Raw genomic sequence first — 138,932 nt, forward strand, 5'->3', positions numbered from 1 at the left:
CGTTTTGCGTTTTGTATTTATTGGTCAATGACGGCGAATAAACAAGTTGAACTGTTATCTCCTGCAGGGTGGGAAGAATCCCTTTCTGCCGTGCCAAGGCGGTGTGGTTTTTAGAGGAATCAAACAGAAATATATAGGGAACAGCAACTCTGAACCAGGAACTGGGCAGTGGGAATATAGTCAGTGCAATCCCAAGCAGAAAGCCCCGCTCCGTTCAAAGAACCTTAGTCCTGGGGGGGTGCATTTTAGGGTTAGAGACTTCACCGGGAGAGAGGCCACTTTAAAAACACACGCATACAGTGCATTCCTGCACACTGACTGCTGTAAAAACACACCCATAACTTGGCACTGTCATCACCACACCCCTTCCAGCTTTGTCCCCGACCTCTGGTTGGCTGACTGCTCAAAGGTAAGCAGGAAGCTTTTAAAAATTATTGCTGGGTCCTGCCAATTGGCTAAATGCGCCCGTGAAGTGTATGTGCGCACCAGAGACCAAGTTCTCCCAAGGGTGAGGCTCTCTCTTTTTATGACTTGGCCAAGCCTGTCAGGAAGGGAGGGGAAAGGAGAGGTGTGGGACTCACTGGGTTTCCTCTGGGGGGAAGCAAAGTGCCTTGGGAGCAGGAACGAGTCCTGCTAACCAAGGGAGAGTGGGACGGACAAAATAGCCAATACTTCCAACTCCAAGCTGACAGGAATCTCAGGTCGGCCTGAAGACAAACACCTTGAGAACTCTGGCACAGAGAGAACCGCTGGATCGATGGCTGGCATGTGACGGAGCAGCTGCAGGTCCACAAATTCTCCCTCAAACAACCCTCTTGGCCTTTTAAGGTGCCCGAGGACGCCAGGGGAGGGGCAGCAGTCTTGGGGGGCAGAGTTGGGTCCCATGAGAAGGGCTTAGGAGGGGTTAGCTCATGGGGGAGAGTGGCCCTGGGAGGACGGGAGTTCTCAGGGGAAGGTAGAGTTAATTCTTCCGATACCCGTTCAGGTCCCTCCCCCCTAAAACTGGTTGGACGGCTTTGCCAGGTCTCGGCCACCTGGGCCGCTCCTTCTCTTCCGTCTCCGGGCCTTGGTAGGCCTTTCACCTTTCTCCCCCTCTTCCTCTTTCCTTTTTTAAAAACAACTAACAAGGCTTTGTGAGTCCCACACGAGTCCTCCCTTCCTCTCTGAAGTTGCCACTTTGGTCACCTCTGGGACCTGTTCTTTTGTCCTTTGCCCAGGTGAGCTAGCCTTCCACACCTCCCTCCCCCCCCCCACCTCCGGCTTGTCCGGTCTCACCCTCTCCACCTGCATCTCACCCCTCCAAACCAAGCACCGAAGCAAGGCCCTCGTACCCACCGGCTCCCCTACCCCATGGGGTCTTCTGGACTGGGCCGTTGCCGGCTGGCATTGGTCTTCGCGGTGCTCATGGACGCGGCGGGCACAGGAGCCCTCCTGACGGGCATCTTTGCCCGGCTACGCCTCCGGGGCCGGGATTTTGGGGACCTTCTGATCTACTCCGGCGCAGTGCTGGTGTTCCTGAGCTTGCTGGGCTGGATCATGTGGTACACGGGCAACATCGAGATCGCCCCCGAAGAGCTGGCGAGGGACTATGGCGCCAAGGGGGGCACATTGGCCCGGCTCGCCAGGAAGATCTCGCGGACGTGGTCCCGACGGCAGAGCAGCGGCCTGGCCATGAGGACGGTGGCGAGCAGCCGGGAAGCAGCATAAAGGTAATTATTGGCATAAAGGCTGCTTTTTCTCAGGCCTCTTCCTTACAGCCGTTAAGAGGGCCAACCTCTGGGTCAGGCAAGGTTTTATTCTTGACGGAAAGGCCCGAAAGATGAAGGAGGTCCCAAAAAATGAATTGTCCTTTAAGCAGGCTTGCTACTAGAAATGACACACATATATTGAACGGTTGTCACAATGCCAGAACACAAACCGGGTTTAATCACGCTTTCGAATACATTTTTTTCTTCTGCGGCAATATGGAATTTTTTGCGGAAAGTGTACTTAAGATTTAGGATTTGATCCTTTTGTTGGAAGGCTGTAGAGAATCACAGAGGAGGTTTCACGGATAACATTTGTAACGTGTTCTGATATTATTGTAATTTTGGGGTCTCTTGTGTACGGCCCTATACATCAGTTGTGAGGATTCACTATCCATATGTCATTATAATCAATTTCATGATTGGTTGTAGAAAGAAAAAGAATATGATTTTCCGATGAGGACAAGTTTTGAACTTTCATAATACATGTAAGTTAGGAATTAATAGCTCTATTTTATGTATGTATAAAAATACATGAATATCTATTTTTCCGTTATCGGTCATGCCACAGAAGAAAAATGCATTTGAAAATGGGTTTAAAATCGATTAGTTTTCTGGCATTGTGGCGACCCTTCAATATACGTGTGTCATTTCTACTAGCAAACCGGCTTAAAGGACATTTCGTTTTTGGGACCTCCACATAGCCTTTCCATCAGTTAGTTCTGCTTCAACCTCCAGGTTAGGCCTGAAGGACTCTTAGAATTAACAACTTTTCTCCAGCTGGGCTCTGGTGGCCCTTTCTTGTATGCCCACAGAAATGCCATTGGGGTCAGGGGGGGATTTCTTCCAGGGCAGACTGGCAAGGGATTTTGGTTTTGGGGGGGGAGGCATCATCTGGCCATGAAATTGGGGTAAGGACTTGGCAACCCGTTGCTAGGGGCAACAATCTGTCTTTAGATCCCATTTGGGGGCTGCTCAAAGTCTAGCCACATTTGCCATGAAGGGGAAGCATCTTTCCTGTGACTTACCTGATCCTCCTAATCCTGCTTGGAGAGCCTACAGCTCTGCTCTTTTGCTTCTGCTTCGTTCCTTCCCTTTGTTCCCCTTTTGGTGTTTCATGACCTGAAACCAGAGCCCGCAGAGGCTGGTTTTGTCTCCACTGAAACAAGAGACGGGCCCCCGTCCACCCCCAGCCTGCTACCTCCAAGGCCTGTCTGTTCTTGTGTCCCCAACCTAAGGCAGGCCTGTTCAACTTGTAGCCATCCAGGCTGGTCTCCTTGCTTTACGCAGGGCCACTCAGTGATGTATCCACAAACTCCTGGTTGTCAGGATGGTGGAAGCACTAGAGGGGGACCTAATACATGGCGGATGCGGGTTCCCTTGTCATCAGGGTGGGGCACGTCATAGGTTAGACCTGAGGCAATGTTTTTGAACACTTTATGGCAGGGGTAGTCAAACTGCGGCCCTCCAGATGTCCATGGACTACAATTCCCAGGAGCCCCTGCCAGCATTCGCAGGCAGGGGCTCCTGGGAATTGTAGTCCATGGACATCTGGAGGGCCGCAGTTTGACTACCCCTGCTTTATGGAATCACACATACCATAGAGCTTGGGGAACTCCTAGAGCATCTTGCTGAGTGGATGACATCAGTTACAAGTGAGGTCATGGCATGGGAACGAAGATGTATTTGCATGTGCGGTATATAAATGTGAATGAATGAGTGAGTGAGTGAGTGAGTGAGTGAGTGAGTGAGTGAGTGAGTGAGTGAGTGAATGTATGAATGAATGAATGAATGAATGAATGAATGAATGAATGAATGAATGAATGAATTAGAGGCTGGCATTCACCACCACACCAAGCAGCGTCATATCATCTCTTTACCATAAGAATCCCTCTGTTCCCCTCCCCTCAAAAGAGCAGGAGAGGGTGGTCTCCTGAGGTTCGTCCCCCCCACCCTCATGCCTCACTATCCAGTGCTGCTTCCCTCTGCAGGGTTATCAGCCAGAGCATCTTGGTGCTGTCCCATTCTCAATTTGCTCTCTGATGATCCTTTTTCACAGGGGACTGACCACCCACACCAAGTTCGCAACCAACAGAGGGATCGTGGGCGAAGGATGGACGACCTCTCCAGCACGGGGGTGTTCTTCAGCCAGTGCCAGGGCTGACCTTTGGCCTGCCAAATGCCAAACCGGGATGCTGGGCTCCTCTCCCCCCAGGCAGATCTTAAGCCACGCCCCCCCCCACAAGTCGTGTGAATTCTGCTTTGCGTTTCAAAAATCTTTCTTTTCAGTACTGTGGTTTGTGTTGATTCTTTTCCGCTGCAAACTTGTCGCAGGGTTGTGGAAACATGGATTTTATCTGTGCCCCGTGCCTTTTGAGTTGGGTTGTCAACTCCAGGTATGCCCTGGAGATCTCCTGCTATTGTCTCCAGACAACAGAGATCACGGAGAAAATGGCTACTCTGGAGAGGGGACTCCATGCCATCGGACCCTGCTGAGATCCCCACCCTCCACCCCTCCAAATCTCCAGGTAGAATCATAGAGTTGGAAGGGACCTCATGGGTCATCTAGTCCAACCCCCTGCACTATGCAGGTATTTCCCAGTGCGCTGACTATTACATGTGCCCATACTCCAGAAATTCAGGCTCCCCTCCAAATGAAGGCAGCATTGGCTGCTTTTATGCTCGTCATGCAGCCGCGGAAGAACAGGAGCCCTGAGCAGGTGGGAAAGTGGAGGGTGGTAAGGAACCAAGGTGCCTCCAGTCTCTGGGAAGTGACCTAAAACTGAAGGGTCTGAGACTACCGACATAAGCATAAAACTAAATTCTTTTACTGAAAGAGGTCAAGGCATACCACGACTGCACGGTCGGGTTGGTACTCCACCACCCGTCGGACAATCTGGCTCCGTTCAGCAGCCCACGTTCCTTCTTATGCTTACGGCGGCGGCTCTTCCGGGGCAGGGGGTGGCGGAGCGTCCGGGGCGGGGGGCGGCGGCTCTTCTGGAGCTGGTGGTGGCGCTTCTGGAGCGGGTGGTGGTTCTTCTGGAGCAGGTGGCGGTGGCTCCGGGCTCAGTGGTGGTTCCGGGCTCAGGGGCGGTGCCTCAGGACTTGGTTCCTGGCTCATGTCTAGGCTCGGTTCCGGGCTCCACTGTCGCTGATCCCTCAGCTCCTCCAGCTCGATGGGCTCCGGGCTCCACCCCACCTGCTTGGAGCCCCTCCGTTGCGTCCAGGAGTCATCCGCCTGTAGCGAGAGCGAGGCTGTCCCCTCTTGGGGCTCCGATTCGGCCACGCTCTCGTCGTCCAAGAGCTTGACCAGGTAATCGTCTATGTTGCCTTCGCTTACCGGCCCCTCGGACATCTTCTCTTTCCTTTGGAACTCTCTAAATTTGCTACAAGGGGGAAGAACCAAACCAGGACTCAGTGCGGAAGAAGAAGAAGAAGAAGAAGAAGAAGAAGAAGAAGAGGAGGAGGAGGAGGAGGAGGAGGAGGAGGAGGAGGAGGAGGAAGAGGAAGAGGAAGAGGAAGAGGAAGAGGAAGAGGAAGAGGAAGAGGAAGAGGAAGAGGAAGAGGAAGAGGAAGAGGAAGAGGAAGAGGAAGAGGAAGAGGTGGTACTTATGTGCCGCTTTTCTCTACCCGAAGGAGGCTCAAAGCAGCTTACAGTCGCCTTCCCTTTCCTCTCCCCACAACAGACACCCTGTGAGGTGGGTGAGGCTGAGAGACCCCTGACAGGACTGCTCTTTGTGAACAGCACAATCAGGACTGTGATTAGCCCATGGCTGCATGGGGAGGAGCGGGGAATCAAAAGAAGAATCTTGTCCCGGTGGTCTGATAATGAACGCCAGCTGTCCCACCCACACTGCAGCCCACTTCAGAGGGGCAAGTGCTGCCCACGGGCCCCGTGACTTACCAGCCATAAAAGAGACATGCGCCAAAGATGACCACCACCACACAGGTGCCGCCGAGGATCCCCGCATTGCGCCGTTGGGTAGCAGCTGCCAAAAGAAAAGCAACTGTCTCAGTGAAGGAGACGCCTCACCTGGATGCCAGGAAGTCCTGGCCAGTGGAGGTGAGGCTACAGGTAGACAGAACACCCCTCATTCATTCATCCCTGGATAGAAGCCAGGGAACTGAGCATGTTCCTTATCGCAGGTGATAGCAGAGGCAAAAACACATAGCCCCCCAGGGCTGCCAACCTCCAGGTGAAACCAGGAGATCACCTGGAATTACTCCTGAGTTCCCCTGGAGGAAAACTTGGAGGATGCAATCCAGAGCATTACATCTTATCAAGGGGCCTCCTCTCCCCGAGACCCTCCCTCCCGAGCCGCCACATCCACCATCTCCAGAGATTTCCCAGCTCAGAGTAAGCCCCCCGCAAGGAGCCATGATCCAGGTCAAATTCCAAACGGAAATGAGGTTCCGGATTAGGGGAGGCAAAGGTATGTTTTCTCTTGCTTGTATCTCCAGCACCACAATTAGATGGGTTGAACTGCAGAGCCCATCGAACTGTTAAAAGAAATATTAAAATGCGTACCCAAAACAACAAAGAGCAGTTCAGCCAAGCACATCAACAAAAAGGAAGGCTAACTGAGGGAGAGTGAAGTCTTGGCTTGCATGGCAGTGATGGAGAAGAGAGTACTCCGTGACCTTCACAAACTCCAATTCCCACGATCCTTGGAGTTAGGCAGGACTATCAAACTAATGCAAGCTTAGTGCAAGATCACAACCACTGATAATTTGTGCAGTACTTTCAGCACTCAAAGCCCTTTGTCAGTTCCCAGATCAGACTTATTTAGGTTATTTTATTCATAGAGGAATTTATATCCCACACCTTTACCCAAAGGTCCCGTGGTGAGTTACAAATACAGAACGAAATAATGTAGAAGACATTCAGACATTTAAAAACATAACACACACACACACACCCGGCAGGACAGCATGCAAAGGAAACTAGGGCCTATTCTGCACACAATGGATAATGTACTTTCAATGTGCTTTGGCAGCTGGATTTTCTTGTGCAGAACAGGAAAATCTACTTCTAGAGTGCATTGAAAGTGCATTATCCATTGTGTGCAGAATAGGCCCAGATGTCAAAGGTCTGGGTAAAGAGGTGTGTTTTCACCAGATGCCAAGCCCCATATATCCTAGATGCATGGCCAGTCACCAGAGGAAGGCTATTCCAAAGTCTTGGGGCCACCACAAAAAAAGCCCTCTTTCATGTCTCCAGCCCTTACACCCCTGAGAGGTGGTACCGCAAGAAGATTCTCTCCTTGAGATCTCAGTGCTCAGGCAGGACTTATCCCAGTAACCCTCAACAACAGCCCTACAAGGTAGATCTACCTTATTAAACCTATGCTGTAGACAAGGAATTGGGGTCTGCCTAGTTTGTTAGCAACTGACATGACGCGGGCAGCTAGGGACCTCTCAGGAGAGAGCTGGAACTTTGGGCCACTACTCTATAGCAAGTCCCCTAGATTCAAGGCCCAAGGACCTGGACTGCCCCAGATGGACAAGCAGGTGTACAAAAGTTAAGTAGCAGCCTTTGCACTAGTTGCACCACAAACGCATCTTCCTAAAGAGGCCCTTGTCTTACCATCAATGATGTGGTGGTAGCAGGTATTGTTCAGGAAGCAGCATTTTTTCTGTAGGCACTGGTGAGGGTAGAAATTCTCTGCTTCACCACCACACTTCTGCCGGTGGGAGGGATCCTGGTCGCAGGCTGGAAGAGAGAGCGAGAAAACAATTGGAGCACCATTTGGCCTGGGTCTAACGCTCAAAGAGAGCCTCCAAGCAGCTGACCGTCACCTTCTGTTCCTCTCCCCACAACAGGCACCCTGCGAGGTAGATGGGACTGAGAGAGTTCTGACAGAGCCGCTCTGTGAGAACAGTTCCAACAGGACTGTGACTAGCCCAAAGGTCTCCCAGCTGGCTGCATGGGGAGGAGTGGGGGATCAAACCCGGCTTGCCAGAATAGAAGCGGCCGCTATTAGGTTTGTATGACTGTTTCAAGGTATCCGAAGAAGTGTGCATGCACATGGGCGCTCAAACCGAGAATGAAGCCTCCTTGGACTTAAAGGTGCCACGAATCTCAGGCATCGTTCCACGACCAGGCCTTGCTAGGTTTCCACTCCCCCTGGCCGTTCGTTTCAGAAAGGGGATGCGAAGAAGAGGAGCGTTCTTTACTTACTGAGTGGCTTGAAGAAAGTCGATTCTTCACTTGCACGAGCACGAGCACTAGCTGGAAGAAGAGAGCAAAAAGAGGGCTGGATCAGAAGCAAGCGGGCCCATAAGTCCTGCCCCACACCACGCCGCACCTTCACTGCCCTCCCACGCCCGTCCCTTCCCCAATCCGGGGCCTCTCCCTCCTACCTTCCGGGACCAGTGCTCCCAGGCAAAGGAGCAAAGCCAGAGCAGGCTGGCTCATCTCTCTCTCCCCTTGGGGATACTCGTTCCATGTGGGGCTGGTGCCCACAACAGGCTCCCAACAGGACCTGCAGAGAATGACAGGGGCCTTCTTCTGCTGGGGCGGGGCAGCAGGGGCCGGCTCATGAGTGGTGTCAGAACTGGAGAGAAGTGTCACAGAACCTGGGAGTTCTAGAGTATCTGGCCACCTAGCAACCAGCGAGGCTGGGGGGAGGGATTCACGATGCCGTGGAGACTTGGTCCCGGTATTTTTCAGAGGTCCTGATTGGCTCAGTCCCTTCGAGCACCCGCCCTCCTGTTTGCCTCCCAGTGATGAAAAACAACAGTTAGACAGTTAGGGTCCTCTCTCCTCTCTTAGTTACCAAGTTGTTTTTTCTTCAGAATAAAACTATTTTCTTCTTCAAGCAGCTGGTGCTTCGGTACCGCTTGGCATATTTAAGCTCTGCCCACAGGTTGATCCACAGGGGAGGGGCTGTGGCTCAACAGAAAAGCCGAAGGTTCCAGGTTCAATCCCTGGCGCCTCCAGGTGAAAAGGACAAGGCATAGAATCGTAGAATAACAGAGCTGGAAGGGGCCTCTTGGGTCATCTAGTCCAACCCCCTGCCCTATGCAGGACACTCACAACCCTCCACCCTCTTGAACTTTGTGAAGTTCAGCCAGGACATCCGAGGATTCTCCAGTGGCCGGGTAACAGACATTTGGAGGGGGTCTACCCTTGCCGGCCTCCACATCACAACCTTCACATTCCTTGGAGGTCTCCCATCCAAACACTAGGCAGTGTCGACCCTATACCGGACAACACTGGGCTCGCATGGGTTCTTATGCCTACACCCATCATTAGGTGCTCTTGAACGGGCCATGGAGAATGGGTGGCTTGCTGTATACATTTCAAAGTCTGATTAACCCAAGAAAGCGCATTAAACATACCTGAACCATGCCCCCCTCCCCTCTCCCGAAATCTCCTTTTATTCCACAACCCTGCTTTGCGCCAGTGCCTTTGGCTGTCCCGATCTTCACCCTCTCCTCATCGCCTTCAGCAACCGGCCGGGCAGCTGCGTTCACGGGCCGGGATGCAGGGGGGACCGTGTCCTTGCTCCCCACCCGAGCGGGAAGCCATCGTACGGATTCCCGGCCACTCGTGGCTCCGCCGTTCCTGGCGCCCTGCGGCGTGGAAGCACAATCTAATCAAGGGTTGTTAAATGCAGATACATCCCTCCAGCCTTCCCTCCACGGCGGGCTCGGGCAGTAAACGCTGGAGCCTCCGCGTTTATTGGGCACTGAGGTCATGGCTACGATGCCCCCGGGGGGAAAGATGGGAATGAGTGAATTCCTGCACTGCTCTCTGACTGCAGAGACGCCCCACTCCCGCCTGGACTCATCCCGCGACTGCAACCCAACATCCGCTAAAGACCCCCCTCCCCAAAATAATCAATTCACAGCCCCTAAAACATAGTTCCCCAGTCCCTTACATCCAGGAACTTGAGTGGAGCTCACAAACCCAGCACCAAAATTGCATGGCAGGAACTGCTTGGTCCATCAGTATTGCCAACTAGCCTGGCAGCCGTTCTCCGGGGTCTTAGACCACGTCTTTCACCTCTACCACCTGGAGACACCGGGGATTGAACCTGGGACCGTCTGCGGGCAGATGCATGGCCCCTGAGCCACGAGTCTTGTTGAGACCAGCCCACCCCTGCCAACTGCTGCCTCTCAGCCTTCCCGTGGACAATGGGAATATTACGTGATTTCGAGAGGCAAAGGAGTAAGCCATTGAAAGCCTTCTGCCTCTCCGAAGGCTGCTCTCTTAACGCTACGGCTGACAGCTATGATGGTTGACTTGCAGCGTTTCAAATGCTCATCTCAGAGCACGGCAGAATCAGGCTGCAATGGTCCCGGGGGTCCAGCGATCGATCATTGATTTATGAATTTACTGAGCACGTGTTTACCGGGCCATTCTTTCAAGAAACACAAATGAGGACTAATTACTCTATGGTTGTCTGGACAGGACGTGGAGGCACGAAGGGAAGGGAGTTGGGACTCTGCTAGACCGTCAGCTTCTGCCCAAAATAAAATAGTTCCCTGCAATTACAAGCATCGGTCACCAGAGGTCGCCACCCTCTTGTGCAGAAAGTTGAAATAGGGTCACTTCTAAAACTGGTAGCATAAATATGGAGAGATTTGCCACCGCTGTTTGCACAGAGAGATGAGGACTTCAGCAGCTGCGGTTTCTCCCGCTGGTGTACTGCAGGAGAGTCTAAGGCTGCTGGAATCCCTTCTTCACGAGTATTAGTACAGAAGATCCTTGTCCCATCCCATGTGGGCATAATAGACAGCGTCCTACAACATCTAGACCAGGGGTGGCCAAACGGTGGCTCTCCCTGGCATTGCATCTCCACAGAACTCCCCCCCCCTCCAAAACCCCACCTTCTCCAAAGCCTGCCCCACCCATGCAGCACCCCAAAGGGCCAGGAATGCCCCACTGTCTGAGTTGTCCACAGCTCACGTGTACACTCTAGCACAGGGGTAGTCAAACTGCGGCCCTCCAGATGTGCATGGACTATAATTCCCATGAGCCCCTGCCAGCCGGCAGGGGCTCATGGGAATTGTAGTCCGTGCACATCTGGAGGGCCGCAGTTTGACTACCCGTGCCTAGCAGAACAGATGCTGCATTGGTTAGTTGAGAAGTTTCAGGGTCCTGGCAGATACCCAGACCTGTTTAGAATGAGAGGGGAGCATTCGGGGAGGGGGGGGGAGGCTGTGGGTGACACGGGATCCTATATTCGTCCCCTAATCCCTTGTGGCACAGCCTGGCCCTTTACTGCCGCCCTTAGGGCCTCACACCCTCTGGCTGGGACAGACAGGCCGCCGGGATGAAAACAGGAGACCGGCCGCGATTGTCCTGTCTGAAGTGACCACAAAGCCACCGGGGACCGCTAAGGAGAGTTACTGCAGGGAGGGAACTCCCAGCTCAGCAGGCGCTGGCCCAGAGGGACGGGCAGAAACACAAACAAAACCAGTGTGGAGGGGGCGGCTTGCAGGCTCCCAAGCGGAGCCGTCTCGAGAAAGGGAGTTCACGCCTGCTGCAGCGTGGCTCTCGAGCTCGTTTGTGTCCACGCGTCGCTCTGCATGCAAATGCATAAAGCCGGACACTGTCTAGAAGCGGGGCCAACCGTGTCTTCAAAAACTGGCTTGCGGGTCAGAGCGAGGGGGGGAGGGCTGCTCCCTCCGCGGGCCAGCCCGGAAGGGCACGGAGCCAGGACTCCCGGGTTCTCTGAAGAGCAGGGTGGTGGTAGGGAAGCCACCGGAGGGGAATAAGGATCGGCGTTCTGTCTGAGGGAAGGACGGCAGGGAGTGGGACCGGAGTTGGCTCCGCTTTCTCTCCAGCAGGCCGACTCCCAAACCTCAGACTGGGCAGCAGTTCAGAGCGAGCGAGGAATGGAACAGCGGAGGCTTAGCGTGTCTCATGGCGTTGGAGGTCTGGCCGGTTCACTAAAGGCAGGGGCGGGGAGCCTGGAGCCCTTGGTAGGGGGTATGCCTGGAAGAAGCCACGGTCGGGGCAGGTTCAAAGCTGGAATGTGCTGACATGGGCCCAGCTCTCCCAAAGGGAACCTAGAAAGAGCTGGAGGGTACGCCCCTTCGGACACCTGGGCCAAACTGTTGGAGCCAGGAAGGAATGTTCTTGCTCTTCTCCTTTCTAGATGCCTACCACCAATTCCTGTCTTCATTGCAAGGAAGGGCTTTCTGGGTTGTGAGAAGGGATGGCCAAACTGTAGCTCTCCAGATGTCCGTGGACTACAATTCCCACAAGCCCCTGCCAGCCCATGCTGGCAGGGGCTCGTGGGAATTGTAGTCCATGGACATCTGGAAAGCCAAGGTTTGGTCAACCCTGACCTAGACAGGAGGCACAGCAAAGGATTCTGGGATGTGCCTGAGAATTATGGCAGAATCCTGGATTACAAACCTGAGAATGGCCCGTTGGCCCCATTTCTTGTGCTTCGTAACTTGTTCCCCTGCCCAGAGTCAGCAAGAAAAGTGGAGAAACAATCCAGAATTCTGTAACAGTAGGCGAAACGTGCCAACGTTTTTGGCAGGCGGGAATTAGATTTGGCGTGAATAGTGGAGCGGCAGGTCTCACGACGGAAGTTTTCCTGTTCCAGAGGACAACCCGGCTTGGATGTGTGTGCCGTGCTCTGCAATTTCCACCTGGCCCATTCATGTAGCAGCCTTGTGAGATCCACCCCGATAAGGACCAGTTAACAAATAGGAGATTGAGCCTGAAAGAGATTGGTTACATTTTGGCCGCAAGCTGTGACCGCTGTATGTCTGCAGCTGCTGCTTTCGGTATAGTGTATTTTCCATTGCATCTGTGCAGCAGTGGCACATGTAGATATTGCGTTTGTTTCTTCACGGCCTTCTGCAGTGTATGAGTTTAGCCCCTGTGGTGAGATTTGAACCCAAGTTTGCTCTCTTTGTGGAACTGCTTTGGCTTTTTCCCTGAGTCTTCCTTCCTTCCTTCCTTCCTTCCTTCCTTCCTTCCTTCCTTCCTTCCTTCCTTCCTTCCTTCCTTCCTTCCTTCCTTCCTTCCTTCCTTCCTTCCTTCCCCCCTTCCCTCCTTCCCTCCTTCCTTCCTTCCTTCCTTCCTTCCTACCTACCTACCTACCTACCTACCTACAGAGAAGACCAGCTCTTTGTACATTCAGAGTGCAGGTTACATCTGCATAGCAAATATGAACCTCGGTGGTCTCAGGAACAGGGAGGGTTGTTAACTTCAGACAGGGCTTACGGATCTCGGAGGATTACAGCTGATCTCCAGACTTCATAGATCAGTTCCTTGGGGAAAATGGCTGCTCTACAGAATTACATCCTGGTGAAGACCCTCCCTTCCCCAAACCCTACACTTCCCATTCTCTACCCACACACCTCCAGCCGTTTCCCAACCTGGAGTTGGCAACTATAGGAATACACCAATGATAGGAGCGCAACGTATCCTCATTGTGGTGTAAAATAGAGACTGGGCCTAGTGGTTGCTAGGCAACTGCAAAGTAACCCCTAGGCTCCAAATGATGGCTTTTCCCCCTAGTGGAGAAGCAGCAAGTAGCTCTTTGTGGTTGCCTAGCAACCTTCGGGTCCACGCACCATCCACCTCAGGGCCCTGATTCTAGTATGCCGTTTTACGACTTTGCGACTGAAGTAAAGCGAGTGGCAATAAGTAAATTAACACACGAACAGAAGGGATTGTGGGGCACAGTATAGGGCAGTCCAAACTCCGAGCGTATGGGGAGGGGAGGGAGGGTCTGGGTGCATCCGTGACCCTGTGCAAGAGGGTGAGGCTGTGGGCTTGGGCCAGTTTCAGGGCCAGCCTTGCGGGAACAGATACACCCACCCCTCCCTCCTTCCCTGCTTTGAGGCAGAAATTCATTCCTCCATTTGAAATCCTAAACGGCCTGAATATTTGTGGCACACAAATGTTGAAAAAAGTTGCCTTCAGGACTGTGGAATGCTGCTAGGTTTTGAAGTTAATGGCCCGGTTGTTCCTTGGGGCGGGGGGAGGGGGGAGGGAAGACTGGCAGGCCATGAGGTCTCCCACCCTCCCAGAAAACGCATTCCCTCTAGGTGCATGCCCGGATCCCTTTGCTGCCTGCCTTTCTCCTTGAGCAGCGCAGGGCTTGCCTCCGTCTGTCGAATGCGGCGGGGTCTCTCTCCCAGCTCTCTGGCAGCTCTCGAAGACCTCATCCTGCCAAAAGAATGGGGAGCGACGCCACACACAAAACCGGGAGCCTCCCACAGCTCTCTCGGTTCCGTCACCTGCTGCTCGCTAAGAACTTTTCCATCTCGGCGCATAAAAACGACACACGGGCTCCCTGGGACGACTCATCCGGCCCATGAGCGCAGCAACCTCAAGAGTCTGACCGCGGTGTCCAAAAAGTGACCCCGCCCCTGGCAACCCGTCCCGGATTCCCCTGGAATGTCTAGACTCCAGTCCGGACAAGAAGCCAGGCTCCCTCCCCAGTGCGGGATTCCCTGTCGCACGGCAGCCAGAACCTGTGGCTGTGGGGACTTGGAACATGGCAGGCAAAACATGCCCGTTTGCCTCCGTGCCGGGGGAGTCCCTGTTACGGGGCACATGAAATCACGTCCGCTGGGGCTTGCTTATAAGTCACGCCACTGGGCTTCTGAGCTGCGGTTTCCCTAGGCTCCGTTACACGACAAAGGGTGTGCTCTTGCAAACTGAGGAAAGGGAGATCACGGAACTGCACCAGATGTAGGCCACCGCAAGCACCGGACACCAAACAGGGAGCCTGAAAAACAGTGGCCTCTGAGCATGTACAGAATGTCTTTCCCCTTCACCACAGACTTGCCCCCACCCGTGCACCTGTGAGTAGAGAACAAGCTTTCCACCAGGTTGACCTTGAACTCATGTTAGGCTGGTTTCACACAGGAAGGTGGATGTGGTGGCAAAGCAGAATGGATTGAAGGATGTTGAGCAACAGGCAGAGGGAACGTTCCCTCGTCTGAAATAATTCCGTGCAACCAGAAAACAAACGTTATCTCTGCTGTTTGGGGTGCTGGTTTTTGCTTTTCAGGGAGATTCTAACATCGGGGAAGTCTTCCAAAATGCATCTCCCACATACAGTGTGAAGAAGTGCGGCCCTTTCACCCTCCCCGCATCCTATCCCCTGGTTCTCCTGCATGTGTGAACCAGGCCTTAAAGCAGGTTTTCTCGACCGGGGTCTTGTCAAACCCTGGGGTTTCTTAACAAGCCCTGGGAGAGTCTCTCGAATGGGTGAGGGTTAATTAACTCTTATTCTCTCACCTCATTCCCCGCGCACAAGTAACTCATGTGTGGGGCTTGGATGCGCAAGTGTATGCCATGTCCCCTTGCAAATACAAGATCCCCTTGCACAGCTTCCCCTATTAACTCCGTCCAAATCCCGAGGCCGACTCAGGAGCCAAACCGCACTATCGCCCCCCCACACCACCCTCCACGTCTCTGCGTCAGAGACAGATTGGCCTCCGCGGGGAGGCAGGCGGGGAGAGAAAGGAACAGCCACCGGTGCACGAATGTGCCCTTGCGAGGATCATTACAGCCTTCTGGTACAGATAGGCCAGAAGGGGCTGGAAGCAGGGAGGGGGCCCGGGAGAAAGAGAAAGAGAGAGCTGTGCGCCTGAACATTTCTCTAATCCCCCGGCTACCCCCGGCTGCTGATTCAGCATATTTTCCATGACCCAGGAATTCATGTTGGCCAGGAACAGTGAATCTCTGTTGTCTGTGCCTGGACCATGCTCAAAAAAAATGGCAGGCGGGATCGGGGAGGGGGGGGAGAGAGAGAGAGGCGAGAGGGCTGGACAGGCATGGGCCGAGGGGCTGGTCTTGGGAAGGCGAAACTTTGGGGGTGGCCGAGCCGAGTTCCAGAGAGGGGCACCGGCGAAGGAGGCGGAAGGAGAACCTGGCCATGGCGGCTGGAACAGAAGCAGGCCAGCAGAACGGGCGGAAGAGGAGAACACGGGGCAGAGGTGGTGCTGGAGGGAGACCGGTGAGCCGTTCTGCAGATACTCTCCATCCTGCACCCTCTCTTGAGAGTATACAGCCTCGATTCGTTGCTGGCAGGGGCTCCTGGGAATTGTAGTCCATGAACATCTGGAGGAGGACCACAGGTTGACTACCCCTGCATTAGGCAATTCTGGAGGGAGGGGTCGGTCGTGTCTTTTAATGTTCCCCTCCCATGGAGAAAACCTAGTGGACGGGGCAGAGGCCCACAGCGAACCATTCCTTTTTTTATTCGCTGGCTCTGGAATCAGCACACTCCACGCCGTAGAGCAGAACTTCATTTTTACGGCTGGTCCGACCCCTTGGCCCTTGCTGGACATGCCGCGATGGACGATTCTGGACATTCTCTTCCACGGGCTTCGCGTCGTTTTGTTTGTAAAATCTGAAACGTTTGGGGAAAGAGTTTATTTTCCGTAAGGTCTCAAAAGGTGTTTCACTGATATGTTCCACCTGAAACCCAGATGTCAAGAAGGGTACCCTACCACCCACACACCTTTTTTTGGGGGGGGAAACCTTTCACACCTCCACAGATCCCTGCCCCTCCACCCCCCCGTCACATCTGTCTCTTGCTGACCTGTCGTCTAGATCACTGCAGAAGGATCTCACTGCCAAATTTTTGGCTGTCATGTCTCTGAACTCCCGGTCATTGTGGTCAAAACTCTCCTGTCCGGTGCCTGGGGGAATCATAACTCTGTGGTCGGACATGCCAGCTCTTTCTCTCCCCCCCCCCTTGTGGCTCTGACGTGGCAGGAAACGTCGAGGGAGATGTTTAGACAGCACCAAACTCTGCCGTCAGCAACACGCGCGCACCCCGCAAACCCGGCTGTTATATCATCTGGACGGTGAGAGAGATGGGACTCTCACCCGAGCCTGCGGAGTCGGGGAGGAGAGGCCGGACACCCCTGATGGAAAGGCACATGTAAACATGGATCGCCACGCATCCTACTCCACATACCCGCTCGCTTAGACATTTGTACACAACCGCCCACTCACTCGTAAGAGGCGCGCAAAGGTCACACCGGAAGCGTGCTATAAATACCCGCAAACGTACACAGAACTTGTCCACGCACACGCGTTTGCACAAACACACTGGGAAAGCCGGAATACGCACAGTTGCATGCCAGCATTCATGCACTTGCAGGCTCCCCCCCCCCCCCCCCGAAACAATCTAATCCATCCGGATAAATCAGCATCTATTACTCATTCGATGCACAGAATCAACATGTCCCCCATTAAAAAAATTAGGATGTCTGCTGCAGGGATGTTGCATTTTCCATGTATTGAAAGTACTGTATCTCGTACTCATGGTTGCACTCAAAAGCTCTCACCTTGAATCAATTTTTGTTGGTTTTAAAGGCGCCACTGGACTCTGATTTTGTTTTGTTGTGCTGCTTCAGACCAACACAGCTACCCATCTGAATCGGTCATTCTTTTGGATAGCATAAGTGTCAGGGACCTGTTGCACTGGGTGTAGGGTCATGCATGCACCGAACGATAGTCAGCCACTTTGAGACTCCTTCGGGCAGTGAAAATCAGGGTATAAAAACCAACACTACTACTACTACTACTACTACTACTACTACTACTACTACTACTTCTTCTTCTTCTTCTTCTTCTTCTTCTCCTTCTCTTGTGTTTGCAGCCCAATTGAATCATTCTGTATCGACATAATAACCTACAGGATGTCTGCCTGTAGGTAAACTTTTCTTTGCTGTCCTGTTTATAAGGGGAAATGGTGGTTGGTGCTTAATAGAACATAACAACAAGATGGGTGGCTACAAAGTGAATAAAGGGCGGAACCAGAACTTTGAGCCGTGAACTAGAAAGCTGCCTGTTCAAATCTCGCCTCGGTCATGAATTCATGGATCGCCGGTCTGCTTCACAGCCTTGGCAATGTGGGGAAATCATAAAACGGACCTACCTCTTGAAGCTGCTTGAGGGGTTATTCAGATAATGTGTGTGAAAGTTCAGGCGCACTCTAGGGCATTATGCGCAAAGCATGATTGTCAGCACTGGAGGAAGAGGAAACCGCGCAGCCAAAACATCATTCAAATTCAGCAGGCCGTTTCTTATTTGAACACATTGCTTGCTTGTTCTCTGCATTTCATGCTCATTTAACCAGCTCAAACACGGACAACCTCATGGTGTTACTTCCTTCCCCATCTTCCTCCGTATATCTTTCAACCAGCCGGCAGTGAGGAAGAATCAGGGTCTGATCATTGTAACATGGGACCCTTTCATATGTGACACTGATTCAACACGGAAGGCGCTTCGGTGGAGGGAGCTGTGAGAAACTCATGTCACATCCAGATTACACTTCCGTGTATTTTACACATCCGTTACACACCAGGTAAGATTGCACATCCCTGTACTTTGCCAGTATGTGTGTACGCTGGGAAGCTAAGATTAGCCATGGCTTAGAATCAGAACCATAGAATCATAGAGTTGGAAGGGACCCTCAGGGTCATCTACTCCAACCCCCTGCTTCCCAGTACTTATCCAACACATCTGCACCCAGAAAAATACATGAATGTTCCATTAACACATGGTTTGTCATATACTGGAGCAATTCCAGTGTAGGAGTTCGGTAACATATGAAGCAGCCTGAAGAAGAAGAAGAAGAAGAAGAAGAAGAAGAAGAAGAAGAAGAAGAAGAAGAAGAAGAAGAAGAAGAAGAAGAAGAAGAAGAAGAAGAAGAAGAAGAAGAAGTCTTAGCTTACAGTCATCTTTCTGGTTTCTCCCTACAACAGTAACTCTGTGAAGTAGGTGAGGCTGAGAGAGCTCTAAGAGAACTGTGATTGGCCCAAAGTCACCCAGCTGGCTGCATGTGGAGGAGGAGCGGGGAGTCAAACCCGGTTCTCCAAATGAGAGGCTGTGGCTCTTAACCACGACACCAAGCCGACTCGCTTTAATTGCCAGACCAAGTGACAATAAATAAAAGCATGTTTTAGGCCAAGTCTCTCCACAGCCATAGAAGAGAGCAAGGGGCCAGGAACATCTAAAAGACTAACAACATTTGTGGAAGGGGAGGAGCTTTCGTGAGCCACTGTGACTCACAAAAGCTCATATCCCGCCACAAATTGTGTTAGTCTTTAAAGGGCTGTTGGGCCTTTGCTTTTTTCTGCAAGCACGTTTCATATATAGGTTTGGATTCCACGCATGATGCGTAGGTCAAGTGACCTGCTGGCCTGGCTTCATCAGAGTTTGTAGTCCTGCCGGAACAAGCTTGAGGGTCCCAGCCAGGACCGGAAGCCTGCAATGTAATTGACCAATGCGCTGTCAGATCCGGTCAGTTTAAAGTGAAACTGACCCATAGTGTGCACTGGCAGGAAGATCTATTGTGGGGCTTTTGTATACAAGTTGGGGTTGGTTGTGGGTTTCTTCTGCTCGGTTTTTGCCTCTTCGTACCATCACGCTGGGGGTCACAATAAAGAGCTGAAATGAACTCCCGGTGTCGTGGACTCTGACTCACAGATCTAGCAGAGGCTGAAGGAACCAGTTGAATGCTGTGGCTAACAAAAGCAGCCTCTAATCTGAAGAACTGGGTTCGATTCCCATTTCTCCACCTTGGGTGACCTTGTGCCAGTCCCAGTTCTCTCAGAGCTCTCTCAGCCCCACCTACCTCACAGGGTGTCTCTTGTGGGGAGACGAAAGGGAAGGCGACTGAAAACCACTTTGAGACTCCTTCAGGTAAGTGGAAGCAGGATACAAAAAAACAGCTCTGTTTCTTCTTCTTGATGGGGGGGGGTTACATTTAGCAGGTGGGGTTCTTTAGCACCAGGCCCCGCTTCCACTATCAATCCCCACAAGTTAAGCCACTATTAAAGGGACAGGAGCCATTTCTCCAGGCCTGCCGACAACTTTGCACAGGGGATCCACGTGCAGCAGCTTCTGTCCCAACAGAATGACGTGCATCTCCGGAACCCAGGGCCACAAAGGCCAGCACAGTTTCCACAAAACGTTCCCTGGATCTGGTCAGGCTTCAGCGGATTTTTACGAGGAGGGGAGAGCCCCAGACGGGGAGGAAGGGGGCCGTATGATGAACAGCCCACCCCTCCCTGTCTCCGGTCGAAAACCTTGTGGTCTATCCCCTTCTGTTTCTTTTCCGGGGCTTGGTATTTTCTTAGTGAGTCTGTTCCCCCCTCCGTCAGGTGGGGGTCAGGGCCAGTCGGGGAAAGGGGGGGGGAGATGACGCTGGGATGGGATGGAGACTCATTTTGCTGGGCCAGTGTCTGAGCCAAAGGCAAACAATGAAGTCGGTGGAGGCACCAACCACAATGACCTTTAGGCAAGGCCACTAGCAGGCCCATCGGTTAGTCAAGACCGGGCGGGAGGCTCCAGCCCCTCCCCTGCTGTTCTAGCCCAGAGTTTCCCCATCTACCCAGTCCTGGAACAACCCCTCTCCCCATTCCCACTCCAGGTTTCTTACCATCTAAAGAAAATGCAGTCAGAAATGCGAAAGGAAACTGTCCATTTGGAGCTACATACCTGCAAGTCAGCCGACCCCCTCCCCGGAAATTCTCACCTGCAGGGTGGCCAAAATGTGGCTCTCCAGATGTCCGTGGACTACAATTCCCATGAGCCCCTGCCAGCATGCACTGGCAGCTCGTGAGAACTGTAGTATATGGACATCTGGAGAGCTGCAGTTTGCTGGCAGGGGGCTCATGGGAATTGTAGTCCACGGACATCTGGAGAGCCGCAGTTTGCTGGCAGGGGTCATGGGAATTGTAGTCCACGGACATATGGAGAGCCACAGTTTGCTGGCGGGGGCTCATGGGAATTGTAGTCCCTGGACATCTGGAGCACCACAGTTTGCCCACCCTTGTATTACGCCATTCGACAACCCATGTGAAAATTCTGCCCAAGGAGGAAAAACCACAACCACACGCAGGCGGCGAAGCAAAGAACCACACACGTCCACACACAAGAATATAGGGATTCATCCGTTCCATAGTTACCCTCATCCAGAGTCCTACCAGTGAAAACAGATGCTCCGCCGCCCAAACCCATGAAGCAAACCGTGCCCGGCATGACTTCAGTCCACAAACCGACCCAATTTCACAGCCCAATGAAACAAATTTCTCTTCATCGCATCTTGAGTACACAGATGAGCACACCGTTATGCATGCGAAAACTCACACAAAACTAACCTCATTCGGAGGCTCGTGGCTACCCAGGAGAAAAACGAACCTAATATATTTTAGATTTATCGCCAGTCCTGCCGTTGAGGTCTGAGGTGAGGTATTAGCTGGAGAGCTAGATGCAAAGAGGAGCATGCTTGTACTAGCCCAGTGCTGATGCCATGGTTCACTGCCCGAGCCCTCCACCCCACCCCACCCCACCCCTGACAATCCTATTGCTAGAGACTACCCCCCTTCTTCATTTATTCTGAAAGACCCTATTCTTCATCGGGTTAAAAGGCCAAGAGGGTTTCTTGTCCGCCCGGCCGGCATATACTTGACACACAATAGCTGCAGCATATTAAATGTTCGGCTGTGTGGTACATGATGCCTTACTGTTCATGCGCCTGTGCTAAGCCAGAGACAAAAGGCCTCAATTCCACAGGGAGAGCTGAATACGAGAAACTCTGGGGAGGAACCTGAACCCTGAGATGGGTGTCCATCTCCCCCCGCCCTTCCTAAAGCTCGTAACAGCAGGGGGAAGTCCGCGTGGATAGATAAAATTATGCCAAAGACCTCACCTGCAGTCCGCTGTGGTACGGCCCAGACTGAAGTTGTATCATCTTGGTGAGAACTCGGTATTACGGCCGGGTTTAATCGAGTCACTCTGGGAACATGAAGGGTTTTGTTCCTCAGTTGTTGGTTTTATTGGTGCTTTTACCGTCTTTTAAGATCCTGGCGGTTGGAACCCCTGTTGATAGGAAAGGACTCATTATCTCTAGCCTCAGAAAATAAAATTCCTTTTAGCTGCCGCTCTTATAAAACATCTAAACCGGTAGTTACGGTTCTCCAGCTAGTTTTGCATCAAAGGTGGGAAAGGTCGAAGAGTTGGAAGGTGGGGAGGGGGGCAGTTTCAGGAAGAGACAACAAATTGACTAATCAAAATCACGTAAACTACACTATTCTCTGTTCACAGAGAGCCATCAACATTCATGGGGTTTCAGAGTACCATAATTAAAAAATTTTACCTCATGCCCCTGTGATCCTTATAGGATTTTTAAAAATTAGGACGCGTTCGTGTTTGAAGTGACACACAGCAACGGAGTTAACTAGCATTTTTAAATGGTCTTTATTTCACTTTGGAGAATGTTCATGTTTTTACGCCTATTGTTTGTGTAGTGGTTGTTGGTGTAGTGGTTCGGCAGGGGCTCATGGTAATTGTGGTACAGGGACATCTGGAGAGCCACTGTTTGGCCACTCCTGAACTAGAGTGTCGTAACCTGCACCCCACAGTCCATGACCCATGCGCCTCTTGCGGCATGCGGTTTTCACCGATGACTCAGCCTGATGGCCTGGCCTGGTCGTGCCGCTTGGCATTGCCCTCCTCAGCCTAGAATCCATACTGGCAAAAGCATGTACATTCGTGTGACCTCTGCCAGGGCCTTTTCCCTCGCGTGGGCGGATGGATCGCTTCATCTGGGCATCCTGCTCTGACATTCCGTTGACTCGATGTGCAATTGGAAAAGCCCCCGCGGACTCCGAGCCAAAGGTGGAGAAAAGGTTTCCCCGATCACCTCATGGCCAAATATTTACCTATCCGGCTCGTGTTTTCCTTGGCATCGGCCCGACTCCTTGATATTCCATCCCGGATTTTACTGCAATGTGTCTTCCATGCACAGGCGGCTCGCGATCCCGAATGCTCCTGAAAAGCCACCAGAGGTGATGCCCATGAAATTTTGAGTAACTTTGTAGACATGAGAGGGAACCACTTGCTTTTTCAAAAAGGCGTGAGTGCAGGGTCGCCAGCTCCGGGTTAGGAAATACCTGGAGACTGTGGTGGTGGAGCTGGGAGCAGGTGGGGTTGGGGTCAGGGAGGGACCTCAACGGAGAGCAATGCTATAGACCCCACCTTCCAAAGTGCCCATTTTCTCCAGGTGAATTGATCGATGTCACCTGGAAGTCATTTGTAATCCCAGCTGCCACCTAGAACAGTCTTTTTCTACCTTCTGACCATGGAAGAACCCCAGGAAGTGGTGGCACGCCCCTTCCGAGAATTGGGCACAGAGATGTAGAAGCCAGCCACTAAATCAATCAATCGTTTATTGTTTCCATTGTAGAGAAAGAGACTGTAGAGAAACTGAGGAAGTGGGCTCCAATGACCTCTAAAGATGACAGTGGCCATCTGAACATCTGGGAGAGGCTACGTAACCCCTGGGGAGCTCTGTCATAACTGGTTGGGAATCCCTGACTTAGAGGCTGACAACCCTATATGAAAGGGTTTCAAGATTTCCCCCTGTTGTTTGCTTTATTGCAGAATGCACAAAAACTAGGTTCTGGGATGGGGTTGAGAGTGAATTGAGTCTGTGTGCGCGCATGATACACTTTGCACACCGGAAATGTTCTAGAAATGGTTTTAAAATATTTGTCAGTTTAAAAATATTTGGAACGTTACAAGTGCCTCCACGCATGTGCAGAACGAAGAAGAAGAGTTGGCTTTTATACCCTGCATTTCACTGCTCGAAGGAGTCTCAAAGTGGCTTGCAATCTCCTTCCCTTCCTCTCCCCACAGCAGGCCCCCTGTGAGGGAGGGGAGGCTAAGAGAGCCCAGATGGGACTGCTCGGTAAGAACAGCACAATCAGGGCTGCAACAAGCCCAAGATCACCCAGCTGGCTACATGTGGAGGAGTGGGGAATCAAACTCGGGTCTCCAGATTAGAAGTTGCCACTCTTAACCGCTACACCACGCTGGCTCCCAATCCCCCCAATGAACACCTCTCTCCTATTATCTGGGACTGGAGATGAGACTTCTAGATTTGGAGATATCGATTGTAGGCTCTCTTCTGTTTCACCGCTGCTCAACCAATGAAATGGGCAAAAAGCTGCCCGGAATACTGGAGGTCAAAGTACAACAATAGCACTCCATGCATCTCGTCACACGGCTCCTACTTGCTGAAGTGTATCGTTATGACGAGGCGACATTCCTATCCCTTGCAAGATAATTCTCTCACCAAGCCACCTTCTTCTCGTACGGGAACTCTGAACGGCATTCCCGAGATCACACCTTGCAGATCGCAGCGATAAATCCCAGTGGGGTGGCACGACGCTGACGCTGGGCTGATGAAGCGTGTCCTGTTCCCATGCAGCCGGCCTCCTGTGCCAACTTCCTGCACCGAAGGCAGCAGCACCCTGTGATTCAAGTCACATTCTGCGGTCATCTACATTATCTGCAATTCAATCAATCAATTATCTGAAATTGTGAATGGCCTCACCTGGAAATGGCTCATAGAAGGATCCCAGCCAATGAGAACTGGGGACCTGAGAAGGTTTTTTGGAATGGGCCCAAACACCTTATTTTAGTCCATCTTACCCAGTTCCCCTGCTCATTCAAGTCCCATTATCCCCAGCACAACCTATTCTGGTGGTCAGAAGAGACTCTTCTTCCTTTTTTTCTCTACTGGAAGTAGTGGTTGGATCTTCCCCATTCTTTGCGGAGCATTCTGACCATAAGATCTTCCAAGATAATTGAGCTGCCGTGTCCATGGTAAGCTGGAAGAGTCTACAGCAGGAATAGATAAACTGTGTCTCTCCAGATGTCCATGGACTACAATTCCCATGGTAGACTGGAAGGGTCTCCAGATGTTGGACTGGAAGGGTCTACAGTAGGGGAAGACAAACGGGTTCTCCAGATGTCCATGGACTACAATTCCCATGGTAGATTGGAAGGGTCCCCAGATTTTGGACTGGAAGGGTCTACAGTAGGTGTAGACAAACTGGGGTTCTCCAGATGTCCATGGATTACAATTCCCATGGTAGACTGGAAGGGTCCCCAGATGTTGGACTGGAAGGGTCTACAGTAGGGGTAGACCAACTGTGTCTCTCCAGATGTCCATGGACTACAATTCCCATGGTAGACTGGAAGGGTCCCCAGATGTTGGACTGGAAGGGTCTACAGTAGGGGTAGACAAACTGGGGTTCTCCAGATGTCCATGGACTACAGTTCCCATGAGCCCATGCCTGCTCGTGGAAATTGTAGTCCATGGACATCTGGAGAGCCACAGTCTGGCCACTCCTGGGATTCCATTCTCGAATTCTGTCTCTCACTTCAGGGCTGCTGATCCTCAGAGCCATGGCCAAAGACAAGCATCATTGGCCACAAAGCCTTCTAAAACCACAACAGAACTCCCGAAAGGGAACAAAGGGGCAAATATATCATTATAGCAAGTTTCCAGGATGTCTTCTTTAGAAACTCTATGAGCAAGATAGGCCGTGCCCATTCTCACTGGGACACAGAGGCCAAAGTCACTACTGGACGGTTCATAATCGACCCCCTCTCAGCGAAAAGATGAAGGGAAGCCGGCGAGACATGAGTGTGGCGTCTCGCTCATACATCCAAGGACGCCGCTCGCCCGAGCGAGTGGCCGGCTGATGTTAAAGTTCCGATTGCACACACACTTACACACTCCCTCTCGCCACCTCACAGCATACACACCTCGGCCTGGGGCTATGTTTATGCCTGAGTCACAGTGGGGGAAACTCTATGTCTGGGGCCCGCCCGGCTGGAGGGCCGGACATGGAGCTTTCCAATGGACTGATCGAAAGAGTCTACCTGAGAACACTCTGTGTGTGTTTGTGTGTGTGTGTGTGTGTGCGTGGCGAGAAGCTCTATGTGTGCTTTGGAAGATGGTGTTTTTCCATCTGTGAATTTTGCCATGTTTTTTTTCCCCCTTTTACCTCCAAATCCTACTGGGCTTGAGCCTTCCCCCCCCCCTCAAAGATCAAAACTGCTTGTCTCCAAAATTAGCCAGTGTACCGATGAATTAAAGATTTTATGTGTTTCTGGGGAACTCAAAAGCTTTGTTAGCGGCTTGTTTTGAATCCATAGTCTGGCATCTGTTGCATCTCTCTAGGGACCACTCCACGTGGCTTTCCAGGGGTGGGGTGGGGCTGTCTTCTCAAAAGAGACTTGCTAGTTAAGCCTGCTCCTCAAAGATAAAATACATCACTTGGCCTTCTTTCCCTGTAGAGGGGGCTTTGCTAGTGAGATCCGTGGGGTCCGATGTTGGCAGCAGCAGAAGAGACCCCCTTGGCTCCCTTCAGGGAAGCAATTAAGAAATGCTCATTAGCCCCACCCGCCCCTTGTGGTCGCTGTGGACTCAGGCACTTCCGTTTACAGTACAGCTCTGACGTGATCTGGGATCTTCATTCCTTGGCCCCAGTTCAGGATTGCCAAACTGTTTGTTTTGTCAGCTCCAGGAAAGCTGTTGGTCATTTCTCCCTGTTCCCCTGACATTTGCATGGAGCCCAGAGGGGGGGGGAGGTGAGATGGACAGGAACTTACCCCAGCTTGGGGCAGCTGGTGGAAAAACCCCAATTGCATCAACCCCCAGATTGGTGTCTTGCAACATAATGGTGTTTGCTGTACAGAAGGCAGCACAATAGGCGACATCGTTCAATGTCAACCCAAGACCCATGAGCTCGTAGATCAATTAAAGTTTCCATGTCTACCTCTATCTAATTTTTTTCAGGTGTGTTCTTTTCCCTACTCTTCCCCATCCTTACTACCTCCAACAGAATCTCAAGGAGAGTCACGCCCTCAAATATGGTGTGATAAGTTTCTGGAAGTTTAACAGAAACTCCATAAGTGATCAACCTTCAGTTTTGGTGTGTTTAATATCACCACGACTCAATTGACGGTCCAAAAGGCTCGCACCATTTTTGAGGGTGTGGCCATCCTTGAGGTTCCATTGAACCGCAGACAATACTGCAAATTGGAAAATATCCAGTTCGGGCTGAGACATCTTCCTTTGTGAACCCGAGGAGTAGATTTTCTTTGTGAACTCAACAATTACTTTTTGATTCCTTTGAGAATTCTGTAATTCCTCGACAAGCAATAAATACATCTATTATCTGCAAACTTTTGTGTGCGTGTGTGTGTATTTTAAGCATATTTACTATTTTTGCCATGGCACAGTACATTTCTGTTTGTAGGATTCCAAAGATACCCACAGGCTGAAAATCATCAGGGGCTCTTGAGCTCATACATCCAATATCTTTGGGCTTTTCAAAGATTTTGCTGGTTCAAGTCCAAATGGACAGGCATGCAATCTTTTCCTCTCCACGGACTTTTTAAACAAGAAGCAATCGCAAAAGGCTAGCTTCAAGACCAGAGGAATGGCAGTGAAGCTGGTGTGTGCGTGTGTGTGTGTGTTAATCCTTTTCCTACAGATCATTTCCCTATTAAGATCAGCCTCCTCCCAATATCTTTTTCCCTTCAGAGAGGAGGCACCCACCATATATATATATGTATGTATGTATGTATGTATGTATGTATGTATGTATGTATGTATGTATATATATATATATATATATATATATATATACACACACACACACATATATATATACATATACACACACAAAATTAATTATCTCCCACCCATTCGGGAAGCCCTTCCGGGGGTGTCCATAAAACCCAGGGTTTGAAGAAACTTTGGCTGAGAACTTCTGACCTATTGTCTGATTGGCAGAGGCTATCCAGTCTTGGGCTGGGGTCTTTCCCAGCACCTACTGCCTGACCCTTTTAATTGGAACTGCTTGAGGATTGAACCTGGGACCTTCTCCATGCCAAGCAGATACTGTATTATTGAGCCCTGGCCCCATGGGCCACAATGAACCAGGAAGTCCCCCTGCACAAAACCCATCGAAATGAATCCTTGCTGAAGTCCCACTACCTTCAAACACATAGTCTTGTCCATTTCAAGAAGTTTGCACTGACAGGAGAACTTCCTGATGAGTTGCTACCAAACTAGCCACTGAAAACAACACTCAAAGTCAATTTGACAGTTTCTCCTCGGGCAAAACAACAGAAGAACTGTCGGGGAAGATGTTAAGTCCCTGGGTTCAAAGGAAGCCAGGACCCCTGGGAGTTCCATCAACTCTTTATTGTGATCTCAGCATGATGTTACACGAAGCAAAACTGAACTGAGAAACCCTTGGGGGAAAAAACCAACTTATATACAGTAGCAAACAACGGATCTCCCCACCAGCTCGGTCCTTGGCAGAATCAGAAACACAACAGAAGGCTAAGGAAATCTGTTAATAAGATGGACAATATGTCTGGCCACATGTGGCATGAATGCTCATGCTTAAGGTGATATTCCACAGTGAGTTTGAAGGTTCTTCCTTGGACAAAATGGTAAAGGGGAAGGAGAACATATCAATCAATCAATCAATTAATCAAAGGGCTTTCTCTCAGGGGGAAGAGATTTGTGCCCCATGTTAACAATAACAGTGTTGAGGGAGAGTTGAATTTTCCAGGCATGGCCCTGAAATGTCTAAATTTGACATCACACAAACAGCTATCGCAAGGCGGAGAACGTTCTCCATCAAATTTTGGGAAACCAATCTTGGTTCCCGTTTCCATCTTGGGGACAAGAGCACACCAGCAAGAAACCCTGCAGTGACACAGGAAAATATAGCTCCCCCAGTGGCGGGCATGAGTATCTCCTTTGAAAGTGATGCTCTCCTGAGCCACGGGCACCTATGAAGGGAAGCCCTGAAAGCAAGATGAGGAACAGAATGGGCAAGGGAGCGAGAAACATGCTCTGCAGCCTTCCTGGCACTGGGGCACACATGTGCAGGACTCTCTCTCTCTCTGTATTTCTGCTGAACACCTGCCCTTCCCCACCAGCTCCCCAGCAGAGACGTATCTGACCTGTGTTTTCCGTTGCTTTCCTGCTGTTGTTATGGAGAGCGTTTACGATGCCGTTGGCACACAGGCCCCATTCACGGCGCTGAAGCCACTTTCAAGGACCTGACGTGGAGGCTGTCTTTCCTTTGGAGACCCTGGGGGAGTGACCCCCCCACACACACACACACACTTGCAGCTGTGAGACTTCTCCCAGTAGCCCCCTCCCCACAAGCCATGGTATCAACAAGGCCTCTAACTGGGTGTGAAGAGGGAATGAATCACGTCCAGGAACTCTGCCCTGGGCATACCCACCGGTCTTGCTCTTTTGCATCATCATTTTTGAGGCTACAGATTATAGCCAGAGCCTCTGGCTGCAAACGCAATACTTGCTGCACATTTAGATAAGCATGGGCATTTTTTCAGTACTCGATCACAACGCTGACGTTGCACCTTTTTGCAGCTGAGAAACCGAAAGCTATTTGGGCTCAGTTCGGTGCTTGGCAGGTAAGACATGGGTTCAGCTGACGCGAACTGCAGCTGTGCTGCTAGAAGCTCCAGTTTTACGGACTCCAAACTGATTGTGCAACTCAGCCCTGAGGTCAAATTGGGCTGACAGGCCGTGAGTGACCCTAACCAGGGATTGGAAACCCGGGTCTGAACTCAGCCTGCTACACCAAACCCTGTTCCCCCATCAGCAAAAGGAACCCAGTTTGTACAACTGGGATCCAGGTATTTCGGGGATGCCAATCCCCAGGCGGAGCTTAAGAAAATGCTGTGAGAAGCACACAAAAACAAAAAAAAGAGGAAAGAATGTGGATGATCACATGATTTATTCCGACACAAACGTCCTTACAGAAACAACGTATCCAGACCAGTGAAACCTTCCAAAATGGCCTTGAATAGAAACTAGTTAAGGCTACTTTCCCCCTAATTTCCAGGTGGGACCTGGGGATCCCCTGGAATTATACCTCATCTCCAGCCTACAGAGATCAATTCCCCTGGAGAAAAGGGCTGCTTCGGAGGGAGGACTAGGGATGCCAACCCATGGACGGGACCTCGGGATCCCTTGGAATTATAGTTCATCTTCAGGCTGCAAGATCACTTCCCCTGGGAAAAAGTGGGCTGCTTCGGAGGGTGGACTCCGTAGCACTAGACTCCAGGACTTTCCCAACCCAGAGCTCGCAACCCGAGGTGTTTTCCCAAGGGACGCGGCCAGAACGTGTGGCCTCTGGGTCCCTAGTCTTGGAGGGGGTCGCATCCCCCCCCCCTTCAAAGCCAGGAGTCTCGCGGAGGTTTTGTGCAAAGGACGCGTGCGTGTGTTGTTGGTGGCGGTGGGGGAGCGTGGTGGTCCTGGTGCAAAAGGGCGCGCGGCAGGAGCCAGGCCTCCTGGGCCGGAGCAGAGGGGAGTGGGAAGAGGCGAGGCTTCCCAGCCGCCGCGCGCTGCTTTCCCAGACGGGGCTGCGCAGGCAGGGCGATGACCGCACGCGGGCTTGTGTCACCGCCGTCTCTGGCCATTACGACCCTCTCCTCCCGCCTGGCGGGCTCCCTCCCTTCTCCGCGCGCCTGCTCATCCCTGCCGGGCACAGAGCGCGCGCGAAGGCACCTGCCCGGAGCAGAGGGGGGAGCGTCCGACGCGGAACACTTCCCGGCAGCCCCGCGACTCCGCGCTCGGGTTCCCCCCCTCCCCAATCCCCCCCCCCCCCAGCGCACAGCCCGGGACCCCCAAGGCGCAGCCCCCGGCCGGCCGCGGTGTCAGCGGCGTGACGCGCTCCGCGGGGCCCCCCGAGCGGCCAGTGACGCGGACGGAGAGGTGCGGGTCCCGCCGGGCTGACACATCCTGCCCGGGTCCGGAAGCCCTGGCTGGAAACAAAACCCCCCAAAACGCACACGCACACGCTCCGCCATCAGATCCCATTAAACCAGAGTGACTCCGCTTCGCGAGGGGGTTGGGGGGGCGCTTGTGCAACCGGCGGCGAGGAGTCAGAGCTGGGGATTCAGCGTCTCCGGGCGCGACACTTTCATCTCCCCGGCCTCAAAAGCCACAGGTTTGGCCGGGGGGGTTGGGGGCTGACCTGCCTGCCCCGTCCTCTCTGGACGGCACTGAGTCAGGGACAGGACGGCACCCGCGAAATTCATGAGTTTTGGCTGCGAGGCTTCCTCCCCCCCCCCCCCTTCAGCCCGGTTCTTTTCCCTGGGGATTCTTGGGAGTGCTGGTCTCTGCTTCGCTTTTTGGGTCCGGTTCTTGATTTGCTTGCCAAGGTGTAGGCCCCATGACTTGTTTCCAAAGGAATGCTTTCCCGTGTTTATTATTAATCTTAGTAGTAGTAGTACAACAATATTCGAGTCCAGTAGCATCTTGGAGACCAACAAAGATTTATTCAAGGGGTGAGCGAGCCTCACCCCTTGAATAAATCTTTGTTGGGCTTAAAGGTGCTATTGGATTCAATTTTTGTTGTGCTACTGCAGACCAACACCGCTTGAATCTATTAGCAATGGTTTCCCATTTTTATTATTAATAATATTATGAGAAGGAGTCGTTTATTATACAAGGAACACGGTGGTTAGAGATTATCAAAATGGACACCGGCCAGAACATTACACAACTAAAAGAAGTGGCGCAAGATCGGAAATCACGACAATGGTTGTGCCATGGGATCGCCAAGAGTGTGGACTGAATAGCCGACATCGTCATCATCATCATCACAAGGAAATGCTACAGCACATAAAGCATGATCTATCCCCGGTAGGCAAAATCATGAAATTCCAGCTCACCTACTTTGGACATAGCATGTGATCCAACTCAATGGAGAAAGCAATTATGCTGGGGTTGGTCAGTGGAAAAACGAAACCAGGCCGACAAAGAACACGGTGGTGAGATACAATCAAAATGGCCACCAGCCAGAAAATTGCAAAGCTAAAGGAAGCAGTGCAAGATTGGAAAGCGTGGAGATTTTTGAGCCGGACTTGACTGAATGGCAAACTTCATCACCATCATCATTTAAGCAACATCAGAATTACCTGTTGTGAGCTTGACTCCTAAAATACTAGAAGTCCAGGGTCACCTCAAAGGCCAACCAAGTTTTATTTATATGTTGGTCTTTGAGGTGCCTCTGGACGAACAGTTCTACTGTTTCAACCCGCCGATCCGCTTGAATCGATCCTAGAACAGTAGTTTGAGAGAGAATGGCTCTGAGCATGTGCAGAGTGCCGTTTCTCTGTACGGCTGAAAAGAGACAAGACATTCTCACATAGGCAGAGTTTCGATTTCCTCTTTGGCCATCCTTACCACCCAGGACCCAAAGCCCGTGCAAAGCTTGGCAATCCGCCAAAGACCCAAAATCTGGATTTCTGGGCCCTTGAGCAGGATAGATGGGGAGAGGAATTTCTTGAATACAAGCACTCACTCTACAAAGCGGGAGAAAATAATTGCCCTTTTGAGACATTTGTCAGTCTTGGGGCCCCTGCAACTAATCACCAGCAGTCAAAACTTGCTGTCCTTTTGGGTGACCCGCTTGCTAACTATGCTGCTCTCCCCCTTCCCACGACAAAAACACACCCGTTAATACTGAATTAGACTTCATTTCCCAACGTTTCACACATTACACAGTAGCAAACCCAGATCCGCCATGAACCTCCCAGAACGGCTTCTCTGAGCTCATCTGTCCATTGCGGGGGACTCATGACCCACCCCCAGTCTGGGGATCACTCCAGTTCCCCTTGCCTTCAGGAGAAGTTGTGATCTCCCTGTTCGGACATGCTGTTTTTGAGAAACCTGGTTCTCGGAATGCCCAGCTGCAGTCTGTAAAGAGCAGAGTGGAGTCGAGGTGGGAACCCTGCCATCTAAACACTCAGCTGGGTAAGTGGGAACAAAGCGTATATTCCTAGCAGTGTGTAGACTCCTGCTCTGAAGTACCATCTTGTCTTGGAAAGGTTCCTAGTAAATTGGACCATGCCCCATACGTTCTCTTGTGACATACCTTAAACCTATGTGCTTTAAAACCCACCCTGAAAACTCAGTTAAGTCCCATCCCTAATGGGACAGCTGCAACTTGGCCCAACACAAAAGATCACACAATCCAGCCCTACTGCCTTACACAGGATTCTTTTGGCAAATCTAGGCCAGTATTGTCCTCTGGTTGCAAGGAGCTCTCCGAGGTTTCAGGCAAAAGCCCTTCTTGGTTTGGCTTTTGTGTGCTGTTGGAGGCACCTGGGATTGAACCTAAGAACTTCTGCATGCTAAACATGCACTCTACTAGTGCCCTGTGGGCCTGGGCTTATTTAGGATCCTGTGGGGACTTAAAATTCAGTAGAAAAAAATGTTAATAGGATCAAAACCGTAATAACCTAATTAAGTACTTCCGGCAGAGGACAAGGTAGTAATAGTTCTTCCCCCAAAATTTGACAAACGGAGTGGTACAGATACTTCCCTCGTTTGTGATCTGAAATCAGAAGTGTGGGGGAAATCACACCCACATGATTCCCCCAAGGTATGATTATCAATTTCGCACAGAGCACCTGTGTTGGTCCTAATTTAGTACGTAGGCCAAGCTTTCTCGGGTTTTGTGAAACCCTGGGATTTCTTGGTGGCCCTGGAAGGGTTTCGTGAATGGGTGGGAGTTAATTTTTATATTTTTGAATGGGTTAAATATTTATTGAGTGATAGGACCGTATTCGGTCATTTTGACTCACCCACCCCCTTCTCAAAATGGCCAGTGGTACACAGCTCTGCTTCCCAACCATTTTCTGCACGATCAGGGATCTGGGGTTCTCAAAGCCTTAAGAATGTCTCAGGGGATTCTCAGTGGTGAAAAAATTGAGAAAAGTAGAGCTAGGCCAGCAGAATTTGGTGGCTCTGGCCGGGAAGTTAGGGTCACCTGCTCCCCCTCCCCTGGAAAAAGTCTCTGGTATTCTCACTACTCCATCCTATCTCCCATCACAGCTGCACTGAAATGGCTGCCTTGATTGACATACCAAACTGCAGTCAAAAAGAGAATGCCTCTGAGCCCACATAGAAAGGCCTTTACCTTCTTGCTGATCAGCCACATCCATGCCCCAGATGAGCAAGACTTCCAGCAGTGGGGTATAATGGTTCGAGTCTGGGACTAGGAGCTGAGATCTCCCGGATCAGATCTGCTCTGGAAGCTTGCTTGATAATCTTGACCTGTTGTACATTCCGACTATCCTACCTTACAGGGTTGTTATGAGGATAAAGTGGAGAACTTTAGGTTCCACCTGGGGAGAAAGGATGGGCATAAATTAAGTAAGTATCTAAACAACAGAGCAAAACCCGTAATTCAGGGGATCATATTGTTTTATTTTTTGTAACCTGCCCTGAGCTGGCTCTGCCAAGAGTGGCAGGTAATAAATATAATAATAATAAATATAATTAAAAATATAATAATATAATAATATTTACTAACCGCCCTATCGAGTGAGATGCAGAGCAGTTTACAATAGAACGAAACATACAAAATTGGTATACAAATATAAATTTAAATACAGACATTGAGTTATAACATCAACACAGCTATTGGACAATTGCCTGGTCTCCTATCATAGGAGAGAAAAAAGGGGCTTACAAGGATGGTCCGTTGCGGTTGGCCGGTGGGTTCGGACTGGGTGACCAGATGGTCCTAGAGGTCCCATTCAGGCCTCGGGCTTGATTGGCCACCGAAGCGGCCGAATAGTGCCGAACCGCACAAGCCTTGAATCACAGTATGGTGGAACAGCTCTTCTTACAAGCCCTGCAAAACAGTACACAAATGTTGCTGCTTCCCTGGTTGAGAAAGCCTGTTCTAGGAGAACTGCAGGCCTCACCTGGAGGTTGGCAACCTTTGGGCACTAAACCCACCATTCATCAATGGGACAGGCTTATACAGCTGTTGTTTTTTCCCCACGTCGCTGTCTGGGAAAAAGAGGATCACCCCTTCCCCCGCCCCCTGCCGACTTGCCAGTATTTCGAAAGAAAAGACCATGAATGATGTGGAAGCGCACCCTTCATCGTGGACACAATAGGCACGCACTTTTTATTTTGGTGTCAATGGAAACCAGAGCACAAACATTTCTTAAGCAGCAGCCTTTTATGGCTTGCCCGCCCGCCCACCCGTCCTCCTTCCTGCCGCATGCAGGGCCCAAGTTTCCTCCTTGGGTCTGAACTGTTCCCATTCAAATGAGCCCCGCCCTGGAGACTGCTTGAGAGGGGCCTGTTTACTTCTCTGTGCACGCAATGTCACCACCTGGCTGAGGTTGGATTTACCTGGCTAGACTTTTTTTTGGGGGGGGGGGAATCTCCACCAGAGTGTCAGGCAAACATGTGCGGTAATAAATGAACAGTTACCTGTACAAGGTGTGATCCACGGAGCCAAAGGCAGGCTGTCCGGTGCACTGTAGCTCTCCAGATGTTCTCACACATGCAGAACTTTGTCCAGGTCCCATGCAAGGCTGCAAGATGCATTCATAGAATCATAGAATTGGAAGGGACCTCTAGGGTCATTTAGTCCAGCCCCCCGCAGAATGCAGGAAATTCACAATTTACCTGCCCACCCACAGTGACTCCAATTCCATGCCCAGGTGGTGCCCGCCCAACCAGAATCCCTGGCCAGTCTGGCCTGGGGGAAATTCACCTCCTGACCCCAAAGCAACGATCGATATTTCCATGGGCATGCAAGAAAGGGCCACAGGAGACAAGATCCAACACATCTCTTCTTCCCACCCACTTACCATCTGCCTGAATTCACAGAATTCAATTTGTGGGTTGTGGTTTGCACTGCCTGTATTAAAATGTGCAACTTTGCATCCTCCTTTCCCACGTTCCTGGGCGGAGTGGTGCCTCTAAACATACAGAGTATTTGGATGTAGCTTTCCTCTTGCCTTGTCTCTTCCTTCATAGAATCATAGAATCATAGAGTTGGAAGGGGCCATACAGGCCATCTAGTCCAACCCCCTGCTCAACGTTTCTTTGCCCCAGTTTCTCTTTCCATCTATTCTATAATGTTCTAAAGTTTCCATCCCTTCAGCCACCTTGCCTCTCTAGAGAAATATAATAAATGAAAGTTTCACGTCACTGAATCAGCTTGGATTGGAGTAGAGATATGCATGCTTTTGGGTGTCACTGAAGTCTTCTTTAGGTAGAAAGAAGAGTTCTGCGTAAGCTTTTGAGTGCAAGCCCTCTTCGTCAGACTAAGAACTCCTTCCATGACCGTGGGAATATATAGCAAAAATTAATTCTGTTACATCAGTAAGCTGTGTCACACATCCAAATACAGCCAATGATAATTCTTTGCCAAAGCAGCCAATCAATCCCCTTGAAATTCAGCTGTTATTCACACAAACATGGGATAAATAAATGTTATTTATGTATTTGTTTGGGGTTCTTTGTTTGTATGGTCCCTCTCTCCTGGAATGCAGACCTAAAGTGGTTTGCCAGCATCAAAGGCATACAAAATCCAAGATGAATGCAATCACTTAAAATTTTAATACCATACAATGTGTTCACGCCCCCATTACGTGCAAGAATTGTGGAGGGGGGGGGAACACCACCCACTGGCAGACTGTAGGCCAATATATTCATTTGGGAATGAAGGTTCAGGAAAAATCAAGGGACTTCTTTCCAAGTCAATGTAATTAGCGTTCCATTGAAAATTACTGCACTTTGGCTGGACGGCAGCCACCCTGTTATAACTGTAGAAGTTTGGGCTCTGGGTTCAAATCCTCCCTCCATTACCCTGTATCTAATTCCGATAAAGGTCCCTGGTATAAGGGAAGGGGAAGAGAGCTTTCCTTACGTGGAGTTGACAGCTCTAGCGAGGCTACATAGAACAGGAGACCAGTAAGACCTTAAAGATGACATCAACACATTTATAAGGTTGACTTTCTAATGACAAATCCTTGTTGGTACATCTTCCAAAAAGGTATGCATAAGGGGCTCCCCACGTTTTATGTTTTGCATCATCTCTCCCCCTGCACCCAACTTTTGATCTCTGCCTCCCTGGCGTTCTCCTTTCCATTTCGAACCACTGCAACTTTTACTTTTCCCAACTTAAAATGTGGTATCTCTCTTTGCCCAGGTTCATGTGAGGGATTGAGGGCTGTGGATTTTGAGGGGGGGGGGCATCCCCCCCTTCCGAGTTTGTGCAGAACCTGTGGAGTTTTGGAGGGAGGGGGATTAGAACATGATCTCATCCCACATCCAGCTCTAGGCTCCCCCATACAGTCTCTCTCTCTCTCTCATACACACACAAACACACACACACACACCCTCAAATACATCTTAAAGGGACAGAGTCCAGCATTGCAGAGAATATATGTCATCTCGGGCCGCCCACTTCAAAAACGCAAGGTTAAGGAAAGAGGGTTTTTTTTTCCCTGTGGCCTGTGATTTTTTTTTTCTTTCTTTCTTTCTTGGTTTTTTTTTTTTTTTTTGAATGGAAAAGTGTGTGAGTCAAGATGTGTCACCGTTTGAAAAAACACACGCGCGCCTAGACAAGAGCCCGGGTGTATATAAAGACCAATTTGTAGTGATTTAAAACACACACATGCACATATACAAATACTGAACAGTTAAAATCTGCTCTGAGTGACTTTCTTTCTTTTTTTTTTTCTTTTTGTAATTAGTTTGGGTGCTCATTCCTCCCCTTTATTTTTAACTGGACAAACTAGAGGGAGGGGAATTATAGATATATATTTTTTTTAACAAGATCAGGACTTTTTTGGAGGGGTGACTGTTGATTTTAATATTATTTATTTATTTATCAGCCTATTTATCTATTTATTTATTTATCTGGAGGTGGTTATCCTCTCTGTTGGTGTTGTTTTTTTCCCCTTGAGTGTCCACATACATGCATGCATGTGTGTGAACTTCTCTACCTCAAAGGATCAAACCTCTTGCAAGGAAAACAGACTGCAGGTGTAGAAGAAGTTTGCAACCCAAAGAAAACTAAAACTAAAAAAAAAACAAAATAAAAGGGAGGGGGGGAAAGCCCAGCCTCCCCAAATAATGCAACTTCCACTTTAAAATCCTCCAAGAATCCAACCAGATTCCGACCATCAAAGGACTGTTTTTGTTTTTTTTCTTTGACGTCAGAGAAGAGGGAATTTAAACTCAGGGAAAAGAAACCCTCAGATCCTGCCAAAAACATGAAAAGTAAGTTTTACTCTTCTTTAAACTTTTTTATTTGGTTTTGGCAATTAAAAAAAACAAACACAACTTTTTAATTGCTGCTTAAATTTAATGTTCCTGCTGCCTTGTTGAGAACTCCTGGCTTGACTGCAATCTGTTTCCAGATGTGCAAATTGACAGATAATGTATGTGTCTCCCGCACTTTGCATGATTTACCGTCTCCTATATCAAGTTTATTGCTTTTGAGCGGAGCGGTCAATTTGGCTTGGGTCCTCAGACTGTTTGCCTTATGTAACATTGCTTATGGATGAAACTTCTGGCGTCTTTAATATCGAGGGCATATCGATGCTCTTTCTGGTTCTGAGGCTGAGGTTTGGACATACAGGCATCTTAACTGCTTTAAGACATCCCTTGCTCGCGAGTGGTATGCACACACAGTGGTGTACACAAACCTCCAGCTGTGTACCGAAGCCCGGCTGCCTTTTTACACACCTTGGTGAAGAATTTATTGCTGCCTTCTCTCCTTGGGTGCTGCCCCATCAAAGTTCATCTCTTTTACAACCCACTGATTTCGGGAGAAAGAGAATTCCACTTTCTCTGCTGAACTGCGCGGGCTTAATTTTGATGGAATGGTGTCAGCTTGTCTTTTTGCTGAGATCTTATTCACTTCTCTGTTTGAGTAACTTCCCTTGACTTCTTGAGCTAGGGGGTGTGGGGAAAGGGATGGAATTTGGACCCCTCGTGCATTGCTCAAAGTGATCAAGTAGAGGGGTCTGATGTCTCTCCTACAGTGATGGACCCATTCAGCATCGTATTCTTTCTTTCTTTCTTTCTTTCTTTCTTTCTTTCTTTCTTTCTTTCTTTCTTTCTTTCTTTCTTTCTTTCTTTCTTTCCTTCCTTCCTTCCTTCCTTCCTTCCTTCCTTCCTTCCTTCCTTCCTTCCTTCCTTCCTTCCTTCCTTCCTTCCTTCCTCTCCCCAAAATACATCTTACTGCATTACTAAAATGCAAAACTAGGGGTTTTCCCTTCCCTTTTATACCATCAAGTCACAGTTCTGTCTAGCAGTGATTTGTTCTGCATGCATATCTTTTGCGAGGGTCGTGTGCATGTATCTTACATTCAGAGTTATCTGCCTTTCAAGCAAATCCATTAATGGGGGGGGTGTAGTGTGTCCTCCCTGTCAATAAAGGACCTCTCTGGGCCAGTCAGGCCAAGGTAAGTGAGTCTAGGACCACAGCATTCTCCCTGGCAATAGTTAAGCTCCCATTGAGATTCATTTCTAAGAAAGAGCAGGGGTAGTCAACCTGTGGTCCTCCAGATGTTCATGCGTTTGCTGGCAGGGGCTCATGGGAACTGTAGTTCATGAACATCTGGAGGACCACAGGTTGACTAACCCTGACTTAGAGAACAAGGAACAAGTCCAAGAGGGCACAGGAGAAGGGAAGACCAAAAGGCAAATCCATGTCCGAATATGCCTTTAGTGGCAAGCTTTTGGCATATCCTGGTTCATCCCAGTGGGGTCACCGTGTTGGTCTGAAGCAGCAAGACAAAGGTTTGAGTCCAGGGACATCTTTAAGACCAACTAAGTTTTATTCATATGCCAGCATATGAAGCATATTCATATGCCAGCATATTCATATGCCAGCAAACTCAAGGTTTGCTCTATATCTTGGTGAAGAGTTCAGTGTAAGAAGGAAGGAGCATCGTCCCGCCTTGCCCTATCTACTCGCAATGGGTATTTCCCCTCCCCTCCCAATGATCACAGCAGAATCTCACCCTAGACTCCTTCGGCCACCATAGAAAAAGTAGCAGTCTGTAAGGAGATGAGCAGAAGGATATTTGAGTCCCTATTCAGCCATAATGCTCGGGTTAGTCATTATCTTTCAGTCAAACCTGTCTCCTAGGCCAGGGGTAGTCAACCTGTGGTACTCCAGATGTCCATGGACTACAATTCCCAGGAGCCCCTGCCAGCAAACGCAAGCTGGCAGGGGCTCCTAGGAATTGTAGTCCATGGACATCTGGAGGACCATAGGTTGACTACCCCTGGCCTAGGCTATTTCGGGACGCTTGTGCACTTATTTATGGCTTTAGTGCATTTCCCTCCTGTTTTTCCTCCTCCAAAGAAGGTGGATGACATTCTCCCTTCCACGCCACAACAACCCTGTGAGGTAGGTCAGGCTGAGAGGGCCCCAGGTCATCGTAGTCTTCCATGACAGAGTGGAGATTTGACCCCGGTTCTTCCAGATTTAACTACTAGGCCCCTCTGGGCTTCATAGAACAAGGGTGCTGATCCCCTGTAGAATGAATTAAACACATGGGACTCCATTTTTGTGACAATCCCACCAGATTTGCCCCTTTCATACAGATGTAATTCTCCTCACTACCACATCCTGGAGTACATCCTCTTAGAGGGCAGAACTAGGATCTGGAACCAGGTTTGCCAGGTCCCTCCCCCCCCCCCAGTGGAAGATGGGTGCCACCTCCAGCTCAGGAATCTCCTGGAGATTTGAGGAAGGATCCCAGGAGGACAGGGGCCTCAGTGGGATACAATACCATAGAGTCTACCCTCCCAAGTATTCATTTTCTCCAGGGAAACTGCTGCCTGTCATCTAGAGACAAGCTTTAATTCCCGGGGATCCCCAGGCCATATCTGCAGGCAGGTATCTTCAATCTAGAAGACCCATTCAGCCATGGAACCTTGCTGGGTGATCTTGGGCCACTCACCTGCCCTCAGTCCAGCCTACCTCACAGGGTCGTTGTGAGAATGACACGAAGAAGAGGAGAACAACGTAGGCCCCTATGGTTGAAATCAGTGAGAAAGATGGAGGCATTAATGAGGCAAAATTAGAATAAATTACTGGCTGCAAATCCACCAGGGCTGATTCACACATACGTGTCAACCCCTGAGTGACGCTGCCATTCCTGCGTGTGAATGAACCATCACAGAATAACAGAACTTCCATTATTATCGGGGCCTTTGGGAGGAAAGAAGCCATTCACGCGTTCATCCGGGAGCTCCCAAGGGGAGAATTCTCCATCGAGTGATAAGAATTCAAGCAATGTTCTCCCATCTGCGCCCTGGTTCCAGCAGTGTTCAAAACGGCCGTTCTTGCTCACGAGAAGAAAGAGCAAACCAATACGTACGTTTTGGGCAGTGTGAGTCGGCGTCCCGTGTTAACGTCAGCGTGGTCATGGTGGGTCTGCTGAGCTGTGTGCCAAGTCTCCACGCACCAGGCAGGGTTGGTGAGGACACAGGCGCTGGCCATGGGAGCTGGCCAAGCAACAACCCATTATGATAATCAGCCGGGTCTCTAGTACGCTCCTAGAGTCTTCAATATATTTCCCCAGCAACACACTTGCTCTTCCCTCCCCTGCCTGTGGAATGAGCTGCTGTTTGAGCAACTAAGCAAGGCCGGTCTGCTTGGGAGGAGGGAAATGAGTCTTTGAAATGTTTCCACAGGCCACCTAGGGAATTTACAGCTGAGGAGAGGCTTCCACCAGAGGCTTCCTAGCTCAGGCAGCACCAGAAATGAAGCAGCCGTACTTGGTGTGCGCCAGGAGGCATGGCCGGCAGGGGCATCCTTCATTTGAACCTTTGGCACAAACACCCACCTGAACGCGCACACATTCTATCGTCTTGATATGTTCTTCTGAAGACTCGTGTGGCATCTAACCGAGAGATACTTCCAAGCTCTCACACAGGCTAGATTGTGGAAGGGAGACCACCAAATTGATGGGGGGAGACCACCTACGCAGAGGGGGGCGAAAGCAAGCCCGCCTCTGTTTGTCTCTTCCTTTCAAGGGGTGGCCAAACAATGGCTCTTCAGATGTCCATGGACTACAGCAGGGGTAGTCAAACTGTGGCCCTCCAGATGTCCATGGACTACAATTCCCAGGAGCCCCCTGCCAGCGAACGCTGGCAGGGGGCTCCTGGGAATTGTAGTCCATGGACATCTGGAGGGCCACAGTTTGACTACCCCTGGACTACAGAGTCCATGAGCCCGTGGCAACATCATGCTGACAGGGACTCATGGGAATTATAGCCCATGGACATCTGGAGTGCCACAGGTTGGTCTCCCCTGCACGGGGTAGCTGTAAGTTGACTGCAGTTTGACAGCACTTTCCAATATCCCTCCCATGAAGCGTCCAGAGCTTCATGGTGAGGAAAAATGAAAAGTTTTCCTCCGGAAGGTTCTTCAGATGTCCGGATGGTCCTCTGTCTGCGGTCACTTTCCCCTCCTCTTCTCCCCCAGGATGTGTTGCTCTTTGGGCAAGTCCCCAAATATGTCTTCCTTCTATAAGTCTCTCCTTGTTCCATAAAACGCCACCCAAGAAAGATTCCCTTTGGACAGATGCTAAAAATCCCCAGTTCTACAGATAGGGCCATACCTGCATTTGCACCAGTGGATCTCCCTGCCTGCATGGGTGAACTGGAAAACCCACCATACGAGGAGGCCGGGGGAAAGGTCTGTCGGCAGTCTCCCATCAGTGGACAGTGATGCTCCTTCCACACGTGAATGGCCACAAAGGCACGGTTCACACACGCACAAGCTAGAGCTAGCATGGCCTAGCCAGACATGGGGATGAAGGTCAGTTTCTCGGGACTTGCATTTGGCAAGACTGCTCATCGTTGGATTGCTCATCCCTTGATGACTTGCCTCTTTCGAGGTGCAAGCTGACACCACCGAGGTGCTGGGAAACACCCTGCCCATTCTCTCTGGGGTGTTGGACATCCAATGGCTCCTTGGCCCACGGCGGTCATCGCTTGATGCTGCTTGTGTGCAAACAATGAGAGCGTGTGTGAATCAACCCACTGCTCCAGTTATGTAAGTGAAGACGACTTCGAAGTAATGCACTTAGGGTCAAAGTGGGACATCTGAGTGCACCCGGTTTGCATCCTAACCATGCAAAAGGGCTCTCAGAGGGTCCTGGGCTTTCTTGCGCACTCCTGAATGCATCCACATCTTGAAAATGGGTTATGTTTCTTGGGTTTTATCCAAAATTAAGGAAATGCTGAACAAATCATAAGCTCATATCTGCAATCTTTGCCCCGTTAACAAGTCACGATACATGCCTGTAAAATTCATGTATGGGGTCCCCCTGGTTTTTCTTTATACGTGTGTTCAGTAATCCTCATGCACTTTTAGCACATGTACTATGTGAACAGAGCTGGGGAAGGATATTTGAGTCCAACAGGAGTTTCAGACACAGGGCTAGAGCTGATGATAGTTGCTATTTGTATAGTTTTGCTGATGTCACAAGCTCTTATTGGCTAGTGCTTGCGATGTCACGAGGAAGAAAAGTTAGTTTTTGTACCCTCTTTTCACTACCCAAAGGAGTCTTAAAGCGGCTTAAAATCGCCTTCCCTTCCTCTCCCCAAAACAGGCACCCTGTGAATTAAGTGGGGCTGAGAGAACTCTGACAGAACTGCTCTGTGAGAACAGCTCAAACAGGACTGTGACTAGCCCAAGATCATGCAGCTGACTGCACGTGGAAGAGCAGGGAATCATATCTAGCTCTCCAGCAGATTAGCTTTTAACCACGCTAGCTCTCAACGGCAACATAAATATTTTGAGAAGTGAAAAAAAAATGCCCTGGCATTTCAATAATGTCGGCTGGATCTTAAGGCCAATAATATTTGGGTAAAGTGGCCCTTGGACTGGCCAGGTCATCTCTGTCCTCTCTCAATTGCTGAAAAATATTAGCGAATCACTTCTGTTGACTTCTCAGCCTGAGTAGCAAACAAGAGTGCAAAAGGAGTAACAGACTGTCCACTGAAGAATACCAGGGTATGACTGCGGAATTAACACAGAAGGAAATTACTCATCACTTGAACAGGTCAATGCCAAGAAAACTCTTTCTTGGGGCTGGGGGGGGGGGCGGTGTATAGTGTATGCCTCTAGAAGTTCTGACCCCAGCATGATCTTTGGGGAAATCAGCCAAACTCGTTCCAGTATTTTCGGTGTGAGTTTTCTGGGGTTTTGCAGGTTTTTTTGCCCTGACTTGATTTGTGGTGATTTTCCGCACACGCCCAGCCCCCCCTTACAAAGCAATTGTGGTGTTGCGCTATGTTGTGTAGCCCGCCAAAGCCCTGTGGCTTCTCAGAACTGCTGTCTCTTTAACATATCTCCTCTTCCTCTTCCTCCTTCTGGCTTCATTGATCACTTCCTTTTCCTAGGCAGGAGGGGTTGTGAGGTTTTTATGAATCAACTGGGAATTATCCTCTCTTGTCAAGGGAGAGGAATTAGGTACCAGCTTGCCCATTCCAACCAGCCAAAGATACTGGTAATTAAAAAAAAATGTTAGGGATGTAATACTTGAATTAGGATACCGGCTAAACTGCCTGCCCTGCAAATTATAATTTTTTAAAATAAAAATGAGCAGTGACTTTGGAATACCACAAAGTTAAAGATGCTTCCATGCTTGAGAGAACAGGCTGAGGGGCAGAAGGGCAAGGTCTCAGCTAACTGCTGTCAGAAATTGATTCTCTATTTGCCCATTGTTCTCTTAATGTGGGCAGATTTATCGCCTGCAAAATGCTTCCCCGTGCATTTCAGTCTCAAGTGAATACAAACAAATCCAGATGGCTGTTTCCTCCCCTACTTATCTCTGGAATCTGTGCTTCATTCTGCTGTATGTCAATTGACTCTCACACTCTACCTATAAGCTCGAACTGATTACTTCCATGCCATGACATTGTCTCTGAGGACGGCTGTGTGGACACGAAAGCTCATTATCTTAGATAAAACTTGGTTGGCCTTAAAGATGCCCCTGGACTCTCGATTTGTTCCACAAAGTCAAAAGCAGAACTTAACCTACCCTCCTGCAAGGGGAGAAGCAGGGGTGGCCAAGGTATGGCTCTCCAGATGTCCGTGGACTACAGTTCCCATGAGCATGTGCTGGCAGGGGCTCATGGGAATTGTAGTCCATGGACATCTGGAGAGCCACTGTTTGGCCAACCCTGCTTTAAAGCATTTATTCATGAATGCCAGGTCAACAGGGTGGCAAGTGTGTGTGTGTGGACACAAATGCATCATTAGGCTGAAAACAAAGGAACAAAAGGGAAAGGGGGGGCAGCACTTCCTGGTAGATACTTAGCAGAAATTTGGCTTTTGGGAATATAATGCAATATTAAGTGTTGGGTAGGGAAGGGGGGGACCCATTGCAAATGAATGCAGAGAAAGGATCCTTCAGCCACACAGAAGGATCCTTGTCAGTACGGATCAACCGCCTCAAATGAGTCATTTAACATTTACCTTCCTATAGTTTTACAGTCAGTGCGTCTTGCCCCATTCTTGGCAAAAAGGCTCACCGTTTTCCTCTGCTCCCACTCTCCTCCCCAGCTCTTTCCGTGATCCGTTTGGGAGCTATCAAACTTGCACCAGGATCACACTGTAAAATTTTTCCTCTAAGGCAAATATTAACTCTTCGTTTTCGAACAACGTTGAAATCTTCATCCATGGGCTGAAGAGTCCTGTGTCACTCTAAAGCTTGCGTTACTTTGATACCAATCAGCTTCTTCCTTTTCGAAAGAAAGCTTTAACAAAAAAAATCAACTTATCTCAGTTGTGTTTCTTGCTTTCTGGCACCGGCTGTCTGCGGCCAAGTCATGATTGTTGAGGTTTTATAGCCTGCGTTTAGCAGGCAGTGGACTTTTACAATCCCTTATCTCATCGGCCCTCACAACAGCCCTGGGAGGTAGGTCAGGAGACAGCTACCTCAGAGTGTTCTTTTCAGGGGGGATGAGCTCAGGACGGTGAAGCAATGTACGAATTAAAAGTGCTCTATAAACTTTGAGTAATATTTGGAGATGGGAGGCAAACCTGATTACGGGAGACACGACTTTCTTTATGGGGAGAAAGTGTCAGCCATGAAATCTGCCAAGTGAGACCGGCCACCAATGGAGTTATCAGCCAAACGGGATGAAACAAGAGGCAAACTGCTCCTTTATTCTGGTTTAATAGCAGGGGAGAAAAGTAATTAGATGGCCCTGCCATGAGGCAGAGGGGAGTGACTCCCTCCGGCGGCCAGGACGGGTGATAAAAAACTGATTTTTGGTGCATAAAGGCGATGGGGAAGGGGGATGCGACGTAACCGACTAAATTTAACGACGGCATCGTGGATGGATTTTGAGGCATCTTCTTTTTTTCGGGGAGAAAAATGAGTCCACCATATGTGAGGATGCTATTCAGGCCTGTAATAGACTTCCTAAGGAAGTAAGGATACCAACCTCCAGGTGGAAGCTGGGCTTCCCCTCCTCCTCCCCCCCCCCCCAATGGCAGCTCACTGCCAGACTAGCGATCAGTTCCCCTGGCGAAAATGGCTGTTTTGGACGTTTGAGGCATTGTACCTCAAGTCCTAACCATCCAGCCGTTTTCACCAAAACTCTGAGGGCTTCAAATAGCCCTTGCCACTTCCCCCCACCCTCCAGTGGCTTCATTTAAAGCGGCATCTCTTCTTCTCCTCTCCCCCTCCTCACAATAATAATGTGCCGTCAAGTCTAGGATTGCCAGCTCTGGGTTGGGGAAATGCCTGGAGACTTTGGGGGCGGAGCCAGGAGTGGGCGGGATTTGGGGTGGGGAAGGACCTTTGGGCTGATCCTGCGTTGAGCAGGGGGTTGGACTAGATGGCCTGCATGGCCCCTTCCAACTCTATGATTCTGTGATTCTATGATCCTGCGTTGAGCAGGGGGTTGGACTAGATGGCCTGTATGGCCCCTTCCAACTCTATGATTCTATGACCTCCGTGGAGCATGACGCTGCGGAGTCCGTCCTCCGAAGCAGCCATTTTCCTGCAGGGGAACTGTTGTCCGTTGCCCAGCGATGGGGTGTAAAACAGGGGGGTTCCCATGTCCCACCTGGGGACCAGCATCCCTAGCTCAGGTCGCAACTGAGTCATGGCCACCTTGTGTGCTCCAAGGCCTCGATCGCTCCCCTTGCCCCCTTCCTTGGTGGTCTCCCATCCAGGCGCCAACCGGCTTAGCTTCCAAGCGCTGATGATATTTTCTCTATGTGCGTCGAGGGCTCATCCGCCAGCAGTCAGCTGTCCAAATAAGTGAAGCAAAGGTAGTGTGATGTGTACATACCAACTTGGCTTCGCTTCCCAGATCGTTGGGAACCAGCTTCAGGAGGGGAGCCAAGACAACATGCAACATTTCACCCTTCTCCCACCCTCTCCAAGAAAGGAAAGCCAAAATGTTTGGAGTCCCAATCTGAGGATACTTGAGTTAGCAAATCTACACGTCGTGCGACGTCAGGGTTCTGGGGTTCCTTCCAGCAAATGAGGGACGTTTCCCTCACCTCTGGAGGACCGATTTGTTTATTAACGTTTGCCTTTTGCCTTTCTTCCAATGCGGAAGTCAAGGCCAGCGTGCGGAGGGTTCCCCCGAGGGCTGCAACCCAGACACCCTGTGAAGGAGCCCTGATATTCCTGCTTGGTCGGAACAGCTTTATCAGGGCTGTAACTAGCCCAAGGTCACCCAGCTGGCTGCATGTGGGGGAGCGCGGATTCAACCCTGGCTCACCGCATTAGAAGCTGCCACCCTTAACCACGACACCACCATGTGTGGAAAGGTGAAGCTTTTTGTGGCCTGCAGGTAGATAACATCACCTGGGAAATAGCATCCCATGCAGCTTCTGTGGAAAGGAAAGTTCCCTTTTACCCCTGGCCAGATTGGCCAATCTACGGGAGGGAGGAGTCAGCTATAGGTCAGTAACATCTGATTGTTTGGTGACAAGTGCTTGTCCCTTTGCCCAGTCAGTCAAGTTGGACAGATGCTAGAGACACATGTTTGGCACTGGGTGCCCTTGAAGACGTCACCGTACCTGTGCAACATGCGTTTTCATGCCTGCAACCGCGTAGGGCTCACTGGCTGCGAGAGACAGCCATGTGCAGGGTCCTGCGTGCACAAGCATCTGCAGAGGTCACCTGCCGCAGCTGCTGTAGCCACCCTGACTGGCTGCGACTCACGCCTTCCCTGGCTCTCCCTCTCCTCTTTGAGCCACTTTACGAGACTTCACCCTGCCAAGCCAGGCCCGTAAATCCCAGAGCTGTGAAACCAACCACCCCCCTGGGGGACTCTGTGGTGCGCCACGCGACGCCGTCTTGTTCTGTCTCCCGTAGTTCAGTCCCGGTGTCTGTTCTGCCTCGGGAGAAGTCGGGGGGAGGCGGGGGGCAGATTTCCAGCAAAAATCTAACTTTGATCTAGCGAAAATATCAGTGCAAACACAATCTTGTTTGCTTTCTCTCTCTCATTCTCCATCTGCTAGCCTCTCCGTCCCTGTGCTAGAACCTGCATGATACGCCAAGGCCTCTGGGACTCAATCGTTTGACCCCTGCTATCCGTTCCACCCTCCTCGGCTGACTTCAGTGCGTGACGGAGGATGACCGCTGGAGAGGGCCAAGATGGGGTACGGGGCTGGGCCACATGCATCCCAGGCAGAAGGTTCATGTTTGCCACTGAGAAAGCTGTTCTGACCTTGCAGTAATATCAGGGCTCTCTCAGCCTCACCCACCTCACAGGGTGTCTGTTGTGGGGAGAGGAAAGGGAAGGCGACTGTAAGCCACTTTGAGACTCCTTCAGGTAAAGAAAAGTTTATAAGAACCGGGTATAAGAACCAACTCTTCTTCTTCTTCTTCGGGGGGGGGGGCACTCGTGTGTGTGTGTGTGTGTGTGTGTGTGTGTGTGTGTGTAAGGGAACCCACGTACTCCGTTGCACGTTCAGTATTTCTGGAACTGGGATTATGTGAACCAGCCTCACGGTTATAAATATGTAGGATTTCATCCCCCTAACAATGTCCAACGCTTTGTTTTCATTCCACCCGTCGGCTGTAGTTGATCCGACTGTAATGACTCGTGCTTTGCTTCGGTTTCTTCTTGGGCCAAGGAGGAAAGATTTTAACGTGAGCAGACAGGGACGGTGGAAGCTGCCTCAGTCCATCATCCGTGTGTCTAGCCCGGTGCTCTGTCTTTGCAGAGGCCGTGGTTCAGGGGCAGAGCATCGGCTTGGCATGCAGAAGGTCCTGGGTTCAATCCCCAGCCAATGCAGTTCGAAGGACCAGGTAGCAGGTGATTGGAAATACCTCTACCTGAGACCCTGGAGGGCCAACCACAGGGCAGAGAAGCCAATGTTTTGTATCACTCCTCATCTATCATTCCTTTAAAACAGGGGTAGTCAACCTGTGTTCCTCCAGATGTCCATGGACTACAATTCCCATGAGCCCCTGCCAGCGTTTCCAGGCAGGGGCTCATGGGAATTGTAGTTCACGAACATCTGGAGGACCACAGGTTGACTACCCCTGCTTTAAAAGGAACCTCACCCCGATGGGTCACAGCTGGCCTCCTGCTGGAGAGTGGTGAAGGTAAGGCAACTCTGCACATGGACAAAATGCAAAACCTGACCAAAATGGACAGAATGCTAGCCTCAGCTGGGCTGACCACATGCCCATTAGACCCCTGCCCATCATGGCTACTCAAAACACCTGATATTTCAGAGAGGAGGTTGCCAGTTATTTTCTCTCAGGGCTTCTGAGATGCACAATAAACAGAAACTTGGCCGGGGATTCCTTCCTTCCCCCACACCCAATAAATTGTTCCAGTCTGCCTCTTCAGCCAGCGTGCTGTAGTGGTTAAGAGCAGCAGCCTCTAATCTTGAGATCTGGGTCTGATTCCTGGCTCCTCCTTCTCCCCGTGAAGCCAGCGGGGTGACCTTGAGCTAGTCACAGTCCTGTTAGGAGCTGTTCTCATAGAACACTCCTGTCAGGGCTCTCTCAACTGCACCTATCGTCTGTGGTGGGGAGAGGAAGGGAAGGCGATTGGAAGCCACTTTGAGACTCCTTCAGGCAGTGAAAAGTGGGGTATAAGTGCAGCCCTTCTTCATAGGGCAGTCAGGTCCACATACACACACACACCAAGAAAAGGGGGATGTCTGCCAGGTATAACCTGTTGGATCAGAAATGAGGGAGGAAATTGTCTCTAGAGCAATTCTTGTGTATCAAGGTGGGGAAATGAGGAGAAACCAGCTCTTTCAAATCCCCTCTCTGCTATGGAATCTCCCTGGGGGACACTCTCGCTGCCTAGCCTACCTCAAAGGGTTGTTATGAGGATAAACCACAGGCGTGGAGAATGATGTGAGCTGCTTTGGCCCGATTGGGGAGAAAAGTGGGGTGCAAGCGAATCAAATAAACGCAGTGTCAACCAGCTGTCCTGCTTAATGGGTGAATGATCCCAGGGACTTTCTTTTTCCATGCTCAGAGAAACAGATGCTGCAAACACCACTTTGGTTGACCCCTCCTTGTCTGCAAAGCCCCGTGATGCCTGCTTACCCCCAAAAGGCATCCCCCCCTGAATTCCCCAATCATAGCTTTCTCTGTTTCAGCCCCTCTTTTGCGGTTCGGGTGCTGTGCGGGAAAGATGCAGGCCAAGAGGCAAGGGCTGTTTTTCAGTCCGTAGCTCGGATTCCGCAATGGTCTGCCCGAGCAGTCCGCGTTATTATCGAACGCTCCGCAAACCACAAGTCGAAGAAAAAAAAAAGAAAAGAAAAAAAAAGACCCCCGAGGACATAAAATCAGCATTCCAGACAAGGCAACGTTATGTATTTAGGTATATTTATGATACATGCATATGATACACACATCTCAGGCGTGCCTTCAATGAGGCCCTTGTGCCGGAGGGCCAGCCGCCAACTCCTGAACATTCGGCTCGATTCCGGTTTGCTCCCTGCCACTTTTTAAAGGCCCTGCGGGAGAGATCTGGGATTTGATCCTCAGGGCAGGGGGTGCAGGGTAAAAGAACACCCCTCTGCTGCCTTCGCCCCCAGGTTTGGAATACCCTTTCCAGTTTCCAGATGGCCCCCGGGGGAGCTGTAGGGACCCCCGTTAGGGAGAACTGGTCTTAGGAGCGTTGGGACTGCGTTTTAATTCCACTTGAGCAATGAAAAGAAAAAGCTTAAGTGTCCCTTACGAAGAGAACTGCCAGGCCTGGTGGCTCCGAATCGTGGTTATCACATCAGGGTTGCCACCTGACCTGAGAAATATACACTTCCTGCGCTCCGGTGCCTTCATTCGCATCTTAATCTGCAGGATCCTGCAGGTGTAGCTTTCTGCACAGCGCGGAGCCAAAGACAATCGCCTGCTAATGGCGGCAGATCAGACTCCAGCTCAAAGCACAGGAGCTTGGCCGGCCCAAAAAGTACAAAGTTGGGTGCCCTCCTCCAGATTCGCTTTTCGCCAGGGTCAGCTCTGGCCGAAAGCCAATGAAAAGCCGGCGGTTCTGTACCCAGATCTAACAAATTGCCTCCTTTGATCACGCCAGTGAATCAGTGGACGTTTTTCGATTTCTGGGGGCGATAAAGCCCTTCTTTGAAACACGGGCCTTGTCCCCGGCTCCTGGCAAAGGAAAAATATGCAGCTTGCTCTCTAAGACAACATAGGATGGCTTTTCCATGAAAACACCTTGACTCACCCCCTCCTCCACCCCTCCCTCCTTCGACGGCATCACTATTTCCGAATACCGGCCCCGGCTTCTTTTTTCCTTACCTCACGGCAAAGGCGCCGGGATGACTCTGTCACGGAGCAGGAATTCCCTAACCGACCAGCCCCTCCTTCCCCGTCTCTCTGCCAACTGGCCGATGCTCAGTACTCCTGCCAAAGGCTTCGTGGGGGCAACTCTGGGCCATTCCTCCCGCCCCTCAAATCCCCTCTGTGGCAAACCCCGGGTATTTTCTTGCAGGCGGACACCCCAGAAGCGCAGCTTGGGGTCCCCACAAAGCAAACGCAAAGCTAGTTAAGGTGCATATTTGATTTTGAAACGGTTGCTTGTTCTCCTGCAGGGACACTTACAAAGCATGAGAGATGCTCAGGAGCAGAGCAAGGCAGCCCGGTGCAGTCGGCCAATTTGGGAGGGGTATCGTTGCAGGAGATTAAAAAACACCCCTTTCCTCAGTTGGAGATAATATTTTTATCACCGTATGAGGCATTCTGCCTCCAGTTCTAAATGGCCTTGGGCTCTCTCTCTCTCTGCTCAGAAGAAGCTTTTCTAGTAATACACTAAAAACAAAAATCTGGACTCTGGTCTGGATACGTGGCATTCAAATCTTATCTTTACACCAACTCACTGGGTGGCCTTGGACCAGTTTCTGTAAAGCTGAAATTCTTTCCCAACTCTGTATGTGTGTCCCGCAAAAAAAGGAAAAATTCCCAGTAGAATAAGAAGAGATGGCTCTATTATGCATTGGGTGCTTTCCCTCCCTTTCACCATGCATGGCTATCAGGAATTTTGTTGTTGTTGTTGTTGTGTTTGGCGTTCTGCATTGATTTTCCTCCCTTCCGTGCTCTGTTTTTGCTTTCTAGTTGTTGTTGTTTTCCCGGGTTTTCTGAGAGTGCTTTTGTGCTTATTTTCTCCTTGTTTGGCTTCCAAGCTGAAGGTAATTCCAAACTGAACAGATTTCCTAGGATCCCCTCCCACTCACATTGAGGTCATTCCACCTACTCTGCCACTTCTGCCCTTCATAAGTGTCCAAGCTCCAAGGTAAACCAGCAGGCTTTGTGCAGGAGGGGGAATCAAACCGGGTTCTTCAGATCAGAACCCTCCACTATACCACACTGGCTCTCGCGGGAATTGTTGTGATAAATCCAAAATTTGAGGAGGAGCTCGTAACTGACTGCAGAAGCTGGGTAGCTAGCCATCTGGCTGTACTGCATCCACAAATGCTGTGACAGTGTTATCAACCATTGGATGTGTATCTTGGTATCGACTGTGTGTGAAATGGCAGGGAGGGTGTGCACCAGATGGCCCTTTGGTGTTCACGTCTATGCATTGATCTATGTATGTGCCATGGGGAAAGATGCATCCACCAGAGAGACAGAGTTCTAGCTTCTAGACCAGGGGTGGCCAAACGGTGGCTCTCCAGATGTCCGTGTACTACATTTCCCATGAACCCCTGCCAGAACATGATCGTGGGAATTGTAGTCCACGGACATCTGGAGAGGCACCGTTTGGCCACCCCTGGTCTAGAGATGGCAGCCAGGAGGCCAAACCTTGACAACAGGCAAGACTAGCTAAGTGACAAGAGGGTAAAAAGAGAGGCAGAGGCCCCGATTCGAGAGAGGAACTGGACTGTGTCTTACCATCTGCCTCGCCCTTGGATCTGAATGGATTTGGAAGGCCGTACCTTACTCTGCGCTTTGTCTCTCTCCAGACTGGTTGTGCCAAGTGTTGGTGACGCTGCTGAGCCTGTGTGACAGCTTCTGGGCTGCTCCCGGCCCTCGGCTACGGCCTTCGGATCCCCGCGCCGAGTTCGATTCCATCGTCCACCTGGCAAGAAGCCTGCTGAGTGACACAAAGAATCTCTTCAATCACTTTGTAAGTCCCGCCGCTCAGCTCAGACCGGCCCACAGAGCCAAGCAGTTCTGCCATCCGTAGCCCCCGGGGGGTCTGGGGCTTCGGGTGGGTCTCACTGCCTCCCGTGCTGCCCACCTGCCCTTTCCTGCTGACAGCAGGGCACGGGCATGTGGGTGGTGCTTTGTGAATGCAGCTGGCGAGTAAGCTCATAAAGAAGAAGAAAAGTTGGATTTTATACCCTGCTTTTCACTGCCTGAAGGAGTCTCAAAGCGGCTTACAATCGCCTTCCCTTCCTCTCCCCACAACCGACAACCTGTGAGGGAAGTGGGGCTGAGAAAACTCTGACAGAACTGCTCTGGGAGAATATCAGGACTGCGGCCAGCTCAAGGTCACCGAACCGGCTGCATGTGGAGGAGGAGCGGGGAATCAAACCTGGCTCACCAGATTAGAAGCCACTGCTCCTGAAGGGGTGGGGGAAGGATATGCAGGCCTGTGGGTCAGCGTTTGGTAGGGGGGGCATGTGAGATAGGCCTGGTGGTAGGCGGGAAGGGGCAGGACGCTCTCTGCTCTCAAATCTGGCACCAGCCCTGGGGTCAAGGGTTAGGGCCCGGCAGGGGGCATTTCAGAGAAGAGCCGGTGGTGAGGTTAGCGTTTGGCTTTCTGGCTCAGCCCCCCCCCCGCCCCCCCCTGCCCTCTGGAGAGGCATCAGGTTGATAAGATGACTGGAAACTCTGCTGTCCACCTCTGGGGGTCTTCCTTCCTAAAAAGACCCGCTCGAAGAAAGTACAAAGATCCCCTTTGAAAGTGAAATAAATAAATAAATAAATAAAACTTTCCGCCGATCCGTAAGACTTTCCCTCCCGCATTAAAATGTGCTTATTCTATTTTTTAAAGTGAGTTTTCGGCTTCCCTGCCCTCCTGCCCCCCTGGGCTGTCATTTTCTGACCTGCCTCTCTCACCCATCCCGTTTTTCTTCCCTGCAAAGAAAAACCGCTATCCGGCTGAGGGGGAACACAAACTGGAAACACTCCCCGTTCTGTCCATGAATGCTGTGGAACTTGCCAACATCCAGGTGAGAGACCCCTTCTCTCACCCCCCCCCCATCCACCCCAGCTCTCGGGAGTCCTCCCCTGACCCCCACCTTGCTCCTTACGCAAAATATCTCCTCTTCATTACTTGGCTCTTGGGGCCCTTTCTTGCATGCTCAGGGAACGGCCAGTCGCCACTTTGGGATCAGAAGGCGAATTCCTTCTAGGCCAGATTGGCCAGGGATTCCGGTTGGAGGGCGAGGAGGCATCATCTGGGCATGAAACTGGCATCACTGTGGGTGGGCAGGTAGTTGTGAATGTCCTGCATTCTGCAGGGGGTTGGACTAGATGACCTCAGAGGTACCTCCCGACTCTATGATTCTATGATTCATCTGATAGCCATACAGTGGTCACCTGAAGAAACAGTGGCTTCCCCTTAGTTAGGTCTGACTCCCTCCCCTTTTACTTGGGGCCTGGCCTTAGGAGCTCAGGTTTTGGCCCCAGTTTGCCGCTGGGCTCTGCAGCATCTTCCCAGTGACACCGACTGAGCTTTCTTGCTCTCTCCTTGGCAGCTCCCATTCCAAAATCTCTCCTCATCCTCTACAACACGCTCATTTTCCTCTGTGGGTTGGCATGGGGCATTCGGATCCCCGAGCCGAGCCTCTGTATACCTCTCTGTGGATGTGCAGAGTGGAGGACCTTGGTGGTTCCCTCTTCCCTCCCTCTCCTTCCATTCAAACATCTCCTCCTCCTCTTCTTTTCTGTCAGGTCTCCGGAGGCCTGGCCCGGCTCAGCTCTGACCTGCAGTGCTACCAGCGGCACTTTGAGTGGCTGCGCAAAGCGGCACCGCTACTACGGCCCATGGAACACGACATCGGCACGGTGCACGTGCGGCTGGAACGTCTGCTGAAGAGGCTGGACCACCTGGTAAAGCTGGGAGAGGGAGGGACCCACCCTGTGTGTAGTCCAATCAGAAGAGCTGATAGTGCAGGGGGCAAGTTTACCTTGGATTCACGGTTATCTGTTCCACATAATATAATTCTGATAAGGCCTTGGAGGAGGAGCCAGTCTCATGGCTGTCCCACCCCTGAGTGCCTCCTCCTCCAACCAGCCTTCCTGTTTGTCCAGCAGCCAGCCAATCACCTTCCGTCCCCCACCCCTGACCACCCCCTCCTCCTTCCGCTTCTCGCAGGGTCTCAGAGGCTACAAATCCTTGCTGTGTGAGAGCTGCCCCTGTGGGTGAGCTCCCTTCCCAGGGGCCTCCAGCCTGCAGACTTTCCAGGTCCTGGGGGGGAGGGATGATGTCACTTCCGGTGTGCACCAGAAGTGATGTCATTACATTAGCGGAGATGTCGCCGTGACACCAGCCTAGATGTTTTTGTGCAGCTGGTAAATCTGGTTGCCTCCTTGGGACCCAGTCACCGTCTCTCGGCCTGACCTACCTCACAGGGTTGTCGTTCTCGCCAAGACACACTGGAGGAGATGGCTGTGAGCGCTTTAGGCCCCTTCCGCTGAAGAGAAAAGCAGGGGGTGTATAAATCAATGCAGAAACCTTTCAAAAACTTAACCTGTGCCCCTTTGTCCCCAGATGGTGAAGCTCAGCCTCCCACGGCCCAACGACCCTCTGCCGACCCTCCCGTCCCACGGCACCCACTGGTCCGTGGTCCAAGCCGGCCACGCCATCGTCCACTCGTTCCACCTGTACTTGGACTGGGCGGCCCGCGTGCTGGTTCTGATCCGGAACAAGCTGTGAACCGCCAAGCAACGGGACCGCCACGGGTATTTCGGAAAGCCTCCTCACGGACCTGGAACTGTTCCGAGCCGCTCCAGAGGAGGAGGGAGAGGATGAAGGAAGTAAGGAAGGAGGAGTCCGTGAGACGGGGCACCGCTGCGTCCGTCTCCCAGGGGGTGCTGCAGGGTGAGAGGGGAGAAGACTTTGGCCCAACCTTTCCCTCCCTACTCTCGGGGTGACACTGCAGAATGGAAGGGGACTCTTCTAAGCCTCGGAAAACCATCTCATCTCCTCCTTCTCCCTAAGGGGGTGCCGGGAAGGGGGTTGGTTGGGGCGTTTCTAGTCTGGCTTCTCTTTTCGTGGATCGCTGTGACCTGGATTGTACGGGCTGTCCTGTGTTGCGGATGGGGTCGCCCTGCCAGGTACGGAGCGATGGGATCCATCCGTGGCTGTGAGGAATTCGCCTGTGAGAGACCTGTAACGGCTGCCCATCTGCTCCAGTCCAATTCCCAGCTTTGTGCTTGTCATACGCACAGTTTAGGGCCCCGCTTGGCATCCCCGGCTGATCGACAGTGGCTCAGGAATATGCCCCCGAGTCTTCCGTGGCACCTGGTCCGAGGAAGAAAGGACTCCTGGAAGGTTGGAAGACACATCTTGGCGGAATGCCGCAGCGGCCTCTCCCGGCCTGATTCCATTCGTCACCTTCACCCCCTTTTCCTCTCCTTCGCTGTCTGTGGAAAATCCAGAACAAAACCAAACTGTGGCCTCAGTCCACCATAGAATGGACCGTCTTCCTCCCTCCCTCCCTCCCTCCCTGCTGGACCGAAAGGTGTTCTCTATTCCCAGGGGATTCCAGACTCACCGGATGAAATGTTTTCAAACTTTTTTCAAAAAATCAAGAGAAGTTATCCAATGCCAAAGAGGAGTCCTCCCTCCTGAAAGGTCCAGCCTATACACCTGGAAAAGCAATGGGCTAGCCCAGGAGTGGCCAGCCTGTGGCTCTCCAGAGGTCCATGGACTACAATTCCCATGAGCCCCTGCCGGCTGGCAGGGGCTCATGGGAATTGTAGTCCATGGACTCCTGGAGAGCCACATTTAGGCCACCCCTGGGTTAGACTGAGTCAACGGAAGACTTTACCATGTCAGAAGTCAGAGGGGAGATTCTATTTTTAAGGGTCTTAAATGGGGTGGGGGGATTTATTTGATAAGAAGGATATGCTAAAACTTTCTCAGTGATTTGGGGGTTTGACCCCTATGCAGTAATGGCAAGGCTTTAAAAAGAAAAGAGAGAGGAGCACTAAAAATTCGATTCTGCATCTTCACCTAGACATGGTACTGCCCGTTCTACCCCTCTCCGATTTTCCGCAAACTCATTCCGCTGCTTCAATGGTTCATCCTGGACCCCATAAGTGTCCCTAAGAGGTGTTCTTTCTCTCCCAGTGAGAGGGGAATGCCACTTGAGTCTGGAGAATTTGAAAGGAGATTTCAGAAGTTTAGGAACATCTCTGTAGCCTCCCCCCCCCCCTCAAAAAAAAATCTGGATTGTTAATTTAATTGAAAAAAATGTCCGGATTCTCTACCAAAAGTCAAGATAAATTCTGCTTTCCTTTAGCATTAGCACCCTCTAGTGGATTATTTTGTATTTTCGTGGGCTCTGATCACACATTCGACCAAGTCAAGCATGGGACGCAATCAGGGTTGTGCCAAGCCCACCTCTGGTGATTCCTGGATATTTGGGGGGCAGTGCCTGATGAGGGCAGGGTCTGGGGGAGGGAAAGAAGCTCCATAGGGGTGCGATGCCATAGAATCCACCCTCTGGAAATGCTGTTTCTTATGGGGAACTGATCTCTGCAATCTGGAATTCAGTTGTAATTGCAGGAAAATCCCTGGAAGGCTGGCAACCTTGCACACAGACAGCACCCTAACAGTCGTTTTTTAAAAGAAGCATTCGAAATTTGAAAGTTTGATTTTTGTTTTCATTACTCACCTACTGCTGCAGTGGATTTGTCCCTGTTTTAATGTTGGCCGAATGGCTTCATGCAATACACAGGTTATAAAATGAAGATGTACCTTTTCCTTCTGCCTGAAAAGGCCGTTTCTTTTTTTGATGCAGAACATCTTCACGTCTAGTACTCTTTAATGGCTGTAGTTAACCCCATTTCCCGAATTTCAGGTATTTATCATGAAAGTATCTTGCTCCTGGTTATTTATAAAAAACCGTTCGGTTTCTTCCTTGTAAGTTATTGGTTTTTGTTTTTAATTTATGATCTGCTCCAAGTCTGGTTTGTTTTATTGTTGTTGTTGTCATTGTGGTCCTTATTATTATTATATTATATTATTATTATTTTATGAATATTATTTTATTTTGAGCCTCTTCCAAGTATTTATTGATCAGCTTTGTCTCTCTTCTCCTCCTCCTCCTCCTCCTCCTTCTTTTCTTTTTGTAATAAAAGGGTTTTTTAAAAGATGGAAAAATTAAATTTGAAATAAAAAAAATTAAACGGCTGCAAATAAAGGAGGCGTCTCTCTCTGTCTGGGGAAGGAGGGAACAATGTTCCAAGAGAAGGCAGAGGTAAACATTTTCTCAGTCTTCAAGGCAGAACAAGACTCTTGCGAATAAATAACATTTTATTTATTTACTACATATCTCTCACCCTTCTTCCAATGAGCTCGGAGAGGGTGCATGTCGGTCTTCCCTCCTCCATTTTACAGTCACAACAACCCTGTGATGTGGGACAGGCTGAGACGCTACAACCGGTCCAGAATCACCAAGCAAGCTTCGTGGCAGAGGCGGATTTGAACCTGGGTCTCCCAGCCCCTAAATGTGGCTAGAGCGAAAACAAAAAAAATTCCTTGTGAAAAGGGAAAATTCCACTAAAAGTACCTTTTCCTATTTCGGAGCAGCCCGATGGGACTATGCCACGTCAGAAGCATAGTAGCCCTTCCAAAGTCAGGACCCAACAAACTTGGTGTCCAGGTTTCCCTGTGATGCACACGGCCATTCATGCAGAGCATAAAAGCAGAAATGGACACCACTTATAACCATGAAAGCTTTGGCTCATGTGCTGCACAGCCTCTCTTCTTCATGCCATTAGATCTGGACCGGACTTTTTAGCTCATATTCAGTCGTCATCAATGGAACTGGTGTGTCTGGTTTCACCCCTCTGCTGTGGGGTTGAAGCCTCTAGCCCCTCCTCCTGTCTTTATCACTGCCCGGAAACTGCAAGCCCCTTGGTTTGTTCTCTCTCTCTCTCCCAGGGCGTTCTCCCCACCTCCCCCCCCCCCCCCAGTCTGACGAAATGAAGCCGAGGGACACAGATTCATTCTTTAATTTCTTTAATCAGCCACGAATTAACAACTCTTGATCTTCTGATTTCCCGCTGACGGGGGAAATGAGACAAAGCAAAGCGGGAGGCAATAAGCCATCTGCAAAAGGGGTGGGCTGGGGGTGGGAGAGAGCTGGGAGGACAGGGGGTGGGGAGTGGGGGGCTTCTAGGGGACGCAGACAAGGCTGGGCCCTAGGAGCCCGGCGCCATGAAAAGAAGAAATCGAGGCGCTCACGGCCGAAAGGAACAGGAACACACAGGGAAAGCCTGTACAATTTATACTGCTTTAACTATCATATTAGCGTATGCACCACATACAGAAAGATACGTGGGCCTCCCTCGGTGGCAGACAGAGCAGTGGAGGAGAAAGGAGGCCGTCGAAATGGTTCGACTAGTTCCACGACAGGCAGGAAGCTGAGTATTGGAACACGCTTACTCCGAGACACCTCGAAAAAGTATGACAATGACACGCTGTTCGTTTCAAGCTCCTCCTAATAGCGAGGGCTAGCCATGTACACAATGGATTGTAAGGGCCTAGGAAGATTCCTTTCGCGCCCAGGAACCCGCCTTGGAGGGGGGAAGGGACAGGCGGTTAGCGGCCGGGGCCAGGGACATGTGCCTGGGACAAGCCACATATGCGCTGGACTGGAGGTGTATGCGAATTTCTCCCTTAATGTACTAGAGCAGCCGGTCAGCTGGAGGGCAGGGAGGTTTGCATGGAAGCAGGGAAGATACCTATGTTTGCAGCAAGCAAGCTGCATCGTGTAGCCATCTGAGGGCCAGACTAGACAATACGGCATCCGCAGGTCCGCCATTATATCTGCCCTGGATGCCAGCCTCCTGGTGGGGCCTGGGGATCTTCTGGAATGACAGCTCATCTCCAGATCCCAGAGATCCGCTCTGGAGAAAACGGATAGTTCAAAGGATGGGCGTGGGAATTCACCATGGCCCCGGTCTCCTGGAGTTCCCCCAAAATTGCTCTGACCATCATCCCCCCCCCCCTTCATCCCTGCCACTACCGGCTCTTATTTGCCGACGGAACGAAGGCAAATTTATGCCGAGATGGTTGAGCTTATTCCCAAATTGTCTAAACATAGAAATACCATCCCCCTTCAAGGATCGCTGCCTTGTTGTGGCAAGGGGGCTTGCGTAGCTCAGTGAAGCTATGAGCTATGCCGTGCAGGGCCACCCAAGACGGACAGGTCATAGCTGAGAGCTCTGACAAAAGGTGATCCACTGGAGAAGGAAATGGCAAACCACTCCAGTATCTTTGCCATGAAAACTCTATGGACAGTTCCAATAGGCATAACGATATGACGCTGGAAGATGAGCCCCTCAGGTCGGAAGGTGTCCAATATGCTACTGGGGATGAGCAGACGGCTAGTACGAGTAGCGCCAGAATGAATGAAGCGGCTGGGCCAAAGCCGAAAGGACGCTCAGTTGTGGAAGTAACTGGTGGCGAAAAGACAGTCCGATGCTGTAAAGATTTTTATTCCATAGGAACCTGGAACGTCAGATCCATGAATCAAGGCAAGCTGGACGTGGTTAAACAAGAAATGAGAAGACTGAACATCGACATTTTAGGAATCAGTGAACTAAAATGGACAGGAATGGGTGAATTTAATTCAGATGACCATCAGGTATACTACTGTGGACAAGAATCTCGCAGAAGAAATGGAGTAGCCTTCATAATCAATAAGAGAGTAGGAAAAGCAGTCTTGGGATACAATCCCCAAAATGACAGAATGATCTCAGTTCGAATCCAAGGCAAACCATTCAACATCACAGTGATCCAGGTCTATGCCCCAACCACTGCTGCTGAAGAGGATGAAGTTGATCAGTTCTATGAAGCCCTACAACACCTTATAGAAGCAACGCCAAAAAATGATGTGCTTATCATCATGGGGGATTGGAATGCTAAAGTAGGAAGCCAAAAGATAACTGGGATAACAGGCAAGTTTGGCCTTGGAGTACAAAATGAAGCAGGGCACAGGCTGGTAGAATTTTGTCAAGAGAATACAATGGTCATAGCAAACACTCTTTTCCAACAACCCAAGAGACGACTCTACACATGGACATCACCAGACGGTCAACACAGAAATCAGATTGACTATGTACTCTGCAGCCAAAGATGGAAAAGTTCTATACAGGCAATAAAAACAAGACCAGGAGCTGATTGTGGTTCAGATCATGAGCTTCTTGTTGCAAAATTTAGGCTTAAATTGAAGAAAGTAGGGAAAAGCACTAGGCCACTCAGGTACGAACTAAATCATATCCCCGACGAATATACAGTAGAGGTGACAAATAGATTTAAGGAATTAGATCTGATAGACAGAGTGCCTGAAGAACTATGGACGGAGGTTCGCGACATTGTACAAGAGGTAGCAACTAAAACCATCCCAAAGAAAAAGAAATGCAAGAAATCAAAATGGCTGTCTGAGGAAGCTTTACAAATAGCTAAGGAGAGAAGGGAAGTGAAAGGCAAGGGAGAAAGAGAAAGATACACCCAATTGAATGCAGAATTCCAGAGAAAAGCTAGAAGAGATAAGAATGCCTTCTTAAATGAACAGTGCAAACAAATAGAAGAAAACAATAGAATGGGGAGGACCAGAGATCTTTTCAAGAAAATTGGAGATATGAAGAGAACGTTTCATGCAAAGATGGGTATGATAAGGGACCAAAATGGTAGGGACCTCACAGAAGCAGAAGAGATTAAGCAAAGGTGGCAAAATTATACAGAAGAACTATACAAGAGCGAGCTTAACATCCCTGATGACCACAGTGGGGTAGTTACTGACCTGGAGCCAGACATCCTGGAATGTGAAGTCAAATGGGCCTTAGGAAGTCTGAGCAACAATAAAGCTAGTGGTGGTGACAGCATTCCAGTTGAACTATTCAAAATCTTAAAGGACGATGCAGTAAAAGTGCTACACTCAATATGCCAGCAAATTTGGAAAACTCAGCAATGGCCACAGGATTGGAAAAGGTCAGTTTACATTCCAATCCCAAAGAAGGGCAATGCCAAAGAATGTTCAAACTACCGCACCATTGCACTCATTTCTCATGCTAGCAAAGTTATGCTCAAAATCCTACAAGCTAGGCTCCAGCAATATGTGGACCGAGAACTTCCAGAAGTACAGGCAGGATTTCGAAGAGGTAGAGGAACTAGAGATCAAATTGCCAACATACGCTGGATCATGGAAAAAGCTAGGGAGTTCCAGAAGAACATCTACTTCTGCTTCATTGACTATGCTAAAGCCTTTGATTGTGTGGAGCACAACAAATTGTGGCAAGTTCTTAAAGAGATGGGAATACCAGAGCATCTTATTTGTCTCTTGAGAAATTTATATGCAGGTCAAGAAGCAACAGTGAGAACTGAACATGGAATCACGGATTGGTTCAAAATTGAGAAAGGAGTTCGGCAAGGCTGTATACTGTCGCCTTGCCTATTTAACTTGTATGCGGAGCACATCATGAGAAAGGCGGGATTAGAGGAGTCACAAATTGGGATCAAGATTGCAGGGAGAAATATCAACAACCTCAGATATGCAGATGATACCACTCTAATGGCTGAAAGTGAAGAGGAACTAAAGAGCCTGTTGATGCGGGTGAAGGAGGAGAGTGCAAAAGTTGGCTTGAAACTCAACATCAAGAAAACAAAGATCATGGCAGCCGGCCCTCTCAATTCCTGGCAAATAGATGGGGAAGAAATGGAGATAGTGACAGATTTTATTTTCCTCGGCTCCAAGATCACTGCAGATGGGGACTGCAGCAAAGAAATTAAAAGACGCTTGCTCCTAGGGAGGAAAGCTATGGCAAATCTAGACAGCATCCTAAAAAGCAGAGACATCACCCTACCAACAAAAGTGCGTTTAGTCAAGGCTATGGTCTTCCCAGTTGCAATGTATGGCTGCGAAAGTTGGACCATAAGGAAGGCCGAGCGTCAAAGAATTGAGGCTTTTGAACTCTGGTGCTGGAGAAGACTCTTGCGAGTCCCTTGGACTGCAAGGCGAACAAACCGGTCAGTCCTAGAGGAGATCAGCCCTGACTGCTCTTTAGAAGGCCAGATCCTGAAGATGAAACTCAAATACTTTGGCCACCTCATGAGAAGGAAGGACTCCCTGGAGAAGAGCCTAATGCTGGGAGTGATCGAGGGCAAAAGAAGAAGGGGACGACAGAGAATGAGGTGGATGGATGGAGTCACTGAAGCAGTAGGTGCAAACTTAAAAGGACTCCAGGGAATGGTAGAGGACAGGAAGGCCTGGAGGATCATTGTCCATGGGGTCGCGATGGGTCGGACACGACTTCGCACATAACAACAACAAGAAATACCACCTTCTATAGATGGATAGATTGCATCCCCTGATCAAGATTAACGGATGCTGGATAAACAAGGGATTACCAGAGTAGGCAGCAAGTGGGAAGAGGTCTGTGATTATCTCTCATACCAAGTGATGCCGTAACGCTTTAGCAAGGCAGGACGATTGCCTCGGCAGCTAGTTCCATGGGCCGGGGACCTGATCCGAGGCAGGTTGCGGCTTGGTGTCACGGTTAGCAGCAGCTTCTAATCTGGCGCGCCGGGCTTGATTCCCCACTCCTCCTCATACAACCAGCTGGGTGACCTTGGGCCACTCACAGCCCTGTCAGAACTGTTCTCGCAGAACTCTCTCATGCTCACCTCCCTCACAGGGGAGAGGAAGTGAAGTCCATCGTAAGCCGCTTTGAGACTCCTTCCCCCTTGGTAAGCCGCTTTGAGACTCCCTTCTCCTCCTCTTCTTCTATATAATCATCTTCAATGACAACGGATCGAACAGAAAGACACTTGAAGATTTGCTTTGCACCTTAAAAGATGCTACATCCAAGTAAAATGTCTTGTTTACACTTTTGCCTCCCGTGGCCTCATTGCTCTTCAAGCCCAAAGTTAACTGCCAGGGCCGCCAGGTAGCTCACGGGGGTTTGGGTGACGCCCTTTCGTCCAGCTCGAAATCCGTTGACCTGCCTGGCACCCTCACAGGACTGACATTAGTCCGGGCCCTAAAACAGCCATACACTATCTAAATGGAGTGGGGGAGAGGAGGTGTCCTTGGAGGTGAAGGGTTATAGCAAGACGGCAGGCACAGGAGAGAAGGGCTGGGAAGCAGGACAGCCCCCTTCTCCGCCCACGGTCCTCTCTCTAGCACGGCTCGCCATCATCTTCGTCCCCGGCGTCCCCGCTGTGCCCCCCTGCCAGCCCGGCGTAGCCACTCAGATAGGACTTGCGTCCCCCGCCAGGAGCCACCGGGCCGGGCGGGCTGAGGGAGAAGTCCAGAGAGTCACTGACGCTGAAGATATATTTGTCCCACAGGAAACGTTCGAGGTCGGGAGCCAGGGTGGGCGAACCGGGGCCTGCGCCGCTCCCCGCCGATGCCGTGTGCTTCTCGAAAATCCGCCGCCGGTACTTGAACTCCAGGATGGTCTTGGTGTAGGTGTTGAGGGTCAGCACGGAGGACGACATGCAAAGCGTGAAGGAGAGCCAGGCCATCCTGCAGAGCGGCAAGAGGATAAGCTCAGGACGGTCTCGGATAACTCAAGCCAAGAAGAAAGGACCTGTCCTTATGGCATTAATTAAACAATCATAAAGAATGTTTTTTTTAAACCATGTCCTTTCTTGAGTTTACTTTTAGCTTATTTCATTCCTCAGTACAAGTAATAATGTAAACTGTCGTTTGGGACAAGGATCTCCGTACTATTTTGAGCCATCGGCCAATTCGCATTGCTATATTGTGTTGAGGTTGCGGAAGAAGCCCTACTTAGGTTTGTTGTACTTAAAAGAAGAGGAGACTCGCCACTGAGGAAAAGATAATAGAAAACAGAGTTTATCTGGGAAACCGTTCAGGCTGACGTCCTTGGAATGAAATAAACTAAAAGTAAACTCAAGAAAGGACATTGTTTACAAACATCCTGCAGAGCGGGAAAACTAGGGAAGGGACCATCAATCTGAGTCCATTTCATGACCGCTTTAGTCCTGTTGACTGGCGCCATTCCCTCCTTCCGTTGAGTGCATACCTAGGGTTGCCAGCTCTGGGTTGGGAGAAACTCTGCCAGCTCTGGGTTGGGAGGCTTTAGGGGGTGGAGCCTGCAGAGGGTGTGGTTTGGGGAGGGGAGGGGCTTCAATGGGTTTTAAGAATACCAGAGTCCACCCTCCAAAGCATCCTTTTCCTCCAGGGGAACTGATTTCTGTTGCCTGGAGATGAGCTGTCATTCCGGGGGATCTCCAGGTCCCAGCTGGAGGCTGGCATCCTGAAGTGAACCCTCCCTCCCACTCCCATGCACCCAGCCATTTCTCGTTTGCTATGTAGTTGTCAGAACAGGACCAGAAAGGCCCAAATTGTGACCAAGAGAAGGAAAGCCTAGGCCCTACATGCTTCAGAGAGTGACTCTCCCCACACAAAAACAGGCCCTGCCCCTATTGCATGGGGTGGTTTTCTCTGCCACCGAACCAACCCCACGAGAGGACGCTCCTTGTGGCCGTTTCCTGCTGTGGAATGGCGGCCTTGGCTGTGGAATGGGGGCCCCAACTCACCCAAACGACCACCCGTAGTACCACGTCTGGGGCCTCCAGTCTTTCGGGCCCAGGTTCACCGCCACCTGAAAGACCGTCATGTACATCATGTGGGCAACCATGCCCAGGAGCCCTGTGGAGACAGGCAGAGAGAAGGAAGATTATTCAGAGGACACCCTGGAATGACAACTAATCTCCTGGCGGTAGAGATCAATTCCCCCAAAAGAAAATGGCTGCTTTGGAGGGTAGACTCTATGGCAGCATACCTTACTTCAGGGGTGGCCAAAAGGTGGCTCACCAGGTGTCTGTGGACTACAGTTCCCAGGTGACACTCTGGCTGTCCCCCAAAACTCTATGGCAGGGGTAGTCAACCTGTGGTCCTCCAGATGTCCATGAACTACAATTCCATGGGAATTGTAGTTCATGGACATCTGGAGGACCACAGATTGACTACCCCTGCTCTATGGTACTATATGTGATTTCACCTCCACTTGAAACCCCAGATATGACCTAAGCGTTATCAGCTGACACTCTGGCTGTCCTTGAAAGCTCTGTGGTACTTATCACGAGGGCTCCAAAGACAGTCACCTGATGTGCTTATGCCACATTTAGGTTGGGGGTGGCTATGACGTCACCTGCATGGAGACACCAGAGGAAGCTTCCTCCAGTTGGGCCTTCCCCACCACCACCATTGCTGCTCTACTTCCAGCCTTGGCCTTTTCTTCTGCTGGAGGAAGCTTCCTCTGGTGTCTCCATGCATGTCTAACACCGTCTTTTAATTACTTCTTTTCACAACTGGGAAAGTATTTGCCATTAATCACTAACCTTAACATTTTTATTGCCCCAATGTTTTTGTGAACAACAACTGAACCCAAAGGACTGATTGGCTTTTCTAGCAAGGAATTATCATACTGCATATTTGGGATGTTGGGATGCTGTTTACTAATTTTGCTACTCATTTATTTTCTCCTTATACCAATACTCTTATGACCCCTGTTCCATGGTCTGAGGAAGTGTGCCTGCCCACAAAAGCTCATGCATTGAATAAATCTTAGTCAGTCTTAAAGGGGCCATTGGACTCAAATTCTGCTGTACCCTTATAACAGCGGCTGCTCAGGGATGGATGAGGATGCAGCTGTTTGAAGGAGGAGAAGGGGAGATGGAGATACCTGAGAGAACGGTGATCACCGCTGCAAACGCGTTGATTTTGAGCCCGTCGATGAAGTTGGCGTAGTAAATGGCGTCCAAGCACATCAGCAGGAACCCCACGCTGAGCAGGATGATGTAGAGAAATTCCGAGGCTACCGACAGCCACAGGACTCCTACAAAGCAAAGGGGAGTCAAGGCTTGGCCCTGAGGGACCTAGGACAGCTCCGCAGAGCATGTGAAATAGACCAGTTCTGCCAGAGAGAGCAGAGAGGCAGCTTCTAATCCAGGGGTAGTCAAACTGCGGCCCTCCAGATGTCCATGGACTACAATTCCCAGGAGCCCCTGCCAGCCTTCACTGGCAGGGGCTCCTGGGAATTGTAGTCCATGGACATCTGGAGGGCCGCAGTTTGACTACCCCTGTTCTAATCTAATGAGCTGGGTTTAATTCCCTGCTCCTCCACATGCAGCCAGCTGGGTCTAAACATCAACCAACAGGCCTGCCTGGCCCTCCAAACCCTTCCAACGCCTCACCTTTTTCTGACTCCGGTGGCAGCTCTATGAAGCTCCGGCACTTCTCTTCTGGCGAGGGAGGAGGAGGGAGGACAACAAAAACAGAAAGAGTCCCATTAAGTCCAGACTGGCGGTGGAACAGGCATTTATTGAACTGCAAGCCTGTGTAGACCCCGTTTCCCCGCCCAAGTGGGAAACCTTTCCATGTCTTTCCTCCTCCCGGCTTTGAAATGCATCCAGCGTTGAGGCGCATGTAGGTTTGGCTTCACCTGAGCCACCCAAAACCTCTGGAGCAGCAGGAGCCCCAACCAGCCATGCCTCTTCCCAAAGGAAGGGGGGAAAGCAGAGGGAATGGAGGCTCCTTCACCCCTCATGGTTGCCCCATCCTATTTATCATACGGTGTGTCATGTAGCCAGGACGTTCAAGGATTGTCGGGCAGCTAGGCAAGGGACACTCAGAGGTGCTTCCCCATTCCCTGCCTCCATGTCATGACCCCTGGTGTTCCTTTTGAGATCTCCCACCCAACACCTAGCCAGGGTCAGCTCTGCTTAGCTCGCATGATCTGACGGGATCGGGCTTGCCTGGCCTCCCTCAGAATAGACGTCCCAACATCCAGGCTCTCCCCAAATTTCAGTAGCTCAATAGTCACTCTGGAAAAAGAAGTACCAAAGATGTACCATTATCTGTCTACCTGTAGAGGGTTGCCAGCTTCTGGTTGGGAAATACTTGGGAGATTTTGGGGGTGGAGCCTGAGGAGGGCGGGGTTTGGGGAGGGGTGGGGTCATAACACTGTAGAGTCCACCTTCGAAAGCAGCCTTTTCCTATCACCTGAAGATCAGCTGTCATCCCCGGAGATCCCCAGCTGCCACCTGGAGGTTGGCAAGCCCATGCCTCCTTCAAGGTGCCAGGGGAAACCCCTCATAGAATCATAGTTGGAAGGGCCCTCCAGGGTCATCTAGTCCAACCCCCTGCAGAACGAAGGGAATTCACCACTACAGAATGCAGGGAATTCATCTCGAGGGAGGTTCTGGAGATTGTTCGTACTGCACAGGAAGCTCCCACAAGCACGTGCTGGAGGCCCACGTTGCCTGGGATAGAGTGGGCAGCCCGCCCGGAGAGGTCGTACACAAACTTGTCCCCTGTTTCTCGTTCCATTTTTCAGCCCCCCCTCCCCTCCCCCGCCGTTCATTCTGCAGCATCCATTCCCTTTCCCCATTTCTTCATCTGCGCCTCGAGGCTTGGCCGCTCCACCCGAAAATGCATTCTCTCCGTGCCATTTGTCAAACTCTCTTCCAGGGACGGCCCTCTCATTAAGCTGAGTCGGCAGGCAGCCTCCGGCGGGCGGGCTGGCACTGCTCTGGGATTGCTATTAACGGGCCCCAAACAGTCAGTGAACCATGATATTATTAAACATGAACTCGAGGGCCCACGTGCCGTCTGGACGCTCTTCCCCTGGAGCTCAGAAGCCCTGGGCCGGGCCGGTTGCATTTGCCCGCTTCCCCTCTGTTCTCAAGGCCTTTCCCAACTGACCTCACGGCTGGTTTGTACAGTGGGGCTATCAACACGCTGGGCCTGTGGCCACACTGTGAGCCGTGTTTCTCCACACCACAAAGAAGCACAAGACTCACACAGTCTATTTGGAGAGGGGGAAGAGTCCCCTTCGGTTGGCAATGGCCAGCACCACATTTTGGCACTCTATAGAGTGCTCATCCCCTCCCCAGGATCCATACCCCCCCAGAGTTATATTGCTGCCCCCACCACATACCCCACGTCGGCCATGCGAACAGCCACCGGCACGCTCTTTCCCCAAAGGCACAGGGCAGCGTGTGGGGCTGGGAGTGCTTGCTCATTCCATCCACCCACTTTCCCCCAGTGTTAGCTGAGAGCACCGGAGGCAGAAGGCTCCCAGGGGAGTGGATGAGGAGAGGGTGGGCAGGAAGGAGTCAGGGGAGGCATATTGGTAGGGGTGGGAGTCACCGGGTGCTGCCAGAATCCCTGGGCCCTGGCAGGTGTCCCACCTGAAGGCCAGCAGAGGCCAGCTCTGGTGTCAGCAGAGTCCATGGCCAGCAGAGGCCAGCTCTGGTGACACCAGAGTTTGGTGTCAGCAGAGCTCTTTTGAAGTGTCTTGACATGTGATGGCCACGATACCTGGACTGGGCCTCTTCTGTGACTTCCCCTTCTTCTGCTCCTGTGCTGCCCTGGGACTTTGCCATCTACGTTACTCATATCCCAACCTCTTCCCCATCACTGTCTTGTCCCTCTAATACAGGGGAGGCCAAAACTGCGGATCTCCAGTTGGCCATGAACTACAATTCCCACGAGCCCCTGCTGGCATGCCGGCTCATGGGAATTGTAGTCCACAGACACCTGGAGAGCCACAGTCCTTGCCAAACTCCTTCCCCAGTCCATGGACACCTGGAGAGCCACAGTTTGGCCACCCCTGTAATAGACCGTAAGTCTCCTGAACAGATGATCCGGCCCTCAAGAATGCTGCCTAACCCTGCAACGGGCCCCAGTTACATACCTCCGTGGTGTTCCTCACAGGACAACCAGAAGCCCGTGTGGAAATATCGAAAAGCATACTTGTCTTCCCCTGTCTCCCAGATGTACTGGACGACATGAGGGTCCATGGTCACGTTCCCCTCCATGGTCTCGTTGCTGTTGATAGGCACGCAGTTCCCCTTCTTGACTGCGGAGAGGCAGGGGGGCTTCACCACCTTGTGGGTCCCCTCGCACCAGTAGCTGGTGCTGAAGGCAGACACGGAAAAGCAGAGAGCGAGAGAATTGAGGCCCAAGGAGAGCATTGAGCGGGCCTTTCGGCTCAGTTTAATCATGGTCCCAGTTTGCCGAGAGAGTCTAGGGCGGGCTGGTGACTTCGGGGCTGGGAACTGATTCACATGTCCGGGTTCTCCCAAAATTTCAGACACCGATGTTCTTGGGGATAATTCTGGTGCTTCCTTCTTGGGGCCGACGGTAGCCAGCTCCGGACAAACTTCTGTTTATAACGAATGCCTCACTTCTGGCAGTTATTTTCTCTCTCTTACTAGTAAGCTGTGGGCCATCCATCGAGTACGGCCAACTCTTTAAGCAACAAAGCGCAGAACGGAAGTTAGCTTTATTTTTGAAGCTAAATTCAACCTCAGGGGTCCGTCGTTCTTAGTGACTAGCTGCTTCCGACTGCAAGGAGGCGGACACCAAGGTTGCTTTTTTTATTTACTTTACTTGTTTACGTTATTAACCTTTCCCCAAAAACACTTTTCTCAGGAGAAGGACGGAGGACGGACAATCTCCAAGTGGGATCTTGAGTTCTCCGAGGATTACAACTGGCCCCTGGAAATGGAAATCAATTTTCTCGGAGGAAATGGCAGCTTTGAAGAGTAGTCTCTGGGGAAATACGTCCTTGCCAAACTCCTTCCCCAGATTCCACCTTCCTCAGAGGCTTCCTCCAAGTCTCCAGGAATTTCCCACGTGAGAGTTGGCAACACAAACCAAAGCTTAAGACAACAGGTTCTCTGGAATGAAGAGCTAGACAGAATATGCCAGAGAACTGGAGATAAAACAACTAATGGACAATAACGTCCCCCTGGGTGCTTTCAAGGAGCCTTTTAAGACGTACACACACCTTCTGATCCTCAATAATCCTTTCCCCTCTCACCGCTCTATTAACACAGACGAAAATCTTTCAAAGTCTCGTTGCCACACAACCATCGGTAATTTGCCCAGACAAAGCAATCTTTCTAATTAAAATCTTAAACCCCCGGGAGATTTTAAGAGCGGCAGCCCATCGAAAGCAGATGTTAAAAAGTCTCTCGAAATCTCCCAACTAGTTACAAATCCACACAATTTTCAACAGTGTACCTCCTGAACTAACAACTTCTGTTCCAAACGGACATTCTGACATGACCTCCTGTTCGAAATCTATCCCGCTGATCAAGAAGCAACAGGCATCTTGAGGGGAGGTGATCAAAACAGTTCCTAAAGCCTCTTCCAGGTTACAATGTCCATTTTGAAAACTTTGGAAGAGGGCATATTCTTGCAGCTGCAAGGGCTGGGCAAAACACTCAGTTGTCCACTAGGAATGAAGCCATTTGGAAGGGTGTCCATTCTGGCCTGGTGGTCAAAGGAAGGATGCTGAGATTCTTCAAAGGCCCTGGTCACCAGAAGAACTTTACAGCATACCACCCTGGCTAGCAACTATTTTTCATGGAGTAAAGGTGGAGAGCCGAAGACGACCCAAACCCTTCTCGCTTGGGGGCAAGAGCTCCACTCCCACCATGCCCCTCCCTTGCCTGTAGATTGGCTCCTTCACAGGAAATATTTGGCCTGGGGTCCTCCAGTAGCTGGACTTGAAGGCCTTGTAATCATTCACAATGTTACAGTCCCTTGTGACAGAGAAGCAAGTTCTAGGTGCTGCGCTGAATCTACTCAAGGCCCCTCAGTTGCCTTTCGAACAACTTTGTCGCTTCTGTTAGGGTTTGGGGCCCAAAGACTTCTCGTGACCCTCCAGTTCTATTTGAAACTGGAGTCTGTGCCAGCCTCTCTCAACAGAAGGGTCACGACTGTGACCCCTACACCCACACAGCTGTGTTCCTTCGGGATCAGACAGCTCAAAAAGCTGTTTGCGTGTCCTCTTTGAAGAATTACATTCTAATCCATTTTCCTTGCTCGAAAGCTCAAAGGAATCCAAACTCTTCCTTTCCGTCCGAAATCCATTGTTGCTTCCCTTTCGCAGTTTCCCCAGACTCTTTCCCACTGTCACAGGAGTCAAAACCAAATCACGGTTACAAGGAGGCAGTTTGCCGCGTCAGATCTCTTTAGCGGCTCTCGATCTGTTGAGCCACAAACAAGTCCCCGGCAAAGAATGACAAAATGTAAAGTTGGCACTCAGATGGAAAACAGGAGTGTTTTAAAAGCAGAGAGAGAGAACGGAAGTATCACTGCAGGTGGGTCGTTTTGCCAGAGTAGCCCAATGATTCTTCAAGAAAAAGGACACACGAATACAGAACGGACGGGCCCTTCGACCTGTTCTTTGAGCAAAAAGTAAATTCAGAGAAGAGTTTGAAACGTGTGTCCAGGCACAGCAGAAGGAAATCCCTGTTGCTCTGATGTTCTCATGGATCCAGTTTGGTTCCAATTCCCCCCAAAATAGTCAATACCTAGGAAGTCTGGATCCCATGACTCTGGAGGATGGAAGGCTTCTCAAACAGGTGCGTCGCTGCTGCGGTTCCCGGCTCCTCGATGGATCAGATAGACGGAGATCACCCCCAAAAGCATCTGGATTCAGACCTTCCCTATACAAAAGGACCGGAGATCTACTCCCAGTTGGGGGAAGGGAAGCCCCAGTAGTTAAAATTCTTCCAGATGCCCTTGGGGAGGTTTCAAAGAAGCGCCAAGGATCCTTCTGCAGGGAGATGCAAAGGCAAAGTGCCACTCCCGGAGGAATACACTGTGCGAACGGCAGAAACGCTCTCCAGCCGTCGTACAGCAAGAGAATCAGGCAGCCTCCTCCAAGCCGGCTGGGCTGAGCAGAAAGGTGGCAGAAGCTGTGTGATAAATGAGCAGGCAGCAAAGAGCTCCGGCACCCTCTGGCGTGGCGCGGTCCCTGGGGGAGAGGGATCAGGCGCAGAAGCCCGGCTGCTGCTGATTAAAAACAAAACAAAAAAAAGCCCTTCTTCATTAGTGCCAAATGGATACCAGTGCCAAGAACTGGGGAGGATTAGCATCTAATAAAGGGAGGGGGGGGGCTTCCCTTTGCAATCGGCTAGGCTCCTAGGAAGGGATGAGGAATTGGACACAGAGATGAGGGAGCAGCTGGGGTCAGAGGGGATGGAGTGGACGGAGGCAGAGGGAAGGAAGACGGGCCAAGAAGAGACCGAAGGAAGGAGAGACAAGAAAGAGAAAGGGGTGGAGTGACAGATAAAGGAGGCTAGATCACGGGAGACTAATGGATAACCTGCGGGAGTTTCAAAGAAAGACGGGTGGATCAATAGTTGCCATGTACAAATCATGCTCCCCCCATAGGGAATGTTTCCCAGGTGCCACAGCCTCCAGCTTCTGGGGTCTGCAATGCTGTTTCTGTACCCACCTGATACCCAAGCGATGACCTTAGGAAAGCCAGCAACAGGTCGGGAGATGTTGCAAGGCCTGTAGACTTTTGTGGTTTTGTTTTCAGTGTCGTTTCTTCTCTCTCCCCCCACCCCCAATTTTATTTCATAGATGTGAAGGAGGGGAAGAGGACATCAAGGTGGGAACGTGGATTGCGGCACGGCGGAAAGGCAACATAGAGAGGTGATTGCTTTACATCAGTCTGATGTATTTCTTTCCTTGCCTACGCTGGGCTCTGTGTCCTTAATTCTGGATGTGACTGTAGCAGTCTGTGACATTGCTAGGTTTTCCTTGCTGAGTTTTGCTTCTCTCTTATTAGCTAATTTTGTTAAAAAATATTTTTTTTAAATTGTTTTTTAAAATCTCGCATGAGTATGATAGATGGGTTAGAGATAAAAACTGAATTTCTCCCCCTATAAATATGTACTCCTGGCAAGCAAATCAGATTTCTCTGCATTGAAGACTCAAAGGAGAAAAATAAAACCAGAGTCCAGTAGCACCTTTAAGACCAACAAAGATTTATTCAAGGCATGAGCTTTCGAGTGCAAGCACACCTTGAATAAATCTTTGTTTGTCTTAAAGGTGCTACTGAACTAATTTATTGTGCTACTTCAGACCAACATGGCTACTCATTTGACTCAAAGGAGAAAATGTAAGAATTCGTGGGGAGGTAATTTGGGTTTATTTGGTTATCTCTAAAAGCAGTTCTCCAACCAGCTGAAAACTGAATTGCCGTTAAGAGCTATTCCTTGCTAAAAAGCAGAGCTACGTACTTTGGTAACTTTAGCATTTATTTTCACAGGAATTGTAGAGCTGACTTGTTCACCAGTGTATTTTGTTTGGCCCGGTTCACTAAAGAAACAAATTTCTTATCGCAATGAAAGAGAAAATGGTTCGGTGGTTGTTTCTGTCTGGCTCAACCCCTTATTCTTGTGTGTTATCAGAATTAAAGGCACTAATCAGATATCACTATAAATCCTGGAGGAGGACCTTGGTCCGGAAGAGTTGAATGGCGTGTGCAATATAGGCAGGAGACCCTAAGATTGTCCAGCTGTCAGGTAAGAAACATTCAGAGGTGATTTGTGACATCACAACCATGGTATTTGGGGGCCAGCCCTGCTTAGCTCCCGAGATCTGACCACATCAGGCATGCCTGGTCTATCTAGGTCGAGTTAATTCAGAGTCTCTGATTAAATGTGGGAGGGAATCTCACGCTATAAACGCCCATCTCTGACACACGCATACTCCCTTTGTGGGTCTGCAGTCCTCCTCACTGCTGGTATTCACAAATCTCTTGGGATTAGGGCTCAATGGGTACCAAGAAGCTATTTTGTGTGTACCTAGAAGGGGGATAAGGGAGGAGAGGGAACGGAAATCAGAATGGTTGAATAAGAGGTTGCCATCTATTCATTGGTGCAAGGGGTGTTTTTATGGCCTTTTATTGTATTTTATTGTTTTTATCTTGTGTGAACCTCCACGAGACCATTCTGAGAGTGGCTACATACAAACAAAATTACGTAAACTGGGATTATTGATTGGTCTGGCGGCTCAGAACAGGGAGGGTCTAAGAGGCCAGGCTCCCGGGAGCTGATTGGCATTCTCTCATCACACCAGGCTGTTATGAACATCCCTCGTATCCTTGCTGATATTTACAGGTCATTCCAACTCATTTTCTCTGTTCTACCTGTTCGGGGGACAACCTGTCCCGGGTCTTGAGTGGGGAGGAGGCCAGGGTGCTGCCTCCAAGGACAAACAGTTTTGGGGCAGGTCTGCATGATGGGAAAAAGGGGGCCATTGAGTGACCCACATTCGCCACAGGGCCCCGTCACCATTGGCTGCTTTGACAAACTCAGTGGACAGTCACTGTTTCAAGGACACAACAGTGGGAGCGGGGAAGGGGGGGGGAATCTGATCAGATAAAAATCTCCCTTTCATTGGAGCGGAAGTACAACTCTTTCTGGGGTGAGGATACAGAAAAGAATCTCAAGGCACCTGTTTTAAAGAGTTTGGACTAGGGTTGCCAGCTCCGGGTTGGGAAAGACCTGGAGACTTTGGGGGGGAGCTTGGATTTGGGGTGGGTCCACCCTCCAAAGCAGCCTTTTTCTCCAGGGGAACTGATCTCTGTCACCTGGGGATGAGGTGTAAAACGAGAGGATCCCCAGGTCCAACCTGGGGCCTGGCATCCATAGTTTGGACGCAGAAATTCCCACTCCTAGAACACTGGGGAATCCAGCTTGAAAGCTGGACTTAATTTGGCCATGAAAGCTGAAAGAAGCTTCACAGTCATAGAAACTAGAGATCGAGAGCTTCCTAAGCTAAGGAGACTGTCCTATATTTAAACACCTGAAAGGGCATAGATAGAAGCACAGAGGAATTGAATGTAAGCAAGATCCTAGGAAACCGCAACCCACGGATTTAAAAACACGTATTGTGATTCATTGGTCTTTATTGTTGATTAAAATGAATGGAGGAGACTTCATTCAAACTCTTCAGCAAAGTTTCTCAGTCAAGATGCACTAAATCTTTTCCCCCGCCCCCACGCACAAAAATTAGGACGGCTTGTAAAACAGTCAACAGCCATTACATACTTGCATATAATCAGTTACATGTTTTATAGATGTTAAGTTGACCATTGGCTAAATGAGAATTTTAAAAAAAGAATTCAAAATTATCAGAGCAGCCTTTCTAGGCTTTTTAACCACTGAGAAACCCCAGAAGTGGCGCAATTGTGCAGAATAAAGCATTGCTGTGGACATGCCCCCCCAGGGCCCCTCCGCTCCCCCCCCCCAGGCCCATCACTGGCTATTTCGGGAGAGGGGAGCTGGTCGACATGACCATATGTGGTCATATCACCCAATAAATGTTTAACGAATGCTAAAAATATATTTAAAATTAATTAACTCCCACTTATTCGGAAAACCCTCCCAGGGCCATCAAGAAACCCGGGTTACAGAAGCCTGGATTAAAGTGTCCCTTACAAGGTTGTTGTGACATAAAGTGAAGGAAGGAATAATCATGTGCATGCACAGAGCTCCCTGGGGAAACAGGAACCAAGAGGGAGGATGCAATGATGGATCGATCGACCGGAGGAATGTGTCCGAAATGTATACTATTCCCAAACCAGGCCTTCTTTCATCTCCAGTTGTTAACGCCCAATTCTCTTCTCTTAATACCAAAACGGGCCAAAGCCCAAACTACCGAAACAAAAGGCCTAAGTAAAGTTAGCCTAAGGAGAAATTGGAACTCGTACCCCTTTGCTATCCGTGAAAGCGAGCCTATCAGAATCTGCAACGGAGCAGGAAAGAGGAACAGAGGCCAACCCAAGAGGTCATCAGAAGTCTTTGGTATCAGGCGGGGTAGAATCCATAAGAAGCCCTGGCAAATGTCCCCACTCCCTTTGCAGAAAAAGAGTAGCATTGCACCATGATCTTGCCACATCCAAGAGGGAGGGCCGATTTCTTAACCTTCCGTCAGCGTCGCCATCAAGGATATTAGAGTGAGAAGCCCTATTGTGGAGGGTGGCCAGACGGCGGGGGCAGCCGTATTGCGCCAGTGGGCGTTCGCCGGGCATTGCAGGTGCTCGTGGTGAAGGTGTTCCGCAGCTGACTCAGAACCTGAAGGAAAAGGAACATTCTGAAGCAAACATGATTTGCACGCAACAGAGGAGAACTAGAGTTCCTCGGTATCTGGCGACCAGTTTATTCCTAAGACCTTTTAGTCTGTTTTGCAAATCCACCTGCAAAATATGAGAAGTCACACGATGGGCTATTTGACAGACAGGGGGGTTTAATAATTAAAGCTGTTGAGAGTCCAGACCAGGAAGAGGTGCATTTGGTGTCTGCTAGCGATGGAGAAAAAACAAGGGGGAAATTTGGTCTTGCCATCCCAATCGCTGGGCGTCTTATTCTTTTCCCTCGACCCCGCTTTTCAGATTTTACCCAGTATTGCCTGCAGCTTTGGCCCCTGGCAGTGTTTTGTTTTACTGGAAAACATAACTGTTGGCTTCAAACGTTATCGCGTCTCTTAACCCACTTCCTGATGCACAGAAAAGGTTCTTTTAAAAATCATAGTAATCTTCCTTGAATCCCAGTGAGAAAGGTAGACAGTAAATGCAGATGAAAACAGAGAGAGTTGGCTGTCCCACTACCAGGGTGGGGGTGGGAATCTGACCTCATTCAAAGCCCAGTCCTTTTCTATGGCTCTGTGGAATGGGCCTCTTGGGGAAAAAAGGGAGGGGGGCTTCTTGGAGATACAGTAGACTCTGCAAAGGTCTGCTTGTTCTCCCAGGTTTTTTGATGGGGTTTGAACAGCAGGCAATTTAAAAAAGGGGGGGGGGGATTTGGCGATGGCCATGTTATTTTCTGTTTTTAGCTGAAAATGTTTTTAGCTATTATTGTGAGTCAGCAAAGCTTTACTGCATGGGCCGTTGCCAGTTTAAAAGCACGTAGCAATTTACAAATTCAAAACAGAAGCCACGTCAGGGTTTTAAGCTATCCTGAAAACAAAGTGAAAAATTAATATTAACTGGACACACTGCAAAACTTTTATCGGAAGCTTTCTTGAACTGCAGGGAAACATGGGATGCCATCCAAGTATAACAAAATTTAAATGCATGTGAAAAGGTACCTCTGTTGCCAGAACATCCAGAAACCTGCCCACAATTAATAGGACGGTCCTAAAATAAGCAGCCTACTTGAAAAATGGGGGCTGGGATGAGAGAGCTGGGGGTTGAGGGTCGATGAGGACTGGGGCGGAATTGAGAAAGAAGGGGTCTCACCCTGCGACTGGTTCCAGACAAAGACCTGGAGTTCACTCAGGGCCTCTGTGAGGTTCTGGATTTTCCCCTGGAGTTGCGTATTCTCAATCTGCAGCTCCTGGATGGCGTCCTGAAGCTCAAACGGGCACCCCTGGCCCCAGAAGAGGGGCAACAGCAGACAGAATATCAGCGCCATGTGCCTTGCGCCCTTTTAACAGCCGCGCACTGTGCTGGGTGCCCAGCGCAACCTCCTTTCCCTGCCAAATCGATCAATCTGCCCGGGTGATCGATCGCTTGTTAATGACATCTGTGTCTCCTGACCCACAATGGGGAAAACAGGCAGGCTATCCGGGCCCCTGGGTACTTAGAAACGAAGGCTGATTGACGTCCGTGGTAAAGAGATAAACCAGAGGGTGGCAAAAGGCTTGCCAGAAACGCAGGACAAATATATTTTTTAAATACCCCAGGCAAGTCCAGCAATGGTCCAGATAGACACCTGATTTCTCCCTACCCTACAGGACCAGCAGAATTCCAGAGGGACCCAGGGAAAAGCAGAGCATCAAGTCTCCCGGTTATTTACCCACAAGCCTTCAGCCAGTATCAGCAGAAACGTTGTCACTGTAAGAGCATCTGGATTTACTTTTCTTGGTATCCAGGACAGTTGTCACATGTCCAATATTTAGGGCCTAAATATTGGACACGTGACACCCAGGCCATTGATTCCTGGTGTGATGCCCATGAGTGCTATGCACCTACCACTGCATTTCCTGCTGCCTGGCTGCTTTGCCCCTCAAAGTATCTCTTCCTCAACACAAAGAGCCATACCTGGGTTTCCTCCACTTGGGACAGGAAGCACGCGTGGAATATCAACTGTGTCTCTTCAAGAAGGGCTCTTTCGCAAACAGTATTTCCTGTGTCTGTAGCCCTGCTGAGGACCAAGTTTGAGGTCTGAGACAGGATCCCAGCCAGCACGAAATTGACCGATGCGCTGCTAGATCCTGTCTCCCGGATCCAGTCAGTTTAAAGTGAAACTGACCAATAGCACGCACTACCAGAAAGATCTTTTGGGTGTCTTTTGTGTCTACATTGGGGTTGTTTGATTCTTTGATTCCCACCTCCGTTCTACTTGTACCATGGTGGGGTTTTAATAAAGAGCTCGAGCCACGTCCAGCGTCTGTGTCCACCTCTGAACCCATGGATTTAGCAGCACTGGGAGGCTGCTTGTAACCTCCTTACATTTTGGGGAAACTCCCAATATTTGATGAGTCTTCTCCAGGCCTCCACAGCTGCAATTTTGTGACTGGTCCCTCCCCCACAGCAGCCATTTTGTTCCGGCATTTTGTTCTCAATATTTCCCAGTTGATCTGCAGATTTGACAAGGTTGGTTCAGGCCAACACCCTCTCAGAACTCATCCTAGAGAACAAACCAACCAATTTGCAGGGCAAGCACTGTGTGAAATTAGTTCACAGGAGAGTTCTGAGGGGGGGGGGAGGCAGAAATATTGTTTAAAACCCACAATATGGAACAGAGAATGAGGCGGGGGATCCAGGGAGAGGGGGTGAGACGGCAGACTAGCACTGAAGAAACAGTGAAGAGGTGTGAAAAAATTACAGGGGAGGAGCAGGAGGGAGCTCGGCTCAAGGTGACATAAAAGAACTCATCAAGAAAGCAGAACAAAAGCTGCAAAGGGCAAGAAATAAATCACTCAGTCCAGAGAAAACGAAGGAAACAAATGGGGTGCGCATGTCGGGTTGCAAAGTAAGGTATCTGGTGATGGGGGAAGGAAGGAACCTGCCGCTGCTGAAGCGGGCGGGTGAAGGCGCGCATACAGAGCAACGTTCCATTATGCATGGGGACTGTAATAGGTTTGATTAAGAGGCAGGGAACATCCCTGGGCACAGCATGCTGGAATGCAGTGCGCATCTCCCAGAGTCCTTCTGCTCATGCCGAGGGAGAGGTTTCACCTTGCATCTGTAATATACCCTAAAGATTGCTCTTTGAAGCTGCTGTTTTCTCCAGGAGACCAGATCTCTGTAGTATGGACCATAAGTTGTATTTTGGGGAGAATTCTACACCTTGCTTGGAGGCTGGGACCCTAACGTCTGAAGATAGTATGTCCCCTTCACCTGCTCAAGAAGCCCATTCCAATTAAGCAGGGGTAGTCAACCTGTGGTCCTCCAGATGTTCGTGGACTACAATTCCCATGAGCCCCTGCCAGCATTCGCTGGCAGGGGTTCATGGGAATTGTAGTCCACGAACATCTGGAGGGCCACAGGTTGACTACCCCTGCAATAAAGAACGTGCATCTGAAGGTGCCAAACAACCTACCTTACATGGGCAATAGACGTATGGGTACCATTCTGCACTGCACTACATGTATGCTGGGTGACTTCAGTCCTTGACATCTTTTGGGTCCTGTGTTCGCTACAACAAATCTGGCTCCTGTAGAAAAAATGAAGAGTTTTGAGGGGTGCACAGAACAGCTCATCAGAATGTTTTGGAGAGAAATTATCACACAGTGTCATGGGAGACACCGTCTCTATTCCACACCGCGAACAGCTCAGGGGGATGGAACTGTGGGGCAGCTTGACCACTCCAGCGCCGTTTGTGGAGGGGCGCTGGGTGTGTGTTGGACTCAGCCTTTGCACTGTGGGAGTTTTGAATGGGGCAAACCGAGCACCACCCCAACCCTAATTTCTGTAGGATGACTGCATCCTTTGCCACATAATGAGGATCTTATTTTATTTATTTTTATTTCATTTATGATTGTATTTATATTATATTTACAGTTGTTTTTATCTTGCATCAGGAGTGCAGGAATGTGGACTGGGAGAAGTGTTTCCCCCAGCCAGAGAAACTGACCATCTCCAAAGGTCTGAGCCTTCGGGGAGGGCGGTATATAAATGTGAATGAATGAATGAATCCTACACACAGCCAAGTGCTTTTCGTCTGGGAAAAAGACAAAAGTGCAGGAAAATGTTGGGCTATTTTAAAGGGCTTTTTGTTGTTGTTTTTTTCAAGGGCTTCCGACCCGTCCCCTGACTTTACAGCTGAAAGGCGCACCAACTTATTTCCCTCAGACGCCAGTGAGATGTGCAAAGCAGAAACAGGCTCTCACCACTCACGAAGGCGGCGCCGAGCCGGCTTTCCGAATTCACCCGAGAGTTCCCGAATCCCGGTCGCCCGCAGCCGTTCTCTTCCGAAAGCTTAGCCGTCGTCCCCCGAACTGCTAACGAGCGTTTCCGAAAAGAAGCCGAAGGGATGCCGCTCACAGGAGGAATGGCCGAGCCCTTTCCGAGGAGCGGCCGAGTTCCTCCGAAGCGAGACTACGATTCCTCCCGATCGTTTCCGAACGTTCGCGAACGCCTCGCAATTGATGCCTTTTTTCTATAGCGGAAGTGGGCGGGAGAGAGCGCAGGAACCATAGAGATTAGCCTAGAATGGCACGTCATCGTAGTCAACCCCGCGACTTCCGCTCTGAAATTTTTCTCTCCGTTGCAAAAGATAGGGCGTGGCCATAGAGCTGCGGCGAGCTAGATGGGCATAATGGCCCATGGAGAGCGTCACTCTTACCGGATGTTGCGTTGCCTCTCTGGTATTTCTCTATGTCTCCGGATGGAAGAGGGAGGAGTTAGCTGGGGGAGGGGGAGGACCTATAAAACCCCCTTGAGGGCTCTTGGCCCCTCCTTTTCCGTTTCCGGCTGTGGTAGCGGCAAGAGGTATGGAAGGGGAGCTCGGCCGCATGTTTGCTGTAGGGGGTGAAGGAGTCTATGGGGAGGCTGGATGAGGGGGGGCTTCGCTCCAAAGTGGGATGGGGGGAAGTGTGGGTCACATGATCTAAATTATCTGGGGCTGCTAGGACTCCCCTGTCCCCTCTCTCCTCCCCTCCCCTCCCACTAAAATCCAATATGGGTAATTATGGATTAAATGTTTTAAAATCATAGGATCAAGATCTGGGATCTCCAGGGTCATTTAGTCCAACCCCCTGCAGAATGCAGGAAACTCACAACTGCCTGTTCACCCACAGGGACCCCAATTCCAAGCCCAGGTGATGCCCCCCCCAAAAAAAAACCTCCAACAGTTTGCTACAACTCATTCACAGAAGATTTTTTAGAATATATTACTGGGGCAAATAACAGTTGTTGATACAAATTAAGCTTATGTGAATTGTCTGTAACAAAAAAATGGTAAATGGTTATATATGCCTCGTTACCCTTCAGGAGAACCTTTAGGCTGCTTAGCAAAGAGTGTCATCTGGACTACACTGTTGCCCAATAGTCCACATTTTGGGGGTGTGGGGGCACCGCTAGTGTATCGTTTTCCATCGTCCATTACCAAAGCACCTGTTAAATGAGTTGTGGGTGGACAGGCGGCAGTGCAGTGGAGCCGAGGGTAAATCTTCACTTCTGTTGGCAAGGAATGCATTGTATAAGTATTGAGCTGAGTAGATAACTTGTGATTCACTGGGGGTTGACCTGTCACTCCCCCACTGGGAAGAATTGCAGTGCCCTGTGCTTTGCCCCCTGTTCCGGACCAGGGCTCATTTTGGCAGGAGGTGTGTGTCTGATTCAGAGGTGCTGGAAAGCTGTTCACCGGGATGACAAGATGAAAGAAAAAGCAATTAGAGGATGTGGGCAGGGATGTGAAGGGGGGGATAAGAAAATTGAGGACCAAGTGTGGGGAAGAAGCAGAGGGAACACGGTGAGAATTTAAAATTAGAAAATGACTTGGGTTTAGGTGGGATGGAAAAAATTGGAAATATACAAAAATATTTTTCTGGTCTCTCACCCGCTAGGTCTCTGCAAGATGTCTGCCCATCTGCAATGGATGATTGTGCGTAACTGCTCGAGCTTCCTTATCAAAAGGAACAAGCAAACCTACAGCACGGTAAGTTGCAAAACTGTCTCACCTTCCTTTGCTTCTGGATAAAAAGGCCAGAGCTGCCCTAAAGGACTCTGTTCTCCTGGAATCTACTTTCCTGCCCTCCAACCCAGCCTCCCCCCCTTTTAAGCACCAGCCCTGCAACCTTGCTGATGATTTCTTTTTCCTTCAAAGGAACCCAACAATCTGAAAGCTCGCAACTCTTTCCGCTACAATGGGCTGATCCATCGCAAGACTGTCGGGGTGGAGCCTGCTGCCGATGGGAAGGGAATCGTCGTGGTCCTCAAGAAACGTGCAGGTGGGCTGGCCCAGCAGAACGGATGCCGCTCCTGGATGGGGATGCGCATAAAGGAAGGGGGACGGCAAAGATTTTGATGGGTTCTGTACGGACAGTGAGCTGTAAATAGCTCAGAATTGTGGGCAAGGCAGGCTGTTGAGACAAATGGCCAAGGAGCTGCATGGTATCTCAAGGGTTTCTTCTAGTTCTTATGGAGTTACTGAACATTTGCATGAGGGTAGTTGTATGCCAGAAGGAATGAAAGGGTGGCCGAGCTTCGGGGCTAATGTCAATTAACAGGTTTCTTATCCTTACGCAGCTCAAGAAATGATAATACTCAAGAAATGTACATTTCTTTGACTAGGGATCCCAAAAGATCTGCCGTTGCATAGAAGCTCCCTTCATGATCTTGAACTGCAAGTCTGCAGTTGACATTCCCTCTAATCCACCAGCTAGGCTCTCTAAGGGCCTATATTGCATGGAGCTGGTTAGGCTGACTTTTGTGTGAAGAGAGCTTAAATTACCGGTGCTTCAATCACGTTGACTGTGCATGCATCTGGCTCAAGTGGCATCTTGAAACTGGAGCCAGCCACATTCTGAGAGATTCTGTAGTCCAACTCTCCTTTTCCTCTCCTTTCAGGCCAGCGGAAGCCAGCCACCTCCTATGAGAAGATCACCATCAACAAAAACGCGCGAGCCACGCTCAGCAGCCTCCGCCACATCATCCGCAAGAACAATTACCGCAAGGACCTGCGCATGGTAAGGGAGGAACTCGACCTCTTTCTGTTCAATAGTGGCCTGAAGTTAATAGTTACTGTTCATCCAGGTTGCGCTTAGTGGATTGGGGACATTCGAGCTGGAACAGAAGGGCTGCCAAGCTTTCTGTCGTTGTAGTTCGCTGTATAAAAGCTCTCCCCCATTGAATTGCGAGGAGGAGGAGGGTAATTTAAGGAGGTTATGTAGCCTGACTAGGATGTCTCAAGTGTGAAACAATCTCCTCCTTCACCGTGGCAGCCAAATTCAGTGGGGCGATGCCCAGAATGGCAAAGAGCCCCACTGAGAAAACAGCCAGAGGGGTGCATGGCTGAGCCGCAGAGAGGAGGGGTTTGATCTTATTGAGGGGGTTAGCTTGAGGACCTGAAGACCATTGGTGATATGCCAGCCTTTCTGGCTGAATTGGGCCTTCACCCCTTGGAGGCAGTACATCTGAGTGCCAGTTGTGGGGGTATCTTCAGTGGCCCTTCCGGGGCATGTGGTAGACCTCCTTGCAAAACAAGAAGCCAGACTGTTGGATCGGTCCAACAAGGCTCCATAACGTGGGAGGGGGGAGACACTGGGGGAAAACAGGTGAGAAAGCGCTTTAGCCGGGTGGCAGAACTCCGGAGGCTGGAGTGGAGCTCTTGGGCCACCCAGAAATGGATCCTGGGGGAAAGGTAGATCTGGGCAGCGAGTCTTTGAGACCCCTGACTGTTGCTTCTCCCCTTTGCAGGCTGCCCTGCGTCGCGCCAGTGCCATTTTGCGCAGCCAGAAGCCGGTGGTGGTGAAGAAGAAGCGGACCCGGGCTACCAAGACTGCCTAAAACAGTTGCCAAGATTATCCAATAAAGGCTCAGAACCAGAACATGTCGTGGTTAACGTGTTTTGCAGGTCCTGGGTGCAAGAGGTGGGTGGGGGAGGTCCAGGGGCCAACCTTGAAGGAAGCAACCCAAGGGTTGGTGGGTGGGTGGGCGTGTCCCGTGCATGCTCTTACGCCCCCTTTGCATATCACAGTGTTGCCCCCTCTGGTTGTTCATAACTCTATTTGGCCAAATGAACACTAGCCCACAAATGTCTTTTTAAGCTGCTCTGGGGACTTGGATTGGTGTGGTCATGGCTGGTCAGCGCAAAGACAGGGAAGGGGAGTAACATCAGAAAGGCGTCAGCAAGAACTTGAGAGCAGGAATGGTTTTCGTTCCACGTGTCGCATCCTTTGAGGGAGCCTGGCAGCCCCTGGAAGAATTGCCATGGCAACCAACAGGTGGCAGCGAAGGGCCGAGGAAGGCGGGCGTTGCCCAGGTGCCCCCATCAGCACAATGCCTTCCTGGCTGTGGGACAATCAGCTTCACACGCCCCTCCGCTCCAGCCAGCATTCCTCTTGGTGAACGTCTCCATCCTGTCCAGCGCTTGGTCCTCCCATCCACCCCCAAACCTCTGGCGGAATCCAAGGAAGGGAAGTCACCCACCTGGGCCAAGCTGGCTTGTTTCCAGAAGCAGCCATTGTCTGCTTGAGGGTGTTTCTGCAACTTACTGCAGACGGATATGAGGAGGGAAATTTGTGTATGCCTGGAAAGAGAGTGCCCAGGTGGAAAGGCGCTCTGTCCAAGCTCCATTTCTTCCACACCTCCGAGTAAGTTCTGGGGAGGGGCGGGCAAAGGGCCCGGCAGGCTTCTCACTGGGCTGAGCTTTTTCTCCACCCTGCAACAAGTGAGGTAGTGGTCAGGAGCAAAACATGGTAAAATGGGGATTCATATCTGGAATCTCCCAGATCCCACCTTCTCCCTCAGTTGGGGACGCAAGTCGGCTTACATGATTTTGCTATTTTATCCTCACAAGAACCCTGCGAGGTAGGCTTGTCTGGCTAAGGTCACCAGAGTTGGGATTCATACCAGATCATAGTCTGGCTCTCTGCCCACTGCACCACCCTGATTGTCCAAGCTCAGACACACACACACTGTGCAGTGCCATAGGGGAGGAAATGTCCCCCTAGTAGCGCTACCACAATGAGTTGTGTAGCGCAGAGCTCCTTGTTTTGTAGTAATGGAAATGCAGCCACCCACCTTAATGCAAAGGTTGAGAGAGAGGCAGGGCATTCTCTTTGTGTTTGCATATATTTACATTGCTTACTCGGCCTCTGCTAGTCCCTTCTGAAAGCAGTGAGATGCAGAGCCATCTGGGTTGCTTAATCTCTCTGCAGTGCTCCGGAATAAACGCACACATGAAGCTGCCTTTTGCTGACTCAACCCAATGGTCTCTCTCCAGAGATGGGCAGCTCTGGCCTCCAGCGCTTCTCCCAGGCCTGTTCTGAGAGCCTTCATGAATGGCAGAGGCTGGGACCTGTGCATGGAGCAAGTGTACTGTTGAGCAATGGTTACTGGGGAGCATAAACACATGCTCAGCCCCAGAGGACATTCATGAAGAGTCCCCCACACATCTCAAGGAGCAGGGGGTGTGTGTTTACAGCTTGAAGAAGTAGAGATATGTCTTCTTTCTTCTCCCCCCACCCCCCATGGAAGCCTAGATTTCAAGGAGGCTGAAATTGATTGTCCCAATTTTCAGTGCTGTTTGGGGGGCGAGGGGGGGCACAGAGACCTGTGTGAGGCTCCCCGCATTAGGTTTGTCATATAAACCCAAGGAGAAGGGAAAGGGCCTCTAGCCACCATCTTATTCCGAAAAAGCAAGAAATCACACAAAGCTGAATAGTAAAGTCTATATGCAACACCTCAATTTTTGCGGATTTATTGGATGAGGAGTCGTCGGAACAAGTTTCGAAGTATAGTTCTCATTTTCAACATAGGAACCTTCCTCAGTGGTTTCTCCCTCAGTGCTGGTAAGTATAGATACTCCTCTGTTGAGATAACAATAGAATAATCTTCAAATATGACGTTGGCAAAAGCTCCTACAGGAATTGAGGTCTAGTGGCATGAACAGTTGAGGCCCCAGAGTTTCACATAGACTTGATTATTCAGCCTCGCGTGATCCTTATTTTTTCGGCTTCATCCCTGTGAGGAATCGATAGTTCTATCCCAGCACAATCTTATTCCTGCCGGTCACGGAGGGAGGAGGGTGTCTCTTGACCTCCCAAACAAGCTACGCTGGGGGTTATGGGCCCAGTATGGGCGAAAGCATGTGTGGGATGAGGGCCGTACCGAACCTGGCCAGCTGCTTCCCTTTGGCTGCCTCTGGCAGCTGCTGACGGAGAAATGATGAAACGCAGCATTAGTCTCAGACGGAAGGGGGGAAATGACTTCTCTGACCTTCCAACGTTTTTGACCAGATTGCTTGATTAACGTGTCAGCGAAATCCCTCAGTCATGTCGCCCGGCCGTGACAGAAACAGCCTGTATGATCAACGAGATAATCTCGGCGGGTGCGGGCGCAGCGAAAGACGTGTCTCATTCCTTATTTCGGTGTTCTTATTTGCAAAGAGCTGCCGCCTCTCCCCTCTTCCATTATCTTCCCATTCCGGTTTCCATTTCCCCTGGATTTGGGCTAGATCCTTCGGGTCTGATCGGCTAACAGCTGCGCCTTTCTCCTTTCTGCGCCCGAGTTCCCTTCCTCTGTCCCAAAAGGCTTGGTGAGGGGCACAACCAAGAGTGGGTCAGAGCTGGGGAGGAGAGGGGTCAAACCGATAATTTGTCATGAAGGGTGGGTGGCTGAGCAGTAATGGTGCTTTGTTCTCATGGCTGAAAGAGCCCAGCAACCCTACAAGGAACTGTAAGAGGTCTGTCGTTCTACCGTGGCTGGACTTGTGAATCTCTACAGGGGTCTGCCACGGGGACATCCCTTTCTGCTCTTCTGCGGGGTGGGCTGTGAGCCTTGTAAACACAGGCTGTGTGCATATTTATGGGGTGGGGTTATGGCTCTGTGGAAGACCCTCTGCTCAGCAAGAAGAACCTCCCAGGTTCAGTCTTGGGCATCTCCCGTAAGAAAAAAGCCGGTAGCAGGTGATATGAAAGACCTCAAACCGATTCGGTGTATGGCAGCTTCGTGCCACCTAGTTGCGACTGAGGGAGGGCGACCCCAGCCCAAGGGGCTTTCAAGACAGGTGAGAAGGAGACGTGGTTTGCCATTGCCTCCCTCTATTGCTTGGCAGACTTCCATGTCCTGACCCTGCGGAGCTTCTGAGGTCCGACTGGATTAAACCATACCTGGCCCTCCTTCCCTCCCGCACGAGACAGCGTGGTGTAGAGGTTAAGAGCGGCCGCTTCTACTCTGGCAACCCCGGTTTGATTTCCCTGCTCCTCCACATGCAGCCAGCTGGGTGACCTTGAGCTAGTCACAGCCCTTTCAGTGCTGTTCTCAGCTGTTCTGTCAGAGCTCTCCCAGCCCTTCCCGCCTCAGAGGGTGCCTGTTGTGGGGAGAGGAAGGGAAAGTGATTGTAAGCCGCTTTGAGACTCCTTTGGGCAGTGCAAAGCGGAATATAAAACCTAACTCTTATGTGACATACTTCTGGGATGTTCTCTCGTTCTCTGCCTGGGGGCATCCTTTAACGGGGAGGGGGGGGGTGTCATCTTGGCCATGGGTGCAGCTCTGGTGAAACCCCGGTCAGAGTGGCTGCATGTTTTGCGCAGACAATACTGCCCCTGATCAACATCTGGAGAAACTTCCCCTGGGGCCGATCGGCTGGTTCAGACACAATGTTGTCGCCTCTTTGGGACGGAGGGGGCCAGGCGTTCCTGGCTTTCCTCAGGCAACTGGGAAGCGGCTGGCTCCCAGACAGGGCCGGCGGGCCAGCATTGCCAGGAAATGGGGCCTGAGTCGCGGAACAATGCCTCAGCCTAGGAGTGGCACCCTGGGGAGGGGTGATAAGACCCGACTGTTTATACTCGGGCACTGCGATGGCAGAGATTGAGCCAACCGGGGTGTGGGTGGCTGGGAAGCCAGAGTCCAGCTGGGACGTTGCCTCTGCTTGCATGGGTTTTGGGCCAGGCGTACCGCGCTCTGCAAAAACACCACTCGCACAAGCAAAGTAGTAGAAGCCGTCTCTGTGTTAGTCTGTTGATTGCAGGTGGGCGGCCATACTTCCCCCCTCGGACATGCAACACACTTGGAAAGCTAGCATCTCAGGGAAGACTTGGCGAGAGCCCTGTACCCAGACAGGCTAGTTTTCTAGCAGCAAGGTGCATTTCGTAGGTAGGGATTTTGGGTCCTGAGAAACCTCACCTGCAGTCCGGAGCGGTGTATTCCCAGCGACTTCATGCTCTGGGGCGGAAGGCCCGAGAAATTGCAGAGGAGGGGAGGGGGGCAGGCTCTGATGTGGCAATTCCATGCACAGGTAGAGACAGGGCTAGGCTGGGCCTCTGAAACAGCCCAGGAGGCGGCTGAGCTGTGTGACCTCCCCAGGGTATAGTGACTCAGAGCCAGACCCTGTTGGTGACAGCAGTTGCAAAATTCCTCCTTGCCTTCTCTTAGGATGCCAGGTCTAAGCATCATCAGAACTTGGACTTCTGGCTGCCAGGAATTCCCCTGGCATGTTAAAGGGCCAGTCCACCCTGGAACAGTGAGTTCTTTAATGCAGGTTGGAGGCTCACAGAGGTCCCTCCCTTTCCCCCCAGGAAAGACATCTGCTTTGCTCTGGACCAGATGACACTTTGACCATTGGCTCCGTATCCTCTGGCTGTCCGGCCCCCTTGATTTTAGCCCTGTCTGTCCCCTAATTCCCATAGAGGGGCTTTGCATCCAAACGCACATGCATGCGTGCACATCATTCGGTTGTAAAAGGGCATTGCCCACACAGGAGTGGCCAAACTGTGGCTCGTCAGATGTCCATGGACTACAATTCCCATGAGCCCCTTCCAGCACAAGCTGTAGCCCATGGACATCTGACGAGCCACCCCTGGATTAGGGTATTAAAACCTTGCTTGGATGTCCAGCAACATAGCTGGCATACTTGCTCTTGGAGGACTAGTTAGCAAATGGCTTCTTTCTTTCTTTAATTCATGCTACTGATCGGCTGCCTTTCTCACAAGGCCTCCAAGTGGATCATGCATATAGAGTCTGCACAGTCAACCAAATGGGATACTCATTAGCCAAAGCATCAGGAGATTGCAGATCTGGGACCAACGGGAAGAAACAAAAGCGTAGCGCAGATAATAAGTAACAAGACATTAGGCAGCGCACTGTGCACCAGGGTAAGGACCGCAAGTCCCAAACAACACAACGTCTGCAGAATGGCCATAATGGGAACGCTCCCACAAGCTCCTGCAAACACATTCTGGAGCCATTGGCATTTGGTCCAGTCTGGTCCAGGCCTCTCTTACCGTTGGTATCTAGTGCCCAAAGCATTGGCCAAGTCCTTCCTCCAGATCAGAGGCTTCAGTCAGTCGGATTACTCTGGGGCCTGGCAGATGTACACATCTAGATAGCCACACTGGTACAGACAAAAGTCTTGGCGAGAAAGAGAAGCAGAGGAAGAAGTGGTAGGGCATGTTTTTGAGTTTTAGCGCCCCGGCACTCACAGAAGAAAACAGCTGTCTGCGAAACCAGGGATGGGGGTCCATCAATTTGAAATTGAGAGCTGAGAATGGAATCCAGCATGTTTTCTTTGTGGTTCTCTTGGCTCGGCCACAGTCTCTCAGGACACATTTGCCCAGCTTCCGGCGAGGAGAAGACGGGGTTCACACAGTGGCTTTCTCCACTGGGGTCTCCGCCACCAGCACGGACCAGCTGCCGTCCCACTCTCTCTTCCGCCTCCGGGAATGTCGGCACCAGCAGCTGGCGGCCACCCCCAGCGCCCCCACCCCGAGCAAGGTGAACCCCAAGATAAACAAGACAGAGCCTGGAGGATCCCGGGCACAGGCCACACTGGTGGCTGACAGCCCAATGACACCCGACACCAGGCCGAAGGGGAGCAGGCAATCTCGCCAGGAGGCCTCGGCCCCTCCTGTAGTGGTGCTCACGAGGTGGGGGTTGAGGCGTGGGAGGTGAACCTCTTCCTTTTCCATGTCCACGGTCACAACGTCATAGGACATCATGGCGAGGGGGGGGGGTGAAGCCCAGCTTCCAAGCTGGAAAGAAAGGGGGAGAAAAGGAGAAATCATGCAGTTCAGCAACAAAACCTGAGCTGTATCCCTGCTTGAAGAAGAAGACTTGGTTCTTATATGCCGCTTTTCTCTACCCGAAGGAGTCTCAAAGCGGCTTCCATTCGCCTTCCCTTTCCTCTCCCCACAACAGGCCCCCTGTGAGGGAGGCGAGGCTGAGAGAGCTCGGATATTCCTGCTCGGTCAGAACAGCTTTATCAGTGTTGTGGCAAGCCCAATCTCACCCAGCTGCATGTGGGGGAGTGCAGAATCGAACCCAAGAGAGCTCCATGTCATGGTTTTATATATAAAGGCATAAGGTCCTCAAGAGTGTGGCCCAATACCGAGGGGGTTACCGGTGCAAGGATGGTTTGGGATTCCTAGAGTAGCAGAGTTTACCCCATGTTAGACTCATAGAATTGGAAGGGACCTCCAGGGCCATCTAGTCCAACCCCCTGCAGAATGCAGGAAATTCACAACTCCCTGCCCACCCAGGGAACCCAGTTCCATACCCATGTTGGTCCTTTCCTAGCTCCGTAAATGCAAGAAAATCTGTATCAAAGACTGCTGAACTCCACCTTCCTTAGCACGAAACAAGCAAGTCAAACGCATATAAATTAAAACCTGAAGATGGGCCGTCGCTGTGCAGTAATCTCTATCTCACACACATTTTCCCCAAAAGGACAAATACGAGATTCAGGAACGGGGGGGGGGGGGGGGGGTTAATTCCTCCGGCACCACGACACAGCCCAAATCAGATGCAGACACATAGATACACGCCTGCATTAATGTTGCGGTCTACCAAGGAGTAAGCACATCAGAGAGATACTGCGGCATCCTAAACAGCTAATCCCCTTCTAAGCCTACTGGTTCAGTTTAGGATAGCTCTTGCGTTCACAGACGTTCGTGCCCCTTGTCTTGTCAGATCCCCCTTCACAAACACAACATGCACAGAGCCCTCTATGTACCTGTCAAATCAGCTCGTGTGTCTTGTTAACAGCTCACTCTCCAGTGCCCATTTTAATGCTTCTCCATTCCAGCATCCCTTTCCAAAATCCGCCCTCTCTGCATTTCAAGATGCCTCTGCATGCTGAGCCCCCCTAAGGCCAGTCGCCCCCTATTTTACCTCAAATTAAGGCCCTGGAATGAGGTGTGTTTTTTTCATCTGTCCATTCCTTCCGGGCCTCAGGTCCTGTCACTATTCCGGTTTCGCTCCTGCTCCTGCAGTATTCCTTGGGCTCTGTGTTCTTGAGTTCGGTGCCTCTCGGTCGCTGCCAGTCCGGTCAGGGATTGTGAATTCCGTTCCCCCCACTCCATCCCGCCCCATTTCAGTGCCAATTGAGGCTGGGACACGGATGATGAAATGATAAGGAGGGCCATTAGGGAGTTCCTGTACCTTTGGAGGCACCAGAGAAACTTGGACACAATATGGCCCATGTACACACACACACACGCACATTGTAGATCCTGGGTACACACCCTGCCAAACTGAAACGGCTGTAAATAAAGTGGCAGCCCCTGCTCAATCAGTTCTTAATGCAAACAATACATGGGTTTCTTTGTGCGCATACCATGTGCATTTTTTTTTTTGCATTATGAGCCCAGGGAACACTATTTTTAAATCCTGTAGGCTTGCCACCCTCCTGATGGAGCCTGGAGATCTCCCAGAATTAGAATTGATCTCCAGACGACAAAGTTCCAGTCACCCTGGAGAAAATGGCTGCCATGGATGGTGGACTCTGGCATTACACTCAAAGAGGTCTCTCCCCAGGGTAAAGGGGGAAGAGATTATAATGTCCTAGAGCAGGTTTTCTCAACGAGGTTGTCATAAAACCCTAAGGGCTTTTTGACAGCCCTGGAAGGCTCCCAAATAGGTGGGAGTTAATAAATTTGTAGTATTTTTTTTTAATTTGTTAAGCATTTATTGGGTGATATGGTCATGCTGACCCACTCTCCCAAAATGGCCAATGATGAGCCTGGAGGGGATGGGAAGGGGAGGTTCCCCGGGTGGACATGTCCACAGCTCTGCTTCCCAACCATATCCTGCAGGATTGCTCCACTTCTGGGGTTTCTTGAGGCCTGGAGAAAGTTTCAGGGGGTTTCTCAACAGTAAGAAAGCTGAGAAAAGCTGCCCTAGAGGAAAGCTGTGTTAAAATACTATAAAGATTGCAGACAGATATACTTCAAGGGTGCACATTTCAAACCTATTCCCCACTTGGCTTCGTATATACCTTACATCACAAAAAAATTAATGCACTTTCAGTGCACTTTAGAAGTAGATTTTGCTGTTCCACACAGGAAAATCCAGCTGCCAAAGCACATTGAAAGTGCATTATCCTACGTGTGCGGAATGGGCCCTGGATGGCCCCAACTAGAACATGTCCCAGAATCTTCTATAAGAGTCAGAGGCGGCCCCCTCAGCAGCCATGCTTGAAAAGTCACCGTTATCACCTCAAGCATCGAGCACCGAAGGTCAAAACAGACTTATGTCTTCACTAGCCTTAGAGAGTTTCCAGTCACTCGTGCTTGGCAGGAGAAACCCCCTATGCTGCATTCCTTTACCCTCTCCTATTCAACGGAGTCAACCGTTTTTTGGGGGGTGACGTCTTCTACACGGAGAGAGAGAACAACTGAACCCTGACGGATTGCTTTTGACACTAATACTGCTTTACTGACAGATCTGGATGGACAAAGAAGATTGAGCATATGGCTGAGGGCAGTGAGGGACAGCCAAATTAGCAGAGGGCCATTACAATTAGCTATCTGAGTGGGGGTCATGGGATACTCAACGCTACTATAAGACAAGCCATCTCTTCTACTGGTCGGTGGGGAACACCGGGAGCCAGAATTTCTGAGAAAGTGAAGTATTGGGATTACGGGGAAATGAATACAGGTGATCTAGGATTCTTCTAGAAGAAGGATTGAGAACAGCAGAGTCCTGAGGTGGGACACTTGGTGATTCAGAACAAGGGAAGACTGGCGTCACCCAAAAGAAGCAAGAGGCTAAGTTCTCTGGATATCTGAATATTATGCTCCAAGTTTCCCAGCTACAATCTGTCCTTCACTCATTTCATCCTCATGACGGCCAACTAAAGAAGATTAACTCGGGGCAAGCCGGGGTGATCTGACGGGCTAGACAGACCTGCGGCCCTGCTATTTCTCGCCATGTTACTAACCTGGTGCTTGACTCTTCGTTTCATCACAATGTTAGCAGCCAGATCCCTCCCAGCAAGAGGGGCAGTTTGCATGCAAAGGCCCTCCAGCAGAGTTTCCATGCATGATGCTCTTATTGGTTATTATTTATTAAATTTCTATACTGCCTTCCCAATGGCACCTTGGAGCTGGAAGCATACAAATATGCGTCCGATTCACCAAAGGGCGATGTCTACACACACAATAAAATCAGAGTCCAGTTGTTGTTGTTGTTGCTGTTGTTAGGTGTGAAGTCGTGTCTGACCCATCGCGACCCCATGGACAATGATCCTCCAGACCTTCCTGTCCTCTACCATTCCCCTTGAACCTGTCCATTGGGTTTTCATGGCAAAGATACTGGAGTGGTTTGCCATTTCCTTTTCCAGTGGATCACCTTTTGTCAGAGCTCTCTGCTATGACCTGTCCGTCTTGGGTGGCCCTGCACGGCATAGCTCATAGCTTCACTGAGCTACACAAGCCCCCTTGCCACAGCAAGGCAGCGATCCTTGAAGAGGGCAGTAGCACCTTTATTCAGGGCGTGAGCTTTTGAGTGCAAGCACACAGAGAGCCAAGGAAAAGGGTACTCGATAGCCAAGATGTTGGGATTTTTCTTCCAGGAGATACTTGGGTCTCTGAGTTAAAATCCTCATTCTCAGCCAGCTGGGGTTTGCAGCCGTTGATGACTGGAAGCAAAACCAATTTGCAAGTCAATGAAACAATTGAGACTTGCAAATCTCCTCACCTCCCCAATACACATTCCTTCTCATCACATCTGAAGAATCCCAATTCCCTTTAATTTACTTCCACATCTCACCCCTCCAAAACACCATTTGGCATTTTGTTTATGACTTGGCCAAGCCAACCAGGCTTTTGAGCCCCTATCCTGGGAAAGATTGTCCTGGGATCAAAAGGCAGCCAAGATGGCTATTTCTCCTCTGGGAAACTTCCAGAGCCTCAATTTTTGCCCTATCATTCGAAGAGAGAGATACTTTAGGCCAGCCTTTCTCAACATTTTAACCCTTGAGAAACCCCTGAAACATTCTTCAGGTTTTGAGAAACCCAAGAAGTGGCTCATTTGCACAGAATAGGGGTGGGAAGCAGAGCTGTGGACACGCCCACCCAGGGCCACTCCCCTTCCCACCCCCTCCAGGCCCATCATTGGCCATTTGGGGAGGAGGGAGGGTCAACAAGACCATACGTGGTCATATCACCTGACAAATGTTTAGCAAGTTTGGTAACTACATAAAATATTAATTAACTCCCGCCCATTCAGAAAACCCTTCCAGGACTGTCAAGAAACCCTAGGGTTTCATGAAACGCTGGTTGAAAAAGCCTACGCTAGTGGAAAAGTAAGATTCAAATGGGTTGAAACAGTGTTGGTCTCAAGTAACACAATAAAATCAGAGTCCAGTAGCACTTTCAAAGATTTATTTAAGGCGTGAGCTTTCGAGGGCAAGGACTCTTCCTCAGACTATGAGTTTCCATCATGACAGTGGCAATATAAAGCAAAATTTAATTCTGTTAAATTAGTAAACTGTGTCACACATCCAAATGCAGCCATAGGATAATTCTTTGCCACAATAGCCAATCAAGTGGGCCATGTTGGGGATTACTGGTCTCTTGGTCCTATCACTTCACCTACTCCCTGGCCTTTTATTTAACTGTTATGGCTACCAGATCCCATGCACTCCCTTTGACTGTCTCTGTTTTATATTATCTTTTTATTTATTCAGACATTTCTTACAGAAGGGAGCTGACATCTTGCATGCCGAAGAATACCAAATTCCAGAAATACACTGTGCATAAAATAGAAGCGCACCATTTAATATTTAATAAATACGGTAAGGACGGCACACAAAGCATCAAACTAAAATCCTACCGCTTTAGTAAAACTTTTTAATAAATCAGATTCAAATAACACCAAAAGTGCTGTATTCAGCCCATCCTTCTTTCATGGTCTCCTCTATCATCTCCCCTCATTCTGTCATCACAACAAATTGAGTTATGTATGGAACAACTCAGCTTTTGTGTATTAGTCATGTCTCTTTTGATTTATGTGTTTTGTTATGCCAATAAAGGTGTCTTGAGTCCTGAGTCATCAAAACAAGCTTCTGCTGTAGGTTAGGCTAAGTGACAGGAATTGGTCCCAGGTAAACCGGTAAGCTTTATGGCAGAGTAAGAATGTGCATCCCAGAGCTGCATCAGTGTAGCAAAATGCTGCATGGAAATAACCCATTGTGGAAATGGTCTTTGTAGAATACTGGATAACAAACATAAAAAAACTTTAAATTTAAAAAGCATCATGGTGCTTACCCAAAATCTGCATTAGAGCAACAACAGACAATGCAAAAATAAACCAGCCATTCCCACACAAAATAAATTGACTTCCAAAATCCTGACAGAATAGATAAGTGTCCATTTGTCTATAAAAGCGGAGAAGTGAATGTCATCTAAAAAATGGAGAAATAGTGTACTAAAACATATAAGTTTTTGTAGCCTGCTTTTTACTACCTGAAGGAGTCTCAAAGCAGCTTGCAATTGCCTTCTTCTCCTCACAACAGACACCTTGTGAGGCAAGTGGGGCTGAGAGAGCTCTGAGAGACCTGTGACCGGCCCAAAGTCACCCAACTGCCTGCCTGTGGAGGAGGAGGGGTAGGGAATCAAACCCGGTTCTCCAGATTAGAGGCTGCCACTCTTAACCACAACACCAAGCTCTTTCTGATCCTAATGAAAGACAATCTGTCCCTTAAAGCAGATGATAGATGGAGCACAGCCTCATTGGCCGACGGAGAAGGATTAAAGGGCTTCACTTTGAGAGTCTAAACCCAGACCAGTATAAATACGGAGCATGCCTCTCCACTTCTGCTTGAGACCATTTATGGCATAAATCATCAGTTCTGGTTCTCTCTTTCACACACAAGCACACCTTTGGCTGGATCATGGGCTATGCACCTGTCTATGTGTCTGGCCAGGTACTGTTATTTATACAGCCATCGGTCTCTATGATGGATAAAAGGGGGAGGGGATCTATTTTCTGGTGTCCACACAGCTGAGACAGTCTGCCAGCCCCTCCATCCTCATATATCACGTTTTCCTCTAGACATCTCCCCACCTCTCCGTACATCACCTGCACATGGTTGGAAGCCGAGGCTGAGCTTTGGCATTAGGGGAAGGGAGGCCAGGAGGGCAGTGGCTACAGAGGGAGGCCGCGATGCTCAAATCCGATTTCCCTTGCTTTAAAGAGCTTGTGGTAAATGTGATCAGCAGAACCAAAATAGCCTCTCTGTGTGCGTGAGTGTGTGTGGCATGCACAGCCAACGCCAACAGGTGTGGCCAAGAAGAGGCGCAATGGTCCTAGCCCTACTCCCCCATCCCTGGAAGTCTATATAAGAAGGTGCCCCAGCCGCCTGCCGTTCCACTAGCTTGGAGGGGACACGACACGACGGCATAGCTAGACACATCGGCCAAGCAGTGGATACAGCCTCACAATGGGCAACAGTAAGAGCGGGGCCCTGTCCAAGGAGATCCTTGAAGACCTAAAGATGAACACAAAGTATACGGAGGACGAATTGTGTAAATGGTACGAGAGCTTTCAAAAGCAGTGCCCCGACGGGCGTATCACCCGGGCGGAGTTCGAGAAGATTTATGCCAACTTCTTCCCCAACTCTGACCCCAAAGTGTATGCCCGGCACGTCTTCCGGAGCTTTGACACCAACGACGATGGGACCCTTGACTTCCGGGAGTACATAATTGCCCTCCACCTCACGTCGTCCGGAAAGACCGACCTCAAGCTCGAATGGGCCTTCTCCCTCTTCGACGTCGACCGCAACGGAGAGATCAGTAAGAACGAGGTTCTTGAGATCATCTCGGTGAGTGAATGCATGAGGACGCGGGGAGGTGCTGCTTTATGGCAGGGACCTGGAAGGCATGAGGAACGTAGGAGAGATCTGGGCCCTGCGCTTGGCCACTGCTGTATTGTCTGGGTTGAATCTGAGCTTCCTTGCAGTTCTGGGACTCAAGAGGGACTGTGCCCCTAATGACAACATGAACTCTATGGCCTCACTGGAGAGGCCTCTGGATAATCCATGTTGGATATTTGTATCCCCGGAAACCACTTGAGACCCAACTGTCCCGGCATCAAGGGCCAGCAGTCCCTCATATTCAGCGTTCTGTCTATCTGCTTTTGTAGATGGGAACTGAATTTCTGCTCCGATTTCAGGCCTTTCCTCCATCTTCTCAAGGCCCATGGGCCTGAGGTCTCTTTGCCGGTCACCCCTTCTCTGGATCGGAACCAGCCATTTTGTTAGAGAAACCATTCCCTCCTTCAGCAGGTGACACAACCCATCCAAAGTTTGCTAATTATAAGGGGGGGGGGTAAACGGTTGGGGCATGTCGTTCTCTCTTGACCCACCTCGAGGTGACAGGATGACAACGGATTAACTTGACGCGGAGGCTTTTAATTGTACCCAAATGGAATTAGCCTTGCCCAATGGGGGAAATCCAGTTATGCTCGTTTAATGGGATGAACTGGATTGGCACAGCAGTAAACAAGTCTAAATCCGCTCCTAATTTTAGCTCCTTGGCCTCAGCTATCCCCAACCGGTTCCTTCCTGGGAGCAAAAAAATAAAATAAAATAAATTACAATAAAAACCCATACAGATCGAACACCTAACAAATGACTAACAAGTCGAACCAGTTCTGTCCTGGTACAAATCTTGACTGATCTGAAGGGTGAGTGCCTTCCTTCCAAGAAACCTGGGAATGCTAATCTTGGGGAAATCTTGACAATGTTGGGATGCACAGGTTAAATAATTCTCTCCTACCAGGGAGATCTCCAAATCATATAACTAAGTTCCCCAAGAGAAAATGGCTGCTTTAGATGGTAGACTCTGTGGGTGGCCAAAATGTGGCTCTCCCAATGTCCATGTGTTACAATTCCCATGAGCCATGCTGCTGGCAGGGGCTCATGGGAATTGTAGTCCCCGGACATCTGCAGAGCCACCGTTTGGCCACCCCTGCTCTATGGCAATATAATCTTCTGGGTTCTCCTCCTCCTCAAACTCCTCCCTCTCCAGGCTCCACCCCTCCAAATCTCCTGGAGTTGGCAACCCTACAACCCACCCAGTGTGATACTCGTTGGACCTGGGAACATAGACAGGACTTGAATGGTTGTTCCTATGCGAATGGGAAGAAATTCCTCTTCAAGAAGGTTATGTGGTTTGAAGCAACTCTAGAAGCAATAGCAGTGGTTGGAAGATATCTGGGGTGACCATCAAAGTCGGGCCTTACGTCTCCATGTTTTTGACAGCCATTGTTCCTTACTGCTGGCCTTCCTCCCGATTCTCACTTCTAGCCTCCCCTCCCAATGGATTCACCACGGGCCGTGGAAGAAGGACACAGCAATCCAAGATTAAGGCAGGATTAGGCAAGGTTAAATCCCTGACCTTCTCAGAACAGCATTTGCCTTGTTTCAACTGTGGACATTGGGAGGAGTAGCTTCCTCTGACTTTTTGATAAGGGTGGTGAGAAGCAGAAAAGCATTCTGGGGTTTAGGATTAGAGACATGGGCAAGGAATGAAGAATATGTCTGTTCTCGATACAAGAAATGCAGAAGACCAGTGGTATAAAGATGGCAGAAGCCACTGGCCTCTTCAGGAGAAGCCAGGAATCCTGGGATGGTTCTGCCCTTGAGATATGAGGCCTCCTTGTTTCTGGAATTCGTAGGGATTCTCACCTGTGCTAGGGTTGGCAGCCCCCAGGTGGTGCCTAGATATCGCCTGGACTGACAACTGGTCTCCTGACAACACGGATCAGTTAGCCTGGAGAAAATGGCGGCCTTGATGGCATTATACTTCTGAGCCCCACCTCTCCTTCTCCCCCACTGTCCCCAAATCTCCAGGAATTTCCCAGTCCAGAATTGGCAACCCTGTACCTGCCAGAACACCTTGACCCCTGTTTACTATTCAGCCATCTCCTTCCCCCAATTCACCGTACTTCGGTTTGCCACCTTTCTCCGCCCCAAGTCTATAACTGCAGTGTGAAGAAGAAGAGTTGATTCTTATATGCCGCTTTTCTTTACCCAAAGGAGTCTCAAAGCAGCTTACAGTCGCCTTCCTTTTCCTCTCCCCACAACAGACCCCCTGTGAGGTAAGGTAGCTGAGAGAGCTCTGATATTACTGAAGAAGAAGAGTTGGTTCTTATATGCTGCTTTTCTCTACCCGAAGGAGTCTCAAAGCGGCTTATAGTCATCTTCCCTTCCCTCTCCCCACAACAGACACCCTGTGAGGGAGGTGAGTCTGAGGGAGCCCTGAGATTCCTACTCGCTCAGAATAGCTTTATCAAGGCTATGGCAAGCCCAAGGTCACCCAGCTGGCTGCATGTAGGGGAGAGGGGAATCAAACTCAACTCGTCAGATTAGAAGTCCGCACTCCTAACCACTACACCAAGCTGGCATAAATTGAACATGTATTTCACGCTATGGAGAGACAGAAAGCCTTTCAGAGCCACCCATGACACATAGCTCTTTGTACTCCTTTATTAATATGAATTAGATTTATTTCCCGCCACTCCCCGTAGGCTTGTGGCAGGTCACAATAGTCTTATCCCCATTAAAATACCCATTAAAAGACTTTAAAAACAATCCCAACATGGCGGAAGCTCTCATTATTCCTATCCCCTGCTAACAGAGTGGCAGGGAGGGTGGGGAGGAGATCTAATTTACCAGGTCTGGGGGGGGGGGGAGAATGCTGGCACTCATTTGCTGACCCCGGCCTCAACCAAAAACCTGGTGGAAGAGCTCCGTCTTGCAGGCCCTGCGGAAAGCTGGTAAATCCTGCAGGGCCCGCAGCTCACCCGGGAGCTCATTCCACCAGGTAGGGGCCAGGACCGAAAAGGCTAGAATCAGACAGAAGTCTGAAACAGAAGATTCTCAGAGGCCACAGTCAGTAAAATTTCTTGCCTTCAGATCCTACGCTGATTCCCACAAGATTGTCATTTTTACCCTTCCCAGCTTGTAAAACTAACATATTATCACGCACCTGCCATTTAGTTCCCCTCACATTTGCCAGACTACAAAATCGTAATGTTGCGGATTATCCTGTTTTTCCAACTAGAGGTCTCAAAATGTTGCTTGTTCACACCTCCCTGGATAGCCTGTGGACACCCCAACCATCCCATTAATGCGCTCCGCTAATCTTCCCTCAGACGCTGCAGGAGAAGCTACATTCTGGGCACGTGGGGTGAAGTTTGTCCCTTGGAATGCGTATCGGTGTTTAACATCCCACAGGTTGGCTTCCCGGGGCAATCTGGGCGATGCCATTAGCTGGTCCCAGTCTTTTTGGCCTTCGCACCAGTTTGGAACGGTGGGAATAGCAGCGGCTGTCAGGCCAATGTCAGAGAGCAATTGGAGGCGGGACGAAGTGAGGGAATTGAAAACTGTAAATTAAATGAGGGGAATGAAATGCCCAGGGAAGGGACAGATGTCTTATTATGCATAATCTATTCCTCCCTCTGTTGATCAAAGGACTGGCGTGGCAGATGGCACGGAAGGAGAGAAAGTCAGGGAAGACTGGCAATACGGTGGCTTCATGGGAGATTTTGGGGGAACAGCTTCCAGCAGGGCAAATAAACCAGAGCCTCTGATTCTTAGAAGGAGCGGTTTCCTAGCTCCAGAGCTGAAATATTTTCTGTAAAACGGGGACTAGAAACTTTTCCTTTTAAAGAATGAGTGGATGAGTCTCTCACACATCCCCGGTTCCACTGTGGATTAACTTTGCATCCTGTTTAAATCCTTAAGGCAGCGGAGCTGAAATAGCAAGGATGCCTGTAAATCCTTTCGGATACAAAATAATTTATAACTGTCTTCATTTGCACAGATCTACGATACAGGTTCTTAGTATTCCCATTTTAGCAGGGAAGGGGGACGCCTGTATGTTAAATCGACAGCCGGAGAATGGGAACTGTCATTTGCACTCTGAAATTTGCACTTTAAAATGTTGGCCCCAAGTGGAAGGGGAGAACGGATGGCCCTGGCGGAGCCTGTCCCTGCAGCTTCAGGGGTATCCAGTATGCACAAGAGGGCAGGATGGGAGTAAGAAATCGTCCCCAGACAGGGAAGAACAAACCGGCAGCTTCGTTGAAAGAGGATAATCTCCATCACCCTTCCACCCCCTCCCTCTGCAAGCATTCAGTGGTTTGGAGCAAGTGCTATTTAATTTAATCGTAAATGTTTTGGAACTGGAACTGAGCAGTGTAGTGGCCAAGTTTGCAGAGGATACCAAATTATTTAGGGCGGCCCCCCCAAAAATCCCAAAGTAGGTTGTGAAGAGGTACATGATGGTCTATTCTAATTGGGTGAATGGGCATGAATGTGGTAAATGTTGACAAGTGCTGTACATTGGAACAACCCCCCCCAAAAAAAGAGAAATATATATATATAGAGATAGATTGCTGATGGATTCTGAACTGCCGGAGCCCAAGACAGAAAGAGCTCTTCGGGTCGTAGTGGAGACCTCAACGAAAATGTTCACCCAGCTGTGGCAATTGCAAAGAAAGCAAACTGCATACTGGGGATTATAAGGAAAGGTTGAGAATAAAACAGCAGATATCGTAATGTATTGACGATGCTTCTGGCAGGACAGGACAGGACAGTGAGTAGAAAGACCAGCCGGGGACCAGATCTCTCTGGCCCTTGGTGGAGCCATCTTCCCGTGAAAAGCCAGGTTCCCAGCTTGGGAGAGCAGTCACCTTAGATCAGGGTAGTCAAACTGCGGCCCTCCAGATGTCCGTGGACTACAATTCCCAGGAGCCCCTGCCAGCGAATGCAGGGGGCTCCTGGGAATTGTAGTCCATGGACATCTGGAAGGTCGCAGTTTGACTACACCTGCCTTAGATTATCAGGTGGCTCAAAGAATGTTTGCTCAACTTTGGCTGCTGCATCAAGGGCATCCATCTCTGATTCAGTCAGATTGAGGCTTAGCTACACCTAGATTGGACTACTGCAATGCACTCTACTTGGGGCTACCTTTGAAGAATTCAGAAGCTGCAGTGAGCGCAGAATGCTGTGGCTAGACTGCTGGTAAAGGCCAGTTATTAGGAGCATGTGTTCCCAGTGCTATAACAATTACTCTGGCTACTGATATATTTCCGAGCCCAATTCAAGTATCTCAAGACTGTTTTCTCCCATACGTTCCTGCCCAAGAACGAAGATGGCAGGGAGATGTCCTCCTGACTGTGGCCGTTCATTTGATGGATACGGGAGAGCGGGCCTTTTTGGTGGCAGCCCCATGATTATGGAGAAGCCTCCCACGGAGGTGGGCCTGGCCTCCTCCCTGTCGTTTTTCAGGCAGAAGATGTTTTATTTAGGGACGGCAGAGTGATTGATTTAGTTTACAGTTCTTTGCTCTTATTGTGTTTCAGAACAGTTTCTTTGTACTCCAAGCTGCCTTGAGTTCCATAAAGGAGGAAGTAGCTAACAAATGCTGTAAATACGTAAAATAAACAACGGTGTGGCGTCACTGGGTATACCCATTAATTCAAAAAGCATATTGCAGAGTACAACTATCCTGCCTCCCAGGCCTTCCAGTAACCCCAATGCTTCCCTCCCAGTATCTGGGAGCATTTTCGGCTGCTGTCCTTCCTGACCACTTTCTTACAGCTGATCTTTCACCGACGAGCGGCACTCCTGTGTTTATAGGGGTGGGTGGGGATGGACTTTAAAATCATTTAAGTTTGGTTTATTAGACCGCCCCCCCCCCCCCCCGTGAGCTGGCTCAGGGCGGTGTGCAAAAATTATAAAATGCACAATTGCAACAGATAACATTAAAATTAACAGATAAAATTAATTCTAGGCTTCAAGCAAGTCAAACAGCAACGATGCTGCCGTAAAATGTCTGTTGTGGGTTGCTGAACGCTCCAGAAATCCAGGATGTTTGGGAGCGGATCAATCAATCAATAAACGGCCAGATAAATGGATGATTGTTCCCACAATCGTGGGTTAGCTGTCTGGTGGGCTCAAGCACCCAGCTGGCAGGGCAGGGGTGAAGTTGCAGTCCCCCTTTCTTCCACAAGCCTTTGTAGTACAAAAAAATCAGGTCCTGGAAAGCGTCAGACAGCAACCTGGGCACAATGTGCATTTGAAAAAAATATGACCCAGGAGATGGGCGAGAAAATGGGAGGGGATGAAGCTGGGAAGACGAACTTATTCAAACCTCCCGTTGTCGCCTCATTTGTATCTGCCCCTGAACGCCTGTTTTTCTCAATCCTGCCAGGCCATATTTAAGATGATCCCCCCAGAAGAGCAGAAGAGCCTGCCTGAAGACGAAAACACCCCGCAGAAACGGGCCGACAAGCTGTGGACGTATTTCAAGAAGGGAGAGACAGGTGAACTGATTTCCCCTCCCTCCCGTCGCCTTGACAACGCACTCTCCTATGCGTCTCCCTCGATTCCCTTAATACTTTACTCAGTGATGGCGTTTGGCCCCCCAGGAACACACGAACCAGCAGCAAGCCGGACTTGCCCCCTTTATCATTCCAGGCGATAATCAGAAAACAAACCATCTTGGTCACATCTTCATAGGCTACTGCCTTTGCAAACCTGAATGCATTTTAGAAGATAGGTGGGTTTAGCTGCGTCCCTACCGATAGGTTCAGCCTTGATTAGCATTAGAAGGAGTAGGCTTTTGAGTCACACAGAACTCCTCCACTACGTAGAAGGGTAAGCAGGGCTTTATTTACTCAAAAACTCTGCTATGGGCTTGCAGATCTTTTTTTTTGGGGGGGGGAGCGGGATATCACAGGGCTGGAGTAGAATGGAAGAAGGGGAGGGGGCCCAATGTGCATGCATATGGTTTTGCTTCTCAACCATATTCTGCATGTTTGCACCCTTCTCACAGGGGGTCTGCTGTGGGAAAAGGAGGGGAAGGCAATGGTAAACAGCTTTGAAACACCTTCTGATAGACAAGTAGGATATAAGGGAGAGCCAGTTTGGCCACCCCTGATCTAGAAGAAGAGTTGGTTCTTATATATTTTTTTCTACCCAAAGGAGGCTCAAAGCAGCTTGCAATTGCCTTCCCTTTCCTCTCCCCACAACAGACACCCTGTGAGGTGGGAGAGGCTGAGAGAGCCCTGATATTCCTGCTCGGTCAGGACAGCTTTATCAATGCTGTGGCGAGCCCAAGGTCACCCAGCTGGCTGCATGCGGGGGAACAGGGACTCAAACCCGGCTCTCCAGATTAGAAGTCCGCACTCCTAACCACTACACCAAACTGGCTCTAGGGGCTTCTTCCGTCTGTTCGACCACGTCCTCCCATCCGCCCTTCTCTCCTCTCCTTTCTGTTGCAGATAAAATTGCCGAGCAGGAATTTATTTCAGGGGTGATGAAGAACGAAGCAATAATGAAGCTCATCCAGTACGAGCCCAAGAAAAAATAGGGGACGCGGCCGAGCGAGCGGAGAGATGGAGCAAAACGCGTGCATGGGTGTGTGCTGGATGGGGGGAGGGGGACTCTAACCCACCCGCCCATCTTTGTATGTACATGAATGCCTGTAAGTGTGCAAATTAAAACAAAACCATATAAGTATGATAAAACAAGTGTGTGCCCCCCAGCAAGCCCCCCCCCGCACATGCACACAGAGTTTGAGAGTAGCTCCCCTGCCCATCATTTTTTTTTAAAAAAGAAACTTTCCCAGGATTTTTAAGCAGGTGTAAAAGCTGCAGGCTCAGCCGTTCTAAAGCGGGCATACTGGGAAACAGGCAGAGGAGGGACAGAAAAGAGGGAAAGGAGGGAATGCAAAAATGAAGGAAAGGGACAGGGTGCTGAATTTTGACAACAGAGAACCAGGTTCGAATCCTCATGACAGTCACCTTCAGCCACTTCTCTCTGCTCTTAGCCTTGCTGAGTTGCAATGGGGGAACTTTGCCCCCAAATCCTCCGGGAAAACCCATGACAGCAAAACTGGTATAGAACCGAGTTTCCATTGGTGCAAATGCCCCTTTTGCTGTGAATAAGACTCTCGGTCAACTTGACACCCATTAACCAGGTTTCCTTAAAACCCCATCCCACATGATCAATGGGGCCAGTTTGGGGATTGTAGCCCTACATGATTTTATGCTCCTGGCCGCACACACTGCAATAGCTAACTGTTTTATGATTGTGCTGTTCACGAAAGAGTCCATTCTTCCATTGTCAATTCCTACTCCAAGGATGCATTTCAAAGCCATCCAGCAAATTCCCCCCCCCCCTTTCGATTTTTGGAGGGGGAAAGGCCAGGGAAAACCTATAGGAAGTTGACCCTATAACTTCTACAGGTGGGGTTTTGCTGCGTTTCTGTTGCTTTCTTCTTTTCTTCCTCTAGGTTTCTTGTTTCTTTAACAGGGTTACTTTCTGGGGAGCGGGTGGCAGGGGCTAATTTACTAAAGGGGGAAGCAATGTTAAAAGTTTATGTACTTGTCTGTTTTTCAATAAAGGGTATTGTGTGTATAACCAACTGCACAGAGACGTTGTATGCCAAGCAACTCCCCAGGGGAGAAGCGAGGGGCAAATCTGGTGAGCTGGAGAAGGATCCAGAAACTGCAAAGAGAAGTTAAAAGGTGCATACCATGCACTCTGCCAATGGGGGAGGGGGAAGAAACATGGCAGTAAAATGCTATCAGCAATCTTCCCAAAACAGCGCGGTGCCCGTCATTGTGCTGCAGGATTTATAGCCCTACGGTGGCCTTTCTGAAATGCCCATCCTGGTTGCCCGAGTCGTGGTTTGGGGCCAGAACGACAAGCATGCCACACTGCACAGCCCCTGACAGCCATGCACTTTTCAAGCAACTCCTGTATAACAAGCGAGATTTTCAGAGCACCGTTTGGCTTCGCTTTTGAAGATGGGAGTTCTCCTTCATGCTCAAGTGCCAGGATTTATTGTGGCAGCACAAGATGCTGAGAGTGGTCCCAAACCGTTCCCCGGGCAAAATGTTTCCTGCATCTTGCTTTGACAGACCGGGGAAGATCCCCGTGTGAATTTTGCTCAACACACAGCTATTAACGGTACAGGAACTTGTTCAAAGGGGGGGGGGGGGGGAAGTGGGTGACTTTTGCAAAGAGACATTGCCTCTGATCTTGGCTTGCCAAATGGCCCCTCCAGCTATCCCTTTCGCTCTTATTTTAGCTTCCATGCCCTGAAACGCTTCGACTGTCCAGTTCTTGACATTTTAACCTTTACCAAAAGGACGGGGCAGGGGGACCCTTTGCTAACAACCTTCCTTGGATCCCTGTAAAGCCATTTAACAAAAGATGTGGTACCTATCCAGTCCTTGCTCTGAAGCTCTGCTCCAGCCAGCCGGGTTTTCTTCCTCCAAAGTCTCCAAGAAAGACAGAAAACTTCCAGCTCCTCCCTGATCACGTAGGGAGTCCAGCCCTGGCTTCCCTGGAGGCTGCCAGTTTGCTCTTTTTTACTGCACTTTTATAATAATAATATTTTATTTGCCTCCCATCCTCCCAAATGCTCAGGGCAGGTAGCAGCATTCAAACCTATACCAAGATTAAAATTTGAAAACATTCTGGACACCGTAACTCATGCCCCGACGAAAATCCCAAATGGGGGGTGGATTTGGCTGGAGCCGATCTTCCGTCTCTTCTCCCTCCTCCCCAGTCTTCTGTGGGTGATGTTATTTTCACCTCTTTCAGGCCGGGGGCCTTGAGCAGATGTCTTTGCAAAGATCTCAGCGCTCTCAAGGGATTATAAGCCCCAGATATTTAACAGGGGAAGCTTTTCCTAGCAGAGAGATGGCACGATGCGCATACACATACTGAGAAAGTTTAAACCGGTTCACGATGCAGCACCTGTGCACCCAGGAGAGGTGGAGTGTCTTTACGGGCTGAATTTCTACCTTGCCCAGCTGTTGAATGTGTAAAGATCACAGCTGAATCGACACAAACAACAGAATGGGGTGGTAGCCAGATTGTCAGAAAGGGAGATCACCCGGGCGAACCCTACAGAATCCTAGACGGGTGGCCACATTAGTTTGGAGAAGCAAAATGAATCCAGGGAATTTAGAGGCTAACAAAAGTTTCTACTGGAACAGATTGACGGTGTTCAAGGCGCCACTGTTCGTCCCCAAGGGAGAAATTTAGCAGAGCTGAAATTTCGTATTATCGACCCGAAAAATTTAGCAGAGCGGAAATTTCGTATTATCCTGCTTCCGTTCCTTTTCTTCTTTGAAAAGTATTGGGGGAAAAATGGCCGTGCATCTCCAAGCACAAGCTGGGAGCAGCCCATCTCATTCCACCGTCTCAGGGATTCATGATCTCATTCTGCTGCATGAGGGGAGGGAGGAGAGAGCAGGCTTCTGAGAAAAAACAAAACAAGACGACAATCTCGGTGTTACAAGACCAGGAGCATCAGTTTTCTTCCCCTCCCAAGCCTCATCTTCTGACCCATTTCGGGACCCCTACGAGGCTGGAACAACCAGGAGGGCTGGGAAGGAGGAGGAAAGGGGAGGGTTATGTAACTGCTCTCCTGACTTCTTCCTTCGTGGAGGTTTAACCCCAAGCCAGTTAGCGCTGACCCGACCCTAATCCCCCTGCGGAAAGGATGCTGTAAATATGGTTGTAAGGAGCTTGTGATAATCAGTAGGGACGCTGGGGGGAGGGGGAGAGAGAACGGGACACCACTGTCAGTTCTGAAATCTTGCTCTATAATCACACCGGCCAGCTCCGCCTTCCTTCCTCCTCTCTACACCCAGCAAAATGAATTAAGAGCCATGGCTGAAAGCTACCAAGAATCCCCCTCTCGGTTTCCAAAGGAATGCCATCCTGCAGTGACCTCGTTTTGAATACGATAAGTGAGCGCCTCCTGGCGGGCAGAGCAAGGAACTACCACAGCATTCGGTGAGCGGCTGGATTTTGCCATTACGTTTGCCTGCAAGGTTGCACCAGCCCACCTTACAAGTTATGTTTGTGACTATAATCAGTGATGAGAGACCCTTTTGCTCACGATCGGTGAAATCTCAGCCTCTTGCATTTCAGGGTGAGAACAGAAATCTAGATCGGATTAAAAGTCTGGGAATGGAGAGAGAAAAAGAACGAGGACGGTGTCTTGAGTTCCAGATTCTACCGGAAAGGGAGGAGGAAATGCTAAACAGGGGAAAGGTCAAGGATGCCCCTTTTACCCAGCATGGGAGTGCAGCAAAGGTGGGAGGGGGGAAAAAAGGCTATGATCCAAAACTGGCTTCTTCGGGGATGGAAAACAGTTGCACTTATCTGTAACTGTTGTTCATCCATATCATCTGTGCGGACCCAGAATAGGGACTGTGCTTGCAAACATTTTCTTTCTAGCATACAAACTTCAAAGAGATGGCACCCTGCCCCTTTCAGAGCTGGTGCATGTGCGAGATTCCTCCCCAATGTGCCACATGCTCCGAGGGCGGGCACCCGCTTCCTTCGGTTCCTCCTAAGCCACGAACCCCTTTTTATGACACAATAGGCCCCGTGAGAACTCACAACAGGGCAGGAGGGAAGGAATGCGCCCCTGCAAAGATGTCAACGAGCCACAGCTATAGTCCAGTGCAACTCTTGCTTCCATCTTCCATCTTCTCGTGCAGCCCCACGTTGGGATCATTAGTGAGCTACTCTCCGAGGAAAGCGGGGCGACTTTCTCACTAGAACAGCGTTTATAGAACAACTTTACCCCCACATTCGGCTCTTTCCTTGCCCGGTGATCTGAAGCATCGTGTTTCACAATCGTCTCCTTCCTCTTGCCCACCCAGGTTGCTACCTTGCGGAGGTGCAGAAGGGATGAAAGGCAGCAAATATCCCCAGACACAGAATCACAGAACTGGGTGAACGTGTGAGAAGCCGTAGCGAACAAATGAAAAAAGGAAAGGGGAGGGGGGGGGGAAGAGTACCTTTCTAAATTGGGAGGCAGACTCGCACAGAAAGCATTCTCTTTGGGGAAGCGGCACTCCACCCCAAGCACCTTGCTGTATGGCTGGGAGTCCTGGCGATGCTTTGCTTGTGCCAAACATCTCAGGCCAGACCAGGAACAAAGTGCAACATTGCCCCCTGCTGGCAAGGGACAGCTTAAAACCAGCCCCAGCGCTTCAGCCGTGGCACCATAAATACTAACAGTATTTGGGGCAGGGTGGGAACTTTTGAGGGTCCCCGCGCACTTCTTCAGAGAGCAGATAGCGAGTGGTGATTCACGAAAGCCTCACACCCTTTGCTATTGCAATTCAGGGCCTCTTGCCCAACCCAAATCACAAAGCTGCCGTCACCCATCTGTCTAGGGCAGGGGTAGTCAAACTGCGGCCCTCCAGATGTCCATGGACTACAATTCCCAGGAGCCCCCTGCCAGCATGGCAGGGGCTCCTGGGAATTGTAGTCCATGGACATCTGGAGGGCCGCAGTTTGACTACCCCTGCTCCAGGGGATCTTTTTTTCCCTCAACCGCAGAAGCTATCAGGGAAATCCTGGTATTGTTTAGACAGCACTGTTTGAAGCTGCCTCTGATTTTCACCCCACTCTGTTTCCCGGAATCATGTAGACGTGCATAAATGAGCTGAAAGCAAGCTCAACACATTACTGTGAACCATTTTGCAGACCGTCAGAGGGTAGTCATCTGCAAATCCGCTAGCACGCCACTCACCTCAAGCTCCGCCTCAGATCCTTACCTCACCTGACCTTTGGGAAAAAGCAGGACCCCCCCCCCCAAATAACCACACGCACCTTGGACTCGGCACCAGCATTTTAGACACAGGAACGAAAAAGGAGCCACAGAGCAAGCAGACAATGTGTTTTGCCTTAACTGATCTCCAAAGAAATCAGAGAGATGACCTTCAAGGTTTCACAGGCAGGGCATAAAGCAGATGGCCATTCAGTCACACACACTTTTGATAAACAGGTATTTTTTCTCCCACCATGGAGCTCTATTTATCATTCCTGGCTAACACCCATAGATGTCACGTCCCATCTCCAGGGTGGCTCTGGAAGGTGCCTTAGGGCTTAGTTGGGTCAGCCCAACTTCCCACCCCCCCACCCTTGTATGCTTGGGTCCCTTTCATCTGTAATTTACAACCCACAAATGTATATGCCCATTCCCCGCACTGGGAACTCAGTCTTATCTACTAGTGTCCTTGGTTCACAGAGAGGCGACAAAACAGCCAGCTGCGGAATGTGCCCCCTCCGAGGAAGGAGATGTCTCAAGAATCCGTGCCTAAACTATCAAAGGCCTCCCTCCGCCTATGTGAACCCCTGTTCCTGCCTGAACCCCCCAGACCTATATAAGACTGGGGGGGGATCATAGTTCCTTGTCTCTGTCAATGACTCCTAGAATCATAGAGTTAGAAGGGACCTTGGAGGTCCTGGTCCTCCTGCTTAGCAGACTAAAATTCTCCTCCTGGATTACACAGCTATGTTTCCCCCACGGCATCAGTGCCAACATGTACCACAACCACTAGCTCCTACCTGGCCTTATCGATCAGCCTATCTACATCATGGATAACGTCCAGTACCTTTCCACCAGGCAGGTAAATCACCATGCAGGCCCTAAACCCATCTAGCTACATGCCTAAGGACTGAATCACCGACTACCAAAAGACTTCCTCCTTCCCTGGCAAAGGATGCTTTCTTGGTGCAAAAGAATATCTGTTCACCAACCGAAGGGGCCCTTTCTGAGGACACATCCCCTTTATCGCCAGCACAGTACCCTGTTTCATCGTGATCCCCATACTCTTTTGACAGGGCTGGCAAAACTGGATGGGAGCACAACTAACAAGCCCCTGTCTGAGGAAGAGTGCTTGCCCTCGAAAGCCCACACCTTGAATAAATCTTGGTTGGTCGTAAAGGTGCTCCTGGACACTGATTTTATTGTGCTACTTCCTACCAACATGGCGATCCATTTGAACCAAGCCCCGGAGAATTATCTATGCCCTTGACAATCTCTGCTCCTCCAGGTCAGCCACCTTGACCTCAAAAGTACAAACTCATTCTTTGAGAACCAAGAACACCTTGCACAGAGCATACACCCTCTCTCTGTCCAGTTGGCAGTCATATGTGTGACACTCAGCACAACACACTGGATAGCCCCAAACCCCCACTATTGGCATTCTACTTTCATAATTGCCTATTGATTTCCAGTTAGTTTTGCCATTTCCTTTTTCCCATTTCAAAAACCTGCAGCTTAGCCTTATCTGTGAACTCACTATGGAATTAGTACTCGAATCAGTAGACAGAATAAAGTTCCAAAGCGATACGAGAGCTTAAGATAGCCCTGTGCCCTAAGTTTTAATCCGTCGTCCCTTTGTTTGACCCTGTTTAACCCTTCCAGTACGGTAGTAAAACGAGGCAAGAGATTCTAAGCCTCTTTAGAACCAAAATTAGCTACACCCGAGTAGTCTGAGCAGCTACAAGACGACTAAAATTAGAACTAGCACAGAAAGTTGAACAAAACTAAAATCAGCTACACCTGAGTGGTTGGAGCAGCTACACCACCTTGAAGTTTACACCACGTTGGTACCGAAAGGCCTTTCATTAAACTGTTTGTCCTCCTTACCCCCTTTTCACTTGGCCTATCTTGATAGAACTTTGTATTAAAAGATATCATATATTTTAAAAGCCACTTACCGTCTTCCTTGAACGTCTGCTCAATTCCTGTTTATTCCCTTGTCCCAGACACTTTGTCACTGGAGCAGGGCCTGTTGCCACGCAGAGCTAAATGTTAAGACCCCGCTTTTCACACTGCTTGACACAGTCCACGATTTGAGGGGCCTCTTCATTCAGACACAATTCTCCCCGCCAACCCCACATAACTATTAACTCCCCCTCCCACACAAACTGTCTCAATCTTCATCTCGGCTCTGTTCTTTTCCGATGGGGCACCGTAGAGAACCACAGAGTCGGAAGATGCTGCTTGGGCCCTCTGAGTCCAGCCCCCCTGGCTCAACGCAGGACCAACCTGAAGCATCTCTGGCAAAGCACCCTGAATGTGGGCCCTGCCTCTCGAATTCACGAGGGCACCACTGCACGCCAAGAGCCAACCTTAGAAAAAAAGGCATTTAATAGATTTTTCCTGCTTTTATAATTTAAATAACTTAAAGATGGAAAAGAAAAAACCTGACGAGGGCAAAACAAGAGTTGGACCGCAGCTTCAAAAGGCAGGCGGGACAGGAAGAGAGGAGAAACGGAGGATGTACTGTGAAAGCCCAATGCCCGCCCCCCACCCTGTGTGCCAGACCCCCCCGCCCCCCACCCCCCGCAGTTCCCTAGAGCCGCCGGAGCGCCCGCTTCTTGTCGGTTTTCTTCTTGGAGGCCAGCTTCTTGTCCCTGTCGCCCGCGTGTTTCTTGGCCATGGGGCCCTCCCCGGAGGCGCCCGCCGAAGAGGAGCAAGGCTCAGCAGGGTCCTTGGTGCGAAGGCTGGCCGACGGCTGTGCATGGATCTCAGTCAGGAGGCGGGCCCGAGAGGCGTACTCCTCATAGTTCTCTAGCAGGAGGCGCCCCGCTTCCTCGTTCAGGGCAGACTCCGGGTTCGGGTGGATGAGCAAGCACTTGATGGTCTGCAGCCAGAGCAAGAAGGACACAGAGAGAGAGAGAGAGAGAGAGAGAGTCAGACAAGCCCAGCAGGAGCAAAGAGCAATAAAAGGAGTCCTGGCTCGCTGGGAGAATCCCAGCCAGGCTGGCCAGGGATTCTGGTTTTGCAGGGGTGGGGCATCACCCGCGCATGGGATTGGGGCCACTGTGGGTGGGCAGGGAGTTGTGAGTTTCCTGCATTCTGCAGGGGGTTGGACTAGATGACTCTGGAGGTGCCTTTCCGACTAGGATTCAAACACGGAGCCACAGGCGACCTGAGTCCATATGCCCAGTTCTGCCACGGAACGGTCATGGGCCAGTCACTCAAGACTAATCCGCCTCACAGGGTTGCTGTGAAGATGAAACAAGAACAAAGTGGCAGGTTGAGGCCAGTTCAGGCTTAAATTTCTTACTAGTTTTAAATTTTAGGTCCTATTTAATGTTGTAAACCGCCCTGAGACGGCAGGTCTGGTAGGGGCGGTTATAAATCCAAAACACCTTTCTAGAATCCCTTCACCCAGCTTTCAGGCTTCCCAGAGGAACCTGGATGGCCACCATGTGGAAACAGAACGCAGGACTAGATGGACCATGCTGGACCAGATGGCCCACTGGTCTGATCCAGTACACTCATTTTTGTTACCCTGGTGCTGGTTCTGTAGGGGTTTTCAGGACGATACTGTATTTTTCTCACCTTTCTAACAGTTGTCCAGAAAGATGCTGCTGTGTATGTTTTGAACCACAACAGGAACTTTGCAGTGATTCATTTAGTTGCAAAACTGGGGGCATGCATTCGGAGAGTGCCAGATTTCTCACTCGCAGGTTTTGACATCCCTTGGATTTCTCCACATCTCGGTGCAACAAACACGCCCATTTGTTCCCAGTAGGATTCCCATCCTTTTCGGGCTATCTGTGCAGAGTGCTGACCTGGATAGCCCAGGTCTCAGAAACTAAGCAGGGCTGCCCCTGGCTAGAATTTGGATGGGAAACCTCCAAGGAACACTATGGCCATGATTTGGAGACAGGCAATGGCAAAACCACCTCCGAACATCTCTTGCCTGGCTGCCAGACAATTTCAGGATCTCCTGGCTATCCTGCGGACACGGAATAAATCTCTGCTCAGACCCCAAGGATTGAGCCGGTTGTGCAGGCTGCAGTGACACAGGGTGAGCGTCCCTTCCCTCTGAAGTTGCTCAATAAGCCGAAACCTGCCCACAAGCCAGACTAGCAGGACAGTAAGCCAAGGGCCAGGCTGAGTTGGCTTGTGCAAAGTCTGGCAGTGATCAAACTAACCCCTTTGAGTCACGAGTTGCAGCTGAAACACCTGGTGATGGAAGACGGCCATGCGTAAGACACCCTGGCATGCAAAGGAAAAGGATGACGTATGAGGAAAGGTTGGGGGAGCTTGGTCTGTTTAGCCTGGAGAGTACTGAGAGGGGATTTGATAACCATCTTCAAGTATTTAAAAGGCTGCCATGTGAAAGATGGAGCAGAGGGACGGACCAGAATGAATGGAATGAAATTAATTCGAAAGAAATCCCGTCTCAACAGCCGGAAGAAGTTCCTGACAGTCAGAGCGGTTTCTCAGTGGCACAGGCTTCCTCGGGAGGTGGTGGGTTCTCCATCTTTGGAAATTTTTAAACAGAGGCTAGATAGCCATCCGATAGAGAGGCCGATTCTGTGAAGGCTTAAAGGGGTGGCAGGTTACTGTAGATGAGCGATTGGGATGTGAGTGTCTTGCAGACTAGATGAACCATGAGGTCCCTTCCAACTCTATTATTCTATGATTCTACCACTAGCTGAGGATATAGAATCCTAGATTCATAGAGTTGGAAGGGACCTCCTGGGTCATCCAGTCCCACCCCCTGAACTATGCAGGACACTCACAACCCTCTCGCTCATCCACTGCAACCTGCCACCCCCTTGAGCCTTCACAGAATCAGCCTCTCTGTCAGGTAGCTATCCAGCCTCTGCTTAAAAATCTCCAAAGACGGAGAGTCCACCATCTCCCGAGGAAGCCTGTTCCACTGAGGAACCGCTCTGTCAGGAACTTCTTCCAGATGTTTAGGCAGAATTTCTTTTGAATTAATTTCATCCCATTCGTTCTGGTCCATCCACAGTACCAAGAATACAAACAAGGACAGGTCCTCGGGAGTGTTTCTCAAAGAGCCACGCTGCCTGCCAGCCTGTTTCTGGGCACATCAAAGTGCTGGCTCTTGCCTTTTAAACATGAAACAGGCAGAGGCCAAGGCATTTTAAAACCTGCTTCCTTGCTGACAAATCTGACCAAACAGTTCCGTCTTGTGCACCCGCCCATCCCATTTGGGGATTGTACCCAGTGACAACTGAGAGTTAGACCAGCAAGGCATAGTGCTTCGAGCTAGGCTTCGAGCCTAGCCTACCTCACAAGGTTGTGGTGACGGCAGAATAGAGAGAAGAAAATCACCTACAGATCTCAGCACTATTTAGAGGAAGGGCAGAACAAAAAATGCCCTAGACAGAGGTGAGCAAGAACCTTGTTTGTCCTTGCAAAGAAGGGGATTTTACTTCATGTTTTTTATCTTGATAGCATCCGTTTTTTTTTCAAGATGCGGATTTCGATGGAATTTTTTTCCATCTTTCATAAGCTGTCTCAAGCAGTCTAGTGAAAAGGAGCCTAAAATACTTTTTTAAAAGGCTTTGAGCCTCTTCCTAGCAGCTGGGGGCAGGGCTTCAGGATCACAGCCAGTGCCCCGTGACCCATGCGGCCCTCCAAACACTCCGTCAAGACAGAGCCACTCACCAGCAGGACGTGCCGGATGCCCAGTTCTGCTTTCCAGTCTTTCTTGAGGACGTTCACGCAGATCTCGCCGTTGGCGCCCACGTTGGGGTGGAAGATTTTGGTCAGGAAGTAGCCCTTGGGTGGGCTGGCGGGGAAGTCCTTGCCGAGGATCAGCTTCATGCGGAAGAGGCCTCCGGAGTATGGCGTCCCCTCTGCAGCACGGATGGTGAGAGAAAGAATGGGTCTCAAGCACCGTTTTGATCAGGGTGTCCTACTCCCCTGTGCACCCCACTGGATCAGAGGCCTAACACCCACCCGATATGTGGATGCGCTTCAGTTGTTGCTTAACCCCATGATCACATGGCTGGGGGTCAAACATACGTAGGAGACCAGCTTCTCCTTTATGAACACAACTTGGGTGCCCCGAGATCCTCAACAAAATAATGCTGGGCCTGGTATATATTATTAGGGATGCCAGCATGAGGAACTGCAGGCGTCTGAGCCCCCACCAGCCATGGATTAAAGGTTACCATTGCCCAGTTCCCTGACGGAGCTAAAACAGTTCCACAGGGCCTGCAGAAGGGAGCTCTTCCACCAGGCATTTGGTTGAGTCCAGGTAACCGGCAACATCTACAGGGCCCCTGCTCCCTCCCTCCCAGAAATCCACCCATGAGTTCTGCTCTGGACCTGTTTGCATTATACTCTGTTACTTTTGTTATAAGTTTAATGTTATTGTTATTGTGAAAGGCTGAATTTCCCTACGTTTTAGGCAAACTGTCCTAAGCCTCAGGGGAGGGCAGCATATGAATGAATGAATGAATGAATGAATGATAAATACTAGAAGTCCTATCTTGGCTAGTTCCTAAATCAGTAGTTCTCAACCTGGGGGGGTCAGGACCCCTTTGGGGGTCGAACGACCCTTTCACAGGGGTCGTGGCAGGGCAAGCAACTTGGCAGGGGAGGCATCCACACAACAGCCTTGCGGGGTAGATAGAGATAGAGCGTTTGTCTGTCTGGAGCAGCAGAAGCACAAGATCAGCATGTGAGACAAGAGGCAGAGCTGAACTGAGAAACCCCGAAAAAAAAAAACAATTCATATCCAATCACGAACAATGGATCTTCACGCCATGGTTCAGTTTCAGTTTAATACTGTGAAAGAACCCTTGCCTAATGTTATGATTGGGGGTCACCACAACGTGAGGAACTGTATTAAAGGGTTGCGGCATTAGGAAGGTTGAGAACCACTGGCCTAGACGAAGCTTCACTGGCTGAGTTCTTACTTGTACGCTTATATCCAGAGGACTACAAAAAAATGACTGAACTACCACAGGGGCTATGCTAAATGAGATGGATCTTTGGCCCCAATTCTGCGATTTTGTAATTTTACAGCCTCTGTGGAAGACACCTACGCAGAAACACCTCGACCACCCCCCTTAACAAAACCCGGTAGGCCGGGCCTCCAGGACTGGTTTTCACACGAAACCAGGGGTAGTCAATGTGTGGTCCTCCAGATGTTCATGGACTGCAATTCCCATGAGCCCCTGCCAGCAAACGCTGGCAGGGGCTCATGGGAATTGTAGTCCATGAACATCTGGAGGACCACATGTTAACTACCGCTGCACTAAAACCACAAGGGGGAGCTTCCCCACATAAGCTAAAGTTGCCCCTTGCAGGCAGAGCTACGAGTGCCCCGTCTTACCTGGTCCCTCGATGGTGACCTGAACGTCTGTAATATCTTCCTCATTGGGGAACACCTTGATGCCCTCGGGGGGGTCCGATGTCAGGGCCGAGACTTCTTTGTACACCAGCCGGATCACGTGGGGAGGCAGGTTTTCCACATTGGAATTCTGAAGCAAAGCCATTGAGAACAGAGAATCACACCAGTTCCTCAGGAAGCAGGCAGGGCAAGAGGTCACCTGGCCTCTGCACAAATGACAGCAGCAGAGGGCCCCACCCTTTCAAGCAGGGCCAACAGAGGTTTACTTTAGGGGCGTTTCCTTTTGATCTTCCTTCTGTAATTTAATAAGAGATCGTTACAGAACTGCGACCCCACCCTCACTCCTCTTCCGCATGCAGCCAGCAGGGTGACCTTAGGCTAGTCACAGCCCTGATAGTTCTCACAGAGCAGTTTCCCAGAGCTCTCTCAAAGGGTGTCTGTTGTGGGGAGAGGAAAAGGAAGGCGCTTGTAAGCCGCTTTGAGACTCCTTCGCGTATAGAAAAACAGTATATAAGAACCAACTCTTCTTCTTTAGTAATATCAGGGCTCTCCCAGCCTTACCTACATCACAGGGTGCTTCATGTGGGGAGAGGAAGGGAAGGCGATCGCAAGCCACTTTGAGACTCCTTCGGGCAGTTAAAAGTAGGGTATACAAACCAACTCTTCTTCAGGAAAATGTTATTTAAAAGGTAACCTCCTTGTCTCTGACCACTGTTTAAGTGGCCACCTCGCTTAGCTCAGCCCATCTCTCTCCCCTCCTCCCCAAATTTTAAAGGCACTTACCCCTAATGAGAGCTTTTAGGGTAAAAGTGTGAACATAAAACCCAGGGTAGCTATTTATGTGCCGATCTTGCAGTACAGCATTCAAGCATGCTAGTTCAACAGCAAATTTGGAAAAGAAAAGAAAAACACACGTCGTAATATCTTGGGTGAGAAAAATCCATGAGATCTCACACAAAACCAGGCGTCACTTTCTAAAAGGTCCGGAAAGACAACATACAGCCAAAGGACACATCTCCGGGGCTATCCAGATGCTGTCCCATTTTACCCTCCTATACTTGACACAGGGAATGGCCTTCTACCAGTTGAACCGCTGCCTGAAAAAGTCTCTTCCAGAGCTGAAATGATGGCCCACCCCACTTTAAGGAGAGAAATGGGGAGGACGTGCAGGATTGTATCCCCCTTGACTCCGGACACCATTTAAACACCCAAGTCAACGGCCACAGAAAGAAAATTCTACGTTTATCTGAACCCCCCCCCCCAAATAAGCCTTGCAAGATGGAACCTTCCTTTTAAAAGCCAGCCTCATAGACGGAGGGAAGATCCCACATTCCAGCAGACCCAGGAATACACCATGAGCCAAACAGAGGGGGCCTGCCTGAAGTCTCCCTCCACTCTCCTATAAGGGAATGGAAGACTCACACACACACAAACACACACTCCTACGATTTATCATTCCTGGGACACCTGACAGTGCTCACCGGCACCCTTTTAGGAGGGGGAAAATGATCCAGGTGGCTAACCAAATATTGGCACACAAAACCAAACTATCTCCAGCGAAGGAAACCCCTGGCGTTTTAGGAGGCCCACGTCGAAAAAAATCCCGGGCTTCAACTTCTCACATACTTGCGGGTGCATATTTTCATCCCTTTGCTTTCGTTTCACTGAAGGACAAACTTGAAAAACTCCAAACAGCCATTTCCAGCCTCCTTCAAATTGAGGATGGGGAAGGGGGGGGCAGCAACAAAAGATAATGGCCTTTTGCAAATTGCCCTTCCCCCCCCCCCCCCGGCTGAAAAGCAGCAAAGAGGTCTGTAGCCTGTTTCCTGATCAAGTCCCTCTTCTACGCCAGTTGCGTTAAATTGCTTTGCTTCTGCAAGATCCGCGGCAGTGAGGCCTAAGCCAATTTAGGGTCGGACCGGAACCAATGGGACGAAATTAATTCAAGAGACTTTTCAGCTAAACATCCGGAAGGAGTCCCTGGCAGTCAGAGCGGTTCCTCAGTGGAACAGGCCTCCCCGGGAGGTGGTGGGTTCTCCTTCCTTGGAAGTTTTTAAACAGAGACCAGAAAGCCACCTCACAGAAATGCTGATTCTGTGAATTTATGCACATTGTAAGGGGCTGGGCAGAAGGGATTGTGTTGGTGCTGGGCTCTGGAATTGGGGGTCACTGTGGGTGGGCAAGCACTTGTGAGTTCCCTGTCTTGTGCAGGGGGTTGGACTAGATGACCCTAGAGATCCCTTCCAGCTTATGATACTTTCACTAGCCCACTCAGCCACAAGTGAGGCAAATCACCGGTCCCAGGAAAAACGAACACAGATTCTCCTTCCTGTGTCCAGTTACCCAACTGGCAATTCTAATGCACCACAAGTGACCAGGCACGGAAGACTGCCTTAAAATTGCTCCCATTTTGTCTCTAATGAAGATTTCATATAGGGAACTTTGCAAACATCCTAGTACCTTTTAAAAACTCTTCAGGCCAAAAAAGAGAGCTGCTGTACCCATGTTGCTTGTTTTCTTGCGATCGCTGACCCCCAATGCAAACCAGATTCCTCTACAGACGACCTCCCACGAGCCTTAAAAATACCTTGACTCCATCGACAGTACAGAACAGCTTCTGATAGGTGTTCCAATAGCAAAGCCTTATTATAGACACAGAATGGGAACAATATATCATATTGGCCTCTGTTCAGTGGCTCCTGGTCCAGTCTAGCATCTGTTGGGAGGAAGGCTAGAACCCGGGATTTTGGGAAACATCCAAGAGCCAACTGACCAAAAAACAAAAAATCCACTGGAGGGGGGGGGGGGGGAAGCACGCAGGACTCAGCAGACACACATATGGCTTCTTCTGTGGAAATGTTACTCCCCCACCCTTCGTTTCCAAACAAAGAGTGAAGAAGCATCTAGCGAATTCCAAATTATCGTGGAAGCACATTTTTCACACACGTACTGCTGCCTGCCTGAAAAACCTTCTGCTGCCTGGGCCCCTCTCCCCCCACCCTTGCAAAATCCATCCCATGAGGAAAGTTTACAATTAAACACATCAGAAAACAACGCAAAGGTCAAAGCTGGTGCAGGTCTCAGTAGGGAGAACGTTTTGAAAGGCGCTAGCAAAAGCGGGACTGTTTGGAAGCTCAAGGCCTAAAGTGGATAATCTAGACGGAATAGAGGTTTCTCTCCCCCCCCCCAATAAAAAGGCTGATTAGAGTCGTACACCTTAAAATAATGTGGTTGCAAAATGGGAAACACTCACTCCATCCTAAGATCTAAAGACAAGGCCTTGATCGTTTTTAAAAAAGGATCCTTCAAAACTGTTAGGCAAAATAGTTTAGCAGAAGGGGGGGAAATATTTTTCACTAGGAAAATCATAGTGTATACCATGATCCAGATGCTAAAATGACTGCCTCAAACACAAAATGCCTAGCAGAAATTTACCCTCCCGTTCAAACTAAAGACAGTTTTCTTTAAGACTGCGTATGGCCAATGCTGTTTTTATTTGCTGGAGTCCTAACAGGAGTTTTTTAAAAACTGTGACCTTTGATGCATTTGCAGTATTACTGTCTTGTTTTATAGTGTTTTTATAAACTGTATTTTATATTGAAAGCCCCCTCGAGTGCAGCAAGAGGCTAATAAATGTTTTAATAAGACTTGGGAAGTTACAGCGCAATAGTTCAATAGTATTTAACAAAGCAAAAAGCATATCGTTTAAGGAGGTAAAGAAAAGAACAGCAAAGCCTAAAGAAAACTAGGAAATCAAAGGGTGGTGGAAAAGAGAAGACATGCCCAAATTAATTACTGGCAGAAGCTGAACTTTTACACTGAGGCTTGAAAATATACCTCGACAAATGTGATCCCAACAGAGAATCTAATAAGGAAACGAAGAATGTTTAGAAACCCTAAACTGACCACTACTAGAAGCCAAGGCTTACCATGTTTGTACAGTGGAATCTAGAACTTCCACATTATAGGAGGCTTTATTACCAAAAAATACCCTATACTATTGGTATGCCACATATCCAGGCACAAAAGAATGATAAGATATTGACTATAATGGGGATAATATGCAACTGCGGAACGAATGCCAAAGTTCTTCCAAGCATACCATACTTTTGTCATCCACCCACGTTCCCTTTCATCCTTATTAATGCCCAAACGAAGACAAAGCTGCCTGGGTTTTTTCATGCTCCTTCCAAAACAAAATACTTTTCCTTTCCCGTCCCACAGACTCAGGCCTAGCCTCTGTTGACTCTTCCATTTTAAAGGGCTTCTTAAAGGACCTGCTTTTGCACAAGAAAGTTCAAGTGACTTCCCTCCTGGGAAGCACTCTGCACAGGGATTTCAAAGGTTCTCCCCAGAAGAGAGTCTCCTCCAAATACGTAACTCAGAAGCCATGCATCCTCCTCTCCCCAGTAAACTGCACACCCAGAACTTAAGCATGGTCCAACACTAGAACCTTACCTGGAAGGAGAGATCCCAGACCCATGCCCACGTGGTAAACCTCCATAGACCTTTGCAGCCCAGTACCTAAAGCCCAGCTCTAGGGTCCTATCACAATTTGAGGCACACACACACGCACACCCCAATTCCCATCTCCATTGCTTGAGGGGGCCCCCAAGAAGAGTCCCCTTCTTTTCCACCAATTGCATTTGGAAGACACGTGCACAGCCAAAGATGAAAGGCCCCCCACCCTTTGCACCGAGGCACCCGGTGCACCTAGAAGGCGACCAGGTCGGAGATCCCACTCCCCCAAATTCCGAGGTAGGTGCCACAGGGCAAGGAGAGCATTCAAACAGGTGGACACACAGCCCCCCCCCCCCTCCCAAACCACTCACCATTGTGCTGGGTCCGCACGAAGGGCCGTCGAGCAACACCGTCTGAGCTTGATCTTTGGAGGGATCACATAGGCGCCCCCCTCTGCAGTTGATCACTTCGGATCAAGCACCTGATTGGATCACTTCCTCCTCCCCTCCCCCCCAAAACCTCGTACCCTAGTTTTAGAACGCCCCAAACCCCGTCGCTTAAGAAGTTCTTCCTTTTCCCGTGTCTTTACGGGGGGCAACCGAAGATCCCACTTCTGCCTCCCCCCTCCAGGCTGCTGCCCGGTCTTCTGCCACCCTCAATTTTAATGAGGGTGGCCGGTGCCCAGCGAACGCTTTTATAGCGCTCGGCCGCGGCCGGCCACACCCCTTTCGAACCCCGGCCGCCCAATCAGGCCCGTCAGAACGGAGGGGGTCCGTTCTTTCCCCCCTCCCTTCTCGGGTCCTTTCCTCACGGAGAGCCGTTGACAACCAATGTCCGCGACGGCCGGCAGCCAATGGGGAGAGCCGTAGTGGCTGGGCGGTGCCGTGGAGCCTGATTGGAAGGATTTGAATATGAACGTTTGGGAGAACAGCGTTTTAAAGGGAAGGAGGTTTGTTTACCGCTAACGGTAAACGGGGCGGGGCGGGTTTCAAAATGCGGGATGGACGCGGCGGCTCGCCAATAGGAGTGAGGAGGATGGGGAGACGCTGATTGGGGGAGAAAGAGAAATTGACCCAGGCTCGTAGCCAATCGGCGGCGGTGAAGCGGCTGGAGGGGGGAAGCCTACTGTCTCTGGTTTTCCTTGTTCAAACCAAGCGGGCCGCTCTCTAATTGGGTAGATGAGGAAAGTAATCCCGCCCATCTGATGGATGAGGCGGCTAATTAGAGTTGAGAGAATTCAGATTTAGGTACAAAATTGGGATCCAGGGGCACCTTTAAGACAGACAGGGATTCATTCAAGGCGAGGGCTCTCATGGGTAGGCACACTCCTTCAGGCAGTGGGACAAAAGTCACAAGAGCACAGCTGTAAGGAGAGAGTAAATCAGTAGCAAAGCAGCGAGCAGCATTACAACATCCTAAATCTGCTATAAATATGATAATCCCATGCTAAAAAAGCAAATCAGTCCCCTTTATTCAATTGTTGTGCACAAAAACATTGGAGCAATAAAAATGTAACGTTTTTTTTTTCCAGCACAGAAGCGAGGCCCCGACATTTCAAATGTCACACATCAGGAGAAACAGAACATCTGGCCATGATGACCCTGCAGCATTTTAATACATGGATAAATTATTTTTTAAAAACCTGAAAACCAAATGCATTTCAACCCCTCTTGGGGTCTTTCCCAGTGGTCCGTGTGTCAAAATGCTTTGGATCTGTGCAATAGTGCGTGATATATGTTGATGTTTTAAAATTGCCTATTTACACATGAATTGAAATAAACATTTGCATTTTAATATTTAATATATTCTGCTGCTGCTCAACCATATTTGTTTGTTTGTTTGTTTGTTTGTTTATATGCCATCCTCCCCATAGGCTCAAGGTGGTTTACATCAAACAGGAATGATACAAATAACTCAGTTTATAATAATAAACAATAAACTATGGAGAAATAAAACGTTTAGGTTCCTAGCTTGTGTATACAGGTTGGGTTCCTTTGTTGTCATTTCGTGACCCTACAGGCCTTCCCAGCCTGTGGGACGGCTGACATCTCGAATATTTATTTTCTGTATTCATTCAATTTATATACCGCTCCTCACCATGACGTATGTGTCTTGCAGCCACACAAGGACCTTTTACATACCAGTGCAGCCCTTTGCGTGTACAAATTGTCCGAATTGCGTGGAACAGGGGAAGCACACCACAAACTAGGAATCCCAAAGGGCCCCAAATGTCTGACAGCCCTGCTATAAGTAACTGTGAATATTAATGATTCAATAGGAGGGGGCATATTTGAAACCCAGGATGAACTGGGATTAGCTTCTGAAGAATGCTAATGAGATGATGTATGCAAACAGTTTGCTTGGGGAGATAATCTTGAATGTTAATGAGGTGTGGAGATGGATATTAGCTCAGCCACTTGGGTCTAAAAAAGAACATAATCTCAAATATTAAAGCTACTTAATACAGGAACAAAAGTATGACTTAGCTGAGCACACTCATTGGCTGTTTCATTATAAGTGACAGCGAAGGGGGAAAAAAGCATATTACACCATCAGCCTTCAGGGTTAGCGTTTTACATTACACGGCACCCAGCCTGATCACTGCGTGTTATGCACATTGGGAAGCCACAGTAAATGTCAGCCTTGAACATTGATCTGTGACAGAGAGAGCTTCCTGACGGTGTTTGCTGTGTACAAATATTAAATGTTTAATCCATCCTTATCCATGGTTCCTCTATATATTTGTGAATCACCTTGGGGGGTGGAACGTGTCCACCTGTCCAAATTAGAATAGGGCCAATCAGAGTGCAGCACGCTGATTGGCCCTGCCCCTGCAGCTCCCACCCTCTGTCCCTGCTCTCAGACACGCCTCAGTGCCTGGTGCCAGCAGCAGGTAAGGGGAGAGGGCCCTGGATCGCGGTGGAGGGCCTGCTAACGAGGGCCTCTTGGCCTGCTAGGCTGTGCCTGCTAACAACAGCCTCCCGGCCTGCTGATTGCCTGCTAAGGAGCTCTGACCCGGCCCTGCTAATGAGCTGGCCAGCCCCCGCCCACCCCAGGCAGTTCCCCACCCTGAATCTGGAAACTTAACCCCCACATCCCCTGCCTGTGGCTGGTGGAACTTGGCACCCTAAACACCAATTTGTTGTTGCAGTCTTTTTGTTGCTGTTTGGTTTTGGATAAAGGCAATAGCTACCAACATTCTGGCCTTTAATTGTGCCCTATAGCCACTACCTCACTGTACTTTATGGTAGAACGAAATCATTGGCACAGGAATCATTCGAGGGATCCTTATACAAACATTTCGCCCCTGCCAGGTAATCTTTGTTTAATCAGCCTGTCCTGTTCTAAGAAGAGTCCCGTGGTTTTTTGAGCATTGATGCCTGTCAATGAAAAACAAAACAAAACCAAGCAAACACCAGTAGTAGTTGGAAACATTATTTTATTTTGGGGAGAGAACTTACAGCAATTCTAGAGAAACTTCATAACAAGTGGATATATCCCTTAAATAACATCGACGCTTGGGGCCGGGGAAAGAAGCCCATATACTGTGGAGTGTGGTCCGCAACTTCTTCTGGACGAAACCCGATTCAGTTTGATTGCGTAGGAATTTGCCAAGATTATTTTGCTTTAAGCAAAAATTTTGACCTGATTTAAATCGGCACCCAGAAAGTCATGTGCAATTTGATTTTTGAACATAAATATGTGTGTGAGTGTGTGTGTTCCGCCTTTCTCACAGGGACTCAAGGCAGATTACTCAGAAGTCAATGCCATCTGTCAAACAGGTAGGCCTGCCTGTGATGGACAGGTGGAGGGGGGGCTCCTGATCTACCTTTCCTGCTCTTTGATGCATCAGAGTCACCTCCTACAGTCACTTTCCCAACCTAGATTATGATTTCTCATGATTGTTTTACTTTCGTCGCCCAAGTTAGGAGGCTGAAAGCCATGGCCACCATTCAAAACTTCCCCACAGCCTGGACTGGAGTGCAGACTTCTAATCTGGCAAGCCAGGTTTGATTCTGCGCTCCCCTATATGTATCCAGCTGGGTGGCCTTGGGCTCACCACAGCACTGGTAAAGCTGTTCTGACTGAGCAGTAACATCCAGGGCTCTCTCAGCCTCACCCACCTCACAGGGTGTCTGTTGTGGGGAGAGGAAAGGGAAGGCAACTGTAAGCCGCTTTGAGACTTCTTCAGGTAGAGAAAAGAAGCATATAAGAACCAACTCTTCTTCTTCTTCTTCTTAATCCAAAAGGCAGCAAATTTGCTGGGCATAATGGGGATCATTTTTTTCAAGTAAAGCAGAGTTGGTACCTTAGAGGTGAAGAAAGGAGCCACTGGAGAAAATATTTGTGCATTGCAAAAAACAAAGCACTGATTTCAAGTGGAAGGTTTCAGAGATTTCAAATGACTGAAATAACTGCTGAATGAACAAACAGGAGGAGAGAACAGACTGGAATGGAAGTTCACGACATCATAACAGCAATATGACTTGGCATTCAGCGTCCACAGACATTATCTTGTTGCCACCTTCACAACAACCCTGAGAAGCGGGCCAGTATGACAAGGGGCAGAGCTGAGGGTGAGAGAGTTGCATGCCTCTCCTCTGCTGAGTCGGTAGCTCGGATTCAACTGCTTGCTGCCCTTCCAGGATCACTGCTCATTTTCTTTGCCATTATGATACCCCAGTTCCATTTACCCTGTAACTGGTGCATGCTGTAACTGGAGACTAGGCAGAAGTTTTCACGTTAACACTCAACTGGGATTTGCCTTTAATTAATCCCCTTGCATTCTGAGGGAGACGTGAGTGTCACATAGTACTAGCCTCCTGTTGCCTGATAATCCTTATACTGCATTGTCAGAACTACTGAGCAATTATTATTATTAATATTATTATTATTTTTCATACCATGTAGGCCAATTGAGGACTGCTCTAGAAAACTGTGGTCCCCCCATTACTGTAAACACCTGCTTCCTTATGTAGACTCTCTATGCATGAAGGGAAAGATAATTGATCGAGAAGATTCTTCTCCCACATACTGATATTTGGAGAAGTGTGCTATAGAGAGATCCAGCATAGCAACATTCATGTATGGAATTGCACACAACTTTTTCGGGTTCAGAAACATACTTTTTTCAGCCAACCAGCTATCGAATCTGTCTCATCCCAGGCTGGATTTGCTGGTACGACAAGGTTTATGGCTTATTTTAATCTTTTTTGTCACATGGTTTAAGAGTGAAAGAGACATCCATGACCCCCAAACAGTCTCTGTTCAAAATATACATATATAATACACGTGTCTTCATTCTCTTCTATAAAAAAACCCCATAAAAAACAGAATGCCTAACTAAAACCACAGCTGTTGAAGAATATGCATGCCAACAGGCAACAGAACTTTATCACAAAATGAAAAAAGAAAATCCCTCAGCCTGCCAGTGGAAGTAGCTGAAAAAATGTGGTTCAACCCAAACCCAAAAATGCAGGAGAATTGGCCCAACTCTAGAAGGAGGGATGTAACAAACCAACGTATAAAAGCAATATTCTACTAAAGTTCAAAAAGGAAGTGGTCCGTTGGGAGAAGCTACCTAGTTCCATTTTAGAGAGAGATACTTCCCATATCTAGAAGGATGCAGAAGCCATGCCCGGTTCTAAAACAAGGGAGTCATTTTAGAAGGAGAAAGAATTACCCAACAATCATTTGATGAGGGTCGGTTCCATGGTAGAAATATGAAGGACCATCTCATCTCTAGAAGGATGGAGTCTCTGACCCAACTCCAAAGGATGCAACCGGCTTTAGAGAAAACGGAGATCACACCTCAGTTTTAAATGGAAACATAAATTCCAGCAAACTCTAGAAGAAAGGATTGCCCTTAAAAGGAACAATCATGGAAAGGAGATACGTTCTAGAAGAGGAGTCATCCCGAAACAATACTGGACATTCTCCAGGTTTTCACCACATCACAAAAAAGAGCATCGAAAAAATTGAACGCTACAGTAAAGCATAAAACGGTGGAGGAGAAAATCTTGTTTGGCCAGCTTGTTTGGGGGAATGTAGTAATAAATGCCAGCTGGAACAAGCAGTAAAAATAGGAAGCAACCTTTGCCTAATATTCAGCAACAAAAATATACATCATGATTATTATATACATCATCATTGTTCTTGCTGACACGTAGTTGCAACGCTTGTAACAAAAATGCTTGTATTAACCACTTCCCATACATTCCCGCAACCAAGAGTTGCACCAAGGCACACAACTTGAACAGTCCCACATGTGTGTATTCTCCTAATAAATGTGAACTTAAATTCTGATGTAGACAAAACCACAGACACTGATCTCGTTAAACACAAAATGGCCTCCCATCGCATGACCCACCCCTTCTATATCCTTGGCTCTCACAAGAGAAAAAGCCTGCCTGTGGTGGCCAAAGCATTCCCCCTGATTGTGACTTCCTCCTTTGCATTTCTGAGACTCCCAGTTGTGTGAAGAGGCATTCTTGCTGCTTCGTAAAACTGAAATCCACAGGGATTTTTGGCAGGAGGTCATGAGAGTCAAACCATTTTAAGGATGGCTTAGGACAGCAGAGCTCTGGGTGACATGCCTACTAGAACATAGTCTGGGAATGTTTGAGGGGAAATTAGATAAGAGTAAGAATTGAAGCATATATTTCCCCCCACCCTCTCTTTCTCACACACACACACACACACACAAACCCCCTTATCTCTGACCCCTTTTTCAATTCTCCCTAGTTTTTGGAGGACCACTGATTCCTATGGAACCTCTTCAGCATCTTTTAGGCAGGCATAGAATATGGCTTTGGTAGTATAAAACTTGAGGGATGGAATAATAGCCATTGTGCTCCCTCTGTGCCATGTCCTTACAAAGTGACAGAAAAGGAAGTTTCCATGTTGCAAGCCTTCCAGGTGAGGCTAAGCTAAGGCTTAGCTACTGAAATAGACATTATTCCCACCACAAACTCTACCTTTCCCCTCTCTTCCCGTCATAATATTATTCGCTGCAGGCCTAAGCTTCAAGTCCCCCGCAGACTGCCTCAATATCGACATTCCCATTCCTCCTGGAGGAGGGCAACTTTTGAACATCTCAGCTGCACCTAGAAGTCTGTAAGAGCATTAACCTCTCAAGGGCACAGACTTCCAAAATGGCTTTGTTTGAACCTCAGGGAATGGTCTCTGAGAACTTCTCTGTACTTCAAAATAGATAGATTTTTTTTTTATTTCAAGGAGGGGAATAGAAAAATAGTTGACTACATTACGTTTTCATGGATCTTTTAAACAACAGCGCCATTTCCAATAACGTGTGTGTTTCAGGCATAATCATAGAGTTGGAAGGAGCCAGACAGGCCATCTAGTTCAACCGCTTGCTCAATTGCAGGATCAGCCCAAAGCATCCTTGATAAGGATCTGTCCAGCTGCTGAACTCTGAACTCTCCCATGAGATACCCAAAGACTGCAGACCTTCCTGCCTTTCTCAAGTGTCAAATGAGTTTCCTCATGTTCTCCCTGGCTTTCATCAAGGCCTTCAGCTTGGCTACCAACATTAAATAATAAAAATCCCTGGGTCATATCAGGACAAGGATATGATGACCTGGCTACCTCACCATCACCTCAACCTGACCCAGATAACTTTGCCATCTGCCTGTGCTTGTGATTGATATTATGGTCTGCCTGCTGGTATAAACACAGGCCCAAGAAGGGCTACCACCACACCATGTCAGAATTTCAAAAGGGCTTGAAAGTTCCAAAAAGTAGGAGAGCCCTGATTTATGGTTAGGATTGCCAACCTCCAGGTAGCGTCTGGAGATCTCCTGGAATTACAATTGCTCTCCAGGTGACAGAGATCAGTTCACCTGGAAAGAATGGCTGCTTTGGAAGGCGGCATTCTACCTCATTGAAGTCCCTCCCCTCTCCAAACCCGAAGCACAGGCACCAATCCCCAAATCTCTAGAAATTTCCCAACCTGGAGCTGACAATGCTATTTATGGCATGCTACCTATGTATGGATGACATGTCCACGCTGACAAACCATTATCATGGCTGCCGGTCTCCCTCTGAAGAGCGCTGCACCTAGAGAATAGAATGCCAAGTGGACTGAAATTCTCACAGTACTTTTGGAGGGTCAAACCATGGTTTGTACTAGGTTAACATAAACCAAAGTTGGACGTGATGTTGAATTGTGCCCAGGTAAGGAGGCGGAAAAGTCTGAAATCCGCTGGCCTATATTAACAGGCAACAAAATGAGTAGCTCTGATCTGGCCCAGATCCGGAAACGATTCGGGATAAGTCCTCAGATATTTTCCCCATCACAAGTGCCTCTATCCAAAACCAACCCTTTGGGGAGAGTGGTTCTGCCATTGTCTTCCTCGAGGTTTTTGCATTGAGAAGTTCAGGAAAGAAAAACAAAATCAGTCTGCCCCTGAAAAAGAAAGGTCATTAGCCCTTGATATGAGTTTGATGAGGGGAATAAAAGGAAAGGGGGCAGAAAACATAGGGATGGGTACAAGCTGACTTTGGACTGGGGCTATTGGGATAAATGGGATAAAATGCACTGCAGCCTGACTCTGCTATAGGGATGAATGAGACAGGCAGTCATTTCCAGATGGAGGCAGAGGAGGATTAATTAAACTTTCTGACCGGAGAACAACTTTTAATCTCTAACAGCGACCACAGAATGAGAGCGTTTTGGTGTGGAAAATGAAACAGGCAAATCTAACTGCTTAAACAAAAAAAACAGCACCATTAAACTGGAAACGTGGAAATTTCTAAATTTTTCAATATCGCATTAATTTCAGCTCTTGGCAGCAATGTTCGTGGTCTAACCATCCGGAACACTCTTTTGACTCTTTCCACTGAAGTACCTTTGACAGACTTCAGTGCTTGTGGAATTTGAGGTGTTACAAATTTTCAAATACAAATCCAGTATTTCAAATGTGGTTTGTACAAATCGTCTCTCCCTGGTTTGAGAGAAAAGCAAACAGAAATCAAAAAAAAAAAAAACCTAAACATTTTCCCCACCAAAATTGTCGTTTAAAAAAATATTTCCCAGTCGATTTTCAAAAGAAAACAAAATAATCTGTTTCCTGTGCAAAAGGTTCATCCATTAAGAGAAAACAGGACAAGCCAAGTGATTAAGGACATCGGCAGGGAGACGGGTGGAATTTGTTGTTCTCGGCAATGAAAAATTTGCCAAACCCACAAATTGCTGTGAATTTCCCCCTGTCTCTCTGATAAGAAAACTGCAGCAGATCTGAATATATTTAGGAATCTGCAAAGGGAAATATTAAACATCCGGATACCTTTTTTTTTTAATCCTTCATGAAAAAACTATTTTTTTAAATTCTCACTTCGAATTTTGTTCCATATAGAAAGTTCCTGGCTTATTAAATGTTGGGGCGTACCACACTCATCATTGCTCTTTGTCTCTCTTGTGTAGTTCCAAAAGAGCACAACTTTACTAAGGAAGAGAAGATGGGATGAAAGCTTTTTTGAGAGTCCTGAGTGTCGTCGTAGCATATGGGGGTTGTTTAACAGAGTTGGAAAAAACGGAGCCTTGCTTAAACTACACTTACATGAATGAGGAGGAGGGTTAAGGGCTGGATGGTCACCCCTAGTATTGGGGAATTAATAAAAAGCACTAGGAAAAAAGTGAAAGAGAATGCTATCGATATATAAAGATATGTACAGGGGGTGGCCCTGGCCCTGCCATTATATCCCTCGTGAGCAGAGACATGGCACAGATGTACGATAACAATAGTATGAGAAGGAAAGAAGGCAGAGCGGGGTGAAACATCACCACTTGCTGTACCTTCTGCTTGGGCCAAACTTGGGAGGCAACAAGACAAGATGGCCACCGTTTCCCATGATTCTTGTCTTGGAGTGTTTGCAAAGAAGGGGCAGGGAGGGAGGGCAAAGTACATGATCATGTAATTGGAAGGTCGTCATGACCTTGTGCACCGGTAGGGTCAGGTGCCTCGACCTCCTACAAAGGTGCCGGTATGAACCAGGTCCCACGTAGTGATCCCAGTCATAAAAGCAGACGAAGCCCCAAAGGGGTGACTTCATCCAAAGTGGATGAGCTCACAGCAGTCAATGATGCAAGCAGTGCTGGATGAGGCCCACAGTGATGGAGTCACCAAAAGTCGACATCATTGCCAAGCCTGGCTACTTTGACATCTGTAGCTGCTGGCTGAGTCCATTGTGCTGACATCATCAAAAGTTGACAGGCACAGGAACCTAGACACCATCCTTAATCATCGAGATTGGGCCATGCTGTGATCAAATGTTGACAAGGCCTCTTCAAATATCAAATGATTCACCCCAACATCACAAAATGCTGACAACACACCAATCCTATGTGATGGCCTGCAGGGTTGTGTCACAGTCTATGTGGTGACAAACCTTTCCCTCCATTGACATCATTCAGAAGTGACAAGTCTGATGTCATCGAAAGTCCACAGTGTTGCATCATCAAATCTTGATGGTGAGGACATCAGAGGTCAACGAGACCCACAGCGCTTACGTCAGCCGCAGAAGCTTACAGAGTCCACAGTGTTGACACCACTGATGGTGCTGTTGGTATCTGTTGGTCAATGGAGGCTCCATAAGGTTTGGTAATGCTCACAGCGCTTTTAGTATCAGAAGAAGTGGGTGCCGCCTTCATAATAAATCCACAGGTATTGCCGTCAGCATTCAAACGACTGAGACAAGGCCCATAGGTATGATGAGGCCTGATGATATCATCGAAGTCTATACCAAGGCTACATTATCAATGGCGTGAAAGACCCACCCTGGTCTTTGAGAATCAGCTTCAACGTCATCAGATCTCAACAGCAGTGGAAAACAGCAGCATCGTGTATTTTTGAGACTTCTTAGCATCTTCAGAAGCTGGCCAAGATGGTGTGGTAGATGCCCTGTTAAAACACCACGCAGGCCTTGACATCATCACACGTTGACGCGAGCCAATGCACAGAGGTCATCCGCACATCCGGGGCCAATTTCATCATCGTACATTATCAAGACCTGGTTAGTCAGATGGGTATCATCAAAAGTCAGAGATGTGATGATAACGTTATCGAAGACCAGGCTAGGACTTGACATCAACCAAGATGGAGGCCATAGAGCTTTAAGAGAGAGAAAAAAAGAGAGAGAGAGAGGGGTCCCCAAGAAAAGATGATGAGCACCAAAGAAAGGGTGGAGTGGATCAGAAAAGAGCTAAGAAATATGGCCTTGGAAAATCGAATTGACCTGAGCTGCAGAATATGGCCTCTCACACGGTGACCTCATTCTTGCTGCCTGTATGGATGTGCTGGCCTGTGTGGTGCCCAGGGATGTACTGAAGTTGGTCAATGGTGGCTTGCCGCTTGGTGGCAAAGCCCTGGCGCCGGCTGGCAGCGCCCTGGTTACTACTGGCCTCCCAAGGAGCGGTGGTCTTGGGGGAGTTGTTGGCGGGGGGCTGCGAGTTCATCTGCATCATGTGATGGTGGTCAAGCATGGGGGTGTTGCTGGTGCCGACGTTGCTTTGAGAGTGCGCCTTCTGATGGCCCAGGTGCATATCCTGGAAGGGACCGGTGCCTTGATGGAGCCGCTCGGGCGACAACAAGTGCTCCTGCGAATGCAGATTTTCGCGGGAGAGGAGGCGTTCGTGAGACACGACCCGCTCTCGGGGGATAGTGTAGTCATAGTGCGACGGGCGGTAGCTTCCCCCGCCGCCGCCGCCGCCGCCGTCGGAAAGGATGTGCTCCTGGGACATGACCCGTCGCGGATTGTGGGATTTCTCGGAGTAGGCGTCCCTGTCGTAGTTCATCTTCATAGCATGCAAGGGCAGGGTCCCTCGGGTCAGTTCGGCAAGATGCCTCCGCTTCACATAGAACTCGTCCAAATCCTTCTCAGCTGCTGAGAGAGAGGGGGAAATAAGTGAAATGTCATTTCAGGGTGGATGGGCGGCCCGGGGAATGTAAGAAACGAATGTAAGAGGGGCACAGGAAGGATAAAACTAGTATCATGGCTTATGACATTTAGGAGATTCATCAGCCTCTGTGGAAGAAGAGGATTTTCCCCATTACGAAGTTTTTAGGCTTGAATCCCATTGCGGTAAAAACTTATCTTGGTAGTATCATGCTGATTGTTCACAGCTTTGTGCCAAAATTGTTATTTCTGGATTTCATATTCTGGTAGATAACCGTGTTTGGAGTACTTCCTTCGAAGAAGGCAAGTGGCAAGATTAATTGGTAGAATTTCCAGACTGAGGAAGGGTCGTCACAACAGACGCTTTTTCCGGAATTCCGTCTTTCTGCTTTTATTCTTTGGATGCCATTCCTTATCTACGTTTGCAACACCCAAGTATTTTGTCAGCAGAACTCTAAGGACATCTATCACTTGCAAGATGGGATGCCCTGGCCCAGCTCGTCTGCTCTCATCGCCCCAGCCTTGAGGTGGATCAGCCCCGCTCTTTCCCTGTGTCCCAGCCCCCAATGCCACGACTTACCCAGGCGCTTGAGTGAGGAATAACGGTTCAGCTCTGACTTGATGGCCGTTTCGTAAGATGGGGGCAAGTGGGAGAGGTTGTGGAAGGAGCGGGAGCAGCTGAGGGTGTTGTACTTCCCCGTGGAGTGGCTGGGGGTGTGGTTCATGTGCCAGTCTTTGAGGGCCGAAAAGGGAGAGAGGATGGCATCAGTCCATTGCATGGTCACGTTACATTCCTATTGAGTTCCTCCCCCTCTCCCAACACCCCCTTCTCAGGTTCCATCCCTACACACTCCTCCTGCAGAGGAAGCAAGCAACTCCCTACACTCACCCAAAGTGGCTGTGTGATGCTTCGGACTGCTGGCATTCAAGTGCATGTAATTGTGATGCATGTTATCTGCAAAGCAAAAGAAGAGGGGCAATGATTGGGATATAGCAAGTGACTCAAAGTAGACCAAGTGAATAACAAGGGATTCCACCACCACCACCACCACCACCACCACCACCTTCTTCATAGCCTAGTATTGGGAGGTTCAGTTGACGATGGTAGGGGGGGAAGGGTTGAAATCCCTCTTCTCCGATGCTGTGGCACTGAACCAAACCAAGGGGCTATGTGAATTCCTTTGTAATAGGACACTGGGAAGAGCCAATCACAGATCTCCCAGCGCCTGCTGGTCTGATTTGGTGGGGTCTTTGCATTCCAGAGAAGTGGTGGGGAACGTTAGGCGGGCATAATTTCCCTCTCTCCGCCACTAGGGGTCACCTGATTCGGTTCAAAACTAAATCCCAACAGGGACGGACCTTGGAAAAAGCACGGCTGAGCTAGTTTGTACTTTCGAGCCGTATCCTCGAATACACCCGTTGGATGTACAAGAATGGGATTGCATGTTTAAGCACCGAACTGTTTACATTCCTTGTATGGATAAAACTAGAATAGTCCTGATACGGTATTTATTCTATATGCGAGAAAATTATTGGGTTTTTTTTTTCCATGTGTTTTTCCCCCAACAGACAATCTCTCAGCTTCAGGCTGAAATGTCACAAGTGAGACAGAGTGAGCTCATCGGCTTCAAGATATAATGGAAGGATGGGGGCACCCTCTTCGGGAGCCCCTAGAGGTGCACCTCTTGGACCAATCATTTTGAAATGAGGAGGGGAGTCAGGGAAGAGCCTCCTGGAGTTGCCCTGAAAGTTTGGAGTCTGTACCTCAAGCCCCACCCCACCCCCAGGCCCCGGGAAAGGCAGAAATGCCAACATTCTCATTATAGTCTATGGTGCCATTGACTTCCATGAGCGCTAAAGCAGCCAAATTGGGCCCTTCGTGCACAAGCCAGGAAATCTCTTGGCCCTGAATTCTCTCCGGCTGTTTTCCACCAAGCTAGAGGCTGTGGAATATGGCCCCATTAAAAATTTGTAATCTAGTTGGAAGTTTCCAATGTGATGCGTGCAGGCAACATGCTACCCACTGCCAACTTCCCTGGTTCCCCTTGTCATATAGCCCGCCCCCCCCGCCCCCCATGCTACATGCCTGTTCTTTCCGGGTTCCGATACGTTGGTTTTCTGATGCACATGGCCTCCTTCCCTTCTCCCACTGTTTGATTCCCAGATTGTTTTTGCTGTTCTGTTCTCTGGGGTGTTATCTATCCGCTCCTGTGTTATGTCTGAAGGCCAAATGGCCTTACCAGCTCTTTGGCACCTGGATGATAGAACTATGTTCCATTTTACTTCGAGGAAAAGAGGCTGGTTTCTGTGGGAAAGGGTTTTGGCATGCAATTTATGTATGAAGGGGGAAAGGGGAGCTTTCTATATGAACCCTAGTACTTTGTTCTGAGCAATGCCTATCTATCGCGAAGCCACCTAGAGTGCTCTCTGCGGTCTTCAATAAACTTTTCTCAAGAAATGCCTCAGCTTGTTTTGTTCCCCTTGGAAGAGCATCCTGGGTTTGTGACACCCATTAAATGTTTTTAGAAAGGTGATTACAGCAAGGTGGGGTCAAGAGGGCCTGGGGTGTTGGAGAGGCAAGGGAAATCGGCAGGTGGGGTCTGGAGGAAGGGAAATAGCATATGCTGTTCTTTTGGGGCACTCAGAATCCTTTTGTTCCACCGGGAAGGGGAAAAGTTCATGACTAACTTAATCCCCCTCCACACTCACGCAACCCCAATATTAATGTTCAAGCCGACACAAAGACAGCCAGACAGCTAGAACTGGTTGTCATGGCAAACAGGCTGTTTCTCCACACGCCTTGCAGCTTAATGCCTGCTGCTGATATAGATATAAATATATACATCTATAAAGCTGTATCCCTCCAAAGAGCGGGAGTTAGCAAGAGATATCCCTCCAAGAAAATAAATGGGGTGAGGGAAGGCCTGGAGCTAAGGTGGGCATGAAGAACAGAAGGCATTATCCTCTGAGGGCTACCTCCTGCCGTGGCAGGGAGATGGACAATTCAGAGGTGGGTGAGCACTTATCAGAGAATTATGATGTGAGGGGCACCTCCGTCTCTAGGGGGTGCTGTCTTTGATGCCAGTTCTGCTGGATCAATTAGTGTAGGCGAGTCAGGGCAGGGGAAGAGATGGATTTCTGATACGTTTATATGTCCCTCCTTCTTTCCAAAGGTCTCGGATCAGCATCCGTTGGAGTTCTTAGATGGTTTCTTGCTAAGATATCGGCACCTTTGTAGGCCAGGATGTTTTGGTCACAATGGAATAGGGCTTTGGATGTCATTTACTGGGCATAGAAGCTAGTAAGCCTCAGTTGTAATGGTCCCTGCAGCACAAATGCCTCTCTGGAGCCCATGTTTGCTCCTTGTAGTAAACCCTCCCCTAGCCCAACTGAGCAACTTCAGAGCTGAGTTTGGCTTGGTTCCAAAGTATACCAAGTGGGGACAGGGCCAGACGAGGTGGAGCACTTTAAGCCTGGTACATCCCAGTCCTTTGCCAACAAGGCTACTCAGAGGATACCGATCTCAATATAACACAGACTGAGATACAATGCAGTATAAAACTGTGTACCCCGACTTCTGCGTTGTATTGTGTCTACGGTGTACCATCAAAAGGACATAGACAGATAATTATGAAATTATTGTGCGGTGAACTATTTCCAGTTTATTAGGCGACTAATTCATATTTGGACATCTTTTCTGCTGTACTGTATTGGAAGGAGAAAAATGATCATGACCTTAATAATAAAAAAAATTAATTGGTTTTGTTTAAAAGTCACCAGTGGATTAAAACAAAAAGCCTGCTGCTCAGTGGCTGAAAATTGAGCTTTCCACAACGTGGAGACAAACGTAGGCAGCCATCTCATGTTGGCTGATTTAATGGCTGTTAAAGACATAGCTGCAGTGTCTGCTGCAAAAGTTGCCCCCCACCCCGGGTGCTGCACCTGCCTTCCCTTACCGTGGCTGCTTTTGGAAGGCTTCACCGTGCTGTACAGGTTCTTGGGGGGCCGAGCTGAACCGTTGTCTTGGAAGTTTGAGTTAATGACGAGGCTGTTGTTGCGTTCGGAGCACGAACTGCTCCCCGCTTGATGCCTGAGGATGTCGACCAGCGCTCTGCCCAGGGAAAGAAACCCAAGAGTCAGTTAAACGGCTTGCAAGGCACTCGTGCATAGCAAATGTTGTGGCTGAGCCAAGACCCCTGACGCATGCATTTCACCAGCTTTAGGATTACGGGGAATAGTGCTGGGTGAACGCCTTGTTTCATGTGCTGTATGAACCATTT

General features: G+C 49.7%; 8 protein-coding genes and 4 long non-coding RNA genes across 15 annotated transcripts in view; 5 read left to right on the top strand and 7 right to left on the bottom strand.

The window, feature by feature from the left end:
* Nucleotides 1-449: 449 nt before the first annotated feature.
* TMEM238 (transmembrane protein 238) lies at nucleotides 450-4,036 on the top strand. Its single transcript, XM_077314996.1, has 2 exons — nucleotides 450-1,709; nucleotides 3,805-4,036. Exon 1 carries the CDS (start codon nucleotides 1,351-1,353, stop codon nucleotides 1,705-1,707), a length of 357 nt encoding a protein of 118 aa, XP_077171111.1. The 5' UTR covers nucleotides 450-1,350; the 3' UTR covers nucleotides 1,708-1,709; nucleotides 3,805-4,036.
* A 515-nt stretch (nucleotides 4,037-4,551) lies between these two features.
* On the bottom strand, nucleotides 4,552-8,320 carry LOC143825826 (uncharacterized). The gene is made up of 5 exons (XM_077314161.1): nucleotides 8,109-8,320; nucleotides 7,927-7,977; nucleotides 7,333-7,458; nucleotides 5,650-5,734; nucleotides 4,552-5,131 (listed from the first exon to the last, which is right to left on the bottom strand). Exons 1-5 carry the CDS (start codon nucleotides 8,161-8,163, stop codon nucleotides 4,678-4,680), a joined length of 771 nt encoding a protein of 256 aa, XP_077170276.1. The 5' UTR covers nucleotides 8,164-8,320; the 3' UTR covers nucleotides 4,552-4,677.
* A 7,449-nt stretch (nucleotides 8,321-15,769) lies between these two features.
* On the bottom strand, nucleotides 15,770-23,931 carry LOC143826732 (uncharacterized). The gene is made up of 4 exons (XR_013227116.1): nucleotides 23,837-23,931; nucleotides 22,422-22,530; nucleotides 21,410-21,579; nucleotides 15,770-16,090 (listed from the first exon to the last, which is right to left on the bottom strand). It is a non-coding gene; the product is annotated as an uncharacterized LOC143826732 (long non-coding RNA).
* Nucleotides 23,932-33,425: 9,494 nt separating this feature from the next.
* LOC143825810 (uncharacterized) lies at nucleotides 33,426-40,963 on the bottom strand. Its single transcript, XR_013226987.1, has 4 exons — nucleotides 40,780-40,963; nucleotides 34,856-34,959; nucleotides 34,098-34,262; nucleotides 33,426-33,750 (listed from the first exon to the last, which is right to left on the bottom strand). It is a non-coding gene; the product is annotated as an uncharacterized LOC143825810 (long non-coding RNA).
* IL11 (interleukin 11) lies at nucleotides 37,077-56,738 on the top strand. The gene is made up of 5 exons (XM_077314140.1): nucleotides 37,077-37,660; nucleotides 52,833-52,996; nucleotides 53,961-54,047; nucleotides 54,772-54,930; nucleotides 55,592-56,738. Exons 1-5 carry the CDS (start codon nucleotides 37,654-37,656, stop codon nucleotides 55,754-55,756), a joined length of 582 nt encoding a protein of 193 aa, XP_077170255.1. The 5' UTR covers nucleotides 37,077-37,653; the 3' UTR covers nucleotides 55,757-56,738.
* Nucleotides 56,739-63,205: 6,467 nt separating this feature from the next.
* On the bottom strand, nucleotides 63,206-73,062 carry LOC143825758 (germ cell-specific gene 1-like protein). The gene is made up of 5 exons (XM_077314058.1): nucleotides 69,787-73,062; nucleotides 67,283-67,330; nucleotides 66,772-66,924; nucleotides 65,624-65,735; nucleotides 63,206-64,583 (listed from the first exon to the last, which is right to left on the bottom strand). Exons 1-5 carry the CDS (start codon nucleotides 70,094-70,096, stop codon nucleotides 64,235-64,237), a joined length of 972 nt encoding a protein of 323 aa, XP_077170173.1. The 5' UTR covers nucleotides 70,097-73,062; the 3' UTR covers nucleotides 63,206-64,234.
* On the top strand, nucleotides 73,063-79,268 carry LOC143825761 (uncharacterized). The gene is made up of 3 exons (XR_013226983.1): nucleotides 73,063-73,550; nucleotides 74,312-74,425; nucleotides 78,642-79,268. It is a non-coding gene; the product is annotated as an uncharacterized LOC143825761 (long non-coding RNA).
* On the bottom strand, nucleotides 75,796-81,564 carry LOC143825760 (uncharacterized). Of its 2 annotated transcripts, XR_013226982.1 has the most exons (3): nucleotides 81,243-81,552; nucleotides 80,453-80,566; nucleotides 75,796-76,981 (listed from the first exon to the last, which is right to left on the bottom strand). It is a non-coding gene; the product is annotated as an uncharacterized LOC143825760 (long non-coding RNA). The 2 variants fall into 2 exon arrangements; XR_013226981.1 differs by lacking the exon at nucleotides 80,453-80,566 and having other exon boundaries at nucleotides 81,243-81,564.
* Nucleotides 81,565-81,760: 196 nt separating this feature from the next.
* Nucleotides 81,761-84,902, top strand: RPL28 (ribosomal protein L28). Its single transcript, XM_077314059.1, has 5 exons — nucleotides 81,761-81,843; nucleotides 82,920-83,011; nucleotides 83,180-83,303; nucleotides 83,923-84,041; nucleotides 84,772-84,902. The coding sequence occupies exons 2-5, from the start codon at nucleotides 82,931-82,933 to the stop codon at nucleotides 84,859-84,861; spliced, it is 414 nt and encodes a 137-aa protein (XP_077170174.1). The 5' UTR covers nucleotides 81,761-81,843; nucleotides 82,920-82,930; the 3' UTR covers nucleotides 84,862-84,902.
* Nucleotides 84,903-95,726: 10,824 nt separating this feature from the next.
* Nucleotides 95,727-106,012, top strand: RCVRN (recoverin). Its single transcript, XM_077315022.1, has 3 exons — nucleotides 95,727-98,119; nucleotides 104,520-104,631; nucleotides 105,592-106,012. The coding sequence occupies exons 1-3, from the start codon at nucleotides 97,739-97,741 to the stop codon at nucleotides 105,678-105,680; spliced, it is 582 nt and encodes a 193-aa protein (XP_077171137.1). The 5' UTR covers nucleotides 95,727-97,738; the 3' UTR covers nucleotides 105,681-106,012.
* Nucleotides 106,013-113,482: 7,470 nt separating this feature from the next.
* UBE2S (ubiquitin conjugating enzyme E2 S) lies at nucleotides 113,483-123,583 on the bottom strand. 2 transcript variants are annotated; one of them, XM_077315026.1, is made up of 4 exons: nucleotides 123,108-123,583; nucleotides 118,258-118,570; nucleotides 116,580-116,770; nucleotides 113,483-113,787 (listed from the first exon to the last, which is right to left on the bottom strand). In XM_077315026.1, exons 2-4 carry the CDS (start codon nucleotides 118,418-118,420, stop codon nucleotides 113,497-113,499), a joined length of 645 nt encoding a protein of 214 aa, XP_077171141.1. In that variant the 5' UTR covers nucleotides 118,421-118,570; nucleotides 123,108-123,583; the 3' UTR covers nucleotides 113,483-113,496. The 2 variants fall into 2 exon arrangements, with proteins under 2 accessions (XP_077171141.1, XP_077171142.1); XM_077315027.1 differs by having other exon boundaries at nucleotides 118,258-118,405; nucleotides 123,108-123,580.
* A 2,575-nt stretch (nucleotides 123,584-126,158) lies between these two features.
* The window catches only part of SHISA7 (shisa family member 7), a 27,975-nt gene continuing 15,201 nt past the window's right edge, over nucleotides 126,159-138,932 (bottom strand). Inside the window, exons 3-6 of one of the 2 annotated variants that reach the window (XM_077314214.1) lie at nucleotides 138,609-138,763; nucleotides 135,542-135,607; nucleotides 135,233-135,385; nucleotides 126,159-134,637 (exon numbers count right to left, since the gene is read on the bottom strand). In XM_077314214.1, the coding sequence (XP_077170329.1) occupies nucleotides 134,015-134,637; nucleotides 135,233-135,385; nucleotides 135,542-135,607; nucleotides 138,609-138,763 (997 nt within the window). In that variant the 3' untranslated portion in view covers nucleotides 126,159-134,014. Of the gene's footprint in view, nucleotides 134,641-135,232; nucleotides 135,386-135,541; nucleotides 135,608-138,608; nucleotides 138,764-138,932 lie in introns of both variants that reach the window. The other variant, XM_077314213.1, reaches the window with a different exon arrangement.

This window comes from Paroedura picta, chromosome 16 (assembly GCF_049243985.1).
Source record: "Paroedura picta isolate Pp20150507F chromosome 16, Ppicta_v3.0, whole genome shotgun sequence".
Classification (NCBI taxonomy): domain Eukaryota; kingdom Metazoa; phylum Chordata; class Lepidosauria; order Squamata; family Gekkonidae; genus Paroedura; species Paroedura picta.

Coding starts and splice junctions, on each gene's coding strand:
- TMEM238 (XM_077314996.1), top strand. CDS start 1,351: ATGGGGTCTTCTGGACTGGGCCGTTGCCGGCTGGCATTGGTCTTCGCG.
- LOC143825826 (XM_077314161.1), bottom strand. CDS start 8,163: ATGAGCCAGCCTGCTCTGGCTTTGCTCCTTTGCCTGGGAGCACTGGTC. Junction 7,459..7,926: donor GACTTTCTTCAAGCCACTCA/GTAAGTAAAGAA, acceptor TCTCTCTTCCAG/CCTGCGACCAGGATCCCTCC. Junction 5,735..7,332: donor CTACCACCACATCATTGATG/GTAAGACAAGGG, acceptor TTCTTTTGGCAG/CTGCTACCCAACGGCGCAAT.
- IL11 (XM_077314140.1), top strand. Junction 52,997..53,960: donor AGAATCTCTTCAATCACTTT/GTAAGTCCCGCC, acceptor TTCCCTGCAAAG/AAAAACCGCTATCCGGCTGA. Junction 54,931..55,591: donor TGAAGAGGCTGGACCACCTG/GTAAAGCTGGGA, acceptor CTTTGTCCCCAG/ATGGTGAAGCTCAGCCTCCC.
- LOC143825758 (XM_077314058.1), bottom strand. CDS start 70,096: ATGATTAAACTGAGCCGAAAGGCCCGCTCAATGCTCTCCTTGGGCCTC. Junction 67,331..69,786: donor CTGTGAGGAACACCACGGAG/GTATGTAACTGG, acceptor CTCCCTCGCCAG/AAGAGAAGTGCCGGAGCTTC. Junction 66,925..67,282: donor GCCACCGGAGTCAGAAAAAG/GTGAGGCGTTGG, acceptor TTTGCTTTGTAG/GAGTCCTGTGGCTGTCGGTA.
- RPL28 (XM_077314059.1), top strand. CDS start 82,931: ATGTCTGCCCATCTGCAATGGATGATTGTGCGTAACTGCTCGAGCTTC. Junction 83,012..83,179: donor ACAAGCAAACCTACAGCACG/GTAAGTTGCAAA, acceptor TTTCCTTCAAAG/GAACCCAACAATCTGAAAGC. Junction 84,042..84,771: donor ACCGCAAGGACCTGCGCATG/GTAAGGGAGGAA, acceptor TCCCCTTTGCAG/GCTGCCCTGCGTCGCGCCAG.
- RCVRN (XM_077315022.1), top strand. CDS start 97,739: ATGGGCAACAGTAAGAGCGGGGCCCTGTCCAAGGAGATCCTTGAAGAC. Junction 98,120..104,519: donor AGGTTCTTGAGATCATCTCG/GTGAGTGAATGC, acceptor CAATCCTGCCAG/GCCATATTTAAGATGATCCC. Junction 104,632..105,591: donor TTTCAAGAAGGGAGAGACAG/GTGAACTGATTT, acceptor TTTCTGTTGCAG/ATAAAATTGCCGAGCAGGAA.
- UBE2S (XM_077315026.1), bottom strand. CDS start 118,420: ATGGCTTTGCTTCAGAATTCCAATGTGGAAAACCTGCCTCCCCACGTG. Junction 116,771..118,257: donor GGTCACCATCGAGGGACCAG/GTAAGACGGGGC, acceptor TCCGTGCTGCAG/AGGGGACGCCATACTCCGGA. Junction 113,788..116,579: donor GCATCCGGCACGTCCTGCTG/GTGAGTGGCTCT, acceptor CTCTGGCTGCAG/ACCATCAAGTGCTTGCTCAT.